This window comes from Carassius carassius, chromosome 11 (assembly GCF_963082965.1).
Source record: "Carassius carassius chromosome 11, fCarCar2.1, whole genome shotgun sequence".
NCBI classification, from domain to species: Eukaryota; Metazoa; Chordata; class Actinopteri; order Cypriniformes; family Cyprinidae; genus Carassius; species Carassius carassius.
Genome location: NC_081765.1, coordinates 12,164,590 through 12,308,768, shown reverse-complemented (window position 1 = coordinate 12,308,768; position 144,179 = coordinate 12,164,590). Strand labels below are relative to the sequence as shown.

At 39.4% G+C, this 144,179-nt stretch overlaps 1 protein-coding gene across 2 annotated transcripts; it reads right to left on the bottom strand.

The window, feature by feature from the left end:
- Positions 1-55,952: 55,952 nt before the first annotated feature.
- On the bottom strand, positions 55,953-133,087 carry LOC132152771 (neuropilin-2-like). Of its 2 annotated transcripts, XM_059561644.1 has the most exons (17): positions 132,101-133,080; positions 124,448-124,622; positions 113,299-113,480; positions 103,117-103,344; positions 101,292-101,447; positions 100,842-101,011; positions 97,958-98,113; positions 82,397-82,541; positions 80,139-80,488; positions 79,411-79,555; positions 69,658-69,735; positions 68,331-68,474; positions 65,844-66,109; positions 65,633-65,729; positions 64,048-64,080; positions 58,404-58,466; positions 55,953-57,868 (listed from the first exon to the last, which is right to left on the bottom strand). In XM_059561644.1, exons 1-17 carry the CDS (start codon positions 132,168-132,170, stop codon positions 57,564-57,566), a joined length of 2,763 nt encoding a protein of 920 aa, XP_059417627.1. In that variant the 5' UTR covers positions 132,171-133,080; the 3' UTR covers positions 55,953-57,563. The 2 variants fall into 2 exon arrangements, with proteins under 2 accessions (XP_059417627.1, XP_059417629.1); XM_059561646.1 differs by lacking the exons at positions 55,953-57,868; positions 58,404-58,466 and adding an exon at positions 59,045-62,304 and having other exon boundaries at positions 132,101-133,087.
- Positions 133,088-144,179: the final 11,092 nt, after the last annotated feature.

Here is a 144,179-nt window from a genome sequence, read left to right as displayed (position 1 = left end):
GTTCTCCGGCCTTGTCCCTTACGCACAGAGATTTCTCCAGTTTCTCTGAATCTTTTGATGATGTTATGCACTGTAGATGATGAGATTTGCAAAGCCTTTGCAATTTGACGTTGAGGAACATTGTTTTTAAAGTTTTCCACAATTTTTTTACGCAGTCTTTCACAGATTGGAGAGCCTCTGCCCATCTTTACTTCTGAGAGACTCTGCTTCTCTAAGACAAAGCTTTTATAGCTAATCATGTTACAGACCTGATATCAATTAACTTAATTAATCACTAGATGTTCTCCCAGCTGAATCTTTTCAAAACTGCTTGCTTTTTTAGCCATTTGTTGCCCCCGTGCCAACTTTTTTGAGACCTGTAGCAGGCATTAAATTTTAAATGAGCTAATTAAGTGGATAAAAGTGTAAAATTTCTCAGTTTAAACATTTGCTACGTTATCTATGTTCTATTGTGAATAAAATATTGGCTCATGTGATTTGAAATTCCTTTAGTTTTCATTTTATTAAAATTTAAAAAACGTCCCAACTTTTCTGGAATTCGGGTTGTAAATTCATTTTTGATCAATTTAATGCATCCTTGCTGAACAAAAGTATTTTAAGAAACCTTACTGACCTTTCTGACACTTTTAAACTGTAGTCTATTCGAAGGAGTATGTCATCAAACTTTTCTAATATGCATAACGCAAGTGTCGCCTGTGTTTGATGACGTTGTAGGGTGTTCCAAATGAATGCATTTTGTCAAGTGAAGTGAATTTCAACAGATATCCTGTGTTCAGAGAGTAGGGAGCAGTGAACACTGCACAAGGAATCTGTTAATTGGAGTTCAGCTACAGTCTATGCTGCAATGACGTCAATAAGACGTCTCCTCCCAAATGAATTATTAGTGATTGTTACTTAACTTAACTGTAACTCACATTATTAAAATAAAAACAGAAATATGTAACTGACTGCTCTCTGTCTGTAAGCACGAGGAGCTGCTGGCCATGGGGGGACTGTACACAGCCATGTGGTTGAAACAGCAGCAAACCCCAGAGTCAGAGGTTTCTATGGATGAACAACCACAGGAGCCACAGCAGAGTGGCTGGAGCTGATGGAGCAGTGATGAGGAATGGAGATGTGTGAAATCAATCAGGAAAATGGTTAAGAGCCTACTGAGCTCCAAAGTTGATCTCAAACACAGACTGCACAAAAGTATCTGATAATTCTTTATTAATTACTAAGTTCACTAAAATTTCACTTTAGAATAGGCCCACTGTTTCAGGTGCGAAATAGGTCCTGCAGAATTATTTGATAATTATTTATTAATTACTAATAGGTTCCCTATATTTTCACTTTAGAATACTGTTTCAGGTTCTAAGTAATTCTAGCGGAATTATCTAATAATTCTTTATTAATTACTAATAGGTTCCCAATGTTTTTACTTTAGAATACGCCTACTGTTTCAGGTGCGAAATAAATTCTGAAGAATTATTTGATAATTCTCTATTAATAACTAATTGGTTGTATTTTTACTTTCCCTTCCATTCCTTGCCTTACATACAGGAATTGAATGAATGGATCATGTGGTATGTGCTGAGGAGGCACACATACACACAGTACTGTATATAAAATATAAAAAGTAAGGTCATTTATCGCAAGTTATTCTTACAAAACACACTCACAAAACAATTTACTACACAGACATATCCTCTATAAAATTTATTGCATTTATTAATATTGCATTTTCATACTACTACTACCTCTGCTAATAACATTTAAATGAAAGGGTCACAATTCAATGTACTTGTAGTAGTAGATGCTTCATGGTTATTTTTCTTGAACCTTAACTAGTAGATAATTAGTAGTAGTTCTTCAGGAGGTATGACAGAATACATTAGTTATTGATTACCAAACTGTTACTTAACACAATCATAAGATTGCATTACATACTGATTAGTTAACACATCTTCCTTATTAGTAATGCTTTCCTTATTAATCATTTCTTATTAGTTATACAGTAAGTAAAAAACTGTATTCTAAAGTGTTACCAGTTTTTCTTGTTTGCTAGCACCTGGTATAATAAGACCAATATCTCGATCACCAACTACATAAACACAAGTGAAGTGCGCTAAATCCAGGTGCAGACAGGGTTTGTGGTCAGATCACTGAGGTAGTCAGACACCCATGTGACCACGTCACACATGTAGTGTAAGCACTAATCTATTAGTGGCCAGTAAAGGCTCACTCGCCTGTCAGTCATTCACTGCACTAAACAGATGTTTTAAATGTTGCCAGCAATGTGCGGCTTTGTATAATAACCATCTGACAAAAAAATTGGACAAGCACATGCAATCTCATTGACAAGATTCAACAGAACCTCTTCAGTTAAGCTGTTTTTGTTATTTAAAAAGAAAAGAAAAGAAAAGCCAAATCTGTAGTGGCAGTTTATGTATGCACAAGTTCTAGGCTCAAGGGCGATCACAACAACAACAAAAAATATCATAATCATAATCTTTATCATAAAATCAAGAAAAAAATAACACTCTCTTTTGTAAGCTTGAAGATACTAAAAACATGTTTAAAAATGGACTACGCCACAAACACAGGTGTGAACTATGAGCTCAGCTGGTATGTCATGTATAGCTTTATCTCATTGGTGAGACAGCTGCCTATTGTTTGGGTTATCCTTCATACATCTTTCATTTCTTTGAACTAGTGTGTTATTCTGAAGACACTGGATTTAAGGACAAATAGATTAATTTAATTAAGGCTAGATGTGGCCCAGATGGCCCAACAAAAGCTTTTATCAATACATGATGTTATCTGAGGGATAAAGCCTAGAATTCAGAGCAGTAGACAAAAGCACTGATGACATGTCTATATTTCAGGGCCTAGTTATAGAGGAGCATTAGGAGAGATATAAAGGTGCGGTCATATTAGTGTAATTTGGCATACTTTCACAGACAAATTGTCCACTGTCTGTTGTGTAGCTATGTATGTAGCACAGCTCAGACAGAAGTCACTTTCAAACCAAGCAGCTTTCTATCAGTCAAGCCGCTGAATCTGTGTGATCAACTTAAAACATTTGACTGTCTAAAGCAGATTTATAGATTGAAAGCAAAATTTAAGAAACCAGATTAAGTACAAACCCCCATCATTAATTGTCAACCTTCAAGAGAGTCTTTACTCACTACATTCAGGGAATTTTAGAATTGTGTGAGCTCAACTTCAGACCCCTTTCACCCAACTCAATATCATGTGCAAATGATTGTTTTCTCTGCAACTTCAGACAAAGTCTATCTAGCTGTGCGCAGCCCTACATTATAACAACAGGTGAATCGTGAACAGGTGGGCCTCGAACTTTTTTTTGGTGAAAGTATTTCACCACCTGAGGGTTCAGAGGTCTCTACTGCCTTTGAAAGCTAAGGATCCAGGTGCTAATGGGCTATGAAGGGGTCCCATGCACTGAAGATCTGAAACCCCAATTATAAAGAAGGGTGACAATCTTCACCTGAGCCTGTTGTTAGGAGGGGTGTGGCAGTAGACCCCTGCCGAGATCCAAAGCCTGGCAAACTCTGTGAGGCAGTGCCAGCTGACATCAAGGGTTTTGAAGAGCATAAAGATGAACAGAGAAAAGACAAAGTAGGTCTGGAATGGAGAAGGTAAAGAAGCACGAAGGTGGCCCTCTTTTAGCCATATGATCTAGAGATGATCTACGGCGTTTCCATCTGGAGCCATCTGAATACCATTCTGGTATGGTTCTGCTTTAGTCTAAAAATATATATTAGGATAAGTGAAGTTTGTCCTGGCAGAGGCACAAAACAAGTCAATAATTGACAGAATACAGCTGACATTTTATATCCTGACAAATTTACAACCATAATGTGCAACATTGGTGCTAATGTGATCTAAAATCAGTTTTTTTTTCTTTGCAAACAAAACCTTTCAAAATTTCACTTCAATATAGCAGAATTTTAAACAAAATAGCAAGAAAAGTGAGTGGAAAGAGCTGTAGAAATCATTAACAGATAACACAAGAGGAATGTAGGAGCCAGTAAGTGGGGCTTTAATGTCATAACTATTAAAGGAAACGCCAAGGCCTCTTATCTGTAGAATGAACAGAAATGTGTCTCCACAAATCAATATTCAATTAAGGGAGATCATCCATACTGATTAGAGCATGTGTTAATGAGGTCATAGCAGGTATCACCAGCCCAATGATTGGCAGTGAAGACAAGAACCTGTGATCACACCTAATCTCTGTGTCCTAATGTCTCACAAGAGTATTGGCTGATTTAATGCAATAAACCCAAGCTATGAACTTGGGCACTTAAAAATGAATCACAGAGATTTCAATTGATTATGAAATCGTTTCGAAAATGTATTGTGATTCAAAACATCATAGCAATGTGAATGCACTCAAGTAGAGGCTCAACACAATAATTAGGTCTGAAAACGGCCATCCAGTCCAACTTTAACACTCTCTCTCAAATGGCTTTTTTATAAATTAAAATAAATAAATGTATGTATGCATTTAGCAGACACTTTTTCACTCCAAAGTGACTTATAGTGCATTCAGGCTAACAATTTTTACCTAACGTGTTCTCTGGGAATCAAACACACAACCTTGCACTGCTAACACAATGCTCTACCACACTGAGCCACAGGAACACTTATAGTTCATGTTTCTGTGTCTACATATTAAGATTGGATTAAAGAAAAAAAGAAATATTTCAGAAAGACACAAATTTGAGATTTAAATAAGAATTTTAGTGTCTCTGGTGCATAGAGAATATTATATATATATATATATATATATATATATATATATATATATATATAAACTCAGCTCAGCAAAACTGACCCAAGTACAAACAGAATCTAACTAACTGCTGTAAGAAAAACTGACCGTAATCTTACCAACAACAAGAGAAACTCGAAAATATTCTTAAATCACATTAAAGAAAAGCCTGTGTCTCGGAGCACTGATAATGACAGAATGAGAGAGAGAGCAGAGCGTCTGGTGCTCTGGCGGTTCACTCGACCATTAATCCGTGTGGCGAGGAACCAGCCTCAGTGTTTTCACTTCAAACGCCTGACGAACTAGATCCCTCTTTGAAGTTTGCTTTTTTGTTTTTTCTTTTGTTTATTTTTCGCCTGTTTTTTAGTGTGCTTAATTTGCCATCTTTCCATTCTTTCTTTCCATTCATCTGGCTCTTAAAAAAAGTCAATGTCCTTAATTTATGAACTAATTAACATCAGACTGGGCCGGGTGAGAGAGGGCTTATTGCAACCATGTCAAACACAAATGGCTTCCCAGGTCTTTATGGGAGTGTAGCATCTGTCCCTTCACAATACAACTTTTATTCTAAGAGAAGGCACTTTCGCTCTGGTTTCTGGTCCTATTTTGCAACAGTATTCTCAATCATTTTGAGAACAAAGTTTTTTTTTTTTTTTTTACTAAAAGTAAAAGATATTAGAACATTTATGCCATTTAAGTTTTGGACAAATGTTAAATCGAGAAAAATAGATAAAATATAAAGAAACAAATCAGACAAGACTGGCACAATAAGGAAAGATTGCACTTTTAGCTAGACTGATAAGACAAAAACCAGGATGTCCGTTATCGCAGATGATTCCGACATTTATTTTCAGTATGTATTTGGATTTTGGTTGTATTTTAGTATCTTTTCCTTGGTCCAATCATAAACGTTAATATCTGAGATGAATTTAAATAAGCAGGTTAAAATAGGTTTTCCATCAGTAAGGAACATCTGTTCTCTCTATAGATTCATATACAATAGTAATAGCCCACTGCTCTGGGTGTGTGTTCACAGTGTGTGTGTGTTATCACTGCTCTGTGTTTGTGCACTTTGGATGGGTTAAAAGCAGAGCACGAATTCTGAGTATGGGTCACCATACTTGGCTGAATGTCACGTCACTTTCACTTTCGAACAGTCAAGTAGTTCTAGCCTGTGTCAACTAGTCACATGTTCAGTTGCACTTGTTCTATTTGCTGTCAGGAGCTAATTTCCTCAGTTCATGACATCACAAGGTGTGCTGGTATATTTTTTTTATCACCGGTCTCTAACTGTCCATTATATTTGGATTCATAAGAAGTGAAAACGCAGCGCTTGAATTTCCAAGACTGCATGTAAGCAAACTGCACAGAGGAAAAAGCAAATTGCCCCAGGACCCTGATACTAACTTAATCTTCCCCAGAGTCAAAAAATAAAAGTGAGTTAAGGCCCATTACCACCAAGGATGATAACTATAACTATAAAGTTGATATTTCGAATTCAAAGTTGGAAACAGGACATTCCACACTAGAACTATCAGGACTGCTAATCAGAATCTAACTGAGTTTAAAGGGCAAAGCAGCAGACAACATAACTGCATGCACGCATATAATAAACAAAATCTTATTGTGCATTGGTGTGGATGCTAATACAGTTGTTATAGTTATCTTTATAGCTGTTGTTCTTTGTGTAAACTGGTCACTTATGCATGATAAAAAATATGATTAAAAAAACATCAGAGGTTATACAAATGCTTCGATTGCACATGGTATTCTTCTCTCTTCATTTACATAAAATACATATTTATATTTGTTGACTAGTAAAAATGGTAAAAATGAGTAGTCATGCAAAACCTAAAGCACATTGTTTAGGTGTTGCCTTTTATTCAAGTTGCTCAAAAGAAGAAAAATTAGGCACACATTACTGTTCACTCATGGTAAGATATTCAAATGACTAGTGTGCCTGTCAAATACAGTTACTATGGAAGAGTGCAGCTATTTATTATTCACTCAGTGTTACTAAAAATTATTTATCTAGTTCAACAATTGTATTTGTTTGTCACACTATAAATGGGTCGTGTGCTATAACTACCTGAACACAGTCAAATGTGCACAAGGCACAAAACGTCTAGACCCTCAGATGGGGGAAAACAGGCCATTTCAGATGTTTGAAAATGAAAAAAAACACAAGCAAAACTGTGATATGCAAAACATAAAACATGCTAAAATTGAATCCACTTGGCGAGAAGCAGGCACAAGTATTGTTCTGCATATCCGACCAGATGTGCGCACAAATCAAAGCTGCAACCATTTACTTGAAAGGCACAAGAAAGACGGGGAGGGAACTGCCCATGTGCGTCTAACCTGGTCCAAATGTACGCAAAACATCTTGTTTACACGAACCTCCACATGCTGCTCTGTTTAACACTTCACAAGAGTGTTATGGACTCCAGTCTCTTCTCTTCGGCACTCCACTAAGTCAAACGTAACATCAATGAAGTACAATGCCTTAGAAACAGAGAGGTTCAGCAGGAGCAAGGGGTCATTTTCTTTCAGCCTTTGTTTCCGTCTTCTGTTTCATCCTACATTTCCATGTTATTATGTTACATAAAGAGAAGACAATGTCAGAATCAGAAAAATTAATCAAAAGAGATTGACTGCTGAAACCAGGCAATGTCTCTGGTGACCACTTGCTTCTGTAATCAACCGCAACTGAATCAATAACCTCCTTTTATGAAGTGTTCCATATAGAAGAGTATGACAGAAGTACTGCTGCATCCCAGCAGTAAAAATGGGTGAATGGTTTTCTATCAATAAGGCTGGATTCTAGTACTCTAAAACAAGCTGCTTGGTGAAGCCAGTAATTAAATGTAAGGTTGTTTTTGATAATTAAAACTTAAAGGTCCCCTGAAGTGCCTTGAAACATGCAGCATTATTCTATGTGATGATGTAATTTCAATTGAAACAGGAAGAGAGGGTGGGGCATATTGAGCAGCCCCGCCCCCTTTTTAAAATAGTCAATAGTGTTTCGATTATGTCTGCTCAGGCCAGAGATGTTGAGCTCGGTAAAGCCACATTTGACAGCCAAAATCGAATAGATTACTCCATAGATTAAATAGGAAACACAAAGTAGAAACAAAATAGTGATCATAAACACGCTGCATATGATCTGCTACCAGAGTCCAGATCAGACTGTGTGTGTTGCCGCCATTCACGTGAAACTAGACCTCATTTGCACCAACCGAAAACTTATTTACAGTACCGGAATCATTTCCTATCCCCTAGGAAATTCACAGGAAATACTACACAGTGAACAAATGACTGATCTCAGCCAGCACTTCTGAGTGTATTTATAGTGCAGGGGGCGGGCACTTTGGATTCTAGAGAGCATTTGATTGGTCAGAAGATTTGATGAGAAGATGAAGTACGATGTGATGTCAAAAAATTGTGAGCCGTTTTGGCGGAAGTGACAAACTGCAAGCTTTGAATGCTTATATCTTCTAAATGCAAATTTTGTCACGGTTTTGGAGCACACTGCCTTATAGATAACCTTAAGACTAACATATTGCTCCTTACACCCCAAAAAACGTATTTCAACCGTATTGAAATCACACGACCAGCTGTGTTATTCATTTGGAAGTTACTAACACTACTAATCATAACAAAATCTATTCACTTTATACAGCACTTTAAATCACTGCTCTAGGCACTTTACAAACTGAAAACATACAGAAGTGATAATGCAAACCACAAGCACCCATAGCTCCCATGCCACAGACAGAGGAAAGCAGTCAGATGTAAAACAGCATGAAGCAAACCCAAAAATATATACAGTGGTTAGTAAACAAAGTTGTAAAAAAAAATTGGCAACACTTTATTTTAAGGTGTCCTTGTTACACGTTACATGTACTTGCTATTATAATAGCAATTATTTATGCATAATTACATGCAAGAAACCCTAAGACAAGACCTATAGTACATGTCGTTAATTAATATTACTCAGTACTTAAATGTATAATTACACTGTAACAAGGACACCTTAAAATAAAGTGTAACCAAAAAATAGTTTACAGAAAAATGATATAGTATCAAGTCAAAATCCACAGACATCTTTGTTTAGAATGGTTATCACTTGTAAGCAATTCTTGGTCTGTGTAAACATCTCTAACTCTCTGACTGACATGAGCACTTGAACATTCTGGATAGAGGACTTGTATTAGATGTATTATTGAGATGTTTTTTATCAGCTGTTTCGACTCTATTATTATGACGGCACCCATTCACTGCAGTGAAAAATGAAAACCAAAAACACAATGACAGTACTGGAAAGTGGAGAAGAAATTACTGGCAACAGATGAAAAGAAATGGTACAAAGATATTTTACAGATCGAACTCAAAACTACATCATCCATGTGAGCACCAACAATTTAAAATTTTATTTATACACTAAGAAATGAAATACTGTGAAATATTATTACAATTAAAAAAAAAAAATTCTAATATAATTTCAAATTAAATTCATTCCTGCAATGGTAAAGCTATTAATTTAAAACTGATTTTTTGACATGTCTTCATTGTCTTTGCTTTTGATGTATAAAAGTGTTATAGTGTTATACAAAAAATAAATAATAATAATAATAATAAAATATCCACACAACAGGTTCAAACCTAAAGAACGAAAGGACATCTTCTCAAAGGGTGTTCTCATAAACACACACATGATTGAATGGAACACAGATATGAACCTTCCTCTTGATGACAGAAACATCTTTTAAGAGTGAGCAGCACTGTCTGTCAAGATGTGGCCAGTCAGGTGTCAGTGTGGAGCCCTAGCGGCACCCCACTCCACCCCTCCCTAAAACACGCTGGCAAACAACTTTCATTTTCTACCATCAAAAGCCACTTGTAATTTCTTTGAGAGGAAACAATTTACAACCCTCAAACGTTTCTTATCCGAAACCGTTTTTGAACAAACCATTCATGTTAGTCGTTGTTAGCGAACTACAATCTTTTCCGTCCTCCGTGCCTTCCTCCCAACTACATTATTTGTTCTCTCCATCTTGTTTGCGTTTGAACCGTTTGTTTTACGAGTCAGGAAACTCAGAGAGACGGAATGCACTTGTGCATTTATTTCAGTGACAACATTCATAAAGCAACACTCATTCAGCTGTGAAGTCGATGAGAAATAGCTCTGATATTTCTGAGTCATACTTTCCCCTCGTCATCTGACAGGATGGATTCCCGTCTCACGAGCAGCTCTCACAGCACAAGGGCATCAAATTCTACATGGAGAATGTGGAATCAGTGACCGACACCGGAAAGAAAACAGCCATGGAATTCATATTCATATATATCTATTATTTGATGAGAAATTATGCACCAAGAATGATCAACAGATGTTCCTTGCCAAGTTTCTTCTTGATACTGATATCTAAAATGTTTAAGGCACAACTGCTTGGTCATGATGACAAATATTTGTATTTTCACAATAAATAAAACAAACAAACAATATTACATTACATTACATTATATTATATTATATAATTTAGTCCTGCTCCCACAAAAAAAAAAAAAAAAAAAATATGCCATAGGAGAAGTTCTGGTTGACGCATCAGATTGCAATTTGTTGCATTTTTCGCTAAAGGCCCAAGAAATGTGTTGAAATACAATTAGAAAACAATGAGATTATCCAAGCCTGCAAAAGACTTGTTTAGTGAATTGTATTTTAATTTACCATTTAGTCTTTCTGACATCCACAACTCTATTAGAATGTTTTTTTTGGGGGGGGAAAAAGCACTTGTTAATCCTTTACATTAAACAGTCTTTCTGTTTGAACAGAACTTTTCTTTTTTCAAACACACTATCAGTAACAACGCAAACTTGGTTCACTATGCGTGAGACTTCAGCAGCAAACATTTTGTCAAGTGTTCTTGTTGAAACACCTGACCTAACAACTCATTGCACAATGAATGACAAAATCCCCTACATCAAATCTGATATGAATGTTCAGACTGAGATGCATTAAGAAAAATCTGATTTTAATCAGATTTCAAAGCAACTAAAAAAAAAAAAACATTGTTTTTTGAGGCCTGACTGAACAAGTCCCAAGAGTCAAATAGTGCATCTCAGTCTAATAAATATTTCGCATTCATGGATATTTATGTAATTTCACGCAACATACTTCATATAATCAGTTCATTTGCCAGTTAATGCTCTAGAAGTCCAAATGTTTCAGTGAGTTTAATGAGTTTGATCTGGCCAGTAGTGAGAGGGATGAGATGCTGAATTGATGACAGCTGCTCTATAAAAGTATATCTCCCTCATGCCTGTACTGTGAGAAAGTGCTCACTCCCTGTGAGTGTACTGGCACGCTGACCTACCTCATGCTTCCTGCTGTGCTCCAAACACATTAACGCAGCAGGAATGTGTAGCCTTCATGTGCAAGTGTGAAGGCAAGGCAGTTGCTTGAATGCTGGGCTGGGGTTCTCATAGATTTGACATGATACTGGAGAGGCTGTGAATGCGTGTGTAGGAGAGGATGAGAGAGATACAACAATTTACTTGTCCTCATTCTTTTCTCTGCCAGCACAGCTTGTCAGCAGTGCTTACTCCATTTAAATGACAAACCACAGATTCCATCTCTCAGCCAATCGATTATCTCAACTCTCTCACGAGGAGAAATACACAGGAGGTTGCATAAACCATGAAATGAACTACGACTGAGGTACTATGTATCTATTAGAGCACCAAAACAATATATATATATATATATATATATATATATATATATATATATATATATGCACACACATTACCATTCAAAAGTTTGGGTAAGATAACAAAATAAAAAAGAAGTGAACCTTTATTTTAAACTTTCTTTTCATTTAAGATTTATGGAAAATGCATCACAGTATCCAAATATTAAATAAATATTAGGCAGAACAGCTGTTTTCAATATTGATAATAAAAACATACTTTCTGAGCAGCAAATCAGCATATTAACATAATTTCTGAAGGATCTTGAAACACTGCAGACTGGAGTAATGATGCTGAAAATTCAGTTTTGCAACATACAAATAAATAACATTTTAAAATATATTCAAATAGAAAAACATTCTTTGAAATTGTGATAATATTTCACAATAGTACAGTTTTTACTGTATTTTGAATCAAATAAAAGCAGCCTTGGTGAGCATAAGGCCCTTCTTTAAAAAAAACAAAACAAAACAAACAAACAAAAAGGCTTAGTGGTAAAGTATATTTATGTACAGTTCATATAATAAATGTATTTAGTAACAGAAAACTATTTCATTCTATGGCCAACAACTAACTGTTATTACTAATTACTAATAAATATCCAAAATTAATATTCTATTATAATATTCTACATAAAATCAAAATAAAAGGCTACAAAAGAAGAAAAAGAAGAAGAAGAAGAAGAAGAAGAAGAAGAAGAAGAAAAGCACCGATTTAAACATTAAAAATGAATTTGGGTTCATGAAAAAGAAAATATATTTTAAGGTCTAAAGATCACATTTAACAGTTTATATAATTATCAGTGTTTTTTAAGATTGTCTAAGTGAGCATTAAAGGAACATTAGCAAAGGTAACTTTAGATAAATATGAACACGGGGGAAATCAGCATTAAATACAACAAACCAATAGTGATCAATTAAAATTTCCCTCTAACACAGCCAGTATGTGCATCTTATTAAAAACAACTATTCCAGTTTTTTTTTTAAGACTTGCTTAATATATGCGTGGGAGCTAAGCCATGCTACATAGGTCTGTGAGCAAAGGTAAAAACTTTCTGTCCTGGATCAGACCAGCAGTTCGAGAAACTAGCTGCTCTGAGCAAAGACCAACGCTGTGCTCTAGAGGCCACCGACTCCCTCAGGACACTGGAGTAAAAGCAGCTTACAGCTCCATATTCATTATTTACATCTCTCTCACTGATTAATTCACAGGGGGCAGGTTTACTTGGAAATAAGAGGGAATAGTAAATCATATTCCTGGAACCTTGTCATGTGTAGAGGATGTTATATGATCTATGGTTGCATCTTACATCACTGGTGTCACCACACTGTAGTTAACAGCGTGACAGTACAGTCTGGTATAACATCACCTCAAACAGGCTATTGTTACACACTGCTCTATGCTGCACAATCACTGAGCATTTGTATTCCCATGGCTTTTCAGAGAGGTAAACTGAGTAGTCAGAAAAGAGCATTCAAGCACAGTGTGAAACGCTTAAAAAGACTTAGCCTATGTATATATAAAGCACCAATAACAACATTATTCTTTATCAATGCTACTACTGCAATATCAAGTGTACTTTGAGTTTAAACTGAGACTAAAACTCATGTACAATCTCTGCTTAAGCAGGCAGTCTGATGTAATTTTTCACATTTTAATGCAAGCTCTTGGTCCTCTTCAGTCAGTCAGACACACCAGCACTGTCACTATTCAAACCATACATTAGAGGTTTTTAACCTTGGGGTCAGCAGACATGCAGGTGGGGTTGAGACCGATATCTGGTATAATCTTAAAATGTTTTTTTTTTATAACTGCAGTCTAGACCTATAAAATATGCAGCTTCTCTTATGCTTAAAAATGATGCATAAGAAGAATTTAAGCTGACAGTGTGACCTGTGACGCAAAGGTGAATTTATAGATTATAGATAAATTTTACATTGTCTTGAAGAATGCATTAAAACTGAAACCATGGCAAAAATTCTGAGGCCTCTCTCTGGTCAAGTTCAAGACTCAGTTTGCAAATTAGCTCCAACTGCTTTTGCAAATATGTAAAAAAAAGAAATGTAAAGATCAAATAAGGGTTTTAGAAAGATTATTTGCATATGAACAGGATCTAAAGGGACTGGGAGTGTCAAGGAATGACCGGCTCTTGGTTGTGTGACTTTGGGGAGAGGGTTCCCAAAGGATGGGGGTAACTTGAGTCAGTGCAGGAGGTCATGAGAATAAATCAACACTCACTGGTCAACAAGACCAATGCCGCAATGCCCAGAGGGGCCACAGTGTGGCTTCTAGGAATTATCTAGTCAAGTACTTGTTCTGTACAAACTAGCTGACTAGTAAAAGTGCTATTTGAAAGCAATTTAACTTTGACTTGACAACAAAATGTCTCAAAATGTCCAAAGTGGCCACTCACCACTTACACTTTGCACAAAATATAAATAAATAAATAAAAGCTGAATCTTACTATTACTAGGAGGGACTTACTTTTAGATCGAGCAGATCAGCAAGTCTTCAGCAAGAACTGCTTGTACAATCGAATAAAACCATGATCTTCAGCAAACATCGGAGAACCTAAGAATTTTCAAGAATTGCACTTAGGAACATTAATTAATTTATTTTTTTATCCAGCCCCAGATATTCCTTTTTTAATCTCACCTAAAACATGTACCAAACCAGTTGAGTGGAGTGTAGAGCTGGATAATAATAATAATAATAATAAGAAGAAGAACATGGTCCCCAACCTATTATAACATCAGAGCATGAACAACAAAAATGAAGCTCAAGACCAATAAAAACTAGATTTCCAAATGTTATGAGCAGTGAATACTGTACTTGAATCTTGTCCACTAGTATGTACAAAGCAAGGACCTGGCCAAAAGCCCCAATCCAATAATCATTTGGTTCAGGAGTGCCAGGGAAGCATTGGTCTTCCATTCACATGCCTGCAGAAAGAGAATCCAACTCTTGACTCAACAGCTTATAAAGTCCAAGTATCTAAGCATCCTCAAAGCACCTAACTTCAAAAACCTCTGAATTATAATACTTCGCCTGAATGCAGAGACAAATTTTGTAATATTTCAATGTTAAAACTGTTAACAAAACTCCATGGCCAACCTATGGCATTTTGTCACTTACGGTTTCAAATTGAGAAGTGAATCCACTACTTTTGACTTGGTGTGGATTTCCCGCCTGTACTTAGTCCTCCATTCAGTGTTGAGGATGGTGAGGGCTGAAAACAAATGCTAAATTGAACTAGACATCAAAGTGTGCCTGTTGACTGTCACATCCTATAAAACATGCAGTAATAATTTTTAAATAATTAGAATTTTGTCTTTGCAACATTATTGTGAACACTTCAGTGTACTGATATACTATCATTCAAAATGTTTGGGATCAGTAAGATTTAAGAAATGTATACTTTTGTTTTGAAAGCACAAATTCAACTGATCAAAAGTGACAGTAAAGACATTCATAATGTTACAAAAGATTTCAAAACAGTTTCCACAAAAATATTAAGCACTACAAAACTGTTTTTAACACTGATATTAATAATAAATGTTGCTTGAGCACCAAATCAGCATATTAGAATGATTTCTGAAGGATCATTTGAAACTGAAAACTGGAGCAATGATGCTGAAAATTCAGCTTTACAATCACAGGAATAAATGACAATTAAAATACATTAAACTGAAATAATAGTTTACAGTAGTACTGTTTTTACTGTATTTCTGATTAAATAAATGCAGCCTTGGCGAACATAAGTGAAAGTTTCAAATGCCTTAAAAACTCCAAACTTGAACGGCAGTGTACTAACAATAACTTTCAAAAGTGTGTGATTAATCACATAAACAACAAAAATACCCTGACTTTAATTGTTAATATTTTAATTACCAGCATCCATAAAATAATAGGTATGTATGTACTGCACTTACTGAGGTAGAGAAACATGCAAATGAAGACAATGAGGCGGAAACCAGGCACTGATGAAGTAGCCAATGTCACAAAATAGATGATGGCAATGATGATGTTCAGCAATACTGGGTACAATGCTGAACACAATATAACTGTAAAATGAATCAATGAACATTTGCCAAGTATGGCGATGCTAAAATTGTTAAGGGAATCATAAGTGTTCCCGAGGAGGTTCCACGGTCAATACTGCGCAGGACATCTCCAGAGCAGCGGCCCAGGTGCCAGCGTAGATAGACGTCATGCAGGTGAGTGAAATGACGGACCTGCACCACGCGACTGGTGTACTGCTGGACATAAGTCTACAAGAAGCTGCGCAGGCTCCTTCAGAAATCATTCTATTAGGCTGATTTGGTGCTTTAAAATAAGCAACAACAACCTTACTGACCCCAAACTTTTAAACGGTAAGATTGTTGCTTAACCATCCCTTTAATTGCATGTTCATCCCCAAGGCTCTGATTTCCTGCTGTGTTTTGCTATTAATGAGTGTGCAGAGCATCTTCCCTTTAATCACACATGGACAATAAACTTTAACATCCTGAGTCATGCATAACAATGTGACTTTTTTAACAGCTTCCCAAAACTGCCATCTCACTGACTTATGTGTGTATCCACAACAACAGAAAAAAAAAAAACTCTGTCTGAGCCAGGATCCACAGCATAGTGTATCGGAAGAGCGAACACATTGGTGTGTCCTGGGAGCTGAGGAAGATCCTCAATCCGATTCATTTACATTCATGGTCGTCTTGATTGTGCACTTGGAATCAAATGTGGAAAGAAAAGGTGGAGGGTTGAAGCGAAGCGCCCAAAAAAAAAATGCAAAAATCAAATCAATACAAGAAAATGCTCAAGAGAGAGATGATTTTTATCCTTGGCATGGAGGCCGAGAGAGCTGTGGACAAAAAGACCCTTGTACCAGCGTTTTAACTTGGCTAAAAGCCCCTAATGCCCCCTAATCATGACTGGCAGGGTTTGTGACCTCCCCTATAACCCCTCTCAATCTCTCTCTACCACACAAAAGCTCACTTTCCTCCAAGGATGGCTTTCATGTGCCTCCAAATGCAAAGCTGTTACTCGTCTCTGATAGTGAAGCACACACACACACACCACCAACTTCAGGAAGAGATCAAATGAGAAACGCATACTTAAAGAATGAGGATGATAAGTGAGAGATTAAATAAATTAATCGAAACAGGGAATTTCAAAAATGGGGGTGAAATTAAGAAAAAAAGAGGCAGAGAATGAGTGGTGGAAACAAAGTCGTTGTTTCTTGGCATAGGGCATCTGGGTTTCGTCCCACATTTCTTTTGTAAAAGTGTGGACCTAAAAGGCTTTGACTTCTCCGAGAGGTTTCATGGGGGCTGCTCACCCATCCAGCTGGCCCACAACAACAAGGGACTGAGAAATCTGGAAAGGAAGGGGCAATCCAACTTCACAAGCATAAGAAAACTCCTGCATACATGCTTGATTTGTTTCAAAACTTCTTTTACATATAGCTGTTTACAAACAAATATTGTTCATCACCATGTTTTTAGATATTTTAGGTTATGTAATTATGTATCAAACCAATTAAAGGGCCTAAGCACAACTGCATGGATTTTTAATTATTGTAAACCAATTAAATAATTGAATCCTTGACAAAAAATCACTGATCATCTTTAAAAAAAAAAGCATGTTGAGCAGCTCCCACCAAATGTTGAAAGCTGCTGTCCTCCACTGGTCATGTATGGTAATGCAAATCCTTTGGCTATTATATACTGTGGAGAATTAACTTTTTATGTTTTATTCATTTATTTTTATTAAGCGGACAGATTTTCTAGAGCACATTTTCAATAATTGTCTGGACTCTTTAATTGCTAATTCAGGTACTGTATATCAGAGCACACTACCATTCAAAACATTTCAGTCAATAACACTGTTTTTAAAGCTACTATTTTTATTCAGCAGAGGATGCATTAAAAGCAAAAGAGACAGTAAAGAAATGTTAGAAAGTAACTGCTACAAAAGATTTCCATACAATTTGAACTTTATATTTTTCAAAGAATCCAGATTTTTTTTTTAAGTCAATGGGTGACTTCACATCTTAAAAAAAAAACTATATAAGCTTCACATGGATAAAATTTCACCTTTGAAACAGTGAATAGAATACAATCACTATACTGTCTGAATAAGCGCTAAAATCATAACTTATATAGGCATACAACAGAGTATCATGAAATACATCAAAGTATATTTTTTTGTTGGGACATTTTTGTCCCTGCTGTAGAATTAATGTTTACCACTTACAAGCTGAACCTATACGTGTGAAATTGCTATACAAACACATTGAAGAAACAATGGTTTCTGTATGGTACAATATGGTCCAACAAGAAGAAATTTAGGTGTAATAAAACCTTTATACAAACGTACTGAGAAGTGTCACCGAGACTAATGAGAGCACAAGTGATTTTTAGTGATTGTTATTCATACCTCTACATTCAAATGATGCTTGCTCAGTTTTTTCTTAGCAATTAGAGAAAACTGATTGGTCCAGACTGACCAAAATACTCTATAACTGAGAAAACATTAATTTAGTAAAAATACAAAAGTACTTAGACTACTTCTTAATGTAAATAATTAAGGTACTGATCAGTTATATATAGTTTAATGTGCTCCACCCTACTGGTCAAAATCGCAAAATAATAATAATTAATATTAATGCCAGGTTGAGTCTATAAGTAAAATTAGTGGATGCAGACATACAAATAAGAACATATTTTGTCTCCCCACACTTTTAATTTGTCAGCTTAAACAATGTTTTGGGGGAAAAAAAGGGTGAAAAACAATGTGTGCTTATGTAGCTGAAGAGATTCACAAACTAGACTGTCTCTGTGTCAGACTCAAAATTGCAGACTATCAGTTTCTGTTCAGTATGAAGTGCTTCTTCACAGGCCATAGTCCAATCTTAAAAGCTTGTGCTTCAGTCATTCTATGAAGGCAGGAAAAGCCACCAACGCACTTAAAAAGAAAGAGACTTTAGTGAACATGATTCAGTGAAAGAATGATTTGTTATCTAAAAGATTTGTTCAACATGAACCACTAACATAGAGCATCTCCAGTGATGCTGACACCTTAACAGACACTATACATACACACACAGATGAGGAAAATATAAATCTAAGTGTAAAAGAAGATGATTATGGTAATAGAAAAGCATATAGTACATGAAACATAGAGCTCAAGCCGCTCTAATTGACTTACTGCTGATGTCAAGTGTTGTTTACATTTAAATGAGCCTCAACATTCTATGTCAGTAACAGCAGCTTTAGTTGATATTTGAAAATGAGTTGATATTTGAAATCAACACAACTGTCCCTGAAGTCTTGAAGTCTGTTCACACGCTACAAGTCTTCAACTCTACAGTTTGGTGAGTTTCATCAGTTTGTGTAATTTGTGAAGTGTTTCAGGCATCTTCATGGAGCAGCGTCGCCCCAGAAGAAGCAGGGCTCTTCCCACACACCTGAGGGGATTCTCGGTGGAGGGCGTCTCTTCCATTCAAGAGGCCTGTGAGCTTTCACAACAGACAGCTGTTATCAGGTTAGATCACACCTACAGCTGCATCTCTGCCAAAACTCACAGACCCAACAGGTTAGAAGAGCGCTATCTGAAGAACGCTGCTGTCCTTCCTGACATCCGTCCAGCAGCCTCAGTCTCTTCAGTGGACGTGTGTCCAGTGTCTCCGTGTCAGCAGGAAGAGCCCATCTCCATCCACGGCTGCAGCGTACAGAGCTACCAGGACATTTACTGCTCTCTGGAGCCCATGATGGAGACACGTTGTGGTCGACAGCGACGCTACAGCCTTGAGCTGGGGCTGAAGATCAAGCAGCGTCTGTGGGAGACACTCAACTGCCCTTCACTGCTGGAGACAGAGCAGCCAGATGGACGTGTCCTCATCACTAAGAGCTTCACCACCAGCAGACGAATCCACTCCACGAATCCACGTGGACATCAGTGAAGAGCCTCTGCCCGAGGAACCCCGAAGAAAGAAGCCCAGACACTGAGTCATCACAGCGTCACATGGAGTGTCACACAGCGGGACCCACATATGTAAATACTGTACATAATCATAGAGTAAGTTTTATTTTGTAGAGTAGAGTTCATAGTTTGTGGAGTAAGTATTATTTTCTAATGCAAGTTTCCATCACTTTGCTGTGTGATTTTTAGGATGTTTTAGGTGATTTTCAATGTTTTTTTTTTCTCCATTATGTGGTTCTCGGGATGATTTTGATGATTGTCAGTGTTTTTTATCGCTTCACTATGTGGTTGTCGGGTTGTTTTTGGTGGTTTCCTGTGTATTGACTTGTGTTTGCCAAGGTTTTCTGGACGGTTGTTTGTGTGTTGAATTGTTGTTGCTGGACTCTTCGGTTTGTTTTTTCATGAGTCGCTAATGAGGCTGTTAGGATATTTTGAGTGGCTGGTTGACATGCGGTTGTCTTAAATGGTTGAGTAGGGTAGGTTAGGGTCCCTCACATGGTTTGCAGCTTGACGTGCTGTGAGGGCTTGTGTGCATCGGTGATGCTGAGAGCTAAACCACTGGTACTTCACAACTACTGGAAGGGTCACCCATAGTGGACAGGTCTCAGCTGAGATGCCAGACGAAGACAAACCACCTGATTCTGGACGGCAGCAGATTGACCTGATGTTCCTGCAGAAGATCACAGTCTTGTGTTTACAGGTGAGTTGAACAGACAAACAGTATATAATAGCTGTCAACTAAAGTCAACATTAATCACTGATTTTGAAAGTACTGAAATGTATATTTTTTATGTTCTTGTCATAAAGTCTTACTAAAAGCAAAATAAAAATTAAACATACTGAAAAGAAATAATAATTAACAATATAAAAACTAACCAACAACTAAACATCTTTAGAAGCTCAAAACTTTGTTGTGGGTTGCCAGAATGTTGTTAAATGGTGAGAAAATAATAAACAAAAATAAATAAATAATTTGTTATAATTATTATGTATAATTGTCATTTTTCTTAGTTTCATTCCTACCGTCTGATGATGTATTAATATATCTTATGTGTTAATATAACTTTATGCATTAAGAAAAAAAAGCAAGATATCATTTTGACAGGCCTTGTATGGATTGTTCACCCAAAAAAAAGAAAAAAAAAGAAAATGTCAATTTACTCAACCTTAAGTTGTTCCAAACCTGTACAACCTTTTTTCCTTCTGCTGAACACAAAATAAGATATTTTGAAAAATGTAACTGAACTAGCTGATGGTTCCATTAACATCCATACCAAGTTATAAAAGTCAATGAAGACCTTATATATCTTCATTTCTGTTTCTGTTCAAACGAAAGAAATTCATGCAGGTTTGAAACGATGTTGGGGTGAGTATGATGACAGAATTTTCACATCTAACAGCACCACTTACCTGTCATTACTGATGTCAACAGCTGCTACAGAATGACTGAAGAAAACAGCTATATAGAACAGAGAAAGACACTTTAGGAGACTCGACAAAACAGACAAAAACAGTATCAATTCAGAACACTGGCCTACCTGACAATTATTGCCCATAACATTCAAAACAACCAACATATTGAGAATCTCTATAGACGGTTTCATCGGGCGCACGCGCCTGGCCCTAAGTTAACTTCCGGTCTGTGTTGTCTCGTCTGGCTGCGGTGCCTTCTACAAACGCAGTTAGGTGATGAGTAGACTGAAGTTGGGCTCAGTGTGTTTGTGTTTCCCATACATTTATTTATTTTTGGAGACTCGCCACGATTTTAAAACTGATCGATCTTCAAAAGGGCTTCGTTGAATAAACATGAGTAACGTTACGTACTGCACTTTTAATAATAACAATTCCTTACATTTATGTGTTTAAATATCAAAATGAGGTGTGGGTGTTTTTATATCACTATTTCTGAAGGAAGACTTGCATGTTATATGCCTGATAACGCAGCGTTTGTGAGCTTAGCTCTGCTTTGTTTACAGCTGTTACTGGGGAAACCTTTATTTCTCGCGCTTTATGCATCTCCTGCTCGCAAATAATTAATTTGCATTTTTACTTGCATTTTTATTTTGCAAGTCCACCTGATTTACGCAGCAAAAATATTCTGTTTGTTATCAAAAAAAAAAATCATGAATCATGTTGTTGCCGTTGAAACCGTCGACATCATTGTCTTGGTCAATAAATGATTTCAATCCCAATCTCATCAGTAGTTTCTTTTACACTGTATTTGTTCTTAGAAAACATCAGCCTGTGGTCAGTGATTGTAAGACAGACTGATACTATCAGCTCCACGCTTATTTCATAGTGTGTATCGCCCCCTTGTGGGTAAAAGGTATTAATACAGCTAAAGCTTTAGTGGCCCCCTGGGTATCCTACACAAATCATTCCATTCAAAACTAGAACGTGCCACCTGTCTTGATTTGGACCTTGATTAAGTAGAGGAGACATGAAGTAGAAGCTTTGTGGACAGTGTCTGGCTACTTATCAGAGAGAACTTTGAATAGGATAAAACTTAGAATTTAATTCTTACCATAAATCACAGAGTAGACACTGCAGGCCAATGTGTGAGCGGCCACCGAAGAGTGCAGGCCAGTTAAAAAGCCAGTAGGTGACTCATCAAGCAATGCATCAGGCCAGGGCTTTGACATTAGCAGTCTGATGCAGCTGAACCTTTCTAAGATGGCAGACAATGGCCACCTGTCTTTCTTGGACAATTATGTGTGTCCAGGTTGGTTTTTTTATTCTCTTTATAAAACAGTGTCTTGTTGGAATACTCAACTAAATACTCAGATATGCCAATAGCATTCAGATATCACATGAATGTGGAGAAATGACTCTGTTAGTGTGTTTTAGTGTTTAGCTTGTCATTGAGAGCTCACAAAAGAGGATGAAACAAGGAGGAGCGTGAAAGGTTGGGAGATGGTCAGTCAATCTTGAATTATACTGTCACAATGAATAAGGACATTCTATTCAGCTCTTGTCTCTTTTTATAAAAGCAGTTTGAGGCCCATTTCTATTTTTGTGTGCCATTTCAATCCACACTCTTTCTTTTCCCACATGGGAGGAAGGAGAAAAAAAAGAAAAGCAGCTGCCTTTCCCAAGCCAAACAAAAGAAAACAGAAGGTGAAAACAGAAAAACTGCATTTGTGTGCGGGTGTTGAGGGTGAAGATGAGTGGAGGGTAGCAGGAGAAGAAATCTTATCATTTCCAGCCCACAATGGGCTGGTTTCTATGACAGGACAGTTACAGATATGTTTTATCTTATCATGGCATTGTGAGTGTGGTAATGGCCGTCTGCCTGTCAACTGGTCATTATGAAGGCTTTTGTCCCGTTGAGCGAGTGTGTGCTGTCCATCACGCAGCTCATTTCGCTCCAGTTCTTATTGCTGTGCCTAGCGGGAAAGCGCTAGTCTCTCTCCAGTGGTGATTTTCCTCTTTGTAATCCATCTGAACCAGCAAATTGCAATTTTAAGGGGAAGGGAGGGTGAAAAAAGGAAGTAAAAATCTATTTAATCCTAGGGAGTCCGGTGGGGAGAATAACTTGAGCCACCCAGAGGAATGACTGGTGTTTTCGATTCTGTGCTGGACACAAAAGGGCATCAGGTTTATTCCAAAATCTTTTTTTTCTCCTTCACATCTACCGTATATATTATCTCTAATTCGGACCTCAGTCATATTCATTGGTACAACAGAGTCATTCAAGGACTGTTTTTAAATGATTCAGATGTCGAACAGGTCACTGTTGGCCTGCCACCCAATGATTGCACATACAGGTGAGCCTAAACGGAGACGAGAAGCCACTGATTTCATATGTGGTCATTAGATTCATGTATTAAAGCAGTGGTTCTCAATCTGTGGTACATGAAGTGGTATGTATAATGACTCTAAAAATTAACAACACAATTTAGTGTTTTAGGTTTGTGTTTTGTGCTTTTATTTTTTAATTTCTGATCTGTATTAATTTTACATTTTGTTTAGTCTCTAATACATAGACCACATTTTAACATCTGCAAAGCCAGAGGTGAATATGTGATGAAAGTATTGTTTTGTTCACTGAAAAGAAAGCAGGCGACTTAGATTGAGGTGAATGGAAAGTGGGAAGAAATATGGCATCATTTAAAAATGTTGGCCTTTATCAATAAGCAAATAATTTTTTTCACTAACTGGCCATTAACTGAGAAATGTCCAATGATAAAATTCTATAATATTTTGTCTACAAAAAGTAAAAATAGTACACTACTAAAATCAATCACTTTAAATGCTAGAAATTAATGCAGGTATCATAATATTTATAATGTTCAGAATAAACTATAATGAAAAATGTATATTTACTTTTCAGATCTGCTGAAGATTAAACTTAATGTTGTTATTACTGTAGATTATTACTATTATTATTATTAGTGTTTTAAAAGATGAACTTATAAGATGTGACAAAGGAACTTCAAATATATACAAAATAAATATACATAAATACAATACAATTCAATCAAAAATCCAATATCCATTCACACACATACAAACAACTTTAATATTGGCTGATAATTGATATGATAAAATAAGAGTCTTGTTTGATTAAATGTTACTTGGCTTAAAAAAGTTTGAGGAGCACTGTTAGAGAATGTATATGACAGCTAAACTGTCATACTTAAAGGTGACTCACCACCATGGTGTGAATGCACCTATGCTCCTTTGAGAAGATGGACATGTGATAGAAGTGTTTGTGGTCTTATAACAGCAGGATGGAAGAATGTGTGTGTACAGCCTTGATCCAGACAGAGCTTCACATTGGGGAGTCCTGCTGGAGTATTTGCGGTTTCTAGAAGCAAACTCTTTCAGGCGCTTTCTAAACAGTCTACAATGTCGAGCTCTGCATGATGTCCACTGATCAATAAACCCAGCCAGAAAAAGTGAAAGCATCCCTGTCTGCCCTGGTGCCTTGTCTTTTATCTGCTTTTGTGGTCTAACTGAAACAGACATGAACATGAATTCTGTTCAAGATCAAATCCATATTCCCTCACATGAAGAAAACAGTCAGCTCAGACGTTTCTGCTGCTACACCTAACCTCACATCCTCTCCCTGCAGAAAAGGTAGTCTGTCAGAGATAACACAGAACACACTTCTGACACTCATTCAGAGTTCACCAGCGCTGTACGCAGGACTGGATACGATCGATCTCATCACATCTTGTGGTGTGGCCGAACACAATGGGACTTCCTGTCAGGAGTCTGTGAAGCGTCCTACATGTCACTGCGCAATACAAGCAGATAAGATCTCTTCTTATTAACACATTCAATTTAGACTGCCTCAGAATGGAGAAAGGAAATACATCTTTCTCAGTCAAATGGCCATTCGGTCGTGATTGCGATCGTACATCTGCAGTGCGAATGTCATTGTATAGACAGAAAACGTCAGAATGGATGTCCAATCTCAGATCACATTAGGTGATAAAAAGTAAACCACCTTCACAAGAGTTGTTAAAAAGGTCGTTCACTGGACAAAGAGCATTTACTCTGGAAGTAGATGCAATTCTGAAAAAGGTCTCTATTACTGTCATGCTTTAGTTGTGTATACTAACAGGCCAAGGCCTTTGAGAAGTAAACTGTAAAATTAAAACAAAGATTATTGGAGTGTTTTGCAATATAATACTATAAAAGTCTTTCTACTTCAAAATTTCAAGTTCAGCTTAATGTGTTACTTGCATTTCTTTAATTATTTGAGCAATTTACTGGCAAAATCTGAGTGAAAATTGTTTCTACACCATTTTATTTTTTGTATACATTAAGACGTTTGGGGTTTGAAAAATTGTAAATGTTTTTGAAAGATTCTTATGCTCACTAAAGCCGCATTTATTTGACGAAAATACAGTAATAAACAGTAATATTGATAAATATTATTGCAATTCAAAATAATTAAAATAATTAAAAATAACAATTTTAAAAATGTATATAGAAATAAAATATCTATTTTAATATATTATAAAATGTCATTTTTTCCAGGGATGCAAAGCTGAATTTTCAGCATCATTACTGCAGTCTTCAGGGTCACATGGTCCTTCATATTTTTGTGGAACTTCCCCCCCAAAAATAATAAAATAATAATAATAATTGCTTTCACTTGTGATCAAATTAATGCATCCTTCCTAAAAAAAAGATCCTAGAGATTTAAACAGTAATGAGTTTCTCTAACAAAATTAATCAGGGGGCTGTTTGCTACATTTTTTCAGATAGCGTAAAGAGCAGATGTTCACTCATTCACGTCCTGCTTTTGCTGAGTTAGATGTGTTCCTAGGTCAACATATTTTGTTGACCCTGGAACAACATTTTACTCCAAAAATGTATTCTTGACCATATCCCTACACCTTAACCTAACCTTAACCATGAGTAATCCCTAAAATCAGAGGAAATGATAGATGAATGACACTGATGTACAAGCACCAAACAGTGATTTTAAGCATAAACTTCACAAAATCTATAAACGGGTTCTTCAAATCTGATTGGTTAATCACAATGTTGTCCCAGGAACAGGTCTCACTTGGTAAATTCAGGCTCTGCTTCACGCATTAAGATATCAGCCACTAGGGGGCAGTCGAAGTCTGTGGATGATTGGAGGACTGTAAAAGCAGTACAAAGAGCTCAGGGTGAGCCGAGGAAAATGTCAAGCGTTCTCTTGGAACATATTCATTTATGAAATTATACTTGATTCAAGATTAGTTTAATGAAAATGAAAAAAAAAAAAACTGTTGATATTAACCGCATCTTTAAAACAATTAGTGTTTTTAGAGAGAAAATAGTTAATTACAGCCATAATGACTATCTGCAAATCAAATGCTTCTCAGAGGAGCTGGAGACAGGGGAATGCTTGGAGGTAATTAATGGAAAGAAAGCATCCAAATTAGCTCTATACTCATTTATCATGAGTGTGTATTTGATACCAAGTCATCTGACTCCCTTCAGACCTCCGCCCAAGTTAAGGCCAAAAACTTTTGTAACAAAGGAGAACAAGCGTCTGGGTGCCAGGAGAACAGAGGAGATGGTGGAGGAGCACTGTTACGTGTTTGCTTATTTGTAAGGGTCTTTCAATCCAATTAATGATTTATTCTGGCTATAGACAGAGCTTTTTGCAATCAGCTATGGCCTGAGCTTTTCTCCCGAGAAACTCATACATTATATCGACTCTTTCTCTCAGAACGCATCTGTTCTTCTGGTGGAGCAGATGATTTTTAACTGAGATCAGCAATGAATAAGAGAGAAGGAAAACAATAGAAGTGCAGTCACATTTACTGTTGCTCAGCAAATCTTCATGGGTGAAATCTACATGATCAGGAGTTTTGGGCGAGAGCAGGAAAATTTGTCCAGATTTCGCAACATGTTCAAATTGGTAACATGGATGTGCAGACATCTGCCTTGTTTTTAAAGTTACTTTTGTGTGAGCTTTGCTTCATACAGTACATAGCCACACTATAGACAAAGGCCCTTTTTATTGCCTGCAAAATTTCACTAATGTGACCGCACGTTAAAGTCGGTTGTTGTTCCTGGTGGTCTACAAGTTCAGCAGGTTATTATCAAACCAAGGTGGGTTTTCCAACAGGGATGGGGATTCTTCTCTAATTTGTGCAAGCAGAGTACCATGTAAATACCATGGTGCACGAAAATGGTAATGATTTAGTATGGCATTACTGTCAAGATGAAAGAGCACTGGAGGGGAAACAATGCGTTTAGGGTCAGACGCTCCTGTGAGTAAATGAGTGTATTATTTACCAGATTTAAATCAGGTAGAAATCCATCCCTCGTGTAATTGAGCTCTTTGAGCGAGGTTATTTTTATGCTCACAGATTAACCGGTCACATTATTTACACTAGAGGTAACACGCTACGCTGAAAAGAAGCCCAGTGCTTCATTTCCACATGAACTGCCTCCGCTTTCCCACAGGACAGACTCTAGAAGCCGCTTCATTCAGTGTCACCGGTACGTCAGGTTTGGCCACCAGCACGCTGGAGTCTGAGGAGCAGACACTGTACCTTTCAAACGCCATCGCGAGCCTCCAGCTGCTACCACGCTAACCCCGTGCAGCTCCCTGTCAGTCTGCTTGAATGACAGCCGATCCCCTGCGCGACGCTGATTGGCAGAACCCGCGTGGCTGATGGTGATAAAACTGGCTTGCTGCCTGTGCGCGAGTCCTTCCTGCTCTTCAGTGCTGTCACTACGCTGATGACGACGCTATTGAATCCCGCCTGTTAATAACAAGACAAATACACAGAGGGCCAACTCAACCGTATTTCCCCAATCTAGTTGATTTGTTGATTTATTCATGGAAATCTTTGAAATGTCTACGATTTTGGAAGTCCAATGTGACATTTGAGGTGCACATTTTAACATGTCAATATCCATAACTTTGCCATTAAAATTCATTAATTTATTATATTTTTTTTACTTCGAATAAAACACTAAATGGTCTATATTTGAGTGGCTTAAAGTGAATGATGTCAGAGAGGTGTACGAAATTGTATATATAAAAAAACCTAATTAAAAGACAAATTTATTTTTTAGTTGTAGTTTTTTGTAGTTTTAATTATTTGTGTTTAAAAGTATGTTTTTTTCAAGAAATTATTATTTTTTATTTAGCAAGGACTGATTAAAAGTGACAGTTAATATGTGTATAATGTTATAAAAACATTCTTTCAAATAAATGGTGTTCTTTTGACCTTTCTATTCATCAAAGAATCCTGAAACAAATCACAGTTTCCAGAAAATATTAAGCAGCACAGCTATTTTCAACTGTGATAATAATGTTTCTTGAGCAGTAAACCATGATTAGAATGATTTCTCAAGGATCATGTTCAGTTCAGTTCAGTTCAATTTATATAGCACATTTAAAAACAACAATGGTTGACCAAAGTGCTTAACAATGTCCAGAAAATGAAAAATAAAAAGTCATGTGACACTGTAGACTGGAGTAATGTCTTCTGAAAATTCAGCTTTCCCATCACAGGAATAAATTACATTTTAAAATATCTTACAATTGAAAACAAGTATGATTATATTACACATTATTACTATTTTTAACAGCATTTTTGATCAAATAAATTACTTGATTTTATACTTCTTTCAAAAACGTGGGGGGAAAAATAATAATCTTACTGACCTTTTAAATAGCAGTGTCCATTGATTCACAACATAGGGAACTAGGAAGCGGAATGAGAAACAGCATCAGAATTAATGTCCTTCAACAATCCCACAGGAAACAGAGTCAGTTGTGTCTGTGTCTTCCTGTTCTGACTCACTCATTCCCAGCAGGTAATACATAAAACAAAAGGAAGTCATACACCTAAAGTATGATCACCAGAGCTTTTTTGCTCAATTTAGATCAAAGAGCCTGCAGAGAGGATATTCCTACAGCGCTTGCATTTCTCTCAGCACCTACTGTAAGCCCACAGCTGCGTTTGAGCCACAAAAACAGACAAACTTTGCATGAGACAGACAGGATTTCATTCAGACTTAACTGCCGTTCTGGTGCTAACAACAGGACAGTGGCGGCGATGACTAGATGCTGATGTTTCTATTGTGTTAAAGATAGTTCCCAGCATGCTGCTGCTTTGGAGACAAGCATTCGCTATTCTTCTTTTATCTGTGTTTGGCTCGTCCACATCCTCCTTGAGCATACTGCTAACAAATTTGATGTGAAAAGATTTCTTAAGATTTTTCAATATGCCGTAAAAACAGCTGAAAAGCACTAAAGTGTTTTGGCTCTGAGCAGAGTGTTCTTGCATTACACAGATCCAGGATGAGCCCCCCACATATACATCCAAATCCTATCAGCATGAAGGAAAACATCAAAAAGTGCTCTCAGATCAATGTGCAACAAAAGGACAGCTTCTACCCACACCGTGCTTTTTCCTGGTCTACTCTTCAACTGTGACAAAGTGGTTACCGGCTTCTGTTTCCATAACAACCGTTACTGAGTGTCGATTACCTAAAAGACGCAGAGATGAGAGAAGCTCCAGGTCATTTGATGTGGCAATTCAACAGTTTAGAGTAGGTGACACAGCTAATAACACATCTAGAAATCTGATGGACTTTATCGTGCATCTATGAAGAGATTCATCATAGTGCAGCACCAATTTTCCCATCATTTGTCCCAAACTCAAACAATGTGAATCTCTCCTGGAATTTTACAGAAGCCATATTCGCAGTGCCTTTTGGTGGCTCTCACTGTGATTCATCCCCCAAAGATATTACTGTAATATAACCGTTTAAAAGAGAGAACTTTACGTATTGAGACCATCGAAATGAGTTGTGGGTGATATTATGGTCTGTGTCACCCCCACGGCCAGGGTTACTTATAAAAAAGCTGAGACCATGCTTTGCCGCAAATGAGATTTAAGTGCACTAAAAATGAAAAAAGACTGAGAGGAATATGACAGACTGAGTACAATACCTCCTGTCTACTTGCCTTTCCTCAGGCAAGGATAAACCGTCTTTAACAATATCCATATTCTATAATAAAGCCACCTGACTGCAGTGAGGAAGGCAGATCTCTAACCTTTTCTCTTTCTCTGTAATGTCATTTTTCCTGAGGTGCATAGCATGTAGTCAAAAATTATGATTAAATTTAAATTAGAGAAGCCCCCCTTGGACATGCTTATTGACCTGTCTCACGTCTACATACACTTTCGGTGAACTTTCTCAGAATTGATCGTGAAATGAAAAGCAGGATTTTTAGCTAAATAGGTCATTGGTAACTTACAAATAAGGATTGCCAGCTTTATTTTTATTTAAAATGTCATCAACATACATTTTTTTCCCAGGACACAAATCTTCACAGTTCCATAAAACAATTATATGCTTCTCCTATAGAATATGCAGGAAATTTGTTTAACTGCGAGTGGCAATGACTGATACAGAAAATATAAAGATAAAGAAAACACTTTCCAAGATAATGAAAAGGAAACATCTAGATTAAAATGCATGTACCAAACAACAACATTCATGCCTCCTAACATAAGAGTTGTATCAAGAAAAAAACTAAAAACAATAAAATGACTATATATATATGACTATTATGTATTTTCTATACATATCATAATCATAAATTTTTAAATTAAGTGCATGAACAATTATTATTATTATTATTTTTTTTAATGTAGAAAATTACTATAGCCATTTTTTGTTGTTGTTGTTGTTGTTGTATCCTGGTGTCACAGTGTTATGCTAAATGCAGTTGCTGGAGGAAGTATGGGAGTGTGCTTATTTTCATTAGAGTGTGCTTATTTTCATTTTCATTGTTTCTTTGGAGCTTGACTGCAGATTCCCAGTTGAGTGTTTTGCAGAGCTGCCAGACGTGGCAAGAAGTTGAGTTTCACACATGAACACCATCCAAACAATTAGTCAAGTCCCGTGAGGTTGACATGTTTGTGCTGCATATTGTATGACAAACAGGATGTCATGTGGTCAGAACTATCTTGGGGGTGTTTGTAGTTATCCGAAAAAATGTCTAGGATAAATCACACATTCCTTGACAACAGTTTTATAGTCAAGCGCAAAACAATTCTCTTAAATCCCTCTGTGCAGTTTTAGAAAATTCAATATGATTCCAACCCATGAGCCAAATCCCTCCTCATTTTCCAGGAGTGTGGAAGTTCCAATTCTTCCATTCACCTCTGGGGTATGTCCCTAATCTCACCCTGACCATCTGTGAGAGTATGAAACACCTCCATTAGATCCATTCTGAACATGAGAATGGCAGACCCCACAGTGAAGGTCATAATCTTGGGTATTATGTTCAGTCTGGCACATTCTAGTGGACACAATACACCAAAAAAAAAAAAGGCCAAACTGCTGCAGGCATTTTCTAGAACATCCATCTTTTGAAAAAGTGTGTCCACTGGCCTGAGTGATTCTCCGTGGGAAACAAATTACCTCAAAATCACAAACATGTCTTCTGGCAGTACAAGTCCTGTCGAGTCAGTTGGTCAAATCACTGTTCAAAGACAGACACATGGAAAGACCACAAAGCATTCTAGTGGAACTGTGCTTTTAATGTAAGACAGGATCCTTGTTTGATCAGGCCAGCTGCAAAGAATGGTGGTTAGCAGACAATATGAAAAAGGCAGGTGCATTGGCAGGGTGGAAAGGGCAAGAAGCAGAGGAAAGGAGAAGGAGTGAGAGCAGCTGAGGCTTTCTGTCTGTCCTTGTGTGCAGGGCGTGTCTTTGGAAACTGTGAACTAGGCCGCACTAAACAAAACACACATGAAAACGTCCCTCTTTTGGCTTCCTCAAGTCCTGAAATGTGTTTAATGAAGAGGAGGTGATCCTTTATCTTTTGTTCCAGGCATCCATAGCAGCGCTTCCATGAACATGAAAATCCCTTTGAGAAAGCACACCATGTAAAGAGTGAGGAGAAAGAGAGGCGGAGACGCTGGAAGCGACAGAGCTGAAGAACTGACATGCCGGAACGGTGAATTATTCTCACCATCCTGACAGACCTGAGAAAAGTTTGTTGTCTTCTCTCTCTGCCCTTTTATTTTCCACAGACATGTACCAGCCCTCTTTGGCTCGCAGATATAAATATTTAAAAAGCAACTGCACTGTTTCATCAATCTAAGAGTCAGTTGCCATTACGGTGGGCTACATGCGTATTTGTCCTCACTAATGGATAGCTAAACAGGCATGGTGCTTCAGGGTCTCGTTCTCGTTCAGGGTCTGCTTTCTGCACATACAGTGACACATTCGTGTTTGTGTGTGCTCAGACATGCACACTGGGGGAACATAAAGACAGTCTGCCCTCAAATTAAGACCTGTAGCTCCACTGCTGTTAATCCTTCCACCCCCTCAGTTAGCATACAGTGCCAGCATGCTGCGTAGACCTTAATAAATGCGCCAACGGTGAGCTGCAGTGAAATGTAGAGCTCATAAGAAACCAAAGAGGCTTATAAGTCAGACGCCATGTGGATTTAGTGTACAGCACACAGTGTGATGGGATAAAGCAGCCACATATTAGAAATGCCAAAGAAATTGATTGAATCCATCAGAGGAAACATGAGGAAGTCTGTGAGAATGGTGGAAGAAACAATAAACTGGGCATGAGAATCCCCATTTTATTTGGTGTAATAAAAATAAAATATTACATGCCTTTATGCACATACAGAAAGTCATTATGTTTCCAGTCTAAATTTAAAATGGAGTCACATAGATTGATATCAGATCATTGAATTATGATGATATTGGGGAGATTTGCAGTGAATGAGTTGGCTGTTAATAGTATTGCAGAGAGAGTGAAAGAATGAGTCGTGAGGACAGAAGAAGCGCTCACCTGACTTGGAAGATCAATGAAAAGCACAGCCATAGATTTGTGCTTGCTGCGCTTGGCAGAAAGGCTGAAGGGAACTAATCTTTATGTTCATATTGAGTCTCATGACTCAGGACTGACAGGACAACTAGAAGTGTTCTCACAGCCTCAAGACCACCTACAGGCACCAATGCCATCATTCATTCATTCATTCACTTTATTTATAGAGCAATTTACAACTGCACCTGCAGACCAAAGTGCTGTACAATCAAAAAACACTTCATTAAAACACACAAACTTAAAAAAAGACAGAACCTATCAGCAACAAAAACCAGCCCACCCTCTCAAAAGCTAAAGACAGGAAGTAGTTTTTGACTTCAATTTTAAAACCATTTAAAGAGGTGACCTCTCTTAGTTCCCAAGGAACACTATTCCAGAGCCTCGGCCTTGCAACAGCAAAGGCCTGATCCCCTTTTAACTTTAAATGAGTACGAGGGACAGTAAGCAGTAACTTATTATTAGATCTTAGAGACCTAGGTGCTTGACGAACAGCAATGAGCTCAGACACATAAGCAGGGGTCAACTCATGCACTCATAGGCGTCGATTTCGGGGGGGACGGGGGGGACGTGTCCCCCCCAGATTTCGTCATGAGTCATTTTGTACCCACCACTTTTTTTTTTTTTTTTTAAACCTCGAGTTCTGCTGCTGCGCTGGCTACACGCTTTTCTGTTCATTAAAACTGCAACAACTGTAACATTGGGATACGTTCTAGGTTGGGGGAGGGGGAGTCATCGTGTCACTGTTATTATTTTCTCTATATGCCGGTTTCAACGGCAACAACATAAACAAACGTTACAGCGCATGCGCGCTTTTGCGGACCTAACTTAACTTCCGGTAGACTTCCAAATAGAATCAATAACATCAGCCAAGTCCCTCTAGAGTAGATATTTTTTGATAACAAACAAAATATGTTTGCTGCATGGATCAGGCGGACTTAATGAGAATGCAAATCCATTCTTTGCCAATAGGAGATGTTTTAAAGCATAGACATAAAGCGCGAGAAATGGAGGTTTCCCCAGTAACAGCTGTAAACAAAGTACGCTCACACACGCTGCTTTATCAGGCATATAACATGCAAGTCTTCCTTCAGAAATACAGCGATATAAAAAACACCTGTGCCTCGTTTTGATATTTAAACATGTAAATGTAAGGGATTATTATTATTAAACGTGCAGTACATAACGTTACTCATGTTTATTCAGCGAAGCCTTTTTGAAAATCGATCAGTTTTAAAATTGTGGTGAGTTTCCAAAAATAAATAAATGTATGGGAAACACATCCCGCAGCACAACCACCTGAGCCCTCAGTCTACTCATCGCCTTGACTTTAACCGCGTTTGTAGAAGGCACTGCAGCCAGACCGATATACACAACACAGACCGGAAGTTAACTTAGGTCCAGGCGCGTGCGCCCGATGAAACCGTCTATATGACTATCACGCTTCTTTTTTTTAAAGAATGTTTTTCAAATGAGTTGACAGTTTGGAATGGACAGTGAACGAGCGGGAACGAGGCTACCTAGTCTTTGCTGGGATTGGCCAGAATTTCTGGCGAATGTATCATAGACGAGCAAGTCATTTAGCCTTCATACAATATCACAAGGTTGCATCCTAGTGCCATGGACTATAACATATCAAAGTGATAACTTGTAGAACAAATGGATGTTGTTGTACACACAGCAAGGGTCTGCAGACCATTGACACAAAGGTAAGACGCGATAACTTATGTTTATTAAGATTTGCTGGTATTATGGCTAGGTCTTGTGCATTTGCACACAAGGGATCGGCTGTTTTAATTCTTCTCTTGCAATTAATGTTACGTTAGACTTCCTTAGCCACCAACTTAATTAGCTAGTTACGGTTTGCGTTCATACAGCAAGTGTTGGGGGAGATGATTGTTGAGTAGTCAGTATCTTGTTTAATTATTGCTTGAATCTATTGCTGAATTCTGAAATAGTTGTGATGATGATGATGATGATGATGATGAGGAATGGATCAAGTTTTAGTCAAAATGCCTGATGTAGATTGGATGGATGCATGTTGTTGTGAATTGAGAGCAGTCAGATCATGGTGTGATAGTCAATAGTGTTCATGTGCTACACGTATTTTTGCTTTTTCAATCTTGATAACATTTGTAGTGCTTAAGTTGTGTTGTGTGTAGATATGGTAAATTGTACTGGGAATTAAATCAAATTATTACATGGCTTGGTTGAATTCCACTGTAGAATGAAGTCTGTTATTTCTTGATAATAACACCGTTGCCATGAAAAACAGAGCGTTGGTATGGACGCGGCAGGATTCTAATCGTAGAGACGGAACTATTTTCTTTAGCGGAAGCAATACAATCGTGTTTAAATCAATAAACTCTTTTTTAAATCAATATTTTGTGTCAAATTATTGATTTATTTGGTGGGTAGCCATGTAATAAGCGGGATAATGTAGAGCGAGGCCCGATGTTGGGTTAGATTTTTTTCCCCGTTTTCAGTGGTTATAACAAAGCAACATGAAAGAGAAATTTGGTAATCATTGTTTAGGTACATTAAACCACGTCATGGCCATGTCATATTGTCAACATGGTACTTATATGATGATATGAAGCAGATTAGTGGGTCATATATCATATGTCTAATGCTTTGTACGGCTTTCTTCTTCATAAAACGAGTCGGACATCATCACATTTTTGTATACATTTTTATTTATTTACATTAATAAGATACAGGACGTCTTTCAAAACATGACCTGCGCGAAAGAGAAAAAAAAAATGCATCATTGTACCCAGCACTTCTGAAAATGCACTTCTGAATGCGTCTCTGTCCCCACCACATTTCAAACCAAACTGACGCCCATGCATGCACTGCTTTAAAAACATACACAAGAGTTTTATATTTTATCCTGTAGTTCACTGGTTGCCACGTGAGAGAAGTTAAAATAGGAGAGATATAATTACTTTTCTTAGCACCCACTAGCAGCCTATCTGCTGCATTCTGAACATTGTTTACATTGTCTTGATCCATGTTATAATTGCTATAGTTATCACTACATCTTCATCTTTATTTCCAGCATCAGCATAAATACTGTCATTTTTACCATCATCCTCATCATTACCATCACATCATTATTGTCATTTCACCATCACATCATCATTACCATCATCTTCATGATAACATCACCATTATTGTTACCAGCACCATCATTACTGTCCCCATTACCATCATCCTCATCATTACCATCACTATCACTATTGTCATATCACTATCATCATCACGTCATCATAATTACCATCATCTTCATCATTACAACCATCATCTCATTCATCACCATCATTACATTAAAACCAAATCACTGTCGTTTTTGTCATATCACTATAATTCATCATCATCATCATCTTTATCATTACCATCATGATCATTGTTGTCGTATCACCATCATCATTACATAACCATCATTGGTAGCAGCACTGTAACCGTCACTATCATTATTGTCACCATCATTATTGTCACCATCATCTTTATCATTACTACACCATCATTGTTAACACCATATTATTGTAACCAGTATCCTCATTAGTAACCATTACCATCATCCTCATTATTAGCATTACAATTGTTATATCACTATCTTCATCACAACATCATAATAACCATCATCTTCATCATTACATTACCATAACTTTCATCTCATCTCGCCATCATTATATCACCACCAATACTACCGTTATCATTGTCATCATTACCATCACTATTGTTACTGTCATATCACTTTTCATCATATAACCATTATCTTTACATCACCATCATTAGCCTCTTTCACACAGTAATACCAGTAAATTGGCGTAAAATTACTGGAACGACTTTACCGGTAAATTAAAAATGCGCTGTTCACACAGTCACCGACATTCCGTCTTTTTTCTGGAAAAGCACCATTCACACATCCATTCCAAAATACCGGTAAATTCTGTGACGTCATTAACCTCTAAACAGCTGCGCTTGTATTTTTAAACATGGAGGGTAATATGTGTTCAGTATTTCTGTTGGTTTCATTTTTGTTTAAAACTTTAGTATTCATGCAACTGCTTTTGTTACAGAGACATCGTAGACGACTGGTTTAAAATAATTATACTCACCATTAATAAAACACCCGATGCTTGAAAGGATTAATAGCACAATGAAGCTGCGATTGTAAATTGCAGTCTGTAAGACGCGCAACATCGCAGAAAAGGTGCGTTCACAAATGTAGCCTATGCTGATCCAAATTCATATCAAATAGTCTCTCAGCGCAGATAAACAGTTCTGCGTTCAAATTGAGTTCAAAAGATGTCACAAAGCACCGGAAAAAGTAATTACCATGAATGTGACAGAGGGAAATAGTAAAAATATATTTGAATTATTTACTAATAAACTAGCTAGTGTTTTCTGAGTCTGTGTCCCAAGGATGAAGTTGCCTGACTCATCAGCTCCTCATTAGACGCGCCTTCTATACGGATTATGATTGTATTGAGATTTTTGTTGTTGTTTGTGTTATTATTTCGTCAAGTAGTAATTTAAAGCTTTCTATAGATATATTTATCATGTCTGTGAGGCATGTATTCGCTGAGTTTCGGTTTATTTTTGTAAGCTCTCCTGTTCAAGACGAGACGGCAGAAAGCATGTTTGTTTTCTTTATTTTATATTTCTTTATTTTATATTATGATCGCGCTGGCACCTATATGTCCCAAAAAAGCGTGCTTTATCTTGCACTCTCGGCACAAAATATTCAATATAGCACACATGTATCTGGGTTTAACTTTAAAACATCATTACATGCTTGAACTGTTTTATATCTTTAGATTTTATTTTAGACAATTCGTGATGATTTGAGAAGGCTAAACTGATTAAACATAGTCTATGTAAACTCTCTCTCTGTGCTGGCCGCTTTAAAAACAAAACTTATAGGCCTGTTTAACGATCAAAAACTGCTCCAAACATACAAAACTGAACTATTTTAATAGCTGAAACAGTAGTATAAGCTGTTTTGGGAGAACTGGGGAAAAAGACAGGCTCAAGTTGCCAGGGCAAACCGAAAGTTGATGCCGAATGTACAGCACTCTTTTACACTGCTCCGACTTCTCGTTTGTACCCTATTGTGTTTTCCCTATGTAAAAACTAAAATAAGCTGTAAAACTTAAAGTTATTATTATAATTTATTTTTATTGTGTTCGGCATGGTGGGCCGCATGATGTGCTGCGGGTTGAGATGCACTGGTTTAGAGCTACAGGATTTGTTGCAGGACCCCCAAATAGATTTACAAAAGTCATAATAGGGACAAGAAATACTTCCACTACTACTTTGTTTGTGATGGTCGTTTATTTTTTAGATATTAAGACGCAATGTTTTCAGTTTATTGATGACCTGACTTTGTCCTGTGAATGCATTGCTCTCGGAGACAGTTAACAGTTATTTTATCATACGTTACTGCATCACTAACCGTTTCTCTCAGATGACGACAAATTTCTTCATCCGCCCAGATAAGGAGAAGTGCTTTAATTTCACTGTTGCTTCAGTTGGATGACATTTCTTTTATTTTCTTAAACCGTGCGTGAATGCGTCACATTGTTATGATTGGCCCGGAGCAGAGCCATATAGAGAAAGAGTTGCGACAACTCCATTGACTCCAATGGAACGCATTTTTTTACAGCAATGGCGGCTTGTGGAGCCTCTAAATAGATCCCGGAAGTAGCAGCAAACCGATGCCGCGCCGTAGAGATGCAGCAGAAAAAAACGTTTGCGGCGCACTTTTAAAAGGTAAGACGTTTAAATAATACGATTGTAAATTATTAGTACATCTTAATAACAATAAACTGTAAGTTAAAACCTTCTAGTAGATTATAACTCATTAAATGAGTAGATTTAAGGGATGTTATCAGATAACTAACAGATTAGGCTAGGATTGTAACGTTAGCTGAATAAAGTTAGTAACGAACACCCTATTAATTGTAAAATCTGTTCTCTTAATTCAGTTTCATCCATCGTGTTTGGAATTAGAGAAAAGGAGTCTAAAATTTTTTTTTTTTGCTGGGTGGGGAAAGTTAGCTAATGTTACATAGCCTATTAGTTCAATATTAACGTTTGACCGCGTGTGACAGCGGTAACTGGAAGTGGTAAAATTAGGTTATAAAGTTTGTTCCTTATTACACGTATTAAATAATTAAATTCCTTAATAATAAAATGCACCCTATTGATGTAAATTTAGAGTAAATTGAGTTTGCAAAAACATGGGTGTAGTGTTTTTAGTCATTGTGATTCATTGACTATTACCTGTCTATATTATATAACCTATCTATATTATAATACTACTGTATTATATACTTAAACTTGTTAGTGTATAAAAGAAACATACTGTAACATTCTGTGGGTGCTGGTAGGTGGAAGATTAGTGGTGCCACTGGACGGTTCTGTGATGGAGCATCAGTGAGGATGCAGGTCAGGAGTGCTGAGGGGACCATTTTTTTTTTTAAAGCTGCATTTTCATTCTTTATTTTTCTTAGTGCTGCCTTTGCATTGTTTGATATTTTTTTTCTTGTCTCTTTAATTTTTTTAATAGACCCAGGTAACTGGCTGATGGTTCACTGGAATGCTGACTGGCTGCTGACTGACTGAGTAGTGTCAGCTGTCCCTGTCTCTCCTCTCTAGCCATGTCCTCTATTTCTTCACTGTCACTTTCCCTTCTCTAAGTGTCCTCATTCATTTTTTCCACAACCTTTGAAACTGATAGAGGCAGAATACATGGAATTGCTAATTTTAAATATTGAAAATATCACATCACTTCAAAATTAGAAATATTACTTCAACTAGTACGAGTTTGTACTTATTATATATGTATCACCTGAAATAATATAGCTGTAATCAGCAGCGATTTGCTGTATGTTTACAGGTCTAGGGGTGCATCGTGGAGCAGGGGCACTCCTCTTTTTGACCACAAAGGTTGTCGGAATAGCACCTGGTCTCAGCCTACTCTTTAATTTTTTGGTCATGACAAATTGGTTTTCCTCAAAATGTGCCTGCAGAGTGACTTGAGTTTAGTTTCCACACACAACTTTTTTTTTTTTTTTTTTTTTTTTTTTTTGTCTACCCACATATTAAATGCACAGTTATAGGTAACACTGATGACTCCCTGCAATGTCTCAGCTCCCTGGGTTTAAATAAATTTAAGTATAATTACCTAAAATTTTTTTGTTGTTGTTGTAATTTTTATTTATATTTAGATTGCTGCTGCTGACTTGATCCAACCATTATATTCTCCTCTCCATGTCAGCGGGGAAGCCATACATCTGCACACCTTCCTCTGACAGAGGGGAGCATCCCCATGCAGCACAGCAAACCATAGTGGAGACTATGCAAGGACAACATGAAAGAAAGGACACATACAAAATTGTATGTGCAGGAAACGTGAAAAACCGGGTAAATGCGCCGGAGCTTAGGAGGAAGCCTCAACTTTACCGTGACAGGATTAATGACCTTGGAAATCTGAAAAGGTCCGATAAAACGGGGAGCTAATTTACGAGACGGTGCCTGGAGAGGCAAATTGGTAGTGGAAAGCCACACCCGTTGACCACACACGTACCTAGGACTCTTGACGCGACGTTTGTTAGCATTGCTTAGAGTGCGAGCCCTAGACTGACACAGGGATGCTCTCACCCGTCTCCATGTACCCTTACAGCGTTTAATAAAAGCCTGAATGGAGGGAACGTTGGACTTGGTCTCTTGCGAGGAGAACAGGGGGGGTTGGTATCCCAGACAACAGTGAAACGGCGATAGACCAGTAGCAGAGGACGGGAGCGAATTGTGAGCATATTCTGCCCAAGGTAATTGTTCGACCCACGAGGAGGGGTTCCGAAACGCCAGGCTGCGCAGCAACCGGCCGACTATCTGGTTTGTGCGCTCCGCTTGCCCGTTGGTTTGGGGGTGAAAACCTGACGAGAGGCTGACGGACGCACCAATCAGACGACAGAATTCCTTCCAGAATTGAGACGCGAACTGGGGTCCCCTATCGGAAACTACGTCAAAGGGAAGCCCGTGATTCTTGAAAACGTGAGATACCAGTACTTGAGCGGTCTCCTTGGCAGAGGGGAGCTTAGGGAGCGGTATAAAGTGAGCGGACTTGGAAAACCGGTCTACCACCGTGAGAATAACAGTATTACCAGCCGAGGGAGGAAGGCCGGTAATAAAGTCAAGGCCAATGTGGGACCAAGGACGCGAAGGAATGGGAAGTGGTCTAAGGAGGCCGGCAGGCGGAGAGTGACCAGACTTAGTCTGAGCGCAAATAGCGCAAGAGGCCACGACGCGACGTACATCGGGTTCTAAAGTGGGCCACCAAAATCGTTGACGGACCGTAGCTAACGTGCCCCTAACGCCGGGGTGGGCAGTCAATTTGGAAGAGTGGGCCCACTGAATTACAGCCGAGCGAGCGGAAACCGGGACAAAAAGGAGGTCTTTAGGAACGTTACGCGGAGCAATAGAATGGGACAGTGCGCGCTTAACGAGCCTCTCTATACCCCAGACAGCTGCACCAATCACACGCCCCGGAGGGATTATCTCCCGGGGCGTGGGGATGTCGCCAGAGGGGTCAAATAGACGAGACAAGGAGTCTGGTTTGACGTTCTTAGAGCCAGGTTGATAGGAGATAGTAAAATCGAAACGAGCAAAAAATAACGACCAGCGTGCCTGGCGCGCATTGAGTCTCTTGGCAGAACGAATGTACTCTAGATTTCTCTGATCAGTCCAGACTATGAACGGAACGGTAGAGCCCTCTAACCATTGTCTCCACTGGTCTAACGCTAAACGAATGGCCAGGAGTTCACGATCCCCCACATCATAATTCCGTTCCGCAGGCGAGAGGCGACGAGAAAAAAACGCGCACGGATGAATCTTATTATCAGAGTCTGAACGTTGAGAGAGAACGCCCCCAACGCACGTCTCAGACGCATCAACCTCGACTATGAACTGTTTGGATACATCAGGGGTCATGAGAATGGGCGCGGAGGTAAATAGATGCTTTAAACGATCAAAAGCCCGCTGAGCAGACTCAGTCCACCTAAAGCTGGTCTTATTCGATGTGAGAGCGGTAAGGGGCGTGGCTATCTGGCTGAAATTGCGTATAAAGCGCCGATAGAAATTGGCGAATCCAAGAAAACGCTGCAACGCGACTCGCGACTCAGGAATGGGCCACTCGGTAACGGCTTGTACCTTACCGGGGTCCATGCTTATCCCCCCCGCTGAGATTACGGAACCAAGAAAGGTGACGGTGTGGGCATGAAACGTGCATTTCTCGGCCTTAACGAACAAACGGTTCTCCAGGAGGCGCTGGAGAACACGGCGAACATGCTGGACATGAACCTGGAGAGACGGCGAGAAAATCAGAATATCGTCTAAATAAACGAAGACGAAAACGTTAAGCATATCTCTCAGAACGTCGTTGATAAACGCTTGAAAGACTGCAGGTGCGTTGACGAGGCCGAACGGAAGCACCCGATATTCAAAGTGCCCAAGAGGGGTATTGAAAGCGGTCTTCCATTCGTCCCCCTCCCTTATGCGGATCAGATGATACGCACTACGCAAATCTAACTTAGTGAAGACCCTAGCCCCCTGTAAAAGCTCGAACGCGGATGCCATAAGCGGCAGGGGATAACGATTCTTAACAGTAATCTTGTTTAGCCCCCGGTAATCGATACAGGGCCGAAGAGAGCCGTCTTTTTTCTTTACAAAGAAAAACCCCGCACCTGCAGGCGAAGACGATGCGACAATTGTTCCCGCGGCTAACGAGTCAGACAGATAACTCTCTAGAGCTTTGCGTTCTGGACCCGTTAGAGAATACAAACTACCACGAGGGGGCGAAGTACCGGGTAACAGATCAATACTACAATCATAGGGACGGTGTGGAGGAAGAGAAGTGGCCCGGGACCGACTAAAGACCGCCCTCAGATCTTGATACACCTCCGGGACCCCAGTCAAATCGGCCGGCTCCTCCTGAAAGACAGAGATGGGAGAGACAGAAGGGTTAGCGGATAACAGACAATTGACATGGCAAGACAGGTTCCATGACAGAATACTATTACTAGACCAATCGAGGTGAGGATTGTGTCTGGCTAACCAGGGGTGACCTAGAACTACCGGGGCGTAAGGGGAATGAAAAATTAGGAAGGAAAGGGTCTCATGATGGTTACCAGAAACGGTTAGAGCTAACGGGATCGACTGAAGGTCGATACTGGGCAGAGGACTACCATCTAAAGCAAAAAGGGGTGTGGTCTGCTTACGGCTCCTCAACGGAATACCTTGTCTATGTGCCCAAGCTTCGTCGAGGAAATTCTCCTCCGCTCCAGAGTCTATTAAAGCCTTGCATGAAACGGTGGTACCAGCCCAGCTCAAGGTTATAGGAATGGATGTGCAGGACGTGGACGAGGAGATCAAGGAAGTCTTCTACTGGCAAGCATTGGCTTTTACGGGGCAGTTCAAAACAAAGTGACTGGCCGATCCGCAGTACAGGCAAAGTCGATGGATAAGGCGCCGTTCTCTCTCCTTCGCTGATATACGCAGACCGCCCAGCTGCATCGGCTCTGGAACCGGAGTAGAGCGGGGAGGAGAAGTCGCTGCAGCCGTAGAACGGGAGGTGGAGTCGGCGCCTCTGACGCGGCGACGTTGATCAAACCTCTTCTCCACCCGGATAGCGAGATCAATGAGTTGGTCGAAACTCGTAGGTAGCTCGCGGGCAATGACCTCATCGTTGACCTGAGCGCTCAGTCCCTCCAGAAAGCGAGCCATGAGGGCTGTTTCGTTCCACCCGCAGGTGGTCGCGAGAGTACGGAACTCTATAGAGTAATCCACCACGGATCGTCCTCCCTGACGGAGTGAGGAAAGCTGGCGGGAGGCCTCTTCACCATGGGCCGAATGGTCGAATACCCGCAACATCTCTCCCTTGAAAGTATCGAAGCGCATGGTATATTCCGCCCTCGCCTCCCACGCCGCTGCTCCCCAATTGCGTGCACGCCCAGTCAGAAGGGAGATGACATAGGCAACCCGGGCTCGCTCATGGGCATAGGTAGCTGGTTGGAGAGAGAAAACCACCTCACACTGCGTGAGAAATGGACGACACTGAGTGGGCTCTCCACTATAGCACGGGGGGTTATTCACACGCGGCTCCGGTGTATCAGGCGTCCCAGGAGAGGGCGGTGAAGCTCTCCGGAGCAGCTGAACCTGGGTGGATAAATCAGATAGCTGAGCGGCCAGCGTCTCGACCACACGACGAGTAGCGGTAAGTTCCTCATCATGTCTTCCTAACATCGCTCCTTGCAGTTCGACAGCCGTGTGAATGGTTCTTTCCTTAGCTGGATCCATGTTGGTCGGATTATTCTGTAATAAGGAAGAGCTAGGATCCAAGTGCAATGAAAGAGTTTATTGAGAGAGCGACGACACAAGTCTCTGTAAAACGGGAACACAGGTTGCTGCAGGTTATGCAGGGAAAAGGTCACTCATAACAGAAACGGCAAATAGCTAAGAACAAAGGATAGATCACGGGACGGTCTCCGTAGAGGGTCCTCGATGAATGGGTCAGGGGCTCTCTCTTGAATTAGTGAACGGCTGGAATGCAGCAGGTTAACAGGGAGACCGGCTAGCGGAGCCTTGACCTCTCGTCCCCACGTATTGGGCGGCCGCAATGCTCTGAGCGCTGCTCAGGTAGATCCTCGACAGCGGGAGGGCTGGACACAGTAGAAGAGAGGTTAATAGGCAGTGATAAGGTGTAGCTGACCTGAACCTGACTGTAGACAGGACTGTGACAAGACAAGACGGATACAGCAGGGTTTGTAGAAAGCCACCAGCATCATACTCCGATGAAATAATCCGACAACTGGCAAGAAAACAGAGGACATTAAATAGCAAGCGAGTTAGAGAGGGAACAGGTGGAATGGATCAGCGAAAAGGCTACAAATGAGAAACAGCTGAAGAGGGAAAGGGAAAGAGTGAGGTAATGACCAGCAGAGGGAGGAAAAGGAAAGGAGAGACAGAGGGGAGAACCAGACTCATAACACAAAATGTTTGGCATGCTATTAAATTTATTAAAAATGTATTAATGAATTGCTGTAAATAGTTAATTGCATTTATTTCAATAAAAATACAAAGAAAAAGTCATCTCGTAATATATAATTACAATTTAAAATAACTGTTTTCTATTTTAAAATGTAATATACTCATGTGATGCCAAGCTGAATTTTCAGCATCATTACTTTTGAATGGCAGTGTACATGTTTGTATACGAGTATGCCTGAATATATTGTGTATATGAATAAGTACATAATTATATTAATATATGTAATTGTAAGAATTGTAAACAATAAGCTTCATTTTACATTTACTTAAAATGCTTATTACTGCTGCTAACAGTATAGTGCAGTGCAAGCTGAAAATCAACTGTCACCAGCCTGTCTCTGTACTATCTGAAAGTCATCAATATGAAATTAGTTAACATGAGATCAGTGAAAAAAATAACGATATGTAACGTAAAAAGGCAACCGCAACCCGTGTTTATACAATTTAACGTTAGCCTGAAATAAGTTTTTAAAATAACAGTAAGTTAATTGAACACTAATCCTCAAAAATTACCTGATTTGATATTTTAAAAACAACATCGCTATAACTACATATTCATGCTACATACATATGTCGGTGTGTTGTATAAATATATAAAATAAATGCATTTATTGACTCCTTATTACCAGAAATCGCAGTTTTGTCACTCTATCAGTTTGAATGGCCGCCAACGCACTTCCTGGAACTATCTGAAGTCTACATGAATCACGTGACAACCAAACATTTCGAACTTCCGTTGTCGCAACTCTCTCTCTCTATGGCTCTGGCCGGGAAGTAGACATCTTACGTCACCGCGTTCTGAACTCGTACGTGCTCATACTGGTAATTTTCCTTCTGCGTTCACACACAGCAAAATTCCGGCAATTTACTGGTAATGTTACAACTTCCCATACCGGTAAATTGCCGGAACGAATTTACCGGTATTTTTGAAAAGATCCTGTTCACACATGATCTCTTTACGGCAATTTACTGGTCATTTTCCGGAAAAGTCTGTATGTGTTAAAGGGCTTATTGTTATTAGCTTCCTCATCATCATTATTTTCATCATCATCGTTATTTTCACATCACCATCATCACATCAACATAATTGTTACCAGTCTCACTGTCACCATCCTCATTACCATCACTATCTTTATTGTCATATTAATATCATTGTTACCAGTATCACTGTCACAATCATTATTACCATCATTATTGTCATATCACTATCATCATGATACAATCATCTTTATCATTACTTCACCATCACTGTTAACAGTTTTATCATCATTGTTAACATTACATCACTATTATTGTAACCTCGCTGCTATCATCACTATCATCTTAATCATTACATCATCATTACCATCATCCTCATAATTACTGTACCAGCACTTTTATTTTCATTTCACCATCATCAGCATCCCATTGTTATCTTTACTGTCATCATTACCGTAAGAGCTCACTATCACCACTTTCATTGTCATGTAATCATCAGCACTTCCATCAATATCATCATTATAATCTTCAACAGTATCAGCACTACCAAAAAAACAGTAAGTACAGCTAAATGTTCATTCTCACTCTGTACATGTATCTCACCCAGTCATTGTTTTGGTCAGACAGGGCGCAGCCGCACCACCCTCATCTGTCAGTCAATTCAGGCTGGATTAAGGATGTACGAAAGAAGGTGAGAGAACACTTTATCATTCAAATCCAGCTGTTAGCCCATCCTTTCATCCTTTGCTAGTATGTTCATGTCTATGTGTGTCTGAATGGTAGAGAGTGTTAGTTCTTAAGACCTGTCCATATGCAATGCTGCATTTCCACCAGCAACAAAATCCTCACAGGGATGATATTGCAATAAAACCTCCCTACTTTTTGATATATACTTCACACAATAAACACAGACCTGAATGACATTCTGACTCAAAGTTTTGGTTATGGCGCAAAGAGGACCACCAAAGGAAAAATCAATCGGAAAGGTTGTGTTTTTTAACAGGGACACACCTCCATCAGAAATCTCAGAGGGGGCAGTTCCCGGTGGCAGCAGGCAGGCCTAAAATCACAATTAGATGCCCCTCTTTCTAATCCAGTATTTTCAGGGTTCTCCTTTCGCAGCCAGAGTGCTAATGAGAGAATGTTTTGGGTTATTTTTAGTGTGGCTAAAATACTCTTAAACCTGACCTCTTTTATCTATGACGAAGAATTTTTAAATTTTCCTTAAAGGAACAGCACACGGGGGGATTCACTTGCACTGCTCCTGTTGTTTTAATACCCAAAGTACTAAAGGAATTAATCATATCAAAAGATAATGCCACAAAACACCCCAAAAAAACTATTTGCATGGTAAATTCATAATTGTGCAGGCCGATAAAAGTGAAGGTGGATATGTATAATGCTTTTTTCCATTATCAGATTAACTAAAGCTGCCATGACTGACAAAAAATGTACCCAAACATCTCTTTTAAATAAAACTGTGTTTACACGTGCATTCTGAGTCACAGACCTTTGAAATATCACATGGAAAAGTCCACCCCACAGAGTGTTTAATGGAGTACCTACAACTGGGACAAATGAGATGCACAAACACGCACAGCTGCATGCATGCATACTGTTATCATATCAATATAACTTTCAATTCATTTAATTGAACTGATGTAGAGTCCTGCTCTGCCCGAAGATGTTCACTGAGGTGCCACTGTTTATTAGATGTGTTGTCGTTATTGTTGAGACAGTTTAATGGAGCCACCTGTGGGCAGCCCTGACTCAACTGAGTGGAGAGCTAACAAGCCACTATTAGCCATGCTATTCTTGTAATGCTCTGTTGTCCTGCACGGCATATCAGAATCAGTCCTTTACTGACAGGCATAGTGGATATTAAGACAATTGCTATTAAAATATAAATATGAAAAAATATGAAAAACAAACATTTATGCACATTTATGGGATTCATTGCAAAATTCTTCTATACTTCAACCATCTTAGTTTTTCCCCATCATGATTAAATTGAAAAAATGTTAACACTCATAATTTAATCTAATGAAGTCGAGCAGACTACTTAGAATCACCATCCTTTCCACTAATTGTGGATTATATCATATATTTTGTTCTTTTGTAATTATTAGCAAAACATGATTCATGGATTTACTTATTAATTTAACGTTGTAATAGAGACTGACCTCGGCCTGTGGTGATGATTTGCAGTTTGACAGCTGTGGCTTTTTTTATTTTAATCTCTTGTTACTCATAATGACCAGCCAGATTGTGTGGTATGATCCTGTTGTCTGGGTGTCTGGGTCAACAGAGTGGTAAATTCCATATCTATGGTCTGTCTGTCACTGTTGCCAGGCAGGATGGAGCCATTCTGAAGTTACTTAAGCAAGTGAAATTGAGTCTTTACAGTCAAACGTTGTAAGTTACCACACATGCTCGGATGGAATTAAACATTTATCAAAGGTGGCTTTCATCACTGCAGAACCAACTGAAGGGTTTTGAGGAGGATGAAGTCATCTAATAAAGTGTGGAACATCACCAACATAAACCATAACTGATGCATTTTATTATATTTCAAGGATTATGACTAGCTGTCTGATCAACATATAGTGACAGTAACTCTTTGTTAAAATGTACACTGTCTGAAGAAAATGTGAGTGGTGGTTTGTCATGCAAAACTCACTTCCTTGAGTTTTTTAGTGCACATGCATTTCAGTGGTTGTTCTGGGTGGTTACTTCCTTGCCCAAGTCAAAAGTGCCTATTGTCTCTATTAAGCCCGAAGCACGGACAAAGCAACATGATCCCACTGATTCTCAAAAGAGAAGTTAGTGACTTCCGACGACACTAGTTCTATATGATTTGTCTGTTAACAAATACATGGATATAATAAAATGACGTGGAAAAGAAACTGTCGACAGTCTTAGTGACTTTAATTCATACATAGCTCTTGCTGATTACATGATACAGTTTAGCAATAATGTAGTTCACGTTGAAATCATTTTCTCTATATAATGATTATTACTAGGGACCGGAAAAGTGATTATTTGTGTAATTTAAATGACATTTCGAAACAGTATGAGCAAGTTTAACCTGTATATTGATAGATCACTAATCAGGTTAATGATTTAATACACTAGCACTGTATTAGTATAACAAAAGTAACCATGTATCAGTCCTGGTGCAATAGGAAATACTGAATCACATCCCAGAAGTCCAACATATTCAAGATCTCCACATTTCCACGTTCATACTGTACTACTTTTTTAATGGAAAATCACATCTGTGTGGAACGCTCTCTATCAGAGCCACTGAAAATAGCTTTCACAGACCAGTTGCTGGCACCTGCTCTTACCTAACTGAATGCCCAGGAGTTCAATTAGCATTGGAGCCACCTAGATCTCTCTGTGCAGAGAACATCTGAAACAAAAACAAATTCAGGTAGAAAAACAACCTGTTACTGCCTGCTGCTTTACCACGCCGGAAAACACGAGAGGGAAGGAGGGAGATTGAGATGCACATCTGCTGGAGTTTAATAATACCTTTGTTTTACAGGTCTGTTTCATCTAACATACACAGTTATTCTGTTCTGTAACAAGCATGCACACACTTCTTCCTCCTACACGGCATGTAAATTAATGGTTACGGTAACAGCAGGTTTTTATAAGATGGAGATGTTTGTGAGTGTGTGTGTGTATGTCGGAGCAGGAAAGGGGAGTGTCAATGTGTGTGTTCACCCCGAGGCTGTGTGTACTGTCAGCATACACTCTTAAAAACAACACAGAGGAAATTAATAGAGGAGGAAATGAATTAAAAATGATTGGCCAGACTTCACAGACAGGTTACTAGCGGCTGAGGGAGTCCATTCTTCCCACTGAGGAAAACAAACTCTAAAGCACACAGAAACATATACACTGACTGTTAGTGTAATAACAGGTGAGGAGAAATGAGGTTCAGCATGTAGTTAAAAAGCTGAGGCCATTTTTTTTATTCCATACTGAACGCATTCTCTCTCTCACTTTCTTCAGTGCACAAATTGGATAGGTGTTATAGCACATGTGCGTGAAAACACCTTTCTATGTCTGTCTCTCCCTTTGCTGATGAGTGTTTGGTGTGTGAATTCACCAGTGGTAAGGCGAAGGAGGAATCAACAGGAAAGTACACTTGTTGAGTGCAAGATGTGTCAAATTGAACTGTGTAGGTAATGCAACTACTGGAGAATATGCAGTGACCACAGAAAGTATTTGAACACTTACCCTTTCAAAAAGAATTCTACAAAATGGATTTAGTTGGAGTTCTGCATGTCACCAGAAAGAGGTCTGTTGTTTAAACATTTATTTAATTTTGGAAACAACGTGTTGTATTTATAATATGCAACTTAATATTTTTCTCAAAATAAGCCCATTTAAAGGTGGGGAAAGCGCAGGGTGAGGGATAGGTTTGTGTGTGCATGTGTACTGTGAGGGACAATAAGTAGGTATCCAAACTCTGTTGAACCTTTGCAGCTGTTTTCTCTAGTTACAGACATACACGCACACAGCCAAAAACCTGACATTGTGTAAAGGCCTTTTAAAATTCTGTGTGTCATCATCAGAACTCAATTAATGACAGCACTGTACAACAACAGATTTAAAAGCATTTATATACAATGTACACAATATATTTTTGGATGAAATGTCTGCTAGTTATGCTACTAGTTATGTGTGATCTTTTAGTCTAAATGTGCATCACTTTAAACCGTTGTCACTGTGCAATGATTTTATATAAAATTCAATGTTATATTGTTTTAATCATTCAATAAACAAAAAACTTGCATTTCAGACGTAAATCAAACAGAATCTCGACGGAAGTAGCTGGACACCCAGGTTTTTTTTTAATGCAAACTGTTTTATGAATAACGCTAATTTGATCAATCTTTCTCTTTTACTTACTTTTAGGCATACTACAGGTAAGCAGCCTTATTAAGACGCTGTGTTTGTCAGTTTTCTTTTTTTTCTCCGCATATGAAAATAGTTTAAAACGAATCCTGTTCCACTCCAAAAAACACAGCATAGAGATGTTTTGTTCAGAATTTTAAATGATTCAGTTTCACACATACAGTCTTTACTTGTAAATAACTGTTAAGAGATCATGTGTGAAAAGATTTCGTAGCTGTAATGCCCGCCTGCTGAATGATTCGCTTGCTCGAGAAGGTTCTATTCCGTGAATTGGTCTAGTTAAAGGGATAGTTCACCCAAAAATTAAAATTCTGTCATTAATTACTCAACCTCATTTCATTCCAAACTGGTAAGACCTTTGTTTATCTTTGGAACACAAGATATTTTTTATGAAATCCTAGAGCTCTCTGTCTCTCCATAGACAGCAAGGTAACTACCACAGTCAAGGCACAAAAGCGTACTAAGATCGTAATTAAAATGGTCCATGTAACATCAGTGGTTCAAACTTAATTTTACAAAGCTACGAGAATACTTTTTGTGTGCAAAGAAATAAAAAATAACAAATTTATTCAACCTGGGGGATAAACAATAAAGTTGTTATTTTTGTTTTTTCAATAACTTCATAAAATTACGGACCATATGATCACATGGACCATTTTGTCAATGCTCTTGGTACCTTTCTGGGCCTTGAACATGGTAGCTACTTTGCTGTCTATGGAGGGTCAGAAAGATCTCAGATTTCATCAAAAATATCTTATTTTATTTTCCAATGATGATCTAAGGTCTTATGCATTTGGAACGACATGAGGGTGAGTAATTAATGACAGCATTTTCATTTTTGGTGAACTAGGCTATCCCTTTAACATAATGATCTAAATCAGTTCGTGATTCAGTTTGAAGCTTGACAGTTTATGCACGTACAAAGCGGTAAAACTATAAAACTATAATTCTGGATAAATTATAATGTTTTCATTGAATACTATCCTAAAATTTGTGCCAGTGATGCTCTGATGAACATCTATATTAACTTAACAGTTAGTTTAGTAACAGCTTCAGGTAAAGGCAGTTCTATATAAAATTTGTCAAATGGTGCCATATGCAAGACAAGCCGCTTAACTTCCACACTATTTTAGACCTTGTGTTTTTTTAGGACTTGTTGTGTTTATGCTAAAAATTCAGTTAAAAATAATTGCTTTCATGGAGGCCCTATACAGATTTTGGATGCCTCCCATTTTAAATCTTATAGACCTGTGATAACTTAACTCAGTCTTCCCTAATTGGTGGAATATAACATTGGTGGAAAACTAGTTTTCAGTGTTGGTATTAGTAAGAACATTGTTTCTGTTCCAACGACAAAATAGCAAAGTTTGCTTCTCGCTTGGTTATTAGACACTTCACACAAAAACACACTGCCTTCAGTTAGAGGATTTTTTTTCCCTCTCTGTGTGTGTGTCATCTGTCAAATGTTTGCATTTCAAATGATAATTTCTTTTTTGCTTCTGTTTAGGAAATAATTGGCAATCTCTCTTTGCAGTGTCAAATATCTGTCTCCTTCCTTCAAGCCATTCTGCGTTCACTCTGCTATTCTTTCTTCCTCTGCTGGAAAAAGTGCCTGCCCAGACTTTGATGTCCAGTCCAACTATCTCAAGCTAACACTAACAAAATAAAAAATCACATCATTGATGCTGCAATTACAAAACTAATCTAGCAGCCCTTTCCTTTGTCTTTCACCTGTGTCTCTTATTCACACCCTCAAATATTTACACGCACACAAACCTTATCATTTTCTCCTAGTGAGACGTGAATTTGATTATCTTCTGAACAGATAATAAGCACCAAAGATGATTTATAATGTCATTATCAATGAAGACATTTTTACAGCATCAATATAATCATATTTCATAAAGTCCATTCCCCAACAACAACCAAATGTCCAACTTTCGCAGACGATCAAAACATCCCAAATAATTATTTTCAAAACAATCACTGGGTGGAAAGTGAGAGAGAAAACCTTTTTACAGAAATGTAATTTGATTTTGCTGGAGGCAGATGAGTCAGAGGCTTTCGCAGTGTGGCAGGAGAAAGACAGACTGCGAGCAGCCTGCAAAAGACATCTCTAATTTTCTGACAGTCATATGACTGGCCATTTTTAACCTGCCTTCACCCCCTCCCACATCTCCTCATTTGCATACAGGAGAAGAATAACCCAGAGATGTAAGGCTACAGAAACAATATGACAAGTGGATTTGATTTCACCTTGGCTATGAAACATAATTGTGGCATGAAGGGAAACGTGAGACGTGCAAAGTCCCGTCTGATCTCAGCAGCAGTTTGCATGCTGCTGCCAAATACCTCAATGGCGGCAGACAGCACAGCACACGAGACGGGGCTAACACCAGCTTTTATCAACCCAAACATGCCACTTATGGTGTTTAGACAATATTAATGGTAAATGGCATAGGTCCTTCTCCACATGCAAGTAAACGGTTGGTAGGCACTTGGCAATTGACAATCTCTCTAAAAGGGGCGTTGGGTGCTGTAGGAGGGGAAAAAAATGTCAGGTTATTACTTAATTTTGTTCAACATGATGGTAAATCAGTTGTTAGGTTGATATTTACAAGAGCTGAAACTAAACAGTTATTCTGGGTAGAATAGGAACAGCTGCTCTAAGACGGTGAAAAACAAGCACACGCTCAAGCTCAAATTCTGGAGCTTTTTGGTTCTGGAACATGATAAAATAGAAGCTCTGAAAGCAAGTGTGGAATCTTTTCACATAAATATTATACAGACATTCACTAAACATTTAGCATTTATGTGCTCATATGAAGTGGATTATAGGTGTTAGATATGTTAAGGATATTAAAGGGTTTAAATACAAATTAGCAGTCAATCTGCGATACCACAAAGGAGCACAGGGAGACTCCAAAGACTACTAAACCTACTTTATGGATCCATTCAGAATCACTAAACCTCTGACCTCCTTCAGCCAGCATCTATTATAAAACACTCTTGCTTTTAAGCCAAATACACACAGAACAGAATAATTTAAAGGGGTCGTATGATGCGATTTCAACTTTTCCTTTCTCTTTGTAGTGTTACAAGCTTTTGGCGCTAAAGAAGATCTGTAAAATTGCAAAGACTAAAGTCTCAAATCCAAAGAGGTATTCTTTATCAAAGTTAAGAGTCAACCATGCCCTTCTAAAATACCTCATTTAAACACACCCCCACATGAGAGTACCTCTATAGTGGATTATTTCTGATAACAAGCTAAATAAATAAATTGCATTATCAAGCAAGTAAAAACTATGTCTTGTTTGGCCGCCAAGCCTCTCTTCATGCAGCGGTGATCCAGAAGAGGTTTCCCTGGTAATGGCTGTACTGTACACAAAGCAGCGCTGTGCTCAAAAATACTGCTTTATCAGGCATTACAGGCAAGAGCAATTGAAAATGACATTAACATTTACTGAAGACGATAAGATTCGATTTCCTTCAGAGATACAATGATATAAAAACACCCATGCAGCATTTTGATTTTGAAATGTGCAGTGCTCATGTTTATTCAACAAAGCCTTTTGGAAAACATGACGCTCAGTTTTGATATTGTGGCGGGTTGATACAAATAAATCAATGTATGGGAAACACTGGGTTGCATCCCACAGCACAACAACCTTAGCCCAACTTCAGTCTACTCATCACCTTAACTTTAACTGCTTTTGTAGTCTGCGACAAATTACTAGCCACAAGCCAGAGGAATAAACAAGCATGCTGGAAGTAAACGTTGGGCAAGGTGCATGCGTACGATGAAATGGTCTACGTATAGTATATAAAAAAATTATTTACATTCATCCATCAGTATCACTAAATAAACCCCAACACAAAATGTGGCTTGCGTTAACGATTGGCTGATGACTCACTATCCCACTTTGATGCAATTTATCAACGTTACTTACAAATAAATTCAAAACTCTCATTAAATATCGATTTGATCATAAAATATTATGTGGGACGAAAGAGACTATATAGTAATATGAGAGACCTGACAAAACACACACACACATACAGAGCAAGTGTCCCCTTTGCAGGTCTCTTGTCACTTTCAGCTCAGGCCATCTCCAGCCATCTGCTACTGGGAGGATGTTTGATCTGATTCAAATGCTCCTGACAGCTCTCTACATCTCCGCTCTGCCTGTAGTAAAACATTTATTCCCATCAGAAGCTTCAGAAATTTTGCTCCATTCTGTTCCCCTCTCTCCTTAATTGATGGTGAATTGCATTTCTCAGAAGTGGCGTCGCTGTTAATGAGGAACGATAGCAGGCATCCACATGACGGCACATTCCTGAATATGCCACATAGCTGACACTTCATGATATTATTTGGTCGGGGCTGTCAGGATTCAAAACAAAATAATTATGCACATGGACCATTAGTCAAGTCAACTTGAAACAGGAAACAAACAAATGTGCCCTTGTATCTGCAGGGATCTGGGTTTAGACGGAGACAGAGACCACTGCTACGCCGTGATGCACAGCGAGCCACTCTACAATGAGAGTTTTGAATGTATGCAAAGCTGAATATCTTATTCATGTGGTGTGATGCTGTTTCTCTGTGTTAATTATTTGCTATGTTTATGTTTAAAGTTAAATACAAGATCACGTGATATATTTAATGATATATTTTACTTCAGAAATTCTGTCCATGTATGGAGGTTACGTGTTTGGTTGGATCGTGTGGTCTAGTCTGAAGGGCTGTCTATAAACTAACAGTGTTTTGGAGACAGTGGTGCTCACCTCTCGTCTGCCTCCCTTCAACACAGCAAGGTCGCGACGCTGAATTAAGATTGCAAACTGATTTCAATGGATCGTCTGAGATGAGCTGAACTTAAATGGGACTGAAATGGACTTGATGTGAAAATTACCCTACCAATGTTTGAGATTTTCCTACAGGATCGACGTGCAGTGGAACTCAATAAAGAGGATAGTCTACACAAATAGACAGACAGACGGATGGATGGGTAAATAGACAGACAGATAGACTTATATATATATATAAAAAATAAAAACACCAGTCATAAGTATTGTTAATCATACTTTATTAAATAATAATAATAACAATAAAAAAGCATTTTATTTGCTGTACAAAGTCTACAAATAACAATTTTTGAATGTTCTGACCAGAGCCGGGATCTCCATGTCTTTTGGTGTTGGCCTCCTGTCCCAGACAGACGAGGTAATACTATCACAGCTCTGCAGCAAAGCCAAAACAGGCCAGAGCTCCAAGGCACTTGGAAAAGAGTCAACAGAGTCCAATGAAAACTGAGCTGAATACACACAATCTCTCCCTCTTCATTACTCTGTCTCCCAACAACTGAACAATCCCGGTCTCCGGCTGCTTTGCGCACTCCTTAAGAAGACGAGCCCCTCCACCCCCTCGCTTACCCACAAGTCAACAGAACTCGCAGTGTGGCTCTGGGGAGTGAGAGGCCAGTCTGAGGTACAAGTAAGACATTTACACACACTTCCCCCATGTGTGTACTCGTTCTATCACTCTCTTCACCTAGAGGTGAAACGTTCTGTGAAATTCTCACCCTTTTCTCAGACTTGCACCAAACCTGGTCTTGTCAGCCTTCATTTTCAGCAGCCCAAAATAAACCATGAAGTAAACAGACAGGTGAAATGAAAGAAAGCAAGTGCAAGGCCTGACCCCTCCGAGGCCCCAGTGGCTTCAAACCCAAGGACTGGTGTTTCAACATGGCTCTCCTCCAAAACAGTTTGCTTAAGGCTCGATTGTTTGTACATGAAAGTGGCTTGGGGATTCTTCAGTTCCTTCACCATAGTCGCTCTGCCAGCTTGAGTCTTTGTTACTTCAAGAATAGAGTAAAGAGAGGAGGAGAGAACTGAAGATGCTCTCTCTCTTTCAACTCTCTCAACACTCTTTAGCTCAGTGGCTCTGAATCCTTAGCAATCCATAGGTTGCGATGAATTAGTTTGAATTGTCCGCACAGAGTCTTCAACACTATGCTTGGAAATCCAACAGTAAAAAAAAAAAAAAAAAACGGGAAAGAGAAAAAAAGACATAATAATCATAATACTTCAATATAAAAGATTTTTTCAGAATGTAATACAGCATGTTTTCTTTCCCGCTGTCTAATAGCCACAACAAAAACATTATGCTACAAAATGACTGAACTGAAGTATAAAACCTTCATAAGAGGCATTGACAGTTCAAATGATTGTGAAAAGTGGCAAAGATGGGAATGGGAACTTAAGTGGGTCAGCGAAGAGACACAAGTCTAAACTAAAGCAAATGTCCACAATATTCTAGGCCACAGCTTTCACACAATAGAGGCAGAAATTTCACAAGCAGTCTGTCATCTAGTGCCTCTCTTTCTTCTAACTTCCATTAAGCATTATTAGATTGCATTTTCTTTACAAATCTATAGCAATATACATTTGTTTAAAGTTCTTTTCTTTTTTGAAGGGGGGAAAGTCATTAGGTTGATATGTGTTGATCACTATTTACTCCCATTGAGCTGTCCACAGGAAGCCTCTATGCTCCCAGTGATCCTTTAACAATCCCAGTCAGAGATCAGCCCTATATTAGCGACATGAAGTCCATTCACAGTTTTGGATCAGGCCAGCACCCAGTTCACGAGCGGAAAGAGCACCTCTTCTGATTGGCTGCCGTCAGGCCTCGGAGCAGCAGCGCTGCTGGTTGATCTTCACCTTGTGCTTGATGCCATCGTACAGCTCGAAGTTGTAGTTCTCCAGTGTGGTGGTGCTGCGAGATGATAGGCCATTGTAGGAGCATGTGCAGTAGAGTAGAAGCCCGGCGCAAACCGCTCCCAACAGAACGCCCAGGGAGCTCATGACGATGATGGTGACCAGGATGGGATCAAGGGTGTACAGCCAGGCGTTGTCTTTCTCTGAAATCCGCGTCACTGGAGGTTCTTGTGAGGGGTTGGGTGTGGTCCAGGCAGGGAACGGGAACCCTGGAAACAGGAGAGACAAAACAATACATTTTATATTGTGCTCTAATAGAATGTTTTTCAGTTATTGCATAGTTATTGAATGCAAGTACACTGAAAACAAGACTTAATGTCTGTATAAAATAGTGATGAATAAAAAATGTTGTTTCAAAAGTCAGAATGATTGATGCAATAGTAGGTGGTATAGTATTCTTGTAGTCAGTTTTCTATTTTCAATCAGCTGCTATCATGGCAAAGCAATTGCTTTCTATAAAGTTTGAAGTGAATCTTGCTGAGTGTGCTGTATTCTTGTATATGTCAGACTACATGAATAATATTACATTCTGTTATGGCACAGATATCTGAAGGTAACTCTATCGCCTGAGTAATGAAATTTGTTCCTGGCCGAATAATAAAGGGACTGTGCGCTTATAATGTATTGGCTAGGCATTCATGTCCACATTTGTGTGCTTGTGTACTTTCTGTTTCAGTCCCCCTTTGTGTTTATTATTAAAATACACCAGTCAATGCATGCATGAAGGTTGATGAATAGATTTACCTTGACCAATATGCTCTCTGCCATTGAATAAACGATTATTTCCAAGGACTTCGGGTCTTCGTTCTGTTTGGAAGACAAACACAACCCAAAGGAAACTCAATGTCAAAATTAGTATACAAAAAAAGCTCTTTTGGTATATTCAAACTAAAGGACATTATTGTTCCATGAGCCAAAAACACCAGTATAATGTGAGAGCACAAAATGGCCAACAAAAACTGACCCCTGATGATCACACAGACTTGGTTACAAAGAACTGGAGCTATGGAGGTGCAGCATATTTTATTCATCATTAAATAGCCATTAAAAGGGCACAAACCACTTTGGCTGCAGTTTGTAGAAAAATATCATTTTATTGTAACATTCCATACTACATTTCCAAGACCACAAAATTCAACAAGCTAAAATATACCCCATACTGTATGTATCTGAACAGGCTGAAATGCTGTTGTAAAGAGAAATGAAAAAGCTTATATAGATGGCAAGGGACAAAAAAGTGCACACAACCACAAACCCATCTGAACTTGTATCAAACTGATGCAAATTAAGCATAATGTCGACATAATGAACATCCAAAAGCCATGTTCAGTAAACATGATTAAATACCTCAATAGACAAACTGTTTTAATCAAATTCAAACTTTTTTATGCAAAACATATACAGCTTACAACCTGGATTTTTTTTGCACGTTAAAATTCAGTTTCTCCAGACAGACACTTCAGACGTCTATTGCCTTTTCCGGTCTCTGTCTCTGAGGAGGGGTGAAAGCATATGCTGTTTTGTGCAGGTACTATCAGAGACAGACTCTTGGCATCATATGGGGCCCCTTTTGAGTGCTTTTGCACATTAATATATTTTGAGAGACAGCAAAGACAGAAAAAAAAAAAAAAAACCTCCCAGCAAGAATGCATACAATGGGCTTAATAAAATGTAATCTGGTCCATTACCTAATTAGAAATATGAAAAGGTTCAAACGAAGTCTCAGCCACAGTAGATTAAAAAACATTTTATGATCAACTGAAGTCATTTGTAAGCAACTCAGATTAAATAGTAAAGAGAAAAACTTAGAATGAAATGAAATTAATTAATATAGACTAAAAAAAAAGGAAATACAGCATCACGACTGTTTAAATGCATGATATAAATTGATACACTAATCATACAGGCATATGAACAACCAGGACTTTTCAAAAAAATGCATCTTGCTCAAAACAAATGTCAAAAGCAAGGAGTTAAATGGTATAATTGCTCAAGACAAGACAAGACAGACAAATCTGACACTTGTGTTAATATACATTCAACTGGGGGGCACAGAAACTCATGTGTTGCATATCACAAATTCTGCCTTAAAAAAGCAAGACATTGCAAAATATGGCAGTGCAACAGAGAAGACATGACTCAAAATTGAGCTGAATTTATGTCTAGCATGAAAGCTGCCATGTGTCCCATCTCCCCAGAATACACTTTACTCTAAAGAGGATTACGTAGGTAAAGAGGAGACAATGCTCTACAAAGGTTCTGCAAGGTCAGGTGGTCTCTCATGCTGTCTATGAGGATCTTTCATGTGCTTTTGTGTTTTAAACAAACCCCTTCAGACCCTGGATTTTGCAGAGGAAGTCTATATTTAGAACAGGGTTTTCTTTGATCTCGCCTTCCATCTCCACACACATTCTTTCGCGAAGAACAGATAAACGAGTGAAAAAGAGCCAGCCCGTCCGTGATGGGGGATTATTTTCACCTATTGCCAGATGCAGGGCATAACAAGATATCAGGATTTACTTTCTCCTTTCATCCCAATTGCTTTAGATGAAGCCAAAATCTGACGTGCCCGCCTGACAGATGCTTTTAGTAATGGATGAAGCCTCAGATTCTTTATGTGTACAGAGGAAAATGTTTTGTTGGGGTAATTTCCACCCTGAGCTCTGATGGTGCCTATTTTTTTGTGTTTGTTTAGCACAGAAGAGAACACCGAACACTATGTACTTGGACAAAACATTGCAGAACATAGCATGGTATTCTTTTCAGAGGTATACTGCTACGTTTCAAGTGGCACACGAAAGAGATTAAGCAAATACTCGCATAAGGACACAGAGAAAATGATTTTGAAGTGCATTTTAAAACTTTCTCCTGCATATATATAATATGTTTTGATATGTTAAATGATAAAAAAAAAAATCTGCAACAAGATTGTCATATGCAAATAATGCTAATAAAACAAAATGCTGTTTATATTTTTCACTGTCTGCTAATTCGACTGATAAATTGGCAGAAAGCTTCCCAAAAAAATACAGATAAGAGGTTGGCTAGTAATTCAGTAAGACATCAGCAGGTGTATTGAGTGACACTATAGAAGGTGGACTTGGAAATGGGCTCCAACTACCATGCTAATGTGCCAACTGGCTCCCTGAAGCAAAATCAGCTAGCGAAGCGCTCTTGCACCATCTGACATTTGGCAGATTTACAAAGCTCTCCGCTTCTGCTCTTTTACAAGACTATGTTTAATCAAAATCTCTGGGGAAACAACACACAAATACACACTGCTTTAGCATTAGCTATAGAAACAAAGTCAGCGTATCAGTAAGCTGCATGTGCACTTCGGTTCATTTCGGCTGAGTCTGAATACGAAAGTATTAAATAATAAATAAGAACAGTGATCGGCTTGAACTAGCCCAATGCCAATGAAGCGACCTAAGGCGGGGTCATGTGACCTTTGCATATAGGCAAAAAACATACTGTATCACTTCAGACATAATGTGAGTGCCAAAGCCCCAGTGACTTTCAGAAAAGAAGAGTTTATATGTAGACACATATTGACAGATGCTCAAAATGAACTCTCAGAAAACAAAAAAAGCCTAAGAAGCTTCATTCAATAGTCAAAGGAGACCAAACAGATCACTGGAACGGACCGAATCCATTGCTCTGCTCAAGCTCTAAAATAAAAATAAAAGGACCAGTCCTCATAACTAAAGCACTTTGTAGAGGTACCAAGATTTTAACAATTCAGTACATTACACGGTACCTAACCCTTCCACACACATCCTGTGAAGAGACAGATTCTCTAGCAAGAACATGTGTGCTAGAGTGTTCAACGTTCATGCTTTTGTCTCTTTGAAACTTCTTGTCAAACTCCTCAAGCCTCAAGGCGTTCCTATGTGCACATGAGATGCGGCTCACATGCAAGGAAAGGTTTCCTGGTTTTCCTTTTTTGCACCAATGCCTTCCTCCCGCCGCTGTTTGCAGGCTCTCCTCAGAGTTTGGCAATGCTGCTGAGTTCTCTTGACTGTACAATAGGATTGGTCATGAACAGGAGATTAGAGCTTTTCACAGTAAGGTTCCCATCCACATAGAGAGAGAGATAGAGAGAGAGACAGAAGGGGAAAAGGGGTCCTGCCAGTCAGGATTTTGGCAGGATGTGCCTTCGCCACAGCAGATCTTCTCCTTCACTGCACTGGAGCTCCACAAGAGTCACAGAAAACTCGTCAACTCTGGTGCTTGTACTTGTGTACATCTTCTTTACCTTATCCTAGACTTTAAAGGACACTACCTAGATGTCCTCTTGAAACAGCGGAAGGAAGTTGTTCATTGGTGTCATCTCAACACTGGGAGCAGGGTTCTTGCTTTTCTAACCTAATCGTTAGCATCGGCTCCACCCCAGGTCCGGAGAGACCCCTGGGGCCGCTGCCTGTGTACTGTCCCGTGAATGTGCTCTGGTAGGACACAGAGTGCTGGCTCTTCTTGGTTGCCAGGTGGTAGCGATGGCAGCACAGCACCATGACCAACGTGACGCAGCCCAGGAGGAAAATGGCACCACCTCCGGCTATTAGGTAATACCAGTAGGTGGGCATGGGCTGCAGGGACACTGTGGTGTCAACAGTGGGGTCGCTCCAGCCAGGTGAGGCTCCCCCTGGTGGAGAGACACAGAAGAGTTGGCTTGGGGTAGAGAGGCATGCAGACTGCATAGCTTCAAGCCATCTTGGATTGTACGTGAATGATTTTGCTCTGATTTGGTGCTGCATACAAACAAAACAAACACAGACACGCAAATGCACATGCACGTCGCCTGTCCGCGGGTGCTTGATTACTGTTCCGACTGACTTTAGTCCTTCTAAATCACATTAAGAGTGCAGACATGTTTTATTGGTTGTGAACAGATAAGACATCTCAGATAGTTTGTGCTAATTCTATGTGGAATCTGCGCCTAATTTCATATGCAACCAAATGCAAAGGTCATAAAAGCATAAAGTGTCATAAGATACGGCCGATGTCAGCATCTTTTCTCAGTTATTCTTTTGTAATGCAGTATACTGGCGAGTGTGTGTTTGTGTGAGTTTATGTGTGTGTGCGTGCTCAGTAGTTTTTCTTTCTGGGGGAAAGTTCTGTTTTCTTGCATAAATGGATCTGTGCCAGCTTCATCTGCCTCAAGCCAAAGTCTTCCATGAACTCAACCCAGCAGTGCAGGAAAACTGCTCACCCATCACACGTGTATACACACACGCATACCTCCACCAATCACTCTTTCTATTCCCTCCATTTCATCTTTCTCTCATCTAAGCATGCATGTAATCTAGGAATTCTGACTGCTATGGGAAAATGAATCTACTTACACTGGGAATCATTTCCACTTCAGTTAAAAAAAGTAGTTATATAGAAATATGTTATTAGTGGGCTTGTGTGCTCCACAATCATTTAAAATGGAGTGTATGAGGATTATTCCACTGCAGCTGATTCTGATTAACTCATATAATCATACAGCTGTTGGGGAATAAACATGACATCCATAGCAGCGCAGTAGCTCAAACACACCACCAATGCTATGCTCACACATTTGATGTGTACCGTCGATATCAGAGTTTTGCTGTTCTCATTACAGTGTTTAACAATTGTAAGAATATAAACTTATGTATGCATGTATTTATTTGATAGTTTAAAATTTGATGAAGAATAACAGTGCGATGTCACCCCAGAGGAAAGATCTCATAGTTCAGGAGGCTGAAATAGTTTTAAAACAGTTCTCATTGATGTTTTGTATCAACTTTGTCTCAGAAGATTCAAAAAATTCAGATGATGTGTCTATTTTATTTTTCATTTTACATTCTGATCTGTGAAGCACCTTGAATAGCAATTAATATAATTAAGATGCAATATAAAATTATTATTATTATTATTCATATTATAGAATTTGGTGAGAAATCATAATGAAATCTCAGGGGTAGACATACATGCCAACTGAATCCACGGCCACATTTGATGATGTTTAGGCATGACATCGACACCATATAACACAGCACATGATGTGGGGCTGCAGATGCATGCTGGAATATAGCCCATGCTCCAAATATCCAATAATAATAATAATAAATAATAATGGTGAGGACAATAATGATGACATCAATGATTTGACAAAGACACCAACGTCACTGAAATGCACAAATAAACACATAAACTGCACTGGTGCTGAATCTCACTTCACTTAAACTTTGTTGTGGGATTGGAAACAGTCTCTACAGAATCTCTGTGCGCTGCTGGTGTGAAGCTCAACCAAAAGTACAATGATTCTCAAAAGCCCTTCAGGTGATGCAAGCTGCTAGCCAACAAGCAGGAAGCACAAACATTGGTACAGGAAATGACAATATGCTAGAAAACTCACCAGTCATTTCAGGGGGGAATGCAGCGAAGGGTTCTGAAATGAGAGAAAAAAAGTAAGATTTAGTTAAAGAAACTGGCAAAAATTAAATATATCCACATATACAACAATGGCGGAGGCAGAATTCTGACACATGTGATTGAGTATGGTTAATATCATATGAATAAATTACTCTGAAGCTCCAGTTCCTTGACCAAATGAATTCTGAGGTGCTGTGAGCGATGCTAACCATTTCACTAACTCTCCAAAATCCAACCTTTCAGCAGTCTAAATACATCCTGATATCCCAAGACTCCTATTTGAGTGATAACTGACATGTAGGAACATTTCCTGCGTGATATTCATTAAAAAGCGCTTACAGCCCCTTTGACTACATATGTAAAATTATTAACACAACTCCCCAGAAACCCTTTTGCTCATCATAAAGACTTCTGTCTTGTAGAGGGGTCTGTAATTACAAACACAGGTTAAGGAGAAACACAAAATAGATAAAAAGTGAAGAAGGGAGGAGAATGGGTGTCATTTGGCGAACTGTGCTGTGCACACACTCAGAATGCCGGAGAAAGAATGGCAATTCAGAATGTTTGGAATGCAGTCGCTTTAAAAGGGAACTCTGCAGAGAGAAGGGACAGATTTGGCAGCTACGCAGGGCTGGCGCATATACATCGAACAGCTTTTATTAATAAGAGCAGGCCCAAAGCTGGGGGCCTGTGGCAGAAATGTGTACATGAGCAACTGATTGAAAGTGTTTATGAGACCTCACATCAATTTTGATTCATAACTAATCCTACTTTTGCTGATCATAGTTTAAATATAATAAGTAATGGCATCCTCAGAGGGAACAGCAATGTTTTGCTCAGTAAATAACCTTCACAGCATTGTGTGTGACTGGCTTTGTAGCTTTGTTCGACATTAATGTCTGTTCTGTGTTTGTGAAAAGCTGCACCGTCGAGAGCAGGCCTGCCTGGTTATTCCCTGGCATGGCGCTGGAAAGCTCTGTTTACAAATAAAAGAGAAGAAGGAATAGGAACTAATGAAACATAGATTGGGATCAGAGCCTACAGGGTGAGTGTGGCCTAGTTTTCAGCTAGTTTTTGTGCAAGCTGAGCACTTGAAAAACACTTTCCATGTGAATTTTTTTTTCTTGGGCTTGAATAGGAAGAGTAGGGTGGGCATGGAAAGCAGAATGGATCATTAGGTGACATGCAGGGAACAAAATGAAGTTTCTGTCTGCCAATGCGGAGTAAATTTCGAAAAAAGTATGAACTTTTTTTTTCTTCTTAAAATCTATAAATATTTTTAGTGGCCAAAAACTATATTTTCAATATTTCTATTTAAAAACAAAAATGTAAACATATAAATAAAATTATTATTTAATTATTTTTTTATTATGTTTTTGCCAGGTTTTAACATTTTTTATTTCATTTAATTTTATAATTTATTGATATAAAGGATTTTTTTTTTACTTGTCAAAGCAAATTTTACTTGCATTTGGTGCTTGGCAGATGTTAATTTGGTCCGTGGAGACAAATATGGTGGGTGACAATAAAAGAAAGACAAGAAGGAAAGACCAGATGTTAATACTTACGTGTACACTGCTCAAGCTCGATGCTGGAGCTCATATGGATATTGTCGACCCAGATGTGCCCTCGACTGCCATGCTCGAAGAAGCCCTCGATGACAACCTTACAAATTAGAGAGAAAAAAAAGAGAATTAAGGACTACATTCAGATTGGCTGGTATCAGTTCATCCTGTCTTACTCTCAAGTCCTTTTCCACCTTTATATAAACTGTCATACCTGATATTCTTTAGGAGACTGAGGCAGGATGGTGCGGCCTTCCCTCCACATGGGCCCCTGATCTCCTTTCAGCGCCCAGAGCAGCGTCTCCTCCAGGTCATCATCCCGGAGCAGCACACGGAGGCTGTCCTGACCTTCACCCTGCAGCTGGTAGTAGAAGAGCAGACAGACGGGACGGCGCTCGGGTCCCACGGATGGGCTCATTAGCCGTGCACGCTGTGGCTCTGACTTAGGACTCGCCTCCACATACAGGAAATTTCCAAAATCTGTAGACAAAAAAGAGAACAACACTGGAACAACACTGCTGTCAAAGACACATGTTCCTAACTCTCCAACCCTAAACCAAAACTTTAACCCTAAATCAACCAGGATGTAGATCCAGGAACATTAGGAAATCACTGATCAAGCCAATTTTTAATTCTCCCTTTTTCTGTTTCTTTCTCACTGTTACATTGTATTGAACATTCTGGTATGTCTTTATGTTTGCAAAGTGATAAATAATTGATTTTTTTTTTTTTTTTAAGTGTAGGGAAGTAGAAAATCAGCTCCGACGTAAAAGCACATCTCCTCTGTGTCCAGAGGAAAGAGTCCTTACAACACAATCTCGGTCACATCCCAATGTGGACATCTCAGTAAAGTGAAAGAAAAATGAATGGGAGAAGAGAGGAAGAGCGGAAAGTGATGATCAGAGAGGAGGCTGGGAAACACTTTGTGAGTGATCTGACTGGACAGTGTGGCACCAAAAATTATCATCATTACCCACGCTGCCTCAGCTATAATACGAATTCTACTACCTTCCACTGATGTACAGAGAAATGGCATAGTCGTTACTTTCCGTTCGCCCTACTTTGACACATTTATCATCCCAAATATATTTAAAATAAAGCACTGAAATCAGAGATCTGATCAGGCAGTCGCTGGTCCTCCTGAATGAGATGCCTAAATAGATTATTCTTTTAATTAATGCATAAGAGTTTCCTCTGTTTGATCTTGGGTATCCATATAAGAAAATGAATTACCCTTTTACAGGGAAAGTTCACCATAGCTCGGAGACTGTTTAGCTTAGGTTGATGTGCCTGTGAGGTAACCGGAGGGCAGGGAAAAGTGCTTCTGGGTTTACTGATTTTAAGTGGAACCTTCTACATCTAGAGTTAATTAGGCTGACTGCGTATTAACCCTTTCTGGACCTCTGGTTTTCTGTTTCCTGGTTTAAACACTGGGGTATAAACACTCTGGAGTGCTGCTCCAGGAGCCATAGAATCTACACAGCTGACTGTAAAGTTTTATTGAATTGAGCTGTGCTATAAAGTTAATGAGTTGAGCAGTTTTTGTCCAGGGATGCTGGGAAGTGAAGCCAGCAACATACTCCACAAGTATGCAAAAAAAAAAAAAAAACTTACTACAAGTTTGAACTTTTTATCTCTTAATTGTGATTTTATATCTCACAATATTACTTGATATAATTTTTTTTTACAGGCTTCCATACAAAACATCAACTCTAATAACAATAAATAATTTAGATATAAAAAAACCATACATATATATATATATATATATATATATATATATATATATATATATATATATATATATATATATATATGACAATACACTCTGACACTTCAATAGAGAATACAATCAATGGAGAAGGTTACTTTTTGGCCCCAGATGATGTACTCTACACAGTTTGTTTGGAGAAGGTAAGGAATGTGAAGTGACACATCTGGTGTAAAAGAGATGGAAGAAACACAAGAGAAGGTCTTGGGCTTGGGAGTGCTCTTAATTTGGGAATGGTTAAAACAGGAGAGGATTCTTTGCATTTGACTCCTGGATCTCTCTTTAAAACCTGACATGTGGAAAACAGCAAAGATTGTTTTAACAGCCTCACAAGGCAGAGTGCTCCAAGAATTCATGGGGGATACATGGATAACTGTACATTTGTGTGTGTGTGTGTGTGTGTGTGAGCGAGCGTTCAGAATTAGTGAAGCACTCAAAAAAAAAAAAAAAAATTCCAACGGGGATGATAAAGGTCAGGTAAGCTCAGGGATATGAGGAAATGTACAAGAGGTAGAGTGAGGATGGACAGAGAGTGACAGATGCTATTAGCAGATTTCAACTATCACATTAATTACACACCTGTAATGAGACGGATGGATGGAATATGATAGGTAAGAACATGTGCGTGTGTGTGTAATTGCTAGTAAAGAGAACAAGGGCAAAGGAAGGTCTGAAAGCGTCTTTCGTGCAGTGTTTTCACAGCAAGTCACCATACAGCACTAAACTTTTTTTCAGACCTTCTACCACTGTCCCAGTTTATTTTCTCAACAATTCTTACTAGACAAGCACACCTTTTCTTCTCAACATTTCCTATATTCCCACTGCTATCCCTAGATTCCCAATGTTTATGTTCATATTTGAAGAGATTAGTGTAAATATTTGTTTCTTTGTTTTAGGCTATGTAATAATAATGTATTAAGATGGACTTACTGTCAGATCCCAATGTCAGGTCCAGTGTAGGACTAGAGGAACTATACAGAGACCACTTCAGATCAGATATGGGGTCGTGGGTCCATCCACACATACTATGCTCAAAGTCACACAGACCCCCCAGAGACGAGAGAGTGGTGGGAGCTAGAGAGAGAGAGAAAGAGAGCAAACCAGATTATACTCATTTTCCATGTCCTCAGACTCTGCTATAGGCTCTCCCATAACACACACATAACACAGACACTGTATGTGTCTCATGAAATCTATAGACATATTTGTCTAAATGCACAGCTGACTGAATTCAACCTACCCACTGCAGTTTATATTCATGCTATACTTTGTGAAAAATTATCTTGGTGTGAAGCCTCCATATTCCTACTAAATGTTTTTTGCACTTGTATATTTTATATATTATATATGAACATATGATTTATCTAATTTACCATACACAGATTCCCATCTCACTGTATCCATACAAATTTGTATCTTGATGTATGTGACAGATTGCCTTTTGACTTTATGTAATAGATTCCTGATTCACTGTATGTTACAGATTCCAGTTTCATTGCACATAAGATATTCCTACCTCATTGTATGCAACAGATTCCCATACAGTATATATGACAGATTCTTGTATCACTGTTCTTGACTGATTCCTGTCTCACTGTAAGTGACAGATTCCAGTTTCACTATAGGTGACAGTTTACAGCCTCACTGCATATGAAAGATTGCCATTTCAGTGAATATGCACAGATTCCTGTCACACTGTACCAGACAGTTTACAGTGTTCTGACTGCATTTGAAGGATCTCAGTCTCACTGCATATGTACTGACTGGTTCTGCTGCTGCTGATGCTGTTTTAACATGCAGACACCAACACACTCCAGCACAGCCTCAGCTACATGGAGCACTGTGCCTCAGCATTTAGCAGGCCTCCGTCAGCCATCCATCCAAAGGCATGCTGCTATGCTAGTTAGCATAATGTTAGTGTTCATGCTGCGAGCCTCTACTCATCAACACATAAGTGTGTACAAATGGAGGGGCGGCAATCTGTTATTAGAGCTCTGGGAAAAGTAATGCTGCAATTACACTGAAGAGTACTGTAAATAAAAGTGTATGTGTGCATGTGTGATATACTGAAATGCTTGCTTATCTAAACACTCACGACTGAATATGCTATACTTGATATTCTCAATACATGTTAGTTAAGTTTTGAGTCTTCGTAATACACATAGATATGATTGAATTGATTGATTTCCACTCTGTAATGAGATCAGATCTCATTCACTACAGTAATATATTCATGTAAGGTGCCCTGTTTGACTACCTGGTGTCCTGTGGGCAGTATTCATCTCCTTGTGAGGAGGGAGGGTAGGCGTGGCAGTGTCAGCAATGGTGGTAGATTCTAAAAAAAAATAAAAATAGAATATTAGACATAAATTAGAATTAAGGCATTTACTGTGCACTGGAAAACATTGTAAGACAATATTAGTGTTCTCTAAATAAGAGAAGACTTCTACCAGTGCTGATTTATACACAAGTCTTACACACACAGGCAAACACTCCTTACATATCAAATGACAGAACAATCACACATGATCGCACACAGGCATGCATGCACACCAGCATATGTCCTCTAAAAAGTGCCCACAACCACCAGACACACGAGAAACAGACTGAGACAATTAAAAATGTGCACATGCACACATTGTGATTACATTAAGAGAAATATTACAAAACCACAATTAGAATTTTTTTTTGAGCATCTGAGAACTATTTACTGGCTATTGGGTAGAATAAATGGTTCATTACTACTTCCATTACACCTCAGGCCACTGCAGTTACCGTACCAGTTACCCACAATGCCTTTTAATGTGAAACCACTGCTGCCACAGCTATTTTCCATGAGTCACAAAACTTTTAAGGAGGTTTCCACCTCTGACACTGTCTTTCACTGACTTTCATTTTATATACAACAAAAAAGTTCATCCCTTCAGCCTTTTTTCTCTTCTTTCTCTCCACATATCTCGTCTATGTTGAGTTTTGGCCAAAACAACACAAGTCAGACGACAACAAAAACTTCAGTGTCTGCGATTGCAACAGCGCTCCTGCATGGTTTCTGCCGTGATCATTTGTTATGAAAGAAAATGTTGAATCAGCAGTTGCATCTCTCTTCGTTCCCCGCAGGGGATCGAGCGAAAGAAGATTTAGAGACAACGAGGCGTAAATGAGTAATGATTGTCAGCTCTTAAAGTCATTAATGCCATTACCCTTAACAATTCCCAGCTTAATTGGCAACTACATGAGTGGCGTAATACTAATCATGTAGCACAACATGAAAAGGAGAGGCCCACTGTAATATTAATATGTTATTAATTTCTATAAGTGGGTGCGTACATGAAAGGGATGCACCATCTGGCTGCTTCTGACATTAAATTCTATTAATTTTCTGCCCTTTATAAATGCAATTAACTTCCCAGCAAGTCCTAGATATCTGGGAACTGAGCGCTCTCTCTCACCTAAAATACCTTTCATTCTTTAGTCTCACATGCATTAAGTGTGACACACTCCTGTCTCAACTAATATACAACACCGTTCAAATGTTTGGGGTTGGTAAGACTTATTTAATAAAAAATACAGTAAACACATTTATATTGTGAACGATTAATACAATTGAAAACATCCGTTTTTAAAATATAGTTTATTCCTGTGATGGCAAAGCTGAATTTTCAGTAGCCACTACTCCAGTCTTCAGTGTCACATAATCTAATATGCTGATTTGCTGTTCAAAAAGTATTTATTATTATCAAAACAGTTGTGCTGCTTAATGTTTTATTTTATTTAATTTTGTTACTTCTCAGTTAGGATAAACGATATTCAGTATTGTTTAAGAAAATTTTAAGACTGGCAACTGATATTTCTCTTCAAATGACACTACTTTCTATTCACTCTATGTGAAATATGCTGCTGATTTCTCCTGATACTTGAAGCTCAAGCTTTGGATCAGAGCAAGACATGGCAATAGATTTCCAATATGCTCTAAAGCTCTATTGACGCAGCCAATTGATCTGGATCCCAGAACTCTCTAGACATCCAGATTTCCTTTGCAGCCTGACAACACATTAAAGCCATGAAATGTTTCCAGGTCTCAAAGACAGACCAGATATTTACAAGCAAGGGCTAGTTTTGGGGTCCATCCTCCTCACCCTGAAGAATTACTTTGTTTTTAAGCTCTGGATTGAGCACAGAGTAGAGTTAGCTCTGTTTCCTCTCTCACGGGTCCTTCTGAGTCTCGGCAATCTCTGACTCAGCGTTTTCATAGCAAGACAGAAAAAATTTTCAATAATGTAGAAAGCCTTGGAGTAAATCTATGCCCCTGGCAGGCGGACCAGCTGTACTTCAGCGCCTGACTGAGATCTTGAGCAGACACTGCATTACAAGAGAAAACAAAGACTGATGTTCGTTTGGAAGATTGTGTGGCGTAACAAACAGAGAACAGGAGTCAAATCGGATGAAACAGAACAACAGTGAAAGTTATCATCAAAAGCTGATCTGAGTGTATTTTAAACATTCTGTTCAAGTCACAAGCACATTAAATGAAATAGTAAACATGCACTGAAACACACGCACAAACACACATACTTCAACAATGATGCTTATTCATAGGCAACCTAATTAAACATTTCCAACTTGAAAGATGAGGCTTCTGGCCTACAGAATTCAATATCAAAGCTGTTTTCCAGCAGCACTGAACTAATTAAAGCTTTTGTCTCCTTGTCTTTAGAACACAGAAAGTAATAGAAGGTTTATCGTGTTATGCCTCAGCCAGAAAATTCCCCAAATACACATGTAAAGACACACACTGAGTTCAGACGGGCCTGTTTGCTTGGCCCCTGATAAGGACTTTCCTCGCAAGCTCAGTTAAACCAGCAAATCATCTCCAGGTGATGGATATCAAATATGCTTTGCATGCCTAGAAATATATTCACATATATTCATATTCACACTGGATGTCCTCAGAGAGCCCTGCTTCAAAACAACAGCGGCAATTTATAAAAAAAAAAATTGATTTATAAAAATAATTTTCAACTGACTCAATGGAGAGTGAATACAAAATTTCAAATGTAAGAATATATAGTTACAAAAATGTAAAAGCATCATCTTCAAAACCATTTTTGAGGTTATGTGCTGCACTTAATCCTTGCTAAAATGCTATAGTGGGTTGTTCAACATCAGACATCCTATCAAAACCTTCTTAATGCTTGTCTCAATGCTCTTGTCTCTTTAATGAACAGCGCTCTCTTCCACCCTCAATACCCCTGGCCGAAGTGCTCTTGAACAAGGCACTGAACCCCCAGTTGCTCCCCGGGTGCTGGATCTATAGCTGCCCACTGCTCTGGGTGTCAGTTCACTTATCACTGCTGTGTTTGTGCACTTGGATGGGTTAAATGGAGAGCACTAATTCTGAGTATGGGTTACCATACTTGGCAAATGTCACGACTTTCGTTTCGATTCATATAAAAAAAATAAAAACTAATCATAATGGTCCAACCCTAAACATAACCATCACTGGGGTGTAAGCAGACGAAACAAACACATACAAAGCAGTACAAAAGCAAATAAGTGATTTGAATTAAAAAGAATTCACCATCCCCTTATGAAACAAAAATATATTGCAGTATATTGGAAAATTTATCAGGCATATATTCTTATATATATTTATTTTTTCCAATATATTGCAATATATTGAAAGCGCCAATAATTTGTATATTTTGCAATATGTTATATAATATATGTATCATCAATATATTATTAAATGTATTCAAATATATAAAATATTAGAAAATAAAAAGGGAAAATAATATATTACAATATATCACAATATATTTTAAGAAATATATTGGTAAATATATTTTCCTTTCGTAAGGGTCAATTCACCAAAATATAAAATATTTACAACCATGAGAGTATGTAAAATAAATATGTAAAAACAGTACGAGACACTACAGTATATTGTATGTACAGATACAAGCAAGGAAATTTGGATAGAAAAAAATGATATTAAATCATACATACTAGGGGTGTAACGGTACGCAAAAATCCCGGTTCGGTACAAACCTCGGTTTTAAAGTCATGGTTCGGTACATTTTCGGTACAGTAAGGGAAAGAAATGCAAACATTAAACTGCAGGTTGTTTATTACTATAAACTTTTTTTAACAATTAGTTTACACTTTTTTTAAATACTTTTGAATAAAATATATATAAAATAAAAAAAAGAATAAGAAATAAAATACTGCTGCAAAGTTCTCCACTAAATAAAATACTCTTAGTCTCAAACCAATATCATATAATAAAATATAATGAAAAATATAAATAAAGAACTATGATTACTGTGCAGCATTACTAATCCCAGCTTGTAGGCCTGCTCATATTTAAATAATATATATAACTTTTCCAAAGTGTAAAGTGCAGCATCAACAGTTTAAGTTTTTAGACCTGCTCAGATTTCGTTATTGCGTTGGATCGATCAGAATTAAGAGCAAAGGTCTGTTTAAATGCCGACGGGAGCTGCGTTTGAATTACAATCGTTTTTTTCCTAGTTGTAGTGATGTTCACACTCGCATGATGCCTTTTGAAAACCTTAGGCCGGTGACACACTGGCATATTGCACCTGTCAAACATAGTCTATTTTGCCGTCAATACTGTTGACAGTGTCCTTTATCAGTAGGCTTTATATTTATGCTCAACACGAAGTATAGATATTGTTGTCGTGAAGACAAGATCCTGGTCTGTCGGTGCCTCTGTGGCCTCCCTCTATGTCCCCTACAGTAGCAGCAGCGCGCCAGCACCGCGTCAGGCACGATTCTGGTGTGTAAAGACACAGAAAACACGAAGCAGCCGTCACGCAACTGACACGCAGCAGAAACGCCACGCTCACGCCACGCAGCCAGTGTGTCACCGGCCTTAGAATCAGCTGCAGGGCGGGATTTGCGCTGAACGCGGAGACTTCCGCCACTTAATATGTTTGTTTGGAAACACGAAAATGTACCTATGTTCCGCACACAAAATATTGCATTCGGTCATTCGGTACACACGTGCACCGTACCAAAAGCCCTGTACCGAAACGGTCTGGTACGAATACACATACCGTTACACCCCTAATACATAATGATATTAAAACATACATATAATAAATACAAGTATAGATAGTTGGGTATTGCACATATTTTGCAAAACACAGAAGATGATTGTGTTTTTTGTCTTTACAGTGAAAGTTAAATGGGTCCAGTGTTGTTTTAGACTACACTGATTGTCATTGATTGGGCAAGAATAGTTGAAACAGTTGAAATACTCTTCAAAATATAGTATTTTGTGTTTCACAGCAAAAAAGAAAGTCATACAGGTTTTGACAGGATTATAATTTGTGGGTGATTTAAAAGAAAACATGAGATTTCCAGTAGGAGAGCTGGACTGTACACTGGAAAGACCATAATAGGCACACATTATATAAGGAAGAGCTGGGAAGATGTGCTGTATGGAAAAAGAGGAGTGGAGATCAACCTAAATATTTACAATGGGAGGATATAAAGAATGACATGAGGGCTTTGTGGGTAAATGCCTGTGTGCAAACATGGATTGTGTAGGGGGACTACACTAAATAGAAACATGTGGTTGATAACATCAAAGAGTCAATTCAACTACCGGTAGATAACATGCTTACACTCATCCATACCAATAGAGAGATAGCAGTGAAATGGTGGGGGAGAGTCTCGGTTTTGGTAAGAGAGTGAGGTTGAGCCAGAAAGTAGATAGAAGTGATTACACTCTCCTCGTCAAAGATGAGAAGAAGTGGAAACAATTTTCCATCACATCACCAGCTGCCCAGGCAAGGAACGTTGTGTCCTAAACCACACTGTTCCCTTGACGGACATCCACAGGCCAAACCCACACATCTGAGAGTGATCAGTGAGCATTGCACATGCTGAGTCTCTTTCTCTCTCTTTTAGGTGTGTGGCATTCTTATTCAGCCATGTACAGTATGGTGTACCATGTGCGGGCAATAGGTTATGGCAGAACTGCAACTCAAAACTCAAGGCATGTTTTGATGCTCACTCATTGACCATCTTGGCCTTTGACTGCTATTTAATGGAGAAGTATAATGCTATGTCATGCATTCCAACTTATTTACACTCCTAAAGAGTTGTATTCTCAAGCTAAACATGACCAAAGCCACAAAAATCTAGTTGGATGTATGATGGAGTATTTCTGTGCCAAATACACTGCTTCAGGGTTTGTATATGTTTCAAAGTTTCTTTCAAGTATGGCCCTGCATGATGTCATAAAGGGCAGGATTCCTTATATGGGCACTTCTCCTGAAAGAGCGCGCCTGTGCACACATCAGCCAGAGCGAGAGCAAGAGCACGCCCGTCAACATGCTTCATTTGGGTTACAGAAGTGGCAGCACTGCACAGAACTTGCTAGAGAAGGATTTTAAGTTTTGTTTTTGACCACAAAATCAACACTGTCACCAAAGAAGTGTGTTTTTGGTTGTGAAGGAAAGATAACCTCGTTCAGCGTCCCAAAGAAAACAGCGTTAGAGGAATTATTTGATGCTGAAGTCACAGCTTGCAGAGGAGCAAGCTTTGCATGCTCGTGACTCTTTAGCTCCTCCCAGAGACCTCGACTGTTTTCAGAGCTGTACCTGTCTTTTATCAATCCGATTAATCTAAAGACTCTTCAAAGACACAGTACTACTCAATAGGTATTTAAGATTAACATGAGATTGGGAGAAACTGTTTTATGTCTACAGTACACAATGGGCATAAAATACAGCTCCTATATACTTGAATGGTATGTGGCACTGTAGTAATGTAGCACTGTAGTGGTTATCTAGATAGATATTTTACAATTTTAACAAAACAATTATTTATAATACTTATAATAAAATGTATGTATCCATTAGATAAGCCTTGGTGAGAGAAGTCTACAGTAGGTGCTGTAGCTCCAGCAATTTTGAGATGCGTTGCACCCAGCAGAGGTCACTGTCCTCACTCTTCCTACCCCTCTCTCTCGTTCTCCCAAAGACAGGAACCTCTGGCTTGACGAGAGTCCAGTAATGAATAATAGACAAAGGTGACTGATTGAAATATCTAAAGTCCCTTGGTGTGTCTTTCACGGTCTTGCTCTCACAAGGTCTGTCTGCCACGCATCTTTTTATTTATTCATCAATTCATTATTTCTCTCCTCGTGACCCTCGCTCCAAATGATCTTCCTCCGGGAGAGTGATGGGATTTGGGGACAAAATCATAGCTTAGCCACAGCTCAGGATTATCCCAGGAATACATGACCTTAGTTTGTTTGTATTTGTACAGTATATAGGAGCAGTATGATATATTTAACAATATATAATTCCAGTTTGACATATGTAATGTAGTTAAATGGTCATTATCATCAAAAATGGACATTAAATATAGATTTGGGTCTAAATTATTTTTGCATATGAGAAGAAATATACTGTGGTATGAAACGAGAGAAATTGTTTGCTTGGGGACAATGGAAAATTTTACAGTTATGCCATCATTATACCACTCAGAATCAAGTATTCCAGAGCGATATGTAATAATAACTTGTAATAACCCCACTTTTTATCAAATTAAATGTGTGTGTTCGGTCAGTAGACAACTATGCACGCAGTGGCAGATGTGTGTGATTGGCGTAAACATCTCTGTGCAGTGGAGTGAGACTGATGTAGCCCTGTGAATATTTAACGTCTCTCTCTACGAATCCCCTTGGCCCTTCAAAATCAGAACAACAGCAGTCCCGGCCCCTGCGTCACTCATCCTCGCACTACAACTGCAAACAACCACAATTTACTAAAGTAGAGTGTGCTTTAGAAAGCTGAATTAGGACAATCTCACTCAAACAAGATCTTTAACATACTGTAGGTCTGTGTGTTTTTTGTCGTCAAATGGCTCCTTTGAGGACCGGTACTGGTAGTGATCACTGTGAATGTGCAGAACAGATGGTAGGAAACGAAACAGCCATAATATTATGCGAACGGTTGGAAGCAAAGAAAGTATAGAAGAAAAATACACGGTTCAAAATCACACAAAAGTGTAATAGTGTATATAACACTGCTGTAGCTGGGGGCGTTGTGTTTATTTTTTATTAAAACTGATAACTCTGACTGTAAAATCTGGCTTTATGAGCAACGTTGAACTTACTGCCAATAACCAATGAATACACACATTTGTGATAACACATTTGTATCATATGAAGTTGATAAAGGCATTAGCCTTCATGAATTGTTTAATGTTTATTGTGAATCCATTTTGTGTCATGCCCAAAGCCATAGTGTTAAAATTGTAAAAATAAAACAAAACAAAACAAAACAAAACTAAAAACGCACCATAACTGCAAACTGCTAAATTTTCAAAAATAAAAAAACAAAACACACAAACTCTGTGTCACTCACCCTGGAACCATAGCTGTAAACAATCACAAAAAGACAAAAACATTAAAACAAAAAACTAAATCAAAACAAAAATAAAACACAAAACCCTCAAACCCTGCTTTCACTCACTCTCGTGCCACAGCTGCAACCAACCACAATTTATAAAAGTACAGTTTGCTTTTGCGAGCTGAATTGGGATGATCTCACTCAAACCGTAGGCCTGTATGTTTTTTCAGTACTGCGCCTTTGAGTACCGGTACTGGTAGTGATCACCCTGGATGTGCATAACAGATGGTAGGAAATGAAACAGTCATAATGTTGTGTATACGGGCGGAAACAAAGAAAGTACGAAAGAAAAATACACACAATTCAAAGTCACATGCAAGTATATACAACACACCAGTGTGTTTGTGTGTCTCGGGATCTGTACGTGATTAGATTTACTGTGGAGATTAGGAACTGGGGCTGTAGTTTCAACAGTGAGTGGGGTAGATTGAGCCCCCTGTGTCTCGAACATCTGGTGCACAGTTGTGCACTGCAGGGCCTCACCGCACTGTCATTGCATTCCTTCACGCAAACATAACCATGTATACACAAACACAATCAACCGTCAGTCCATTTTTCGTCACTCTCAACTCACTGGCTTTGATCCCTCGCTTATTTCTTTCATCCGCTTTGATTATCGTTTCTTTCACTCTCTTGATCATTTGCTCTCATTCATTTATGACCCGCAGGCTCCGTAAACCTGTGCCAGTATCGCACCAAGCTCCGCCGATGACACATGAAGCTTTCATCTCGGATCTCATCTTCTGCTTGCAAAGTGCCACCAACTAACCCCAAACCAGCACCGACTCTCTATTTGACTTTTCAACATGCCTTCCTCCTCCTGCAGTCTTGTCATGCTAATAAACCTGGGCACTGAGCCCTGAGGCTTCCCCTGGCCTCTACCCACATAGGCCTTTCTAGCAGCTCCTCTAATTCTCCTTCGCCCCCGGCACTCCTGCAGACACAGAGCCATGAAGACAGCCTGTCGATTACTGGCCCTCGGCCTGCCGCTTTATAGAGCCCAGGCCTGGTCCAGAGGGAGCAGCCGTGTGTTCTTTTGGCTGACTGTCAATCTGTGACAGGTAAAAGATTCAGGAGGAGGAGATATGAAGGACATTGTTGACAGAGAGATGGAAGTGACAAAATGGCTCTAGGACTGCTCTGGCTCTTTGAACTGCTGTAGCTAAGGGTGTTGTGTTTATTTTTAATTATAACTTACCATTCCGACCGTAAAATCTGGATGATATGAGCCACATTGAACTTGCTGCCAATAGCCAATGAATACACACATCTGTGACCGCACATCTTTTGCATTATATATTAATATGAAGTGGCTACAGGCAATGTAAACGGCATACAGCTAAGCTAATTAACTTTTATTACTCAGTGGATTAACTGTTTATAATGACTACTATAAATCAGCTGTGTCAAAATACATATGTTAAAAGAGCATAAACAATTAAAAAAATTATAAAAATAAACAAATAACTAAAAAACTATTACATAAACAAAAACAAATACAAATAAATACAAATAAATAGATAAAAAACTAAACAAAACAAAACATACAGAGGTCTTACCAGGCAAGTCACAACCCAGTATCTCCAGTCTCATTCCGATGCCGGCGGGAGACCACCTCTCTGGATACACTCGGATAAACTGGGCTACAATCTCGTCAAAGCGACGGATCTCTGGAGCGTCGTAATGCATGTTACCCTCAAAAATCTGGAGAAGCAGAATTCATAATAGCACTTTAGCCCAGCTGTGTGCTTGAGAGAAGAAAGCTACTGTATATTCTCTGTATTTCTGAGTCTCTAATGCAGCTCTGCAGCTCAGGTTTTAATTAACACAACTGTGGATGATTTCACTGCAATGTTATCAAAGCTTGCAGCATAATTGAATTCTGCTCTCAGAGTGGGAGAATGAAATGCAGAGTCACTGAGATGAGCAGTAAAGAATGAAATGAGTCTGTTACTAATCTGATTCTGGTGAACCGTTCATTACTGTAGCCCTTTCACCAAACCACAATATTTAAATTTGATTGATTAACTAATTAACCTAATTCAACTCAAAGTGGTCAAGCTGGGTTTTTACTGGTCCAAGTTGGTCTAATTGGCATCAAGACCAGATCAAACCCCAGGTTCACCTAGATAATCAACTATTCCAGCTTGAAACAGACTGGGCCAATTACCACTTTTACAACTTTTTTAACTGTTTTATCGTCTTATTAAGAGACCTTAGTTTGGAAGCTGCCTAAACTGTTGTGATTTTTCTAAGTATCATTAAAGAAATCCTGCGTCATTCTCACCTTTGGGAGATTGGTCTTGTAATCGATGATGTAGCTCCAGTCTTTTCCATTCAAACTATGGGAAAGTTTATACTTCCGCACAAAGGCCCGGTTCTCCGTGCTGCTACTGCCATCCACACCACGGGCCCCTTGCGTGATGATACCCCGTACAGTTTTGGGGACTCCCAGGTCCACCTGCAGCCATTCTTCACCAGTCACAGGCTGCGTGGGACTGGGGAACCACCCTGAGCGGCTGGCCACTAGCCGGGCCGCACCTGTGGCCCCGTGGATGTCTCTCATGGAGGAGGCCGAGATCTGCGAGTCTGGCAGGAGGCCAGAGAGCATTCCCTGCATCTCAGAGCATGGAGCGTCTGGAAGGAGGATGGACAAGCAGATGAGTTATGGTAAGGCAAAGAGGAATAGACATTTTAAGGCTGGATAGATCAATGTGGTTATGTCATGAGACAGGGCTTAGGAGTAAATAATATATAAACAGAGCATGTGAGTTTTTTATGTGTACATCCCCCAGAGTGGGTGTTTGTGTAGGATTTATTACAGGAAAAATTTTGTGTTCCAGTATTTCTAGGTTCACCTCTACAGAGTTAAAAGCAAACCCACTCAGCCCAAAACAGCCATTCTCTGGCTCAGCCGGCACAAATACAAAAGGTACCAGAAATAAATGATTGATTTTGGCCTATGGCTTAAACACGGAACAAAGAACAGAAAAACAGGCTGGTTCAAGCCCATCCTAACAATTTCAGTTGAATTACACCCAGAGGTACACCCACACTCCTACAGAAAGAGCAGTAAAACACAGAACGAGGCTAACGGTGCAAACGTGATCGATGGCTTCACGGGCATCTTTATGGGCTCAGCTCTGCCAGATATCTCGCGGGCTGAAGCATCACTCTTCCATGGGAAAGACAGGAAGGGCAGCGACACGCCTCACTGAAAGCAGCTTGTTCTGGGCTGGATGCCCGAGGGACAACGGCCCCCGCGAGACTGCAGCAGGTCTAATATGGAGGCCAATGGTGTGTCTGTGCGTCGTTTGTGTCAGTGTTGAAAAAGACCCTATCTCTAAAAGCGCATTTGTTCTGCTCAGTGTCGACGAAAAAAGGAGTGAATCACTGTTTAATAGCGTAATGATGGAGTGTGATGTCTCTGATAACATCAGTGCAAAAGCAGCTCACCTCCTTCATCTGCTGCAGGACATGCTAACAGAATTAGGTGACTGCTATCTCCACATCTCCATAAATAGCAAAAATTAAATCAGGACACTAAAGAACTCCGATAAATACACATCTGAGCTCACTTGACAGGGACTCAGTGGGCGTCTGGAACAGTATTTGTCACATGCGCTATCTGTGGGCCTGCTGAGTATGAAAGTTCACATGAGACAGGGAAACTTACCTTATAGATCAATATCTATATCTACATGTTTAGATAATATAGATATAGAAAGATAAAGCTAAAGATAGGTAAATATTGATCAATCTATTTTTATGTACCCATTTATATCTACCTTTCTATCAACGACCCAATTAAACGAGCCTGTCCTCCAACAAAAAACGACCATATAGGTCGTTTGTGCAAGCATTTATTACGACCTATATTTACGTTTAAAGTTAAGCGCCCTCTAGCGGGCGTAAAAATAATGACAGTATCGCATTGCGTCTGTCGTCATGAATTGACGTATAACGTCATTACCCATCAAAACGCACGTTTATTTAAATGCAATGTGTGGGCGTTTTACACCGATCTCACAGTATTTCCTACATATTTTACTAGGAGGCTTATTCGTTCGAATGACCACACCTAACCCCACCCCTAAACCTAACCCTCACAGAAATCATGCTAAATTATGATTTATTGAGCATATACATTTTCGTGCACGTCCGTTCCCTGGGATAGAACCCATGATAGCATGATTACATATCAAGGTATAATGCAATAATCTACTAACTGAGCTACACGAAGCGCAAACCAGAGGGCAAATAAAAGAGTACAAAACATTAATATGAAAACGACATTTTGCCGATAGGGGCGCAATTGTAGTATATGCTCTGATAGGTCGTATTTCAGGGATTTGGACAAACGACCTATACAAGCGTATTGGTTGGAGGACAGGTTGAATTAAACACCCAACTTTTCAGCAAAACTGAAGACAATCCAACATTCTAAGCTTGTCTTTTTCTATTTTATAATTTTATATCTAAAAATCAGTTCCCTTAAGGGAAGTGCAGACTTGGCGAAAAATGTGTGGTGTGAGTTTTACTGACCCGTGATTTGACAGCCGTAAAGTTCGAAGCGCAATGCAATTCCATTCTTCCATGTCTGAGGTCGGATCCGGACAAACCGAGCTAAGACAGGCTGGGGGATCCGGTTCAGGACCACCTCTGAGGGGTCTACGTTTGCATGGAAAACCTAAGGAGGCAAAGAGAGAGGTAAAAATGAGAGATTTACGACTATTCAGGAGCTGGTTTGGCTGAGGCCACTCATTCAAAAACAAACTAACCTCCCAAACAAGCACAACTCTTGCACAGTAAGAGCTTCCTTATAGGGGTCAAGTAAGAACGCAACCTTAATCACTGTCAAAATACACACACCACTGAGAACACACATAGACACCAATGTTCGCATCGTAAATTCAAACATGAAATGCTGTTTCCTCCAGAATGAGTTAAAGACCACAGACACTGGTGAGACAGTGTGAGAGTGTTTGAAGAATCAGTTGTCACTCAGTGGAATTGAATGTTATAACAAAGACATTAAATCAGATGCAACCACATGTTTTGGGCGTTTTAATTGTTTACATCAGTATGTCAGATGGACCATTATATTTCAACAGGCAGGTCCCAGGGTATCAAAGAAATATGTCATGCTCTTCAGCCACTGCATCATGGGATGGCAAGAATGGACAAGCCTTGATGGCAAATCTCCATCTCTCCTCCTTCCTCAGAGATGCAAGCCTCTGTCAGGGTCTTTGTCTCCAGAGAGAGGAAGCAGGAAAGAGGAGAAGGACTAGAAGAGGGCGAATCCTGCTTCACTGCACACACAGAAACAAAGCCCGGACCCTTAGGACCTGACCCGTCTCAGGATCCAATTACATCCGGGCCAGGTGGCCTGGGTCAGGTCAGTGCTAGGCCGGCTCGTATTGAGAGTGAAGAAATAGATTAAAGACGTGTTAGGAAAATGTGTGATTTGGTAAATCACCCCAATATATCATGAAATAAAAGAAGAAAACTATGAACTGAGGACCTCTGGTCATTAATCACTGTGCATATGGTTAGTTAAAAGCAGAGGAGACCCGGGGCAATTGTTAAATTTTCCACAAATTTCATCACGACTCTCAGATTACTACAAATCTACCTGCCATTTTTCGGTTTGTAATACATTTATATGTGCCAATATTTATAATACTTTTAAAATATTAACACTGAGAATTTTTTTTTTTTTTTCATTTCAAATTGAAATTGAAACTGAACAGAGAAATTGAGGTGGGGCTCAAACAGAAGACAAGTGAAACCTTGGGAAAAAGGGGTTGTGTGTAAAGCTGATGTCAGTAAGAAGATTCAGACATGCATCACAGAAATCTGCTTTTGTTCAATGACCTTATGATGGAGTGTGTGACTTTGCCCCTTCACTGCCTGTGAAGTATTTCAACACAGCACAGTATGTGAGAGCCAAGTAGTGTGTATGTGTGTGTGTGACGACTCGGGGCAAGAAGTGTGTGGGAGAGTTCTATTTCTCACAAAATACTGATATAACCTAACTCACCCTGCACTTCTGAGAAAAAAATACATCAAGAAGCTTGTGAAATATTCCAAAACTGTACTCTTGGCAGTGTTATTTTATATGTATATTTTTGTATTTTTTTTTTAAAATATACTATTATACACGTGTGTGTGTGTGTGTGTGTAATAGTTTCATATATTAGCTTTATTATTTTATTCATACTTAACTGTAAAAACTATTTAAATACATTTCTTATTTTTCATTATTTGTACAAAATTTGTGTGAAGATAGATAAGCCAATGGATATATATTTTGACTTAACCACCTAAAAAAATACTAAAGCCACTAAGAACACATTATCAACCACCAACTAAATCATCTCTCAGTTTATCATGAGAAATAAAAAAAAAAAACAGATAGATACAAGTGTTTTCATTTATTGTTGCCCATGGACGTCTCCTTTTCCTGGTTACTGATTGGCCAACTTTTTTAATCCAAACCATCAGGAAACCCTTATAACAGATAAACAAACGTATATAATGGAATTTCAGACAGAAGACCCACTGGTCATTATGGATGAAGTTCCAAGCACAAAGAGGAGAGTGTTAACCATGAAGATTCCAAAATGATAAAAAAGTACAGAAAAAAGTACAGAAAAAACAACAACTAAAAGGCATAGCAGGATTGAGAAGTCCAATTACTGTGAGGACGTTAGGGAGCAGGCTGAGATGAAGCTGAAGAATGGTGATTTCCCACTGGTCCTCTAAGGCAGAGGGAAAGTGAGAGGAATGACATAAATGACAAAGTCCTGGACTCTGACAGCAGCAGTCAATCTATAGAGGGGGCGGAGTCAAATACTGGCAAACATATATTAGCAAAATTAAACTATACCTTTATTGTTTCCCTCCCTCTTTCCCACACACACAAGCACCTGCTAATGTTTTCTTTGCATCCCTGAGATACAATGCCCCTGACTGGTGTTGTGTTGACAGACACACAGGTGCTGGTAATGACAGACTCCCACACACCGGAACAGGAGAACTGCTGTCAGCCCTGCTGTCTACTGATATAAGGCCAGCCTCGTACCCGTTACCCTCACACTGTTGGTTTTTTGCTGCTTCTCTCTCACTATGCAGTCTAGGTGTAATCTTTGATTGATGCACTCTTTGCGTGCCCATAGCCAGAGACATGACAAATGGACACAGCCGTCATCGGAAAGTTTATGCTAAATTACGATCATGAATCATGCATTTGTGTACGTTACTTATATCACGTTCCCTCAGGCATTGGTGCTAGTGTCTGTGGGGGGATCAGGTATCTGTTGTCTGTCTCAGTTGATGATGTTTTGTGTGTGAGTGGGGGTCTGAATGTATCTGGTGTTAGATACAAGCGTACGTTTTCAGTTTCTTGTGGAAAAATCTGCTATACTTTTATGTGGAGGGTATTTAAACATAAAGCTAAGGGGTACACTTACTGGCAGATGAAAGTATTGAATTGGCTAAATAATGGTATAAACAATATTATAAACTTACATGTGTTTACTTACTTAAGTGTTTCCTCATGCATGCCTGTGTACTGACCTGATGTCAACAGAATGTGTCAGATTTTTTTCCGGATGCAATACAAATTGAGACATTTCCCAGAAATATAGCCCCAAATCTCATGTGTGTTTTTATTTTATACATATCCAAAAAGACCCAATCCTTGCCAGATACCTGGGGAAAAACAGGAATTTGTTGGTCTGTCTAGACACACACACAGACAGATCAATGAGAGTGGATGTAGATTCGTTGTTAAATGAATTATAAAAAAATCACATCTGATAGTCCAGGAGTAGTTATATTGAATAGACTCCTTGGAAATTCATCAGCACAGGAAAATGTGTTTTGTATGTGTGAGGGAATATTCATGAGATGGGCAGGTTCCTGGTGAGGAGTCCCCAAAAAATGAGTTTGAATTATTCAAAATGTCTGGCACTAGGGCGGTCTACTTAAATAATAAACCACCCCAAGGTAGTCTCTCCATATGTTTAAAGTGTGAGGACACACACATGACTGTGGGATGTTATCACTGTTAATATAATAAAGAGAAGGAAGAGAGAATTTGTGGTTGCATAAAAGTGGACACTCTCTCTCACAATGCCACTCTCTCCCACAACTGCTTGGACTGGCTTACACAAAGCCACATGGCCACAACAGGGTCATTGGAGATGAAAGAGGTGCTGCGTTCCCTGCTCTGTCCATCTTTCTGCCTGTCAGACTTTTTGTCATTCATTCCCTCCATCTCTCGCTGCTTTGCATTGGCTCGCTGCCACATTTTTTTCCCCCCTCGGACTGATGGGGCCACTGGGAAATGTGGTCATCGTTCACAGCTCTGCTGGAGTCATTACTCTCTCTATCTTTCTCTGGCCTTCTCCTGCTCTCTCCCACACCTCTACGGCCCAGATGAAGATGTTGACAGAGCAGTCGGGCTCCAGTTGGCTGCAGGCCAGTGCAGGCTCAGCCTCAGAGGAGGAGAAACACGAAGAGAAAAAGGCAGACTCTGTGACAAATTATTTTATAAGTACAAATATTCCATGTAGCCTCTTGATTAATATGAGGTCATAAAAATTGCATATAGAATAATTATAGAAGAATTAAAAAGTTTAGAAGAGCTTTAGATGAAGTACAGCTTGATGTATCCGTTTTTCCTTCATCAGTTTGGAGGCTGTGTGTTGGCTTTAGCAGCCCTTGGCTGTATGCTCTCCTGTCAAGGATGGTTATGACTGATAGTCTGCTGGTGGCAAAGCAATGAGGGGCTCAGATACCTGAACACTGTGGCCAAATTTGGTGTGTTGCTGCCATTCACTGATTGCCATATGACAGAATGCAGGTGTTTATTGTTTAGTAGGGCTTGTGATGTGTGATGAATTTTAAAAACTACTAAATACTTTCTGACCAATTTTAAGCATAAATCAAAACTTCAAGAGTATGATTCTACATGCTGTAAATATAAAACAGAACTCCCTCTATAAAGCTCAATTAGTGTGGAAGCCCGTCTTTTGGATTACAATGGTTGGCTAAATCGTACTCGGTTACTAAACGTAACCTCGGTTCTCTCTAGAAGAGCGAACGAGTACTGCGTCTTAGCTAAGACGCTACGGGAAAAGTCTCTTTTCACGAAATACTGAAGCAAAAAATTATCCTTAATTTTGTATTTTTGTAAAGCGCATTTGCAGCAGTACACAGCCATAGGCGAGACGGCTCGTTCGCTCATTGGCTTGTTCTGCGGCAACTGCACAGCCTATCGAGCGCGGGCTGATGCAACATCAGACCAATAAGGGCGCTTCGCGCCCTTCTTGCCACTTCCCGCCGAAACGGGTGTGGCCCAACCTATAAAAGGAGCTCGAAAAGGCTGACTCACCTGATTTATTTCATCGCCGAAGCGAACCAGAGTGAATCGTACGCACGGCAGAGAACGCAGTACTCGTTCGCTCTTCTAGAGAGAACCGAGGTTACGTTTAGTAACCGAGTACGTTCTCTTACGAGAGCTCTCTCGTACTGCGTCTTAGCTAAGACGCTACGGGAACCCGATGTAAAACGCCGTGCGCGCAGGGATCACACACCGATAAACCTGAAGCAACGCCCAGGATTTACAGTGCACAGTCACCTGAGGGACTCACAGAGAGTCCGGGACAGAAAAAAGGGGGAAAAACCCTCCGTCCCATATCTAGCAGCATCCGTAGATGCGGCAATATGACATCACACAGCCGAGGCAAGGCCTGACCAATGTGGCAATGCGGGTCTTACGCAATACTGCCCATATAACAGTCGGCAGCGCCTAGCGCTCATGAATTCAGAATTCCCCTCAGGGCCCTGATTCTTCTATACCGACAGCAGCCTTGCTTGCAAGGCGGGAACCTCCAGGTTATAGAACCTGATAAATGTAGACGGCGAGGCCCAACCCGCCGCCATACATATATCCTGCAAGGAGATCCCAGTAGACCACACCCACGACGAGGCGACGCCTCTTGTGGAGTGTGCTCTGACGCCCAACGGGCACTGAAGGCCCCTGGAAGCGTAAGCTAACGCTATGGCGTCAACTATCCATCTGGATAGAGTCTGTCTCGAAACAGCCATTCCTTTGGAACGTCCACCGAACGAGACAAATAGCTGCTCCGTCTGCCGAGAGGCAGCAGAGCGAGACACATAAGCTCTTAAAACCCTGACAGGGCAAAGAAGACTCGAGTCTCCATCCTCCCCTGACACCGGCAGGGCAGACAGGGCAATAACCTGAGCCCGAAACGGTGTGTTGAGGGATTTCGGCACATAACCGTGCCTAGGTTTGAGTATGACCCTTGAGTCATTGGGCCCAAACTCCAAGCACGACTGGCTCACCGAGAGCGCGTGCAAATCACCCACACGCTTCACAGAAGCGAGAGCCAACAAGAATACTGTCTTGAACGACAGATGCTGAAGGCTAACCGATTGGATAGGCTCAAAAGGGGGACCCTTCAAGGCCTCCAAAACCGCCGCGAGGTCCCACATAGGGACTGACGGATGTCTGGGAGGATTCAGCCTCCTAGCTCCTCTGAGGAACCGGATGACTAAATCGTTCCTTCCTATTGACTGACCGGACGCCGTTTCAGAAAACGCCGCGATGGCCGCCACATAAACTTTGAGCGTGGATGGGGCTCTGCCCTTATCCAACAGCTCCTGTAGGAAGGAGAGGACCTCCGTCACCTCACAAATAAGGGGTGAATAACCTCGAGCTGTGCACCAGCTGGAGAACACCGACCACTTCGAGGCATACAGACGTCGTGTCGACGGAGCTCTAGCCTGAGTGATGGTATTTAGCACTCCCCCTGCGAGATCAGCGGGTAACCGTTGAGTGCCCATACATGGAGGGACCACAACTCCGGTCGAGGGTGCCAAATCGAGCCCCTGGCCTGCGAGAGGAGATCTCTCCTCAACGGTACCGGCCATGGGGCGACATCTGCTAATTGCATCAAATCTGGGAACCATGGATGGTTCTTCCAAAGAGGTGCCACAAGCAGTATTGAACATCTCGTTTCTCTCACCCGTTCTATCACCTGCGGAAGGAGGGAGACGGGAGGGAACGCATAAAGCGGGCAGCACGGCCATTTCCGTGACAGCGCGCTTTCGTTCTTGGAAAAGAATGTGGGGCAGTGAGCGTTTCCGTGGGACGCAAAGAGGTCCACCTCCGCCATGCCAAATCTCTCCCACAACAGCCGAACTGTTTGCGGGTGTAGAGACCATTCTCCCGTAGGGACATTGCCTCTGGACAGCCTGTCTGGACCCAGATTCTGCAGTCCAGGCACATGCACCGCTCTCAGCGAGCGCACGTTGCGTTGAGCCCAAATCAGGAGGCGTTCCGTCAGCCTGTACAGGTTTCGGGACCCGAGACCGCCCTGGCGATTTATGTAGGACACCACGGACATGTTGTCCGAACGGACTACGACGTGGTGATCCTTGATATGGGGACAAAAGCGCGTCAGCGCATTCTCCACTGCCAGCATTTCCAGGCAGTTGATATGATGGAGCTTTTCCCGTTCTGACCATAGGCCAAAGGACGGTCTGCCTTCGAGCAGCGCTCCCCATCCCGAAGTGGAGGCGTCCGTCGACACCATTTTCACACTCGGGGAAGTCCCCAGGCTTACACCTGATCGGTACCAGCCGTTCGCTGTCCAAGGTGCTAGAGCCGCAACACAGCTCTGATCGACCTTGAAATGCAGCCGGCCAGACGCCCACGCTCTGCGCGGCACCCGAGCCTTCAGCCAGAACTGCAGGGGGCGCATGCGGAGCAGGCCCAGCCGCAGAACCGGAGATGCTGAGGCCATGAAACCCAGCATCTTTTGACAGTGTTTGAGCGACACAGTCGCGCCACAGCGGAAAGAACTCGCTGCACGCTGAATGCCCATCGCGCGCTGTGGTGACAGCCGCGCCGTCATGGAACACGAGTTCAGAACTATACCCAGAAACAGGATCGTCTGACTGGGGTTCAGCGAACTCTTCACCCAATTGACACTGAGGCCGAGCTTCTCGAGGTGATCGAGTAAAACGGCTCTGTGGTCCATGAGCTCCGCTCATGACCGGGCCAGAACCAGCCAGTCGTCCAAATAATTCAGCACTCGTGTGCCTCTGAGTCTAAGAGGAGCGAGCGCTGCATCCATGCACCTCGTAAGCGTACGAGGAGCTACGGACAAGCCGAATGGCAGGACTGCAAACTGGTATGCCTGGCCCTCGAAGGCGAATCTCAAATATCGCCTGTGGTTTGACGCTATCTGTATTTGAAAATACGCGTCCTTCAGATCTATTGACATGAACCAGTCCCCTCTGCGAATCTGCGCGAGGAGCTTCCTGGTCGTGAACATTTTGAAACTGTGTTTCATCAATGCCCGTTCAGCTGTCTTAGATCCAGTATGGGCCGGAGACCCCCGTCTCTCTTGGGCACCAGAAAGTATCTGCTGTACAGCCCCCCCTCGCTTTGAGACACAGGCTCTACAGCCCCTTTGCTCAACAGTTTTGATATTTCGGCCCGAAGTATGTGTGCTACTTCTGTTTTGACCGTAGTTTCGACGCGCGCTGAAAAGCACGGTGGGCGTCGAGAAAACTGTAGCGAGTAGCCTCTCTTTATAATGCCTAGCACCCAATCCGAAACCTCTGGAAGCACTGACCATGCATCTGCATGAATGGCTAAGGGCTGGATGCGAAATGCGCTCTGTTGACTGGGCAACGGCGGCGCTCGAGTGTGCTGCGCATCTGAGGCGGGGAGCGCGCTGATCACAGCGGGCAGATCGCTCTTCCTCGACCCCGTTCCGGCGCTTAACCGACTGGAGGGAGGCTGAGCGGGTCCCGTGGGACTCGATATATCTGCGAGTAACCGTGGGCTGCATGTGTGCACTTTTACCACTTTCAACTCGCTGTCTGCCTGTGCAGAATGTACGTGCACGGGTCTCATTTTTACAGAAGCCCCGCGCCGTATGTGACATAGTGTATGTGGGCACTGGGAAGTGGGCACGTTTACTATGCGGCGCGCTCGACCGATCTGTGTCGATCTTATGTGCGCTAGCCCTGTGTGCAGGGCTGTGCTTACATGTGGAGATGGGCACTGGGTAGTGGGCATCGTCACTGCATTTATAGCACCATCGGCCGTGGCCGGACGAGCATGCACGGGTTTCGTTTTTACAGAAACCACATGACGTGTGTGACATAGTAATTGTGGGCACTGAGGGGTGGGCACGTTTACTATGCAGTGTGCGCGACCGACTTGAGTCGACATTATGGGCGCAGGTCCTGTGTGCAGGGCTATGCTTACATGTGGAGATGGGCACTGAGGAGTGGGCATCGTCACTACATTTATAGCACCATCGGCCGTGGCCGGACGAACGTGCACGGGTTTCGTTTTTACAGAAACCACATGACGCGTGTGACATAGTGATTGTGGGCACTGAGGAGTGGGCACGTCTACTATGTAGTGCGCGTGATCGACTTGAGTCGCTTTTATAGGCGCGAGCCCTGTGTGAAGGGCTGTGCTTATATGCGGAGATGGGCACTGAGCAGTGGGCATCGTCACTACATTTATAGCACCATCGGCCGTGGCCGGGACACCAGAAATTACACCTTTTTCGGGAAATATCTGGGTAGCCGTGATAACGGTTTTCGTGTGCAGGCAAGCGGGCAACCGTACAGGCTTGCGCATTGCAAACAACGCTGAAACAATCACAATCTCTGGAAACTGAAACAGCGGCGCGCTTCGGTGACAGCCCGGCCGCAGCGGAACTCGTACACCGGCGCTTCGATGAAGCAGCCATCGTGTGTAGTGCCGACGCAGCGTCATGCAGCATGCGTAGATGGCTTTCCCAGGATGGCTTCGGGGCTCCCGGCCTCACCGTAATCCTCTGCCGCGGTCCCCGCGGCGCGGGGCGACGGCCAGTAGAGCGAGAACAGTCGCTATCGCCTGTTCCACCGGCGGAAGTGAGTGGTAGTTCCTGTTTTTAGCATCATCAGTGTGGAGAATGCTAGTGAGACAGACGAACGAGTTCGTGCTGAATATGGAGCGTTCCAAGCCTTCGCCACCTCTTCGTGAAGCTCAGGAAGAAATGAGGCGGGCTTTGAGAAGTACGCTCATCCGAAAGGGAAATACCATCCAGCCGGGAACGAGAGGGGGGGGCGCTGGTGCAAACCACTCGCGGCCGAGACACATCGCGGCCAACACGAGCATTCGCCCCGGCTCCTTCTCGATGTCAGCTCGTCTGCTGGGCTTCTGAGCAGAAGGCGCGAGATCCTCGGAGCTCGCCCAGCCATCACTGCCCGAAGCCAGCAGAGAGCGCGTGTCCTCTTCCCCCGACGCGGCCCTGAGATCGACTTCCTCGGACGACGCGCCGGCAAACAGCGGGCGCTGCCCACCGGGAAGCGATGCAGGGGGGGGCCGGTGAAGCAGGGCGAACCGGCGAGCTCGGTTGAGCTGAAGACGGTTCCGGAATCCGCTGGAAGCGATGCTTTTACGGCGCCTCAGCGCAGCGGAGAATGCAGGCTCAGAGAAAAAGGCCAGGCGAGTCCTCAGAGTCACCATGGCAACAGCTCGCAGTGGGGGCATCCGCCGTCAGCGAGCGAGCGCTGCATGATCTTCACCCAGGCAGGAGACACAGATGACGTACCGGTCTCCCTCGCTGAGTGGGGCTCTGACGAGCCGCAGGAAGGCATCTTAAAAAAGACGCGAGCTCTTTTACGAGTGTGTGTCGCAGGGCGAACACACACACACACATAAAGAACAGCTTGTATATAACAGGATTGAAAGGATATAGGCGCCGGATAGCGCAGCAGGAACGGCAATGGAAGGTGGCGATGCCAGCAGCTTCAGAATGGCTCGTCCTGCTGATGTGCTTTCTCAGACGGCGCTTGCTTCCTCCGTGATCCAGCGATGCGTGAGCTTCGCTGAAGAGATGAAAAATCAGGTGAGTCAGCCTTTTCGAGCTCCTTTTATAGGTTGGGCCACACCCGTTTCGGCGGGAAGTGGCAAGAAGGGCGCGAAGCGCCCTTATTGGTCTGATGTTGCATCAGCCCGCGCTCGATAGGCTGTGCAGTTGCCGCAGAACAAGCCAATGAGCGAACGAGCCGTCTCGCCTATGGCTGTGTACTGCTGCAAATGCGCTTTACAAAAATACAAAATTAAGGATAATTTTTTGCTTCAGTATTTCGTGAAAAGAGACTTTTCCCGTAGCGTCTTAGCTAAGACGCAGTACGAGAGAGCTCTCGTAAGAGAACCTGTTCAGAGGAGAAAAAACTGTGAAAAGTGTTGATTTGGTTCCTGCTTTCCTCTTAATTCCCAGTTTGCATGTGAGATTGAGTTGAAGGGATTGGAATGTGGAAGCCTTCCCTCCTTGCTTTACCCTGTGTTTCTGAAAAAATACTGGAAATTTCTGTTACAACAGTTTGTCTTATCCCGGTTTAATCCACACAAACAAGTAATCAACTTGTAGAAGGATTCGTTTTTGTTTGATCAATAGAGTGCTGCAGGACTCAGCAAAAAATCAGCAAATATGTATTTTTGCATATCAGGTTCCATCAGCAATGTTCTTTTTTTATTGGTTTTTGGGCTGAAAAAAGGTTGACATGCTCATAGTTAAGACAAGCTCAAATGTTTATAAAATATATCAGTAATAACTCACTCATAATTATTATTATTTTTTTTTTACCTTTGACATGTCTTTGACGTGTCTTGGAACAGATGGATACTAACATGTGGCTAAATAGGACTACAGAGGTTGCAGGGAACATTAAAAATAATAACAATGTTTAGGAAAACTCATATACTCACTAGTTCATATGCATATATTCATATATAGATAGTTTGAGTTGTGACGAGTTGTGAGTAGTTGTGCGACTGTGGTACTGTTTACATCCTGATGCACACTTTTTACTTCTTGTGACTGCATTATCTTGATAAACAAAACCAATAAGTTTCATAACTCTTTGTTGCTCACAGAGCTTGTTTTCTGCAATAAGCTAAATGCCAATGGAAAAATCCTACTGTCTTTTCAAGGAAACTAGCAGATGTAGAAGTGTTTCCAAACAACTTTCTCAAACGTGCATCATTTTTGCAATTCTGCTTCTATTTTGGTGTAACTAGGAGCATAAAAATGACACACTGCCGCTTTAAGTCAACTTGGAATCGGTACACACAGTAATTGGAAGAACAGACGATGAGTTTTATGACCCTCAGTGGTGTAAATGTTTCCTCTAAAATGACCATTTGTCACAGTGAATGAAAACCACATTTGCACGACCCCACTAAAGACGGTAACTGTGTATTTTTGTTTGAGTATGTGTGAAACGGTTTCCTCGCGTCACTGAACACATTCCACCGTCACACACTCTGGTTGTGCTTTAAATGCAGACAACCCAACTCAAAGAGCATCTATTTCCTAGTCTATGACATCACTAAAGGTTAAACCCTCAGTGGTACATTCCCAAAGAACAGAGGAGTCCTCCCGGGATCTGGCAGCGGTCTTCCATTATCCACGTGCTCCATGTGAAGCGGAGGAATCTACTGAGATGGACAGATCTGTCAGGCTGCTGTTTTGAAGTCCGAGCTGATGTCATCTCCCACGACAGTGCTCTCTGTTGCTTTGCCTTAGGATTTTACACGTTAACACACATACCATATGCTCTCTCTCTCTATAACTCCCCTTGATGGTACTGTAAAACAGCAAGGAATTTACCAGACCTTCATGATGATCTCTGTTAGTGACAAGGCTACTTTAAACGGTCACATTGACCTTAAGCGTAGGTGTGGGACCTTACATAAGGGACCCGCTCATTTTCCCCACCAGTGGAAATGGAATTAAAACCCTTTGACCACCTTGCGATTTGAAACAGTATGTTTGTGAAAATAGCATAAATTCTTCTGTCGTTATTTTGATGGCTTTATCAGATACAGTCTCAGGAGGGAGTGTGTGGAAACGACACAGTTGTGGGATTGGCTGTAAATGCATGTGTTTCTGTGTGCTATGTTTACACCAAAAGGGAAGGGAATTTGTAATTCTGTTCAAAAAGAGCTAAACAGTATATTAAGACATTATAGCTGCCCTCACGATTATAAAGCTGTTTCAGTAAGTATAAATTGGTATAAATATGCTGCCTTTTTTGGTCAAATTCTAAGGCAACAGTCTATGTATCCTTAAAAAAAGTTTCTTATTAAAAGTTTTGAACAAGGCTGTATTTATTGGATACAAAATGCAGTAAGAAAAATTGCAAAATGTGATGGCAAAGCTGAATTTTTTGCAGTCTCAATATTTATTTATTTATTTTGTGGAAACCATGATACATTTCTTTTTCAGGATTATTTGATATATAGAAAGTTAAAGTGAAAAAACAAAAAAAAAAACACACAAAAAAAAAATATTGAAGTGACATTCAGCCAAGTATGGTGACCCATACTCAGAATTTGTGCTCTGCATTTAACCCATCCAAAATGCACACACACAGAGCAGTGAACACACACACACACTGTGAGCACACACCCGGAGCAGTGGGCAGCCATTTATGCTGCAGCGCCCAGGGAGCAGTTGGGGGTTCGATGCCTTGCTCAAGGGCACCTAAGTCGTGGTATTGAAGGTGGAGAGAGAACTGTACATGCACTCCCCCCACCCACAACTCCTGCCGGCCCAGGACTCGAACTCACAACCTTTCGATTGGGAGTCCGACTCTCTAACCATTAGGCCACGACTTCCCTATACAAAGGGAATTTTTAACTGTTCTTAAAAAGAACAGTATTTATTTGATATAGAAATCTTTTAAAGTTAATTCAGTTAAATGAACCTTTGTTGAATTAAATAATTAATTTCTTTAAAAAAATCTTACTGAAAAGTCTCAACAAATGTTCAAGCTAATTAAAAATGGCATATGTTTATGCTTATTAGTATATTAGTAGTTAGCACAGCAATTTGATAATATCAAAGTCTGTTTGAATCTTTAAATTATTTTTAATGAAAAAAATTGTCTTAATTTTAATTATTTTTTTCTGTGTATGTTGAAAATCAGTTATATGTAATGGAACTTATAAGGTTACATTTCAGTTAGGATGCTGTCTTCTACTGTAGCTTCCTATATATGCAGCACAAAGGAAGGTTTTGATTTGTGTGTATGTGTGTGTGTGTGTGTGTGTGTGTGTGTGTGATCTTATCAGATCTGATTTAGTAGTGACTGAATGAGTGTGCTGCAGGTAATCAATAGTGAACTGAAAACCTGCCACAGTAGCTGAGACAGTTTGAGAAGAAATTATCCCCACCTCTGCTGATATCACACTTACAACAAACACTATCAGCCACCAGCCTACAGTGATCTCTTCAGCAGCTCTTCCTGTTTGTCCATAAACACACACAATCAGTCAGTGTCCAGGGATACACACACCTCCACCATCATCATTTAAGACCAATGAGAGCCTGATGTGGTGATATCAACCCAAACCATCACCGCACAGCCCTGAAAAATAATAACCTGCCTGACTCAGAATTCATTTACATGATACTCACATACAAAACGGTTTACAGTATTGCAGATTTACATTTCATTTCAATCCCAACATGCTATTTCCTGTTAATCTATAGGCGATATTAAAAAAGCTATGACTGGATGCATTTTGTCTGCATGAGTGAGGCATCTTGCTAGATAACTACCAACTTTTATATATATATTACTTCCAGGCATATGAATAAACAGTACATTACTTAATAGTGCCATTTCTAAATGGACACTGACCGGTCACACCTCCCATAAGGCGTGAATCTCCCATTCCGACATAGCCAGACATCTTAACAAAGCTTAGCTGAACTGAAACCAAAGCCGTAAAAACACTGAGCACATTAAGGGAGGACTGAGCTCGGAGATTTTCTGGAAGATTAAAGACAGAGGCTATTCCAGCAGGGGGTCCGGGGCTAAAGACCCAAATGCTAGTTAGTGCTGTATGGGGTTATATCTGGCAGGTTATTCTCAGTGGAGGCTGATGTTTTTTACAAATTCTTCCAAAATCATCACGCTAACATCAGAGCTTTCACATGCTCCTATGTCAAGCAATCAACTCCATACAGGATTTCCAGGGGATTTGTTAATAAATGAAGATTAGAGGCATGTACCACATGGGACGATTAGTTTTACACAGGCCTTATCACCCATGTTCTTATTGCTTAGCGGCCGCGCAGAAGAAATACTATGCCGTGTACAGAACACACAACAAACTGAGTAGGGAAAGCCATTTGTTTGAATTATAATAAATGCTAAATAATTGCATTGCTATAGATTTGGTGTTGCTATATAGTTAGAACCGGTGAATGCAGGTTTACAGGTTTCATAGAAAGACAATGACATGTGCCAAAGGAGTCGCTGCAAATATTGAATACCTTAATGCTTGCAGACAAAACCTCAAAACCTTGCCTCAAAAAGGGAATTCATGAGCAATATCTGCTTCATTTTTTCATATTATATTATATTATATTATAACAGAGACTTGAGCTGTTTTGATTTTTTTTTAATTACTTTTATAGAATTCCTTGGTTACAACACTGTACAAAAAACAAACAAACAAAAAAAAAACACTATTTTCAGGTAACTTAAAATGTGGATTATTTAATCACACCAAGGGCCAAATCAAATATAAATAGCACATTAAAGTTCAAAGTTACACACTGTTTGTGTGTGCACTGTACAGGTCTAGAATAAAGACTGTTTTTGCTCAAATTCACTTGGTTTCTAATAATGGAGTTCTGCCTCCTATTAGCCTACACCTTAATAATCTTCCAAAAAGAGCATCTCGATTGGCATGAATTTTGATGCCTTTCCAGGCTGGTTTGTGCTAGACCAGCATAGTCTTTCTTGTGGAAGTCTTAGCTGTTAAGCTAGGAGAACCAGCATGTCAACTAACCCTCCACAGAAACTACAGATACAAGTAAATTATGTCATCAGCTTTTGTCTTTTCAGATCTTTTCTGGCCCTCTGAATCTCACACACACAGCGTCTGACATTACTTGACACATCTCTATAACAGAGAACAACTGACTGCTTTATCTCTCACACATTCTCAAATGTGCCGTTCCCGCGTGATCATACCTTGTGGTTCTTGCCATAGCGGTAGATCATCCAGTCCTCTCCGTTAGTGCTGACCTCCAGCTTAAAAGTGGTGACAAAGTAGGACTTGTGTGTCTCTTTGGAGACTGCACCCTGAGTGGCGATGCCGGTCAGGACCTTCAGGAAGTGCAGGTCCACCTAAGGAGAAAAAAAAAGGTGAAAATTGTATTAAATCTGTGTTTTGCGATTAGGGTTTTTGTTGTAATTAAATGTGACAGGACATATTTTCGATCTCTTAGTTTCTATTTCTGGGGGTTGTGCTGGGTAGCCCCATCCACCCAAAATCATGGTCCACATTAAAGTGTTTTAACTATCTGCAAATATCTTCAGATTGGTTGTGATTGTCATATCACAGTTTGATGCCTAGTGTGGACAGACGAATTCGCATGTTTGACAAATGTTGCGTACAAAAAAGATTAATGCTTAGGACAAGAAATTTTAACGAAGATTTAGTTGTAAATATGTTAACTAAGTTTTTAATATTTTGTCATTTTTCATATAAATAAATAAATAAATAAATAAATATATATATATATATATATATATATATATATATATAGAGAGAGAGAGAGAGAGAGAGAGAGAGAGAGAGAGAGAGAGATACATTATTAGTATGTCCTTTTAAGTTGTCACTCTATGATTGTTTTTACGTTTTTTAATAATTTCATATTGTATATTTTTTAATTTAAGTTTAAATATTTTTGCCCTTTTAAAATTAAGTCACTGTGTTAAAGGATAGAATATAACATTAAATTATACTAAAACTATAAATAAACATTTAAATAATGTTTAAATTATTTTAAGTATCACATTTCTCAGAGCCATCTAGTGTAACAGTATACTGTGTAAAATTTTAAACCAAACTAACATTTTTTGTTAGATTTCAGATTTTAGATTTTCTGGTACATTTCAGTTTGTTTTGGAGTCATGAACATATTATTTTAGTGTTTGATTTTCCAGTTATTTTACTTTTATTTATTTAAGGAAAACGTTTTTATATTGTTTTGGTTTCCTTAACAATCCCCACTAAAATCAGGATGATGAGAGAGTGAGATGAGTAATGAAGCAGAAGAAGAGAGGGATGTGAGAGAAATGAGATAGAGGGAAGAGCTGAAAGATGGATAGAACTGTGAATCAGGCATTCAGCTCCTGTCCTAGAGGAGGGCTGTTACCCATGATCCTCGGCTCTCCCTGCTCAGTGGGATGTCATCTGAACATGAGCGGGAAAACTGCAACGTTTGTTATCTGTCAGAGAGACAGGTGTGGCTTTCACACACAGATACGAGCACACACACACACACACACACACACACACACACACACACACACACACACACACACACACACACACACACCTAGAACCTTCTATAAAGCTGCTTAGGGCCACAGAGAAACACACCTAGACAAAAAAATCAATAGAACCCAGGAGTGCTGCTAACTATTTATTCCTACGAAAGGACCCTCATCAATCAAGTGGCTGTTACCATCAGAGCGGGCTGTGCATCATCAACCCTTCCATGCGCCCAGAGACCAGAAAGAGAGAGAGAGAGAGAGAGAGAGAGAGAGAGAGAGAGAGAGAGAGAGAGAGAGAGAGAGAGAGAGAGAGAGAGAGAGAGAGAGAGAGAGAGAGAGAGAGAGAGAGAGAGAGAGAGAGAGAGAGAGAGAGAGAGAGAGAGAGAGAGAGAGAGAGAGAGAGAGAGAGAGAGAGAGAGAGAGAGAGAGAGAGAGAGAGAGAGAAAGAAAGAAAGAGAAAGAAAGATGTAGCCTACCATGTCTGAGAAGTGAGTCCCTGATGAATAGTAATAAAGAGAGAGGGAGAGAAACAATGGGAAAAGAGCATAAGAGAACATCTGATGAGATGTTAAATATTGTTTTGGGTTTAATACAAGTTAAACGCCATTATTAGCATCTGTTGAATAATGTCGATTACCACAGAAGTCTCTTTTCTCAGTCACAAAAACAAAAAAATCTAAACAAAAAAAAACTGGTTTAATTGGTCATAATACTGAACAGAAAAAATTAATATAATATAATATAATATAATATAATATAATATAATTAATATAATATAATATAATATAATATAATATAATATCATATCATATCATATCATATAATATAATATAATATAATATAATATAATATTGGCCCTTGCAAGTGCCATACTGTAACTGTTATTTTTTCTAAATAAAATAAATAATTTAATTTAAGTAAATTAAACTAAAATTTGGTAAAAGTTAAGAACAACTCTAAATAATCTTTCATTTTAAACAACATTATGCCACAGATGCTTTCAACAGAAGATCTTAACTCGTATTGTGCCCACAGCATTCGTTTAAGGTAACTTCAGCAGTTAATTTACCCTGAAACCGTGGATGAATCGATGAATATCAATTGTATGCGGATCTCAGCTGCATGTTCACACCTAAAACAGAACAACCTCTCTTATTCTGAACACACACACAAAAGAGCCAAAGCGTCTGGGTGAAGTATGGTCCTTGGGCATGTTGGCATTTACGACAGCTGTTTGTCAAGATGGATGTCTGTGCCGTGGACCCTGAGAGCGAGACAGTGGTGTCAGGTGTTAACACAACACAACAGCTGCTCTACCAGAAGCCCACAACTCAGCAGCATCCTGACACAAATACGACACACCACTTAAAGTAACACCAAAAGTAATGAGTCTCATTCTGAAGGCACCTAACCTCGGCCGACTTCCTTCCAGAACTAGACATCTCAAATCCACTTGTCCATTCACAAGACTTTTGAGATTCCACAATGCATGTAAGTAAGTTGAGAGGGATGGGAACTTGTTCCCTGTTCTCTCCCTTTTACAGAAACGCAAATGAGAGAGAGGAAACCTCACCTGGATGTATTCTTTGTTGCTGTCCTCATTGGGCGTCCAAGCGTTATCTTCAAAGTTAAGCCGAGCCTGTCTTGGGGACCATCGGCCATCATAGAAGGAGGATGACGCAGAGATCTGATCATCACTGATCTTGTTTGGCTCCATGCCAAGAGCATTACTGCAGTGGAAATCTGAAGAGCACAGAGTTTTTCTTATATTAAATATTAAATCTGAGATAAAAGACAGACATGCAAATAAACAGCAGGGTTGAACTTTGTTCTCGGAATCATTTTATTGAATCATATTGAATTATTTTGTTTAGCTTATGTAAATGTATCTTTAAAAATACATTCTTCTTAAGTAGCTTCAATTTAGTTTGCTACTTTTTTATTACTAGTAAACTACATTTTTTTCGTATTGGTAGCTAGATCAACATTTCAGTTTCAAAGCTAAAAGAAAAACATCACTTACTGTCATTGACCTCCTTGAGAGTCATGTTGTAACGGGCAGAAAAGCCATCTTTGGCCACGGCCATATCAGTGTGAAAGGACAGAGAGAGGATACCAGTGGATGACTGTATTTCAGAGGGGATTTTGGTACCGCAATGCCGCCCAATCAGAGGTCCCACTGCAAAACAGTGTAGATGGTTTCTCAGTGCTGGGATGTGAACAGGTCCCATTTTGCTCCGGCCAGCCACTTATAAGATAAGACTTGTTATTCTGTTTATGTGCCTACAATCTATAGAACACCATTTCTCTGAATTCTGGGGCATTTACCTTTCAACAAATGTATGTGATTAAGTTTGGTCAGGAAGTAATGCTGTAGAGAGGCTGCTGTCTCTCTGTAATGAATCAATCGTCCATCCTGACACACACATAGGCACTCTCACTCTCACACACACACACGCACGCACGCACGCACGCACGCACGCACGCACACACACACACACACACACACACACACACACACACACACACACACACAGTACCGGATGGATGAAATAGCCTTGTATCAATCAAGTACATTGATTTTTCTTCTCTTTTGGAGAGGAAGGGGCTTAAATACCGCAAGTGCTCTCAAAGGCTAGCTTGAAATAACTCTTTTTCTCGCCTTTGATGGTGTTGATGATCGAATCAGATGGCTACTATATACTACTTTGATCAGGACACTATCTGTGTGTGTGTGTGTGTGTGTGTGAATCTTGCTTTTCGAAAGTTGTTTACAGCCCTCCTCAAAAATCACTTTTCATAAATAAAGGTAAATACAATCAGGCCCAAGTCTCGCACATTCACAGAAAACGTTTTACTTCTGAGTCTAAAATTAGGGGTATATTATAAAAGAATATATTACCCAAATGAATATAATTATATGTATTTTTAAAAGGAAAATTAATATGTTCTTATTTATTAATAATGAAAATATGGTGGAAAATATGTCAGAGAAATGTAAAAAAATACTACTAGCTGGTGAACCTGATAATCTTGGTCAAGCTGGTTAGATTTATTAGACCACCTTAAATATACTGTTGTGTTTTAGTGTCTACAGTTATTGTTTGTCTGATTATATTTGCGTGTGCAGTGCTACAATATGAAGCCTAACCCAGAGGCAGAAGGGCGAGGGTGGGGGCAGTATGGGGGTCTCAGGGCTGAAGCATTAATAAGACAGCTGGGGGTAAAGAGTGTATTCAAAAGCGCACTGTTCCAGACAAGGATTAAATCCTATTGCAGTGTTATTCACGCCCCATTTTCACTTTCCTGATAAAGGCTACCATGGCTGCTGTTACCCCATCCTCCATCTCCTCCAACCTTGTGTGCAGAAGAATATGGGCTCTTGGCCCCGCCTGGGCTAGATAAGGCAAAACAAGGCCCTGTACTCCACTTTCATCTGCTGACGCTTGCTACTAAAATAGCTCCAGTGGCAGCCGCAGTAACAGCACGACAGCAATGTGACTGAGCTTCATACCGGTGGAGCTGCAAGCGCAGCGGCCAACAGACGGGTGGTGCATGTCACAGGGCAAGAGCGAACAGCTGTATAGACTGGTGGATAAACCAACCAGATGGCCCATACAGTAGTGTGATAGTGAATGGTATGTGTATTAGAAATCATTAAGTGACCAAATTACGTATGGCAGACATGCAACATACTGATCTCAAAGCAGACAATGAGGTCAGAGGGAATGGGAAATGCAATCCTCTTAAAGTCACGGGTGGTCTGGACTTTGGAATACAGCGGTCTAATCCAAACCCCGACTGTAAATCCAAACAGAATTCTTCAGGATTACAACATCTAGACTCACCCTGCGGGAGGCCGTCCCACACCTCCAGCCAGTCGTACTTGCACTCGCCCTCTGAGCCTTGCAAGGGGTCGTTCTCCAGGTCAAAAGTCAGGAAGGTGAGGGTGACATCCATGTGAGGAGGGACGATGATGATGAAGGTGCACTCCAGATTGTGGGGGTATTTGTCAGGGAATCCAGGTGACTCGATCACACCTGATGGACTTGTGAAGTTTCTGGAACAGTCGGAGCCTGGAAGAAGAGAAATCACAAAATATGTGATTACAGCAGCTGAAACGCACCATTACGTGCATATGTAAGACATTATGTGTTTGTATTGACCAAAATCTCACAGAGTGGACTTGTTCTAGGTCAACGGTTCTCATTTCCAGTCCTTGCGCCACCCTGCTCTGCACATTTTGTATGTTTCTCTTATGGCTTCAAATGTTTGTTCTATTTGAACGTAAGTGCCCTGCGAAGTGGACATCACAGGATATTCTGCCATGATTCCAGTTTGAAGTGAACATATGTTCCATTCAAAGTCTATTGTAGTGTGCAAGATGTGAATTTAAATTGCATTTATTTACAGAGGTATATGTTGCCACACTTGTCAGTGTGTGAAGACGTTGTGCAGCGCAAATCCGTGAATGAATGTTACGAAGTGATGTAAACTTCAACAGATTTCCCCTGCTCAGGGAGTAGGGAGCAGTGAACACTGTGTAGGGATCATGTCAATGGGAACACAGTTCATGCACAGAGCTCACTTCTAAGGAGCAGATTATCTGAATCAGGTGTGTTAACAGAGAGACGTGCAAATTATGCAGAGCTGGGGGGCGCGAGGACTGGAATTGAGAACACATTAGTTGCTTTCTTTTGTCTATCACACACAGAGAAACAGACACACTCGGTTAGCTTTCTGACAAAAAAGATATTGATGTAAATAAAAAAGCGGAAAATTCATCAAAGTGAAGCTTTAAATTTGCACAGAAAAATCGTTCATCTACAAAAGTGTTGAATTAGAATGATTTCCCATCCTTGCAACTGCTGTCAATATTCAGCTCCCGCTATAGTCTGGGACGGCACTCAGCGATTCTCATGCTGCATGTTTGTGTCCAATGAAGGAGAGATTTCTGTGACATAGACAGACATACTGTATGTTAAGGTGTCATTTTAGGACATGATGTTCTATGACATGCATCTCAGTTTAACTTTGTGACAGAGCTGTAAAAGCAAATACAATTTTTCACTCTCTTCAATTTTAGCATTGAAAAGTCTTGATTCATTCCAGCGAAACAGTTAATTCAGATGGTCCTTGTAATAAACGTATCCATAAAAAGGTTAACCGAATGGAGTCCCATAGACAGCATTCTTTATAACAGACCATTTCTATATTTTAGACTTTTATATAATTTGGATTTATTAATGCATTTTGATTAATGCACCTGTATAGTTTCAAGCTGTTATTAAGCCTATGTTGGATAGTTTTTGGCCTTGTATAACAGAGTTAGTGTTCCTTGTATGCTAACACATGCTTCACCTTCAGCCGTGACACACGTCCTACACACCAGCATTTGACACGATGCACAGCATCTTTATGTGTAACGCCACCTTTTCAGAGGTATGCAGAGTCACACTGCTCATACTAATGCACAGAAGGGCAAACACATGCACACATATCGACACACCACACATGCAGTCAGCACATGAAGTCCCTTGATATTTTCCTGTAATCTCAAAGGATCTAAGTTTGAGGCTCAGGAAGTGCCACTCGCATTATTTAAAAATAAAAGTACAGATGAGAGAGAAAGTAAGAGAGATAGTTTGAGGAGCTGTCAGGGGCTGAGGGGGTAAAATATCAATAGTCCAATCTGTGCCATGTTTTGGACTCGATGACTGTATACAGATACACTTTTCAGTAAACATCAGATGAAGATCACATAAGTGCAAACTTTAATTAAGGGTCTGACATGATCACAGATGGATTCATCATAGCCACCTCAGAGTAAAAAAATAAAATAAAATTGGGACTATTAGTAATTGCAACAATTTTTCTAGAAGAGTAATTAAAATTAAACTGCTTTTATTTATGTATTATTAATTATGAATTGTTATGTAATAGCTTATTTTTGTTAATAGCATTTTTTAAATAAGTATTTATTTTTTAATTATTGGTTTATTATATTTTATTTGTATTATTATGAATTAATCTCAAAGGTGCATTTTCCCTTTGTCACTGCATTAGTTTCCTCTTTAATACACTTTAATACCACAAACATTTATTTTTCATAATTGCAATTTTAAATCTCACTATCGCGGCTTTATAACTTGTAAATTTGACTTTATATCTCACAATGTGAATTTATTTTATTGAGTGCATTCCTATAGCTCAAACATTTATGAATGGAGCTAGAAACATTATAGTCAAAGTTTCAATTCCCAGGGAATACACAAACTGAATACACTGCCAAATGCATAAATGTTTATTTTTTTTCAACTTTAGCTTACAATTTCCTTTATATTATTTCTTCTAAGGCTGTAACCAGCTTCCATAGAGTTTGGTGGTGACAGCTGCGTTAATCACATATTTTTAGGGAGGCTAATATGTTAGACAAGGGGGCCTGAAGCCCCCTTAAATAGGGTCGCTTTGGCTCGTGCACCCAGGAACACACAGGAAACCAGGACCTGTCTGGCACCCAAACAGCTGAGAGAGTCAGGTCCCTTAGAGACAGCAGGCCAGGGTTAATATTACACCCTCCTGCATTAATACAGCACACTACATCTGTTCAAGGCCCGCATGTGTATGTGTGTGCATGTATAAATGTGTCGGACTCACATCCTTGGCTAATGATCATGCATTTCCACTAGTACCTGCTTGCAGACATCTCATGTTTGAATGTTACAGTATTTCTCTGTAACACACACATGCTCTCTTTCCTTATTGTTTCTCCCATTTGCAGTGATCAGTGATATAAATAGCTCATTACACACAGTATGTTTACATGGGTGAAACACAGCTCTAAAACAATTCCCAGCACAAAGACAGGGACTGATCCAGCATCTTATTCCTGTCCACACAGCTTCTCTTTAGCAATGTTACATTTTGCAAAGTGTACTTAGGCTTACTTATAATTCTTCTTTTGGAAATGGGGATCAAATTAATTTCAATCACAGACATTAAGTAAATCTAAAACCAAAATTAATGGCCCTTTCATGCATTGGGTAAAATTACATTTATATTTAATTTAATATAAAGTTTGTACCAGATGTCAATCCAAGAATTTGATATGAAATGTTTGAGTTCATATTTAGACTTTTGGTCGCACTATGAAAATCTAATGATTTTGAGATCTCATTGTTTACTAGAATTGTGATACTAGTATTACTACTACTACTACTACTAGTAATAATAAATTATTAATAATTATTCAGTAAAGAAATATAAAAATAACCTTTTAAATATTTTTTTACACTTATTTATTAAATAAATAGTTATTTATCTAATTTTATTTGTATTATTAATTGAAAATTAATCCCATTTGTGAATTGTCTTTTCCTTTTATCGTTGCATTTTATTTCCCCTCTTTCCTTGTCACTTTAATAGCACATAAACACAGTTGTGTGAAAACAGCCAGACGGGCACGTTCCCTCCATTACTGGGTCAGTTGTGCTGTCACACGCCTTTACCCTGCAGTGGTGACATTATGCTTTACTACAGCTTACTTCTCAGACGGGCTGTCTGTATGTGTGTGCATATATCAGAGCGTATATTTGAGTGTATGAGACCCTGCCAGTCATGCGCTGACCCCTCATACTCACGCCATCTCAGACGGGCAGACAGTATGCCAGACCCCCCGCTGAGCTGCTACTGTACTTGCCTGAAGTATGCATGAGTAACCCAGACGCCATCAGCTTTTTTATTGGCTCTCATTAATTCATGTTAGTGAGCATGGTAAAAGAAAGCAGAAAGATGGGGAAACTCTCCCCCCATCCCTCTTCCAGCAAGGGAAAGCTGCGTCTTGTGCGTTGGAGGCTTAGCGTCGGGATTGGCGTGTATGGCTTGGTCTGTCTGTGGCCAGAGGGAAAAGGGGGGCTGTTATTAAGAAATGTTGCTGGGTAGAATAGGAATGTTTGTCATGGATGAGTGAATGGTGTGTATGTGTGTAAGAGATTACAGTATACTATATGTGTGAGGTATGCTGGCATGATTTTGATCTAAGCCATACAACATACATTACATGTGCAATAATGCAGATGTGCACATTTGTTTATGAATATGTGTATGGGGATTCCTAGCAATTAAAAATCACTTGCACTTAAGCAAAGTTTGCCATTATCTTAATATTTGAATTTTTTTTTTGTTCATTTGTTCAGCATTTGTTTCATTTGATTCCATGGACAAAACGCAAAGCGAGAAATGTCACAAACTCCTTTTCCACAACAACAACGATTCATAGTGACCATGTCTGTCTATGAATATATTTTAAAATGTCATTTATTCCTGTGATGACAATTTTATTTGAATTTTCAGCATCATCACTCGGTTACATGATCCTTCATAAATAATTTATTATGCTGATTTGCTGCTCAAGAACAAATTCTTATAAAATCTTATCAGTCTAATCAACATTGAAAACAGTTGTGCTTAATATTTTTTTCCAGGATTCTTTGATGAATAAAATATTCAAATACACAATTGATTTGAAATAGAAATCTTTTGTAACATTATAAAAAGTCGTCACAATTTTATTCATCTTTTTTGAATTAAAAAAAAAAAACACATTTAATTGGTCTGGTCTGGTCACTATAATTCTAATAGTGAAAGTGATGCAGTGACTACTAGATGAGCATCACTATGACTGTAGGACAGTTGCGTTGTGAGCTGTAATTGCCTATTCTAGAACTCCACTGATGAAGACCTGATTGGCTGAGAGTATTTATATTGTAACTGTGGCAACAGAATCATGTGGTTAAGTGTGTGGTTGAGTAATCTAAGTGCTTATTATGAATGAGGTTCAGATGTAAGTCAGAATGTAAGGTCACTGGGCTTTCTAACACTCTGAATGCAGCAACTAAACAGAATAATGAGGATGCCTGATGTTGACCATTTGAAAATAAATGTTTGTTTCGGGGTGTTTTCCCATGAGCTCTTCCTACTACGCACATTAATTCTGCAAGATAGGAGCTGGCCAAAGCTTCAGACAGCTGAAGAAATAACACATCATTTTACTCTCAAGGGCAGCGGCTGAATCCCCAAGCGTGGTGGCACAGGTAGCTGTCGGGCAGCTCAAGGGCAACAGGGTACTGATTTCCTGTGTGCATCAGGCGCTGGGGAATTGATGTGGTGTTTCCACCCAGCAGGCTGTGCAACACAAGGCGGACACACCTCCAGGCTGTGTATTTACCCAAGATCCCTATCACTGCTAGAGAAAACTTTCCTAGCCACGCCAGGACATGTCCAGTACACTCACCACCAATACAAATAAACAACAGTTGCACAACATTTGGATTCTGGGGTGTGTTTCAGTTGCTGCTGCTGTTTTGTATTTTCCTTTTTGTATAATTTCTCCTCTCTCTTTTACTAAATTTCTTTCTTTCTTTCTTTTATTAATATACAATTAGAATAAACATACAGCAGTACTGCATTTATTTGATCAAAATATTGTAAAAAAAATAAATAAATAAAAATAAATATAATGAAATATTATTATGAAACAATTAAAACTATTTTAAAATGTAATTTATTCCTGTAATGGCAAAACTGAAATTTCAGCATCATTACTTTAGTCTTGACTGAATGTCACATGATTCTTCAGAAATCATTCTAATATGCTGATTTGCTGCTCACGAAACATTTGTTATTATTATTAATGGTGAAAATAGATTTTTGTAGAAAATCAGTTTTCACGATTATTCGATGAATAGAAAGCTCAAAAGAAAAGATTAGAAAAATAAATATTTTGTAACATTATAATTATCTTTACTTTTTAAAAGTCGAATAGTATTAATTTATTTATAAAAAACTGACCATAAACTTTTGAATGGTATATATACACATTTACACTTTTTAAACAAAAATACAAATCTTTATATAACACCAAATCATTAAGCCATAAACAAACACACTTCTTCAAATTTATCAAAATTCAGTAAAAACAAAAAAAGATCTCTTTGTCTTAGGCTACGTTCACACTGCAGGCTGAAACGTCCCAATTCCGATTTTTTTGCCCCTATGCGACCTGTATCTTTTCATGACAGTCTGAACGACACAGATCCGATCTTTTCAAATGTGACCCAGGCCACTTGGGTATGTGGTCCTGAATCAGATACATATCCGATCTTTTGAAATGCGACCTCCGTCTGAACGGCCAGGCCACATGTATCTGACCCGTACGTCATTGATACGCTACAAACGTCATAATTCTGCATTGAAGTAGGCGGGAACGAGAAGATAAACTGATGAATTCTGTATTAGTGAAGCCACTCACATCAGTATCCCACCACTCCTGGATGCGACTCCGCACCCACACGGTTCTCTGTACCGACGTTGCTAACACTGCTCCACAAAACGCCATGGCCAAAAACCTTGCTCTCCTCCTTCTTTTTAATTTTCTTCTTAAAACGAGAAGATTGTAATTGTGCTGGCTCCGTTGGGAAAATAACTTTAATATTGCAAAAAGAGCTCCGCTGTTGACTACACTGTTGTTGACATCCATGTTTAACGTTAGCTACTTCCGCAAACAACGAGTGACGTCGTTGAGCGTTGAGTACTCTTCTGCACATGCGGGTCACTTCTGGGTCATTTCACGTTCACACAGGAGATCACAAAAGGTTGCATTTATTTGGAAATGTGAACGGCCTTGCAAAAAAATCTATTTTTTAAAAAAAATCGGAATTGAGCATTAAGCCTTGCAGTGTGAACGTAGCCTTAGTGTTTGATCACGCACACATCCACACACACACTCCCACACATTTTCACATGCATCCTCTGAATATAATGAGATCTTGCTAATGTCATGGCAACTGCGAGCTTCCACAAGCCAATGGGTCTCATCATTATTTCTTGTTTATGATGTAAAAAACCTGCGACCTGCCGTTGTTATAGTGTTCATCACTGTCTCCGTTCGTACCTCTGCGCGGTGTTAGCCAGGTTGCTATGGAGCTCTCACACTATCAGATCACACTCAACAGATTGTGTCATCACTTCCTCCGTAAAGCGGGAGGTGTGGGGGCTCTGTTCGCAATAAAGTGTTCTGAGATCTCTCAACATCGGGTGTCCACACTGAGTTAGTTTAGCTTGTCGTCCATCTGGTGGATCTCATGAAAGACTTGCTTTTGTTTTTCAGTCCCTCAGAAGCAAATCTCCTCTGAAGACCTGAACCCACCAACTGCAAAGTACTAACTACTCATCTCCGACCAATTCCTTCCTCCAGCTTCATGACAGCTGCTCTTTACGGCTGTCCCAGTACACTACTGTGGGGAGCTAAGAGGAAAGACCAACACACATGTTTGTTAGTAACCCCAGCTGCCCTGCCCCAGCTGACCTCAGGGGAGGGTAGATCAGGAGTCAATTAAAGAGGCATTCCCGGAATGCTTTCAGAAGATTGAAAAAGGAACAAGGGATGTCTCCATGCTGTTTATTTAGCCTGCCAGCAGCCGCTTTGATCTGAATTTGTGCCGGTGTGTGTCGATCAGGCTCCGTGAAGGAGAGAGTAATCGTATAGTATAAAAAGTCACCAGAGGTCAGCTACAGTAAATCTGGCTGCTCAGAGGGCATTATATCACTGCAAAGATTTTAGCAGAAAAAGAATAGAAACATTATATATATATATATATATATATATATATATATATATATATATATATATATATATATATATAATGTTTCTATTTTTTTATATATATATAGAATATTCAAATAATCAAAACAAAATAAAATGGGCAGTTGCGCGGACCACCAATAACATCAGTGCATCTTACATTTTGATTGATCAGGGTTTAGAATTGAAGAATTGTTTCTTTTTCATTTGTAAATTAAAAGTTGTCACCCTACAGGAAGTATGAATTAAAACAAAATAAAAAAAATTAATTGCAGGATATGCCTTCTGTATAAACAAAATGTTACTTCACCTTAGAAGAAATAAATAAACTATATTTTTCTATAAACTTTTCAAAATTATAATATAATATCAATCGACTCAATCCAATCCACCTACCAATCCATCTATCCACTTTCTTACTTTAGTCAACTTTTCTCTAAAAAATTCCAAATGAGACTCGAGGAAAAATATAAAGCTTGTCTAGATAAACTTTGCTTTTGTTGTTAATAGAGCTGCAACTAACGATTATTTTTTCTGTTGACTAATCTAACGATTATTTTTTCGATTAGTCGACTACTCTAACGATTATTTTTATTACAATAAATAATTAATCTAATGTTCTTTTTTGATTAGCTAATGAATCCTTTGGATAACTTTACAAAAAATATAAGTACAACTTCTAATATAATATTTCAACCTTTATTCATTTTCAACCAATGTGGTTGAAGTTTTTACAGTATACAAAAATAAAGAGGCAAAGAAAATTATTTTACTATGGTAAATATGCGTTTACTATAGCGTTCATAATTAAACCACATTAGCCACAAATTTACAGTTGTCTGAGACGTCATGAAATGTTCTTTAGCATCACAAACCATAAAATGTAGTCAGGGTTCTGCTATGGTTTAGCATGGTTTCCAGAGCTCTTGAGCTGATTCGGGGTAGCTCGGTGGTTTGTGACTGTTGTCTCATGGCGCGCTGTCTTTTAAGGGGCCGTTCAGACATTCACAAGTGTGTTATTTCCAATGTAGGCGAGCGGTATGCGCGCTCGTAATGGAAGTGACGCGGTCGCGACGCGCACGCGAAAACAGACACAGGTGATCATGCCAATAACTTGTAATCTTTATAAGAATATCAGAATCATGCAATGAGCAAGTCTGCGTTTATTAGACACTTAATAATATCGCATCAGTTTGTGCTTTTAGAATCGCCGAATCTGCTGCGGCCGTTCCATCACATCTGCAGCAGAGACCTGAAGTTGGTCAGTAGATCACACGGTAACCAGTTTAACCGTAACACCGGAGAGCGCCAGGATGTTTTCCTCTGAGGTGCTCGTGCATCGCATTTGTGCTGCCGTTGTACACCATATCGGTTTTGCAAATGGAACAAAGGGCCATTTTATTTGGCCTCTGTTTAAAGTATTCCCATACTTTTGATAACAGTGGTCTCGGTTTTTGTGATAGAATGCAACTTTCTCCATTCCCAATATGCCATTACGCGAGATGTAAACGGTGTGAAGCGTCGACGCATTTCACACACTTCAACGTATTTTTGTAGTCGACATAATCGTTGACGTCGACGCATCGTTGCAGCACTAGTTGTTAAAAATTACAGTTATAAAAATTTCAATTCATTTTCATTTTACTTCCTTACATTCACATTCAAATTGCAAGTATGCATCCTGTTTGCTACCTCAATTTGAATTAAATTCAAATGAAATAACTCAATTGCAATTTGAAAGGCATTCAGAATTTACTTCTGAACGATGCATAACCTTGCAATGACCTCCAGCGATAAAAATACTCCAGAGGAAAGGAGCTTATGCTGACCACCACATTTGATCCAATAACAGCTTTTCCCTCAAATCCTTAAAAGCCATTTAGAACTTGTCATAAATGGTAATCCTGTCTTCCTGCTTCAGAGCCTTTCCCTCCAGTTTAAAAAAGCGAATCTACACTTCTACATCACAAGTAATAAAATAGGTGGGCTGTCAATGACACCACGCTGACCAATAGGGACTCTTCCCTCCGACGGACAAAAGCCAATCAACACTTCTCAGGCAGGTGGGATTTGACACATAGCAGCCCATGCTGCAAGGAGTGGTGGGTACTGGGCAGATAAAGGAAAAGGTGAGGTATGTGTTGCCTGTGTGAAAGGAAGAATTTGTGATACGTGCTAAGAGAGACAGTTGCATCAACACAGAATCCTGCTTTCTTTACAGGCTCAATGGACCCACATGAACTCTCCCCACAGTTTAAATGCTTTGTTAGTACAAGCACTTGAACAGAAGACTCTAGCTTTAAGCACACAGGAGAGATGCATGAGCAGCAGGTGAGGCATTGACACTGCATTGCCTATGATAAACTACACCTGGTTAGCACACACTTACCTGTCTTATAGATTTCATAACGCAGCGAAAACCCTGCCCCTTGGTGGGCATAGTCAGAGACGAATTTGATGAGCAGAACTGGGCCTGATGAGATGATTGCAGGGGGTGCGATGTTACTGCAGTGTCTCCCCAACAGATCAGCACTGTCTGAGTTCCCATCCCGGATCTCAATGAAGTCATACCTATGGAGAAGAACAAACATAGGGACGTTTATACAAGAGGACAAGAGCATTAGGCAACCATCAAATCATTCCCCATGTTCCCCAAGCTGTGTGACTCTAAATGGGAACAGATACCAGATCTTGTGCTAGAAATACTGATACGATAATTATGTTAATGTTATGGGCTGGGTTTCCCAATAACGATTGATCTTAGAGCTTAAGAGCGTTTTCTACGAGTAATTTTGCGATCGTTCGTTATTGTTTCACGTGCGTTTCCCAACAATGCACTTAACAAAGTCGCACCTAGCTGTGCTTTAAGTGCTACTTAGAGTCGCTATCCATTTATCAAGTGCTGAAATGTTGACGATATAGAATGGCTCTTAATTATAGTACACTATTGTTTATTGATGTTAACCTACTGCTGCGTTCCAGACAGACAACTTAGATATAATAACTATAACTATAACACAATACAATATTATAGTTTATAATATTATACTTTACATAATAATATATAATATACTTTATATATTTATATATTATGTTAGGTAAAAATTTTAAGCCAGAATGCACTGTAAGTCGCTTTGGATAAAAGCATCAGCTAAATGTATAAAATTATTTAAATTAATTTATTTATACACAGTATAGATAGAGAGAGTAAGACGTTATTTCAGATCAAACACATAGCTGGTTTTCGTGCACTTCAGCAAGTAATTGACATATTTTTTCCCCCATTCTTTGAAACATTTAATTACTTATTTTATTCTTTTTTTGTTATATTTTTTTCAGTCATTTAATTTAAATGTGTATTTCTATATTTGTGCCCTTTTTAATTATTTAATTTACGAGTCATAAAGTGTACTATAAAGCACAATCAAATCCTTATATTATAATCACATTGCACTTGAATCAAGTTAAAGGTGTAATCTGACGATTGTCCTGCAGGTGACTGCATAAATCTGTCTTCTTACGATGCACTTAGGGCTTAACGATTACTCCAGAGCACTAGTAGATCTACGATGATTTTTAAGTGCTACTTAAGTTACGATCCTTTTGGGAAACAGACCGTAATATTTAGATCAGTACGGTCGTTTTTACGAACTTCTTAGGCTTACGGAGCTTTTGGGAAACCCGGCCATGGCCAGTTACTGAAAATTGAAAAATTTAATTTAACATTTAAGTTTACATTTAGTGTTAATAAAATATTTTATAGCTTCAAGTGATGACAAAGGCAATATAAAAAGAAAAATAGAAAAAAAAAGAACATTGGCAAACATTAACTGATGCCAATAAATAAAACACTCTAATACTGGCAGCAATGTTTTGTGCATACTCAATTTGAAGGCAGTCCATAATAAGAGTTCCTCATAGAAACAAATTTAAAGATTTTTTTCATGACTGTAAACTCAACATCACGTGTTAGAGAACTGTCTGTTCTGCTGCCTCTACATAATGAGTTTGATCTTTTCTTGTTTTGTTTTTTACCCTCTTAAGTCTCAAGATACAAACAGCCTTGCAAGAAGAAAATAGAATGGGATTGTGTTTAAAAGGTGTTTGATCTCAATTAACTATGAAACTATGTCACACCTAACACGCTCTGCCTGCTTACTAAAATAGATTTTTCCTCTGAAAAGCTTTCAAAATTGACCTGATGGCAGGTAAATTAAAAACAGCTAGAGAATGAGAAAACGAGAGAACTAAAAAGAAAGCCAAAAAAAAAGCCCATCAGGTGTATTATCTCTCTTTTGAAAATGTGAATCAAAGAGTTTCTTTTTTAAAATAACACATCAGACAGAAGTGATTCTGGGTCCAGCTGGCAGGCAGCGAGGGTAAAAGCAGTGTTACTTAGCACAGTGCTGTCATGTTAATAAGGCTGAGGTTTATGTAGCTGTAGTAGCAGAAGAGCTTGACTCCACAGAACAATTTGAGCCTCATTTAACTACCAATTCAGCAAGTCTGTGTACCCTCCAAACATCTGTACACTTCAGCGCCAGAGAGTAATTGTCTAAAACACTGATCCAACTCAAGAGACAAGTGCACAGACAGAGAAATCAATGAGCCTTGAGTTGAAGAAACTATACTTTCTCTCCTCTGACATATTTATTCAGCAAATTATTAGAGGACAAATGCATTAATCTGTCATAGCTTGGTAGACTTAAGGGAGTTCTCAGTAATGATTCACTGACATGCCAACTGAAGTCTCATTGGTTTCTCTTAAAATGTATTAAAAGACATAAAAACAGACACAAATGAAACACAAAATAATGTGGTCAAAAGTAAGTGGACTTCCTTGCTTGCTTGCTGAATGCTTGTCAAACATTTAAGGGTGATTAAGTCTTTCTTTTTATTTCTTATGTGTTCATATACTGTAGACTAAAAGTTTGTGGTTGATAAGACTTAAAATATTTTTTGAAAGAAGTTTCGTATGCTTACTGTAAATAGTAATGTTATGAAATATTACTGAAATATTAATGAAATATATAAATTAAAAATTACTTTTTTCTATTTGACTATATTCTATATTTAAATTTGTTCTGTGATGGTAAAGCTGAATTTTCATGCTCAGTATTAAGCTTTTTTTTTTTGTGGAAACATTGATGCATTTTTTAAGAATAGAACGTTTAAAAGAACAGCATTTAGAATGAAATGAAGTGGAATTGACTGAATTCAACAGGCTGGGAAATGAAGCGTTCTTCCATCCTGGTGCATAATTTACATATAATTCTTTGAATGTATCAAATTCCTATTTCTACAGCCTGTAGAGCCTACAAACTTTCAGCATTCAGTTAGAAGACGGATATCTCAGGAGCCGAAGGCAGCAGACACCCTCCAATCAAACATTTGTATAGCCCTCCTCAGTGCCTTTGAAAACACATCCCACCTCAACCCGCACTTCTGTCTCTTTCCTCAAAATGACAGGACACTCTGTTATAAAGGATGAAAACATGACAGCCAGAGAGATGAAAGTACAGGGGAACCATCTGACAGATGCCAGCAGCTGTCTTTAACTAGCCTTAAACACACACAGACACTCTCAAATCAGCTCTCATGCCACACACACACTATTCTGTTCTCTTTTGAACATTTTAATGCTTTTCATTTCAAATCAGTACAGAGTTAAAAGTTACTCTCACTTTTTCTAAATTTCATCACAGTCACCAATGAGCACCAATGAGCTAAGACATAAACCCTCCCACTAAAACAGCATTCACCTTACACTAAGGACAAGGCTGTGAGAGATTATTACAGTCACATGGGCAGCATACAAAAACACAAACAAGGGATGTGAGGGTAATTCGATTTTCATGTATCTTATTGCTGAATGTTGTTTCTATGGTGAATCTGTTTGGGGTAAGAATGCTGGCATTGTCGATCGACCCCAAAATATATATTTTTTTGTGTGTGTGTGTGTCAAAGTCTGATTCTGTTTACTCTGTTGTACACTTTTCTACTTCTTGTTCTTCCTTGTTTTCACTCATACTTTACACCAGCGAATTAGGGTAAAAACGGCTTTGGCACCCTGAGCTTGTGTATGTGTGTGTATGTGTTTGACTTGATATTAGCAGAGTAATTCTCTGTAGATGTACCCATCCTCTACCATCAGAGCTGCTTGTTAATTGACTTTCACATGTTGTATCTATGAGCCAGGACAGTTTTTCACACCTGCGCAAACCTATAAACTATCAAACGTCCCCTGCAGATCCAGGCATCTAGCAAGGCAAATGCACAAATTTATATATCATGACTGTACATTTTGACCCAGTTTCTTTCAGTTCTAGATGAATACATTCAGATTTACTGCAGGTGAAAGACTCACTCCTTTGATTGAAAGTAAATAATCACAGGCTTTGCCTAAAAACCTCAATCTTACCCAGTGGAGGAATTAAACTACTGAAACTGCCTCTAAAACATTAACTGCTTGTTCAAATAGACCACTTATTTAGTCATAAAACCAGGAAAGGTATGAAGAAAGGAACAGAGGTAGAGTTGTTACTGCAATCTGAAATGTCAGAGAGCAATCTGTATTGAAGGCTACTGAACCTAATGAAGAATTAACATTTTCTGTAATATACCCGGTTATAACTGAACACTTTATAATGCTGTTTTATGTTGTCATTCTCATATCTGTTCTGTAAGTGTATAGAAAGCCAATAATGGTCATAACAGATATGCCTGTACTCTGACAATGATGTGATATGTGTGGGAGACCTGTGTGTCCCCCTTGAGTCCTGTCCGGCTTCACACCATCCATCGATTCTTCATTACAAGCGGAAAACTCGCATTGATCAGAAGTACCCCTGGGGAGCCGCACGGAGTGATGATATCATTCGCTAATGTTGGCCTCACTCGAGAAGAAATCTAGCTGTGAGTTTAGACGTGTTCATTTGTCAAATCTATCACGGATAAAGCCCCACGCCGAGAGACAGTGGGGGGAACTGCTGTGTAAAATTGTTCCTTTCATAGACGTTCAACGTCAGTCATGAGCAACTAAGAGGCTAGTCTGTACACACGGCTAGCGTACTGTAGTAGTATCACTACCGTCCCCTGTGAGGTTACTACAGAAACAAAGGCAGCTGTCTCCGCTCCCCAGCTGGAGACAGTGGGGTGTCCCGGGGTCTGTGATCATGGCTCTGCATGTGGCTGGAGTTGAGATGTCTAAAAATGCTCTCGGGCGATCGTCAGTTCTGATATCCCTCATCACAGGAGATAATACAGAGATGTCACCGAACACAAGGCCTCGGCTCCCCTTGTTGTAGTAAGAGTGTGAAGTGTGTCACTGTAAATGTACTCTGTGTAGTTTAATACAGTGGGCAGGCACGTGCACACATAGACATGAAAGGGGGCTTGAGCACCTGCCCTTTTTATTCCTGGAGAGAAAGAAACTTTTTTCTGGGGTGCTTTTTTTTTATTTTTGAAAAATAATATATATTTCTGTTTGCACACAGCTTCCCTGTCAAACAAATATATTTATTGAAATATAGTATCTAAATATCAGGTCAGGAGTTCTGAAGCGCTCCCTCTCCCCCGATTGTTAAACCCGATTGTATTACTTCCGCTAAAGAAAATAGTCCGCTCCGTCTCTACGTTTAGAATCCTGTGAGTCCATAGCAACGCTCTGTTTTTCATGGCAACGGTCTGTTATACTCCACACAGCGGTCTGTTGGTTATAACAGACCGCATTCTACATTGGAATTCAACCAAGCCATGTAATAAAATAAGTTAATAAAATAAGCATATATTACCACCAGGTGATATGCTTTAGTTATTTTGTTTATCCTATTTACCTGCATTTCCCTGTCAATTAGATGCAAATGTGCGCATTTTAACTAGTTGACGCCTAATTTGCATACAGAACGTCCCCAGTTATTTAATCATTAACCATTAACCTACGGATGCAAACAGATGGAGGATACACTCTAAAAAATGTATTAAATCTGAGTAACTGCATCTGGTACATTAATAAATAAAACTGAGTAGAAGTAAGTTAACATTAAACTTTAAAAATAACAATATTTATAAATTAACTATTTAAGTAATTTAACTTTTTTTATTTCCTCGAAACCTTTATAAAATAGTATTCCATACCACCACAAATACATACATGACATTGGCTTTTATTGAATTTTTACTCAATTATTTTGGTAAGTTTAATTTTAAAGTGTTATGTATTCTGATAACACCAAAATAATTAAAACGATGTAGTGCCTTGTGCAAAAATAAACAAATTATTAGTAAAACACGCCCCTCTGTTTGATGCAGTTATTTAGGTTATTCTAAATATGAAGAGTTCAGATGAAAAATCCTCTAAGTGCCATCTGAAATTTCCTTCAATAATGATCATTTTTATCAAGCTTGTATGTTTGTTTATGTTCACTTATTTCACATTACTGGCAATGAAAATTACCTATTAATTGTCATTTAAGTTAAATTACTGAACTTAAATACGAGCTTGAAAAAAAAGCTCATAAGAAAATTTCAGATGGCACTTAGAGGCTTTTGCATCTGAACTCTTCATATATACTTGAAACTAGTAGCATAGAAAATGTTTTCAAAACATGCACATTGTGGAATGGTTTCCTTTGCTGCTCTATAAACCTAGTGAATACTAAGGAGACCATGGTTTCTGTGAACTGATTATTTTGTAGACATCTTTTGAAAATGAAACAATTGTGTGAGTTTGAGGAAGATAAAATTAATTAACTTTTTAAATTATTTATTTTAAAAGGAAGTCAGAGTTGCGTTAATATATATATATATATATATATATATATATATATATACTTTTTTGTTTAAAAAAAAAAAAAAACCTAATTATGAGAAGTGCCCTTTATTTCACTTGAGCCCCTGCCCCTCAAAATGTCTGTGCACGTCCCTGACAGTGGGTTTGATAAAAATGAATATTATAATTCTATATAATATGCATCAATATTATAATTTCTATATATATATATATATATATATATATATATATATATATATATATATATATATATATATATATATATATATATATATATATATGTGTGTATATATATATCAATATTATAATTTCTATATATATATTTATATACAGTATATGACTATAAATGCCTCTCAAAATATATATATATAATATATATATATATATATATATATATATATATATATATATATATAAATAAAACATGTAGAATGATTTTTGATGAATGATGACAGTCTGGAAGCCTCAGGATTGTTATCGCTGAATTAGTAAAATCCACAGGATGAAGGAGAACAGAACACCCATTCCTTGTGTATTAATATGGTGAATAGATAATATCAAAAACTGGAATACTGTGCCAGAGGGAGGAAACGAAAGTGTAAAGAGTGGGGAAGAAGAAAAACAGATAAAGATGAAAGAGAGGGATAGAGTAAGGGAGTGGTAAAGGAGAGAGAGAGAACCATGACTTCAACCTGCTCAACCCTGTTTCTTTAACCATGTCATCCAGTCGAGCAGCTTTGCTGATTGCATTACAGATATATAATGATAAACCATCCCATGCTTATTATATTTATTTCACAATAATCTATTTATAACTTTTAGGAGCAGGACACATCTGATGCTGTGCCAAGAAGCTGTGGAACACTCTGGTGAATTCAAATGAAGCTGGTACGACAAGTGAAACCAGTGTCTTTCGTGTAAGTGCTGAGCTGGACCTGTAACCTTTGATAGATTTACTTTTTCTTTTTCTTTTGCATTGCATTGCATCTGGTCATTGTCATCCAACTGATATACCAGAGTGCTCTGGATTTCATCGAGTATAAATGGTGCACTTCTCTCCTCTCATCTTTACTCATCCTTTTCTTGACCTAATGGCTGTGTTCCAAAACAATTTAAAGATGAGCTACAGACACAAGGTCTGTTCCAAAAGGTAGGCAGGATAATTAGTGCTCTCATGATGCTGACTACAGGCAGCTCACTTTATCTCGGAAAAACAATTGTACTTTCCTCTAAAATATCTTCTTTTGGCCAAATTCCTAGGTACCACTGCATGTATCCATAACAGAAAAGGCACTGCAATAATTATTAATATTTATCTATTATATCTAAAATATACCTAAAATACATTTAATCCAATAAGAATGATTTAATAAGCAATAAATAGAATACACAATACAACAACAAATTTTGTTTAAAATTCTTAAAAGCACAGATGAAAATGAATAGGTTTTTATTGTATGTATATTATGTGCTCTTTATTGCAATGCTTATTAGAGTATCACAATGTTATCTTAGCAACATGCTAATTTCAGATTGTGAGTTGAGTGTCCCATGCTGCTCCAAACACTGGATGCCTGGCAAGGTTTTAGAAAGAGGTACTGGCTCCAAAGTGGCATCCTTTGCTTTAGTAAAAACTGTTTGAGAGCCCACCTTCAGTCTCCTGCAGAGCACTGGAAGATCAGTGGAGGAAGTGTTTGCAGTGACAGTGTGGCTGGATTATCAGCACTCTTTACTTCATCTATGTGTGATGAGAGAGAGAGCTGAATAGGGAATGTGGAATAAAGCAATGCTGAGAATGGGACGTGCCTTGGGAGATGAGTCATTTTAATCAGACACAATGTTTGTAGGGAAGAAAGAGGGAACAAGTGAGCGGGAAATGGAAGGAGAGAGAAACCAACATCAGTGGATCTCATTGTGTTTTGCTTGTGGACTAACAAGTCCTCAGTCGACTAGCTTTGCTAGAAAAACAATGTTTGTATACCAACTTCGAGTCAACCAATACTGATTAACCACCACCAAAGCAGCCTAGACCAGTATGGAAATTCATATAAGAGCTGCCCTTTTGAAATGGGAAGAGGAGGACTGAGAATTACATACCAATGAGGAAACAATGGATAAAAAAGGGAGATTATGATAGAATTGAAGGAGAAATGAGTCGAAAGAGGAAACCTAAGGGTGTAGTGGCATCTGAGCAGACTAAACTTCATGAGGTCAAAGGGGAAACCTTGTAGCACAGCCAGTTTTCAGCATGTGTGCATATAAACGTCTGTCAGCTAGGAATGAGATGCCTGGATATGAAGCCTAAGCTGCATAATCATATCTGACAGGGAAAACACTTCAGGTTAAATAAATTAAGCCAGTTTGGTGTCCAGTGGAAAGATACTGAGTTGTTACTACCTCAGGATCAACATAGATCAAATGAATAGCCTATACCACACTTCACCCTGCCCTGCATCTGTAAGTCTCCACAACACAATTAAATGATCTGTCTGCTTCACAAATATGTGAGCTATGTGACAGTTTCGTTTTGCAAAGCTAATGCGAGAATCAGAGGTGGCTGTGCTTAAGCATGTTAATGGATAGATCATTTTACAACTTATTAAAGAAGTGCTTGTGTTTACTAGGCATTTACAACTCCCCAACAGAACTCAACAGTCCCACATTTGTCCTTAATTCATCTGCGGGCAATAATCGCTAGAAAAAAACTGCAGGGAACAAGTCAGGGAGTTTAAAGAAACAAAAGACCTAGGGTGATTATTTTAGCCGAGAGAAGTCTGGCTTTAAGTTAAACAGAAGAGACTGATGTATAATTTGTGAATTTATGAGGCCTACAGATCAGGCTTAACAGTTGATTTCATCATCTTTGTGTGCTACACTGAAATCCTAGGCTGTAAATAACCATACTTAACCTTTATGTGGTTTAAATGGTCACAAGGATTCAGAGAGAGATAGAGAGGAGGAGAACAGGGTCAGAATGATTATCAGCTTAAAATAACACTTTACAATAACTTGTAAAAACAAATAAAAAAAATATACATTTTAAATATATATATATATATATATATATATATATATATATATATATATATATATATATATAGATAGATAGATAGATAGATATTTAAATATAATTAAATATAACAATTTATTTGAGTATATAATATAATATAAAAATATTTTTAACACTATTTTTTAAATATAATAATTTATGTTAATATTTATATTTATCAAACATATATTTTTAATCATTTAAACATTTACATAGATTAATACACATTATAAAACATTTTTTGCATAATAACTAACACAACCATCATTGCAATCACATGGCAACGTGCTATAAACCACTCAGAATACCTTAGCAACCACATAACGACACCCTGGTAACCACCCACAACACCCTAGTATCTACTTTGGCACGCGTACAAACAGAGCTCACATTGTCTACAAAAGACATAAAAATCTTGACTGAACATTTGTAGCGGAGCAGCAGATGGGAGCGAAGACGGAAGGTTAAAAAAAAGAGACATCTGTTTTAAGTCTTAGAACTGGTTGTGTTAACCTGAGATCTACTGGGAAACTGTCCACTTTCCTCTTTTCCAAATGTAGCAATGTGTCTTATTCAATGTGGAGTTCTGTTTACTAATGGACGCGCAAAGAAATCCTCTGCGGGAGGAAAGCACGGAAAGGATGTGTGATGTAATGGAACGTGCCGCAACTTCTGTCAATCAAGCCAAGGGTGGAGGGAGAAAAAGAGACGAAAATAACAACAGTACTATCCCGTGCACAAACCACTAAGGAGTAAGTAAAGTGCTGGAATGAAACACATATCAGACTTTCCTGTCTCTCTCTTTTGATCTCTCTCTCTCTCTCTGTTGATGTGCTCACTGGAAGTGATCAGTGAAGACACTTTCAACAAAAGCTTCTGAAAAATTAATGCTCCAATTTCAACAAAGGAATGTCAAAAGCCATCCCATAAATCTCTCTTTAAAAACACTGCTATGTATAATTAATAGTTCCAAAATGTTAATAAATGTCAAAAGGACAAAGGGCAATATTCAGCAAGAAGAGTGAGAGAGCTGGAAGTGGCAGGTTGTGACAGGCTTTGTGGCTCTGCCGAGAAAGGGTTGTAAAACATGACTCATGAATGTCAAAGTCTTCACTAGCGACCGCTAATTCCCCTCGAATTCGTCCCACTTTACGAATCATGCTTTAAAACAAATCCACCCAAACTGTGAAAATACAGTGAAACTCCATGCACCATGCAATCCTGACCATGCTCCGTGCATTTCTGCTGCTGTCCAATAGAGGGAGGAGTCAGCACAGCTGCTGGTGAAACACATGCAAGTTTTCATGATCCCCAGAAATGTGTGTCAAAGCTTTGTTTATTGGATATTTAATTAAAGTGAAGAGAGTGTGTATGTAATGTCAACTACAGCCAGACTCATTAGGGCATCACAGGAAGGCTCCAATAATCACTAGGCAAGAAACATCAGCAGTCTTTTCCGGATCAACTCATTTTTTAAAAGCAGCATATTAAGCAGCAGAATTAATAAAATACTATTCATTATATAAAAGAAAGTAAACGAGATTGCCTTGTCGCTTCTTGGGTGTATGAAATACAGACTTGTCAGTTTTGATATACTCTTCCATATAAGTTTCTTCCACATCATATGGTTATGAATATATAGTTTCTTTCTACATAGAGCTTCTTAATTAATCTTCAGCCTCAACATTTTCTACTCACCTGCAGTCCAGTTTCTCCAGCTCAAAGTGCGGGTTGAAGTTTAGGACGATACGCTGGGACGGTTCGGGTGCTGTGATCACCCATCGACAGTTCTGGTGGGGCGGGTACTCCAGCGGGTAACCGGGTGTGGTGATGTATCCTGCGTCACTGGCATCCAAATGCCCACCACATGGCTCTGTGACAATGAGAGATGAAATATGATTCAGCTTCACGCAAATTTTCCAACTGCTCTCACTGAAAATGTGTCTAATCACATCAGTTGGTATAACCTAGTGTATTTATATTAACTGAATCATAATAAATAAAATATTGGACTTCCCACCAGTTAATTTAGATGCTACTCAATGGCCATTTTTTAGCTGATTGAAGTGATTCGGTACACATGAATCAATATGACACAAACGATTCTAATTGAGTAAAAAGGAAAAAGCTGACCTCTGCTAGTTAATAAGTGAAGCAGCCATGACTTCGCAACTAAAGGCTTTTGTTCTGTGTCCCGATGTTTAATACAAATCAACACAAACTGGGAAATCAAAGAATCTGCTGTGTCCAGTGTCAAAGGCGCTTGTCCCAGCTGTCATCTGGTATACAACTATATCACTGACAAGCAATCTGCAAACATTAAGACACAATCTTCAAAATAAAAACCACTCTATCATACATGACAAGCTATTCAGTGACAGGAAGTGTGTCTGAATGAGGTCAAAGGTCAACCCAGTGCTGCAAGGAGCACAGTGATGATTCACAAAGACGCCTTTCTGTGTAGAAAGCGCAGAGATAGTGCACTCATTCTCCTTTCCCCTGCCTGTGTTTACCATTCTCTTCCCGAACAAGCCCTCGGCTCCCACAGCTCAAATAATTGATATAGCTCTCATTCATTATTGCTCTGATCATAGTATTTTAGGCACAGCTGTTTAACCTCGGCTAGAGTGATACGATGTCAGCGTGCACCGAACACACATGTTTGAGGAGAGGCAGTGTATAAATGTTTTAAGGTGTGGAGGCACAGAATGATTTACGGTGGCTTCAGGAACTTGCCTAAAGAAGATATTTTGAAGAATGCTTCTTGGTCTGTTCTTGATGACACAAATAAGGTCATTGGGGTCCAATGATGTTTTGGACAAAAGCATTTGAAACATTTGTCAGAGCAACTTCTTTGGTTTCTGCAGGCATTAGAAAGTCATACAGGCTTGAAATAACATGTGGCTGAGTACACAATATATATAAAAATAAAAAATAAAAAATAAATATTTTTTTTTTATTAATTGCAGGGTCGACGGTTCCTTTAAAAATAAAACTTTCTATAATCGTAGAGCACTACAATCAAAATAGCAGTTGAAAGCAGTGTCACCCAAATGTGTAGAACTCAGCAAGGATGGACATACAGCACGCACTTTGCTGCTGTTACTTATAATTCACAACAAATACACCGCAACCAAAATGCACAGAGCTGATGTTCTAGCGTCACACATAGTGGCCCAGTGGGGATGCTGGGAAGGAGTTCAGAGGAAGTGAGAGCTTTGATTGATAGTTTGAGGTCTGTGGCTGGTTTCCACAGCACTTTCTGTGAACAATTACAACTCATCTGTATTGCACACTTGATCTCTCACACTCAGTCACTGACTTTCTCACCGATGGAAAACAAGATTGATGTGATAGGATGCGACCTCTTCATACCTTCCAGATTTACACTGCTTTCAAAGGATGCTGCAACTAAACCAGGCAAAATGCATCTTGAAACCAGCAGACCACTCACCTGTACCACGATGACTCATCAAATACTGACAGGGTGATGAAATCAGGTGATTGCAACACAACAGAATTTCAGGTGGTGACATTTGGAAAGTTATGACTACAATGGCGGTATACAGTGCTAAAGTGGATTTAAAACCAAAAGGAAACAAAACTTTAGGAAATAACAATAAATTATTTTTTCTTGCACCATCAACCATGAAAAAATAACAAAAGGCAACCTTAGTACCTAATAGCCACACAACAGCTGAATTTAATATATTTTTCTTTCCATGTGCAATTTTTTATATTAGAAATTGGTCCAAACTAAACTAAATGTCAGACATAACAATTTATCTAGAATATTTTTAAAATATTAATATTTTTATTTATATGATTACATTTGGTATATGAATATATATATATATATATATATATATTTTACAGAAAATATTCTTTAAGTTTTATAAATGTTTCAGTAGTTTTATTTTATTTAATGGTGGTGCTTGATATTACTATTTTTTAATATTTGATAGATTTATATTTTCAATGGTGCTTTGCTTTAGCTGTTAAACCTACACCGTTTGCATGAAAAAAAAAAAAAAAACATCTTGGAAGTCTTTAGATTCTTCCATTCTAATGCACCATTGCAACAGACACACACGCAGATGGCCGTTCTTAGTCAGATGAATCGGATTTCATGCTGTTTCCGAGTGTCCCATCACTAGCACTGCATTTTTAAGACAGCATGTCAAATTAAAAATAGCCCAAGTTTTAAACCTCATCTTGAGACCCCTGTGTTCTGTTCCATGCTGTTGCGCTCCGTCCAGCTGTTTTCCAACACTACAGTGTGCCTTTATGTAAATGCATCTCATCAACCTGAAACTTTCTGACTAATCGTTCAGTCAACCCACTGACTAGTTGAATTTGGAAATATGTATTTTTGAACTAAACACTGTACTGTAGGATGCATCTGAACAATCCCAGCATCATCACTTTCTCATATGTTCAAGGTCAATTCGTTTGTGTCTGTGTGTGCTTGTAGAAAGGAGGGTCGACAGGCTGATGGGCCTCATTAGGAGGTGTTCTTCCTCCAAAAGCTCTGGGCCTCAACAGAACCAGTCTGACAGTGCAGAGATTCACTTCCACTCCGAGCAGAGATTTAACGACAGACACTGCAGTAGTGTTATGTTGCGGTATGTGGTGGCCTCATGAATTATTGTGTCTGTACTGCTAAAGGAGTCTATCCATCTACAGTCTCTGCCACATGCTATCACAGCAGTATGCAGCCCTGGCGAATGGGCCAGAGTCAACACCCAGTGTGTGTGTGTGAATGACTTTGGCTGTATTTGCCATTCTTGGGGATGATTTGCTGTGCACCAAGTACAGATGAAAGTTATGTGTTGGGGAATGGAAACGTTGCTGAAAACATTAAACATGATTTTGTTCCCTGAACTTTTTAAAGGTGCACAACTAAAAAGTTTTTAAAAAGCATACAGAAATGAACGGTTCTTGTGTTTAAAATCCTGTCCACTCACATGAGATTAATAATAAATCTAATAATAGCTTTTTTAATTTTACATGGAACAGATCTCCTTAAGGCCAGACATTTTGAGATCACAATGTAATACAAAAATATATTTTTAAAAATATATTTTTAAATAACAAAAATTTATTATACATATAGCGCATTTTTAAAATTGCATCAACAATCCGCAAATCCAACATCCACACCACTAGATGTCAGTATAAGTCTGTGCGCAGGTAAAATTACCTAATTGGATCAAAAAATTATAAAAAAAAAATATTTGGCAGTGTGCCAAATTACATCACACTGTTCAATAGGAACGGAATCTACAAATAGATCTAAAAAATTTCTTTAACCCAAAATGTTTGTGCATTTTCTACATCCACACCACTATGTGTACAGTAAGTCTAAGACAACAGACTAACCAGCTAGTGCAACAAAAAAAAATGACTGCGTGCACCTGGAAACTGACCTGTATTATTTGGGTCAAAACGTCACACTGTTCAAACTGAATAGCATATACTTACAGAGTCCCTACAATTCACAAAATCAAATCTTGGCCGAACCAATCATTGGCTTGGGCAAATCAATAGTATCTTCCATCCTCACTGAGCATATAAGACTCAGCACACGAATGCTCACTATTCGGCACAACCGTGTTCTGCGGAGTACACACAACAACAGCCACAGATCTCATCCTGTCAGTGCTTTCGGTAATGGCACCCTGTTCCTCTCCTCTCTCTGCCTCACTTCCTGAAGGATTGAGGATGCTGCCGGTAGGTAGGCCTGCCGCCGGGCTCCTCGCTTTAAGGCCATAAGAAACTGTAAACGGTGCTGAGCAGGTGGGTGGGAGAACGAGAATGGAGCTGCATTATTTATGGGTTTCTTGCTTGTTTTGTATTTCATCCCAATAGCACTGTTTCAGCACTTTGCCAGCGCCTGACACACTAGAGTGAGTGAACGAGTGCCGGTGCATTTCCTGGAGCGAATACAAAGATCTGACCTTCTTTTGGTTGATTTACAGGTGCATTTTCTGCTGAGGGAGAACTAATATTACCCATTACACGAGACGGAAAAGAGAAGAAAACAGTGCAGTGAGCAAACATGACAACAAACTGCAATGATTTACATAATGGCCAATGTTGGAGGAGATCCGGTGTGTTTATCAGTTCAAACTGTTTATAAATTGTCCCATTATTCAAACTGACGAATTTGTTTCTGTTTAAACTCTGCGGTTCATGGGTCGCTGATCAAGAAACTTTACGGGTGAGGTTACATTTACTTTTGGTTTGCAGAATTTTGAGGGCAAGTCAGGTCAGTCCAACAGGAATCTGTGTGATTGGGAGTTTTACATGAGGGCAGATTTTGCTCATATTCAAGTATTCGCCACAGCAACCAACCGAAAGCTGCTCGGTTTGAAAGTGATTTCCGTGTGAGCTATGCTTCAGATTTCACTTCATTGTTAACAATAACCAATAGACCTTTTTTGCAAATGAAATGTGACTGTACCTTATTCAAAAGGAACGTTTTTCTGCAAAAGGCTCTGTGATATATATGTAATCTGAAGAGATTAGACATGGAATGCACCCCGCTGGTCTCATCTGTAGCACTGGTAACAAACTCAGTGTTAGAACAGTGGATTGTAGTACACCGAGTACCTTAAACACACACAAAGACATCGCCAGAAGTCCACATCTGCCTTTCATCAGCATCAACAGTATGAAGGGATCAGAAGAGGTGCTGCTGGACAAAACTTAATGCTACACACACACATATAAAGTGAAGCTGTAACAGGACTAAAAGCAGGTGACTCCCATTAAGAGCTGGATGAACAACTCAAAAGTGAAGCTCAGAACCAATCGCCTATAATACCAAAGATGTGCGCATGGAAAATGAAATAAGCTTGGGGCCACCAAACAGCAAAAAAGGAACATGACAAATGGGCTTAGCAGGGATCCGATGAAACTTTAAAGAGATCCTATTCACTCCATACGCTCCACACATTTGGCACCACACATCGCGGTCTCTCTTATGCGTGCTAAACTGGGATTTCAAAGCGGCTACCCATGGAGTTTGCTCCAGTAGCTGCAGTTTCTCTGGAGCATGTTGGGGATCTGCAGGGGGTCAGGTGTATCTGCACAGCTGCATAACCATGTAATCAATCGCAGCGTTGCCTCCAGGCGCAGGCGGCCAAGGCTTTGCCAACATCATGCTCTTTGCACTCATACCACTAGGTACAACGGAAAAATATGGAAAAGCATCCGGACATGCTGTCTTTCGGGCTCAAACATGTAGACTCACATGCATCCACATGCTAACACACACGCTCATCTGCTCGGCAGCCATGACCGCCGCCACGGGAGAGGAGTTGAAAATTTCACCAGCTGACTGGCGAAAGTCAATAAGATTTCTCATTTTCACTGAGTGAACGTTTGCTGATGAATAGCTGATATTTAATAACACTGATGAGACACTTAGAGCGCCGCTGTTCTGTCTTTTTACATTCTATCTGCACTAGAGGCTTCAGCCCCCTATCGTTTAGTGTGTGCTTCATCATCTGCTGAGTCCAGCTCACTTCAGCAGAGCTTCGTGTCCCAGCAGTAGATGGTTAAGCCATTCTCCCTCTCTCAAATCCATTCATCCATCTGATTCAGACCATCTGAAGCTTAACAGGACTAATTAAGGCACTGTTGTTGTGTTGGAAAGATAGCTGGGCTTTTAGAAGGACCCCTGTGGAGAGCTCTCTCTTGGATCAGATGCAGATCCCAACACAGATCTGCTGGGTCTGGCAGCACTGCCATCGACATTTGGTTGGAAAGCACTGCTAATGCTAGTCCAAAAGAACATTACTGGAGGAAAAATGTTAAAAGAGCCTAACAAAAACTTAAAAGGAATTCTGTCTCAATGTATTCACCCTAATGAGTTTCTTCCATGAAACACAAAAGGACACTTTAGCAGTCTCAGTTCTCTTCCACTGTATGAAATAAAGATGCAACAGAAGTAAATGGTGACTGACACTGTCATTCCTTACCGTTCTACCTAACATCTCCTTTTGTGTTCCACAGAGGGCTGTTTGAAACAATGTGAGAGTGAGTAAATGATGACACAATATTTCTTTTTTAGTGAACTAATCACCTAATAAGTAGATTATCTCATTTCGTCCAACAGAAAAATGACTCAATTTATATTGTAGTGTTCATGTTACTATGTATTTGTATAATACTTAGTAATACTAAAGAAAACGTTTCCATTTTGTGAGGCTGCTTGCAAATGCATATTGTTATATTTACAGTAGAGTATAACAACATGCAAAAAACAAACAAACCATGAGAAATATATAAATATTGTGGAAATGTTACATTTACAGTACTTTTTAAAGGTTTACCTTACATATATTTCAATGTATGGTTGAAGTAAGTTTTATCAGTCTGGTAGGTTAATAAAACTCGCTAAAGATAGTTTGAATGCAAAATCTGTTTTTCAAATCGAGAAACACCAGCGAGGAGTGTAAATGTCAAATAAAGGCGAGCATATTAAAATATGAAAAATACAAAATATAATCGTGTATACTATAAATATGTGCACAGATACAAAGACAACATATCGCCTAGAAATTCTGTATTTCCGCTGACATTCTCCATGAGAGTCGCTGGAGGTGCACAAATACAGTCGTCAAGAATAAAGTAACCATGACACGAGAACACTATGACTGGAACAACACCGTGCATGATGGGTTACGACTTTGTAGGTCAAAAATACTTTTATGACGTGCTTAAGGCGGCCTAATTTAGGATCCCGTTCGTGGCATGAAGAGATCTGCTGCGTAATTTACTTTATTTAGTTTATGCGTTTGTGAGGAAAATACACTGAATAAAAAAAACAAACAAACAAACAAACAATGAACTGTATTACGCGGCTAAATAAAAAAACAAACAAACACAAAGTAGTGTCGTGAAAACGTGCTGTGGAGTCCAGTATGAAGCACGTCGTTTATCGGAGCTCATCCCGGGCGCGCGTCACCTCCAGCGGCCAGGAGACTGCCAGCGCGTGAGGTGAGCTTTCACACATCACACTAAAACCTTCTGAGAGACTCAACATCTTAGTGTTGCCGTTTTGAATTTGTTTTCTGTTTTGACCCTCTTTCCCCCCGCTTTCACTCTCTCTCTTTTATTAATTTCTTAATTTATTGATAAGGTCCGTTTTGTCTGGTAGTTGTAGGGTACGATAACAAACCGAAGCAGAATTCAATGCAAATACCCAAAATGGCATCGAAACTTAAATATATCAATAATTTGGTTGCAGTGCCTTGTACAATATCACACGATAGCATACGCGTAAAATGGAAACATATACTTATTAAGATAAAAACAAATGGCAAAACAATGAAAACTTACCCTCCTCTCCATAAACTAATGTCGCACACAAGACAAGTAAAGATCCACAGAGCTTTGTGAATAAATCCATCTTTTCCGGGTGATGTTCATCCAGTACTAGCAGATGAAATGCTGAAGTTCTTGTGGTGTTCTTTGAAAATGTTCTTGTCCAATGATGATGTATCCACTGAGTCTTGAGTCTGAAAACAATTTCTTCCGCCTGCTTTCTCAATGTGCTTCAAAATGCTGGATGCGTAAATTCAGCCCAGACTTGGCTGTTTAACATCTCCAGTTATATCCTAAGCAAAAGCAACGAAATATAAAACGGCTGAATAAAACTATACAACTTTTTCTTTCAGACCCAACACATGTTTTGGCTTGATTTCCTCGAGCTACTGCAGCGAGTTGAGTGAGTGAGTGAGCGAGTGAGGTGAGCGGCGCGTTCTCTCGCCTTCAAATCCAACTGACGTGAAGCGTTTTCCCGGTCACGTCCGCACAGAATCCACCACCAAACGCTCTCGAATGGGAAACACTGCCACAGCGGAAAACTGTCAGAAAAGGGCAGTTCGGATATGGTCTTCTGTGTAGAGGGTGTGTAACTGAAGTCTTGTGATAGAGATACTCCGCGCGCTGTCTCTTTGGTACTGCGCGTCCTCTGCGTTTGAGCGCTGAGTCTCGCGCGGCAGCAGCATGTGGATGTAATAACATTAAGGACGGGCGCAGCTATCGCATTACAGTCAGCACCTCGGCCCGCCTCTCCAGTCTCTGATTAAAGACCAGCCACTAGTACCGCAGTTACGCTATAAAAAGACGAGCGAGAGAAACACAAGCGCCCACAGCCACACGGGCTCGTCAAACGCTCGTGGCTGTGCGAAACCACAGGCTGGTTTGGAGAGCTTCTTCAAGTAGACGATGTATGTATGCTGCTAACAATGAATCATTGATCAATAATAATGTCCAAAATGATAGAATCCTTTAAACATTTAGTTTTAATCATATGTGCCAAGTTCTTAGAAAAGCAATCATATTAGTTTTGGTTTTATACAGTTACAAAAAAATGTAGCTAATACTGTATATGTAATTTCAAACAACCATCATGTAAAAAATAAGTAAATACTAGTACTGAACTACATTCCTCGTGAGCACATTTGAGAATACACAAGTTAATCATTTATTCTTTTATGGATCAGTTATTCTTTTTTTAAGTTTATATTTTAGTAAAAAAAAATGTACATTAGCAAGAATACATTTTTTATGTATCTTAATACATTTTTAGAGTGGTTACTCCATTTGTGGTTAACAAAATATGCCTTCAAATAAATAAATAAAGTCCTAGTAAAGTGATGAAGTTATATTGTCATTGTTTTATGGTTTACATCACAAAATGTCATCCTGCATGTTGGTTACACCACACTGGTTTTGGTGAACAAAAGTTTTTTTTTATGTAACATTTAAAAGAAAAAAAAGAGGAAGAAATAATGAAAATTTATTTTCATGATCTGCTCTGCAAAGTTGCACCACCTAGACACTTTTTAAATGATCCCACAAAATCCAAAATAGACATCATGTCGCTGACCAAGATTTAGCAATAAGACAAAGGAATTATGCTAATTATGTATAAGCTGCCATCATGTTTGACTGCTTAATACATGATTGATGATGGAAACCTAACATTTTTGACACCCTCCAGTTGACTTTAGGCAGAAAAGTGAAAATGCTGAGTTGAGCCATGCATTAGGTAAGGGAATGTGCATGGTAATATGAGGCTGAGGTTGGATTAATGCAAATGTTTTGACAGCAGGCCAAGGAAAGATGAAGGGTATAGGGGTCAAACTTTTAGCAAAAATAAAAGAAACTGAACAATCCAATGGTAAACATTCCATGACGACAGATGTTTGACAGAAACTAAAAACATCTGTTTTTCTTTCCTTGTGACTGATGCACTGTTGAAAAAACACACACACACACACACACACAGTTAAAATAGAACAACAAGTAGAAGTTTGAGGTAGGATGTGTGGGACACTGAGAAAAGGAGAAGAGAAAGCAGAACTTGAAAAGCAATGTCCCTCTGCACATCCAGAGTCTTTTAATTTAGGCCCCCTGCACTCAAAAAACATATGAAAACAGAAATAAGACACTAAGGTACAGATAGAGTTTGGGGTTTAGAAAGAACGGCTAGAGTAGACCTCACCAACCACACTGTTCACATCAAAGCTTCGACATCCATGCGAGGAGCCCAAACTTTCAGATATGTTCTTGTGCACAGATCTCTTTAGATCCACCCAATACAGGGCCAATAAGGCCCCCATTCCGCCACTAAATACAGTGGCTTTAATTACACAGCATTTCCTCGCAGATCCCAAAATAAACCTCTCTTTCTCCAACCACCCTGAAGACACTCTGCACATGCTCGACACAATGACAGCAGGCAGCTGGGGAAGCACGGGGAAGTTTTTCTTAGCTTTTGATGCCTTGTCAGTTTCAGGTCATGTCTCATTGAAGTCAGATGATTAGTCATGTGTGGTGCCATGCGTGAGCTGTTAATTCTGGGAATCATATTCACTCCTCAAGACCTCAATGACAGGCTCCTCTGCTCTTATCTCTCTGAGACTACTGACTCCATCTTTCACCTCATGAGACCATTGCACTATTTGACCTGGGGGCTTGGGACTGTCAACAGCAGTACTTGATAAAGGATGCTCTTTTACACTGTCTTCAGATCAGTCCTGTGGTGTCTCCTATCACGGACGAGGTCAGAGTTTGGGTATAGTGAGGGCTGGTCTTGGATCAGGTTGAAATAACAGCTTCCCTTTGAAGTGATGACAGTCCTGGCTTGTGCTGTCCACACACACCTCGACCCACAGCAGACCTGTGATCATCCATCTTATTGGCTAATGCCAGGCTGAGCATGAGAAGATGTCTGTAGAACAGTGAAGCTTCTGTGCATGGTAGTGGGGCTATCCACACTCTCAGCCTCAGGGGGGAAGTGTTGAGTGTGTGTGCGCAAGTGTGTACTCTGAGGTCCCTGACGGCCATACAGGGAGGAAAGTCCCTGGCTTAAGTCTTGTTTGAGCCAAAAAGCAGCCAATGCTGACGCTTCTGATTGTTTACAGCTACCACTGTTGGCTTCATGTCTGGAAGAAAGAAAGTACAACAAGAAGGTTACTGAAGACAAATAAGTATATTTATGTTCAGAAACAAAGATTAAAGGAATGAACAAAACAGTGAATAAAAAAATAAAAAAACATAAATAAAACACAATAAAATAAATTCAATCTGTCAGTTGGTGTAACTATCAAGTAAAAAGCACAAAAATGATTTTCTTGCACCATGAATCATGCAAGTTTACACAACTTGAGTCATAATATAATCAAAGGAATTGTTCTAAAACACAAACCTGTAAAGTGGTGCAACCATTAAATAAAGATAATTAAAATAGAAGCATGTGAGTCATGAATTACCAAGAATATAATATATAAGAAGTCATGATTATAAAGAAGTTAAAGGTAAATTCATTTGACCTAAACAAAACAAGCATTTTCATAAAAAAACATTTAATCATAACCTATGATATTTCTAAAAAATTAATAATTTTAGCATTAAAAAAAAATAAGAAAATGCTTTACAACATAAAACTGTCAACTGGAGTAACCAAGTAAAAAGCACACAAATATTTTTCTTGCACATTTGAACCATGCATGTTTATTCTACTTATGTCATGATAAAAATCACATGAATATCAAGTCATGAATAAACAAGTTTTCTTAGGGTTAATCAGCTTGACTTAAAAATAATTCACCAAAATATGTGTATAGAATATGTGTATAGTAATATAATATGTATATATATTAAATACATGAAGAGAACTGAATTAAGTTAAGGATACTCAAAATCACAAAACTGTCAAGTGGTGCAACCATCAAGTATGCTAAAACTTGACCTCTTCAATAAATCTGAAAGTGTGCTTTCATGTATTTTAAAAATTGTTAAATTCTGATTTTTTACTTTTTATCCACGTTTTAGATACAAATAGCAGTTGTATGAACCCAGTGATCTATCATTAGTGTATTTTGCAATAATTTGCTAGGGTATGTAGGGCTAGCACCAAGAAGTCATGTAAAAATGAAAACATCAATCCTGAAATCAATCTAAAAAAATACAAGTAGCCAAAAATGGAATTTAAATGCCAGAGTTATGTGATTCCTCAGTCTGGTACGAGTCAGCATTTGACAGGGTAAGCCAGCCAAAATGCTCCTGCAGCAGTCAAATGCCTGAATGAGTTTCTCACTGTCAGTGGGACAGTGGACTGCTCTAGATGTATCGCACAGATTAACACCCAGATCCAATTACCCTTTCTAAGCAAGCCCTGGGGCTAAATAGTGTACCACAGCTGGAAAGGCAACAGCGCTCTGCCCACATCAAACCTGGAGGAGAAACTCCCAAAGTGGGGCAAACAGCCTACACACAGGCCTTAAGCAGAACCAGAGTGGAATCAGAGTCAAATCTGTTTACTGGATATGAGCATCAACACAGAGAAGCTACAAGTATTTACATGGAAGATAAATAGCAAATATGATGTCCCTCACAAGGTTCACTCATTTGAATGGATCCATTTTACTGACCAAAACTAAACTAGAAACTAGAATAGCAATATGTAAACTTTGTTCGGCTGAAATATAGAGAAGCATATATTGCTGGATACCTTTCACTGGTTTATCCAAATTCAAGTACAGAAACTTTTTTTTCCATTTATTTATCTATTTTGGCTAAGTGTACTGATCCACTATCTATGGTAAAATTATCTCCCCAACCTCATCTCCAGTTGTCTCTCTTAAGCATACCTGGGAGCAGGATTTAAGTCTGAGGACCAGTGGAAGGACATTCTTTGTTTAATTCATTCTTCTTCTATCTGTTCTAGACACGCTGTAATACAATGCAAAGCGCTTCACAGAGCTCACTTCACTAATGCTAAACTGGCTAAAATATTTCCTAACAGAAGTGATGTCTGCAGCAGATGTAAACAATCTCCAGCTGACCATCTTCTTAATGTTCTGATCTTGGCCAATTGTGGGTGTTTATTTATTTATTTATTTGTTTGTTTGTTTTGTTTTGTTTTCTGTTTTTCCTCTTACCAGACATACTTTCTCATTTGGTAACTGATATAATACCCTTTACATGTCTGCAAACATTTTATAAAAAATAATAATAATAATTTCAGTTTCATTCATTCATACCAAGTACATAATAAAGGTTTTCATATTCATATTGTTCAAAACTAAATCGCAGCCTTGCATTACTCATTCTTCCTAAGTGAGTAATACAGCCATACATATACAAAAACAAACTCATTGATATTCTCGCTCCTTGGTCTCCTCAATAAAATTACCTTTACACAGAAGAAGAGTAAATTATTATATCAGCAGTACATATGCACGGGTGACTCTTTAATGTGGTTCAGCTGAAACATAGCTTTGCCTGTTTACTGGGGACAAACACACAGGCCATCAGCATGTCATGTTCAGACGACTCTTTGAGTTATATCTGCTTCTCTATTTCACCCAGTGCCCACACACAAACATCCACATCCAGTAATCACACATTTATGCTCTCTGATCTGCCTGTTTGTGTACAGAAGTTGTGCTGGGTGCAGTAAACCTAAATCTGAACACTATAGATCTTAGGTCTGGGTGTCTGCAGGCGCGGACTTTTATTCCCCTATTTACTGCTGTGTGTCAGCTGTGGCCGCCTCCGGCATGATTATCACTGCAGGTTGAAGCGGTGTCCTGGGGTTCATACAGAAGAATAGTGGTGGAGGAAACTGTAGTTCTCATTATCCACAAAGCCATCTAACTCCCACAAGGCCTTTTTATCACCATGCGCTCTCATTCATTTAAACCTGACTCAAGAAATACCTACTTACGAGCAGGAGCAGTGTGTGTTGGTCCTGCAAATAGTGTAACCTATAAACAAGGCAGAACTGAATTGGTGTAATGTCTATATATTGTCTAATGTTCAAGAAGTCACAGAAAATAATGTAATCAATGCAGTTGTTTTTATCAGAATTCAGGAAATCCTAACTTACATCAGCACAACCGTCCAGCTTTGGTGTAAAGTACAGTAGTATCTGGTGCAGTTCACCTTTGAACCATTAGTGGGCAGATGTCTGCCAAGGGAGACGGATAAAAGCATGGAAAGATAGGGAACAAACAGGAGACTTTATTGTCTATTGATAAAACACTCAAATCAAATTAAACGATAGCTTGAGTTTATGCAGAAACAAAAGAATATAAATGGTGGGAAGGCTTAAATTCAGCACGGCTTCAACAAACAGCCTGCTGAATTTCAGTCAATTTACTTGTATATCTGTAAACACAATTTCCTCTTTTTGATTTGGGATTTCATTTTGTAATAACTGGATACGTCCATCTCTCACATACATATATGACATAAACTGCAGGCACTTATTTGCAGTAACTGAATGAGCTATAAAAAAAAACAGGTTTAACTTGTAGAGTGCCTTTCTTGGTAATTGTTGTATACTTCTTAATCTTAGCTTTAATTATGCAACTTCAAAACTGCCGTTATCTTGGAGCCATGAAACCCACATTCACACAAATGCTGTAATTGAAATGCCAGGGGTAAGTGCAATCACTGATGGGTTTCTCCCCTCACCTCAAACACTGGTCACCGATAAGCCTGAGGGTCAGAGATCAGGGTTCCTAACACTGATAAGGCCGTCTGTGGGATCCCATGAAGCTGATTGGGATCTAAGCAAGCATGAAGGCCAGGGAATGTAAAGGAACACTGATCAAATACGGAGGTCTCCTCCTTCTCACTCTGCTCTGTCCATAGTGAGGTCTCCAATAGCACTTCTTATCTTCATGTCAGCATTAATGAGATGTTTGGCCCTCGAACACATTTTTGCCTATTGAGTTTCTCTTTAATTACATGAATGGAACTAACGTTCCCATCTGTGCTGACGTCTTTCAATTGTTTACTGTAAATATGCTGGCCCAGCAGAAACCATCAGGGTGGACAAATAGGTGACTGTCCTTGGTGAAGAACGTCTTCAGGCTTTTCCTCGTTCATTTCCTCTGTGTCTTATCAGAAGCAGACCTCAATAAACCCAATCTGAAATCGTGACACAAAGACATCTGATTGTTTGATTGGTAAACTTTGGGGTTCCTGTGCATGAGGAAGGGATACTTATCAGACTCTTAAGATTTCATTGGCTGGAGGAATATGGAGTGAAGCTATTTGGGCAGAAAAAGCCTTGACAGCAGAGTCTTATATATATATATGATCCACAGAGTGCTTTGATATCAGCACTTTTGTAATATATTCTTTGAGTTATGAGTATAAATGAGGGGAATTGATGATTGTGCGTTACTGTTTGACATAAAAATTTGCAGCCGCACCCCAGGCACAGCAAGCTTGCAAATCTGTACTTTCCCAGTAAGAAGCCATGTGATTGTAAACATTTGATTAATCAAAGTAAACACGTAAAACAATGCAGTATAAATGGAGACAGTAACCATTCGATTGCATAATAAATGGCATGCCATATGAATGGTTGACTGATGCAGTGAGGACATTTCTGCTGTGTGTTCATTTCATGCAATCGAAGCGATTCACCGTTTGGGTAATTAATTTGAATCTGCATTTTTCTCTTGTTGGGTAATTTTTCTCTGGTCTTATGTGATGCAGTAAAAGGAAATGTAATTGAAACACATGGAGTTTCACCCAGGCTTATGACTGCATATCTGATAGATTACAAAACAGTTTGTCACTTCTAACAGTCAAATCAAAAATAAAATAAATGGAATTAAGATGATATTTCTAATATGATTGTATTGGTTCTGCCAAATGTTGCTGTAATTCTTACTTTTGGAAATTAAAAACTCACAGATATACATACACATATTTCACTCACAGAAGCTCAAATACATTTCAAGTGAATAGGAAGTCTAGCTGTGAAAGTTGGCAAATATTTATAAATGCAAATTACTTAGAATTTTATATTTAAAAAGTGTAAGTATAAAAAAAGGAATAAATAAACCAAGTTTTAAAATGAACCTTTACTGTTCAGAAATACAATTCTCACTAAATAACTAAAAGTAAGCGTGAATAAACCTTTTTTTTTATTTAGAGCTAAAATTCAATTTAAAAAGTCTCTAGTGTTTCACAAGCCTTATATTCTGTGGAACAGGAACTCTCTATTGAGGGTTAGAAAGACTGCCAAAGACAATAAGACAACAGAAGATTGCATGATAAAAGGGCACTTGAATCACTAAACAGTATTGTTTAAACTGAGCAGGGTGCAATGGTTCTCTGAGCACAAACACAGAATGCATAAAGACAGGAAAAGGAATAGATTGAGGAAATACTGTGTTTAAGATAAGATTAATGAATGATAATTTTTTATTATATATATATATATATATATATATATATATATATATATATATATATATATATATATATATATATATATATGAAAACGGAGTTAGTGAAGTAACACTGAGGATCTAAACATTCATCGGCTTTCGGATTTTGGACTTCAGGGAGAGTTTTATGGTAAGACATTCGTGTGGACTTGAGCGTGCGTGCGTGCATGCGGCCCTCTGATTCAATTTGGCATTGGAGTGTCAAAGAGATGGTTCACTGAGCATCTGATATGAGTGACTGATTAACTCAAGCTAATTGATAGAGAAGCGTCACACCGGCGAACTTAGATGGAGATGAGGCGGTCAACATCTGCTACTTTCCCAGAAACCCCCCTGTTATACCTTATCCCATTAACCCTCAAAACCCTCTGCCCTGATACCCCCCCCCAAAAACACATACACACACATGCACGCACACATAACACTGGAAATCCAGCAGTCACAAGAATTGATGTGAAAAAACTGAAGCAATGATGAAAATTGAATGCTAGCATTAATATGTAATTAGACATGATTAACTGTTGTTTCTTCATCTGGTTTTGATCCATCCAAACAGACTGTGATTAATGTGACCCTCTGAGGAAAACACAGCCTCTCTGAAATGAAGAGCTATTGATTATTGACTTCAGCTAAACTAACAAAATTGAACAAAATGACCTTCATTGAGTGTCAGACTCATGGATAGGTGGCGTGGATTACTCTGTGGGGATTGTTAGACTCATACAGGTTTGTAGAGAGAGACTTTAGAGGTTCAGTTTGAAGCATAAGTAATACCGCACTAAGTGATGGTGGATATTCAGTGCATGCTCAAAAAGCTATTTTTAAAAATTCATGAATTTCAATATGCGCAACACGTTTCAGAGTGAAGCACAGTACCCACCCCCCCCCCCCCCCCTCTAAGAACGCCTGCTGGAGTTCCCAGAATGGCCTACCTGCTGATTGTAATCATCAATAAGGGAGTGATCCAGTATGTCCCTAGCAGGTACCCAACTCCTCTCCTCCGGATTGTAACCTTCCCAGTCCACGAAGTACTGGAATCCTTGTCCCCTCCGTCTCGAGTCCAGAATACGATTCACTGAATAAGTTGGTTCCCCATCTACGAGACGCGGCGGTGGGGGAACCGGGGTAGGCGGATTAATACGTGCATAAAACACGGGTTTAATTTTGGACACATGGAAGGCGGAATGTATTCTCCTGTACGCTGGAGGTAGTTTGAGGCGGACTGTCAACGGACTAATGATCTTGCTGACTGGAAACGGGCCAATAAATTTGGGAGCTAATTTGTTAGAAATGGAGCGGAGAGGAATATTGTTAGTAGAAAGCCACACTTTTTGACCCACGACGTAAACGGGAGGCTTTGACCGGTGGTGATTGGCCTTGGCCTTAGTGCGCTCTCTCGATCTCTCTAAATCTTGGTTGGCTCGCTCAGACTGCCCGTTACTCTGGGGATGATAACCCGAAGACAGGCTAACCGTCGCTCCTAACAATTTACAAAACTCCTTCCAAAATTTGGATATGAATTGGGATCCCCTTTCAGAAACCACGTCTACCGGGAGGCCATGTAACCGAAAGATGTGATCAAGGACAGTGGCCGCTGTCTCCTTGGCTGTAGGTAATTTGGGCAAGGGAATGAAATATGCCGCCTTCGAGAACCTGTCCACTACGGTCAAAACGACCGTCATGCCATTGGGTGGGGGGGGGGGGGTAACAAAATCTAGCGCGACATGTGACCAGGGCCTCGAAGAGACAGACAGCGGTTGAAGAAGCCCATCTGGAGGCTGGTTAGATGACTTACCACTGGCGCAAACTGAGCAAGCCAAAACAAAATCGTGGACTTCGCGAGCCATAAGTGGCCACCAGAATCGATGCTTAACTAAACCCTTGGTTCGGCTTATCCCTGGATGACAAGCAACGTTAGAGCAGTGATCCCACTGAATAACTTCGGACCGTAACTCCTCTGGCACAAATAAACAATTCAGTTGGCAAACGGGCGGAGGCGTTACCCCTTCTTAGGCCATCTTGACCTTCGATTCGACTTCCCATACGAGTGCTGAGATGACTATTTTCTCAGGTAAAATACACTCGAACGGAGTACTGGGGGAGGTCAAGGCGGTCAGAGGTGAGACTAGTTGGCTGAAATTACGAATAAAACGTTGATAAAAATTGGCGAACCCCAGAAACCGCTGTAGGGCCTTACGGGAATCTGGAGATGGCCAATCTATCACAGCCTTAACTTTGTCAGGATCTATACGTATTCCCTCGGAGGAGACGATATTCCCTAAGAAGGGGACAGACTGTGCATGGAATACGCATTTCTCCGCCTTGACAAAAAGCCCATTCTCGAGTAATCTCTGGAGCACTCGTCTGACGTGTTGCACATGTTCCTGGAGAGATGAAGAAAAAATCAGTATGTCATCCAGGTAAACATATATAAACTGATCTACCATGTCTCTCAACACATCATTAACGAGTGCTTGGAAAACCCCTGGCGAGTTGGAGAGCCCGAACCGCATCACCAAATATTCAAAGTGCCCTCTAGGGGTGTTAAAGGCAGTTTTCCATTCATCCCCCTTCCTGATGCGGACCAAATGATAAGCATTACGTAAATCCAATTTTGTGAATACGGATGCTCCCTGTAACCTCTCGAAAGCTGAAGACATCAATGGCAACGGATAGGTGTTCTTTATCGTGATGTTGTTCAGCTTTCGGTAGTCAATACAAGGTCACAGAGAACCATCCTTCTTATCCACAAAAAAGAATCCCGCCCCCGCTGGAGAAGAGGAAGGGCGGATGAACCTCAATGCCAAGGAATCAGAAATGTATTTCTCCATGGCCTCCCTCTCCGGAATAGAAAGAGAGTAAAGCTTGCCTTTAGACGGAGACTTACCTGGAACTAAGTCTATAGCACAGTCATAGGGACGATGCGGAGGAAGAGAAGCAGCACGGGACTTACTGAACACCTCCTTCAGGTCTAAGTACTCTGCGGGCACATTTGATAACACCATGGTCTCCTTCTGAAAGACAGAAACAGGCACAACAGGACAAGCAGAAACCAGACAAGACTCATGACAACTTTCACTTCACAAGGTGACAGTGTTGGAACCCCAATCCACTCGTGGATTATGTTTGATTAACCAGGGGTGACCTAAAACAATGGGAGCAACAGGGGAGTCTATGAGGAAAAAGGATATGGTTTTGGTGTGGTTTCCAGAGGTGAGCAGGGTTATAGGTTCCATGTTGTGAGTGACGTGGGGCAGTTCCTGGCCATTGAGTGCGATGACATGGATAGGACGAGACACGGGAAGGACAGGAAGGTTCAGTTGACGTGCAAGGACAGTGTCAATGAAATGACCTTTGGCTCCAGAGTCCAGAAGGGTGTGACAGTTGTGAGTATGGTTCTCCCACCGCAGTTTCACCGGAAGGATAGTCGAAGATGTAGTTGAGGACTTCCCGGCGGAGATCTCACCCGATAGTAGCCTCAAACTTACTACCTAACTTGCAAAAGTTAGGCTCACCGGAGTAGCTCTCTGGCGCCGGAAGTCGCGACTCTGGCCGGAAGTGGTCCTGGGAGGTCTCCCGGGGGACGGGGGGCGCAGGCGGTGCGGTGGGCGCAGTGGGAGAGGTGAGTTGATGGATCTGCTGGGTGAGCT

Coding starts and splice junctions, on each gene's coding strand:
- LOC132152771 (XM_059561644.1), bottom strand. CDS start 132,170: ATGGATTTATTCACAAAGCTCTGTGGATCTTTACTTGTCTTGTGTGCG. Junction 103,345..113,298: donor TTATGAAATCTATAAGACAG/GTAAGTGTGTGC, acceptor CTCTTCTTCCAG/GCTCCGACTGTTCCAGAAAC. Junction 69,736..79,410: donor ACTGGGTTGTGACTTGCCTG/GTAAGACCTCTG, acceptor ATTTTTTTTTAG/AATCTACCACCATTGCTGAC.